At 34.6% G+C, this 144,179-nt stretch overlaps 3 protein-coding genes across 5 annotated transcripts in view; 1 reads left to right on the forward strand and 2 right to left on the reverse strand.

Annotated features, from left to right (window-relative positions):
• Positions 1 to 8,927, reverse strand: part of LOC145267011 (KICSTOR complex protein SZT2-like) — a 423,147-nt gene extending 414,220 nt beyond the window's left edge. The window contains exon 1 of the mRNA XM_080122911.1: positions 8,675 to 8,927. Within this exon, the coding sequence (XP_079979037.1) occupies positions 8,675 to 8,713 (39 nt within the window). The 5' untranslated portion in view covers positions 8,714 to 8,927. The remainder of the gene's footprint in view (positions 1 to 8,674) is intronic.
• Positions 8,928 to 23,425: 14,498 nt separating this feature from the next.
• LOC145267013 (mediator of RNA polymerase II transcription subunit 8-like) lies at positions 23,426 to 65,530 on the forward strand. Of its 2 annotated transcripts, XM_080122912.1 has the most exons (9): positions 23,426 to 23,527; positions 26,973 to 27,091; positions 31,287 to 31,431; positions 33,935 to 34,075; positions 37,096 to 37,116; positions 52,047 to 52,100; positions 59,248 to 59,332; positions 62,366 to 62,533; positions 65,342 to 65,530. In XM_080122912.1, exons 1-9 carry the CDS (start codon positions 23,522 to 23,524, stop codon positions 65,425 to 65,427), a joined length of 825 nt encoding a protein of 274 aa, XP_079979038.1. In that variant the 5' UTR covers positions 23,426 to 23,521; the 3' UTR covers positions 65,428 to 65,530. The 2 variants fall into 2 exon arrangements, with proteins under 2 accessions (XP_079979038.1, XP_079979039.1); XM_080122913.1 differs by lacking the exon at positions 37,096 to 37,116.
• Positions 65,531 to 81,614: 16,084 nt separating this feature from the next.
• Positions 81,615 to 99,421, reverse strand: LOC145267014 (uncharacterized). 2 transcript variants are annotated; one of them, XM_080122914.1, is made up of 3 exons: positions 98,869 to 99,421; positions 89,770 to 90,490; positions 81,615 to 82,444 (listed from the first exon to the last, which is right to left on the reverse strand). In XM_080122914.1, the coding sequence occupies exons 2-3, from the start codon at positions 90,488 to 90,490 to the stop codon at positions 82,107 to 82,109; spliced, it is 1,059 nt and encodes a 352-aa protein (XP_079979040.1). In that variant the 5' UTR covers positions 98,869 to 99,421; the 3' UTR covers positions 81,615 to 82,106. The 2 variants fall into 2 exon arrangements, with proteins under 2 accessions (XP_079979040.1, XP_079979041.1); XM_080122915.1 differs by having other exon boundaries at positions 81,615 to 82,438; positions 98,869 to 99,179.
• Positions 99,422 to 144,179: the final 44,758 nt, after the last annotated feature.

Consider the following 144,179-nt stretch of genomic DNA (forward strand, 5'->3'; position numbering starts at 1 on the left):
GAGAGGAAGATAACCATTAATTAGCAGGGACCATATTTTGTTTGTAACCATCGTCCCATCAGACAATCTGGACTATAACAAATATTTTTCAAAAACTTCTGTTCACCCTAAATAAGGCATATTGCCACTGAAGCATAATGGCTACTGTGATAAGGGTCAGATTTATGGATGGATGAGATGGAGATATTGATGGGAAGTCATGCAGCAAGATGTTTGTTAACATCATGTTGGAATGGTCTGGGAAACAGGGAGGGAATTCCAATGGCAAGTGGTCAATGGTTGGTTGTTTTGTTTTACGGCATATCAACCCTTTTCAGGTTATTTAATGCCGAATCTGGTGATTTTGAAGAACGATTTTTTAATATAGTATATTTGTTTTTTAAGTCGTATTCTATTTAACTCATAGTTGGGACCCTAACAGGTACTACCACTCTGGGTCAGAGTGGACCTGGGAGCAATGCCAATTAAAGGGTGGCTCCATACTCCCTAAGGCCTGCAAGCTGGGGCCCTCACCTTCGGATATAGTTTAAGGTCATATCCAAGACCAGTGGTCAATGGAAAGAAGCTATCAAAATAGAAAATTGGTACTTGAGCAGAATACAGCCAATGCTGAAATAGCATTTAGAAACCCATTCTTAATATGGGGAGGGGAGGGCGTTTATTAATCATTCTATACTTTCACCTGACAATTTAATAAATAAAAGATACCGTAAAAATCGAACGTAACTTGAAAATTTTATCTAAAAAAAAATAGCACAGTCCATATTCTGCCGAAGCACCAGATAATCTTGTGGTATTGAAGAGCCTGTATAATGAAACAGTGGAATTTTGCTGCAGAATGTTCAGGGTATTTTTTTATAATGAGCCCCTCCCACCTCCCGATCCAGGAGATATCACACTGCTGATGCAATTCTCTACCTATGTAAGAGCCAAGTACGTCTAAGGATGGAGTATTGTTGCCGCATCTGGGCAAGAGCTGCTAGAAAGAACTTATCCTGCCTTGACAGAGTTCAAAATAGACTTCATAGCCTAGTGGGGGATACCCTTTTCTCTTCCCTGTAACCTCTTTCTCATACAAGAGACGTTGCGAGCCTGTCTCTGCTTTATCATTATTTTCATTGCAAGTGCTCATCTGAACTTGAATCTATGGTCCCTCCCTGGCAAAATTTTCTCCACTCTTTATCTGTGCCTAAACCTAAACGTAGATTCCATGAACAAAGTTTCTTTCTTAGAACTGCACACTTGTGGAACTCTCTTCCATTTATATTAATTTATTTTTTATTTCGGACTATTATTCTCATCTTTTATTAGTTGTTGTTTTCATCTTTGTTGGTTGTTGTTTTTCACGATGTTTCGGCCAACTATTCCTCTGGCCTTCGTCAGGTTGTAACCACGACGGATAGGAACTTCGAATCTCCTAACTGCATTCTCGGCAATCACTGCCATCCGTAGTTGTTGTCGTCTCACCACGTTTTCGCCAAGTAAACCTCTGGTACGCTTTGGGTAGGATTGAAACCGCTATCTTCAGACAATATCCATCTGGAACCGTAGAGATTCAATGTCTCTATCAACTGTCGTTGGGTATTCATTTCTCCGAATATAATATTTCATCATCTCCATTAGTGAATTTAACGCCTTAATAAATATTTGTGTCATTCCAATGCAAACTGGTGGTAGGACTGCTATTCAGTATGTATGAAAAACACATGTGCAGACAAGGGAAGCGTTCACCCAGGCATGACCTCCTCCAACTTGCCCTTTTGACAGGATAGGTACAAACAACAAAAAAAAAAGTTGAAATCAAGACGGATTTTCCAACGTGGGGATCACACTACACCCCCCCCCACCGTCCGTGTGTCTGTGTTACAGGCAGGGCAAGCATAAAAACAATTTTTTTCTAAAAACAACTAGTTTCAAATAAGAAATAAAAAGATCTCCGAGTGACTGAAATAGCATGTGAATGTCTGGCATCCGGTAGAATGGCCCATCCCCAACAAAAACAATAATTAAAACAAGTAAAATTTAGTGTCCCCAGTCATGAGAGGTTAAGCAAAGCTGAGAGGGAAAAGATAACAAAATCCCAAGGTCTTATGTACGACATGAAAAGAAACTGGAATCTTAGGAAGATCACCATCAATCTAGTAACTATAGGAGTAACCAGACTCATGAAAAAGAATTTCAAAAACTCTGTCGGATATACCCAGTGAACCAAGTGAAAGAGAAACACAAAACAATTGCACTCAAAGGAATGATTAGAATCTTAAAAAGATCTCTCGGTTGGAGTGACTGAAATAGTAGATGAATGTCTGGTATCCGGTAGAATGCTCCATCCCCAGTAAAAACAAAATGATGATTAAAACAAGAGAGAAACCTTAGTCGAAGTTAGTGTCCCCCAATGATGCTGGGTTTAAAAAAAGCTGAGAAGAAAAGATAACAAAATACCAATATCTTATGTATGACATAAAAAGAAACTGGAATTTTAGGAAGATTTACATCATTCCAGTAATTATAGAAACAACCGGACTTTTATTATATGAATTTTTTGGTTCCCCGACAAAAGGAGGGTGGACCTGTAAATTCACCCTTGTCTGTTCATCTGTTCGTTTGTCCGCACTTTTCTCAATAACTACGCCTGGGAATTTTGTGAAATTTTGCACAAACATTAAACATGATATGAGTAAAAAAGTAACAGAAAAACGGGAAAACTTTGGTTGCCCCCCCCCCATTGGGGTGCCTTTCGGATTAAAATGGCTAAAATTGACACTTTTGTGCTTATTAAAAAAAAATTGACACCCTTGGTTTTTTTATAACACTTTCTGAAATGTTGTAACTGATTTCTATATAATTTTGTTTGTCTATACTTCGCGATAACTCTTGGGTGTGCCCAAGGGGCTCTTCTAGGGCTAATAAAAATGCTCCATTTTTGGGACTATTTTACCATATTTGTCCAAAATTTTCTGTGTATATCTATTTAGCAGTTTTGCATGGTGCTGAACTCAAATTTAAATATGTTAAGGCCTTGGGGACTTTTGAGGTTAAATGAAGGCCTTAGTCATTTCTTTTTTTGCATGGCGCAGAACTCAAATTTACATAGAACTGCATCGTTTGTTCATTTTCACCAGGATTTGACGTCCCCTGAGGACTTTTGGGATTAAATGGGGGGGAAGGCAATGCTGAACTTAGTTATTTTTTTTATACCTTGTTCGCTATGCACTCACGGGGGACCATGCATGCTTCACTTGTTCAGGTTAAATTAAAGTTTCACAATATCTTTTTTTATTATTAAATTGTACGGTGTAAGCACAAAATAGATACAAAACACCCTCCTCTCCCCATATTAAGAAAGGACTTCGAAATAATAACGTTATTATTTCAGCGCAGTACCAAAAATATATAAGTACCGATTTTTTTAGTCAAAAAAAAAAAAATTTAAAAAAACTACCTGATCAATTTACGTAATTTTTGGAATATGACATCAGAAATGTAAATGGGTGCAAGTTCAAAGTTCAACCTAATTAAAAAACATGTATAAAAAATTTTATGATGTACATACGTACCCGTCAAAGAAGGAAAATATCATATTCCAAAAATCACGTAAATTGATCAAGTAGGTATTTTTTAAGAGAATGAGAAAATGATTTTTAGCAATTTTAATAGTAAATTAGAAGACTGATTTTGATCTCGGTAGTTTGGATCGAGTTGTCTCCCTTTATTAAACATGGCAGGTCAAAACAGCGTTCCCCCTTTTGGTGCAAGTGAACTTATTGATCTACGCTATTTTTTAAATAGTATTTTCAAGTTTAAGTAAAGTTTTATATCTGTTTTTATTAAATTGTAAAGTTAAAATACAGAATAGGTACAAAGCACCCTCTCCTTCCAATGTTAAGAATGGCTTTCTAAATAACATTATTTCAGCACGGATCAATTGCACTAGTATCTCCTTTTTTCATTAAAAAAAAACTACTTGATTAATTTACGTAATTTTTGGAATATGAAATTTTCCTCCCATAACAGATTTTTCGTCAATGTGTGCTAAAGTCACAACTAAAGATTTACTTTTAAAAAGTTTCTTTTTAGGGGGTATTCGGGTCTGTTTTGAATGAATATCACATTTAAAATTGTTGCCGACAAGCAGTTTAGTGCAGAAATTGAATGCGTGCGCGAAAACAAACATGGCGACCACTGAAAACCATCAGAGAATGCATTGAATAATAAAGGTCTTGTCAGCAACAATTTTAAATGTAATAATCGTTCAAAACAGACACTAAAATCAATTTTTTTAAAGGTAAGTCGTTAGTAGGTACTCTAGCAGTCTAGCTAGCACATATTGACCAAAAAATAAACAAAAAAATCTGAATGATGTATCTACCCGTCACGGAACGAAAATTTCATATTCTAAAAATCATGGTCAATTTATCAAGTGGTTTGTTTTCTTGGGTTTGTATTACTGTACACATAGATTCAAAAAGGTTGTCAAAAAAAAACAAATATATAACAAATAAATGTTATCAAAGGCAAGATAAGTTACTTTTCTACCTAACTGGATATAGTTTTCGTGTTTTTTATTCAATTTAACATGTTTATTCAGCTCGAAAAACATACAGTGTTTACCGATGTATTGGAAAATTCAAGATGGCGCCTCGCCTCACTCCCTCTTTAACACGGTAAGTTTGTGAAAAAGTGTTATAAATAATAAACTAGACAAAATACTGTTAGAAATTCGCTCATTATATGTTACCGTGACATAAGTTGACATATATTCGGTGTTTTCTAATAGTATTTTGTCTAGTTTATTATTTATAACACCTTTTCCCAAACTTACCATGTTAAAGAGGGTGTCGGGCGCCATTTTGAATTTTCCAATACATCGGTAAACACTGCATGTTTTTCGAGCTGAATAAACATGTTACATTGAATAAAAACACAAAAAACATATCCAGTTTGGTAGAAAAGTAACTTATATTGCCTTTGATAACATTTATTTGTTATATATTTGTTTTTTGACAATTTTTTCGAATCTATGTGTATAGTAATACAACCCCGTTTTTTTTTTCTTTTAACTGTTTGATTTTTTGAATGTCTTTTTAAGCAAAAACAGTACTTAAGTAGTAAGTTCTTAATTGCCATGTCGAAAACAGTACTACATCCAAAAATTACGAAAATTCATCGAATAGAAAATTATAGTTAAAAGTAATTTTTACGGAAAATTGGGAGAAATTGCAATTTTCCCTAGATGTGAACACATTGAAGATTGCGAATATATGGGACATACTTATCTCCCTTTTCGCAACAGTAATGGCCGACGTTTGTTTTAGCCGATAGCGATATAGATATTTATTTATTAAACTCACAACGGCAGTTGTTTTACTCGGTGAATTTTCGTAATTTTTGGATATATTACTATTTTCAAGTAAGTACTATTTGTTTATGGCTTAAAACGATATATGTTTTTTTTTTAAATCCATCTGTCGACTATCTTAACAAGCCCCAACTTTTTAATTAGTTGGTACTTGAGCAAAGCACCAGCACATCTGCCTTAAAAAAAAAAAAAGTTGAACTCTGGACTTGCACCTTTATTAAATGTAATGAGAACAAACATCTTGCATGGTGCACAACTCCCTACTTAGGATGCCCCTAGTCACAATGGTCTCTTATTTCAGAGTGGCAGCATGCCTTGTTTAAAGTGAAAAACTATTAAACAAAAAAATTATGTTACCGTGCTACTGCTGCTGAAGTAATAACGTTATCATTTTGAAAGCCATTCTTAACATGGGGAGGAGGAAGGTGTTTTGTAATTATTCTGTACTTTCATCTAACACTTTAATAATAGTAATAAAAGATATCGTAAAGCTTGAATTTAACCTGAAAATACTATTAAAAAAATAGCGCGATACCCTAAGTGCATAAGCACCGAAAATTATTAGTGCAAGTGCACGCGCACATCGAAAAGGGAAACAAGGATTTTCGCACGCGCCCCTGTTGTATAAAAAAAAAAAAACGTTTAAACGATCCAAAACCGCATTCGATCAAATGAAGTTAAATTAAAATTAAGTTCCGTCTGTGTTTGTTTACATTTATGTCAGCTGATAATTGCGGTCGGCGATAAATGCCCTGGAAAAGTCACTTCTGATTAACGTTTACCACTTTTTAAGGGGTTGTTTTACAATCCACGGAGATGCGAAAGAGGGATAAAAAAAATATCAACTATATAACAAATAAATGTTGCCAAAGGCGATATAAGTTACTTTTCTACCGAAGTGGATCCGAATATGAAATGTTTATTCGTCTCGAAAAATAAGTAATGTAACCGGTGCACGAGCACAAGAAAAAAAAAATGGCCGCATAATAAATACATTACGGTCATTTATCATTGTGCTCGTGTAAGGGTTTACATTACTCGTTTTTTAGCCGAATAAACATTTCACATTAAATAAAAACACTAAAAACATATCCAGCTAGGTAGAAAATTAACTTATCTTGCCTTTAGTAACATTTATTTGTTATAGATTTGATTTTTTTTACAACTTTTTCGCATATCTGTGGATTGTAAAACAAACCTCCATTTTACAATATGCGAACAAAGCAGAATATTTTAAAACTGGTAAACAATGAATCAGAAGTGACTTTTCCAGGGCATTCATCGTTGCGTGCAAATATCAGCTGACGTAAATGTAAACAAACACTTGAGCTTGATTTTAGCCAGGAAGTTAATAGTATTTGTGATGAATTTCAGTCGCGGAAATGTCCGAAAGAATTTACAATTTGAAAGTTACTTTTTTTTTTTTCAACTTATTTTTATTTATTTTTGTGGAACTAAAAAAATATTATGGTGCATATGCACTTTTGTTACCGCGCTATCTTTTTTTTTTTTTATTGTATTTTTTTAGATTAGCACGTAGATTTGTTTATGGCGCGCGCAAGCGCGTAAAAAAGATGGCAGCCAAAGAATACAATGCATAATACAACTTTTTATGTCTCGATAACTACTTATTTCTGCAAAATTTCAATGCGATTTCCGTATTCAGCATGGTCGAAAACCTTTAAAAGTCGTTATTTAAAAGAAAATCGTGGAGGTGGGTGGACCTAATCTAAAAATTTACCTTTTTTTTTTTTTTTTTTTTTTTTTTTTTTTTTTTAAATAATATTTTCAATTTAAATTAAAGTTTTACGAGATCTTTTATAAAATTGGTAGGTGAAAGTAGAGGATAGTTAGAAAACACCCTCCCCTCCCAATGTTAAGAATTGCTTTCTAAATAATACAGCACGGTAACAAAAGTGCATAAGTACCAAAATATCTTTTGGTATACAAGATATTTTTACAGCCACCTTTACATTTTTCTACGAAATTACGATTTTTAGTGGTGTTCGGGTACACTGAAAACGAATACCGCATTTAAATTTTCTGCAAGTAGGTAGTTTTCTGGATATTAAGCAATAAGTGGTGGCCATTGTTGTACACGCAAGCGCATATTTTTGCCGCTTGCAACAATAGCCACCAATTTTAACATAAGTACATTGCTTAATATCTGAAAAACTACTTATTTGCATAAATTTGAATGTGATATTCGTTTTCAGCATACACGAAAACCACTAAAGTCGTAATTGTAAAGGAAAACGTTAAGACGGAAACAAGTAAAAATTTACTCCCATTTTTTAAAGATTTTTAGCAAATTTAACAGTAAATCGTAGCCATTACAACGCTGATTTTGATAGTTCGAAATAGGTTGTATCCCTTTATTAAACATGGCGGATCAAAACTTTGTCTTAGTTAAAAATAAAATTACTTTATCAGTTTATCAGAGTTTTGGAATATGAAATTTTCGTCCCGTGATTTTTTTTCTGTTCTTTTCAAAAAATTTTAATTGGACTCTGGACTTGCGATTTTTCATTTCTCTAAATATTCGCTGAATAGTAAATAACGCGAGAAATACTTGTTAAATTCAATTTTTTACGGTATTTTTTTACGGTATGTTTTGTTTTGTTAACAATTTAGTTAGGTGAAAGTACAGATTAATTACAAAACGCCTTCCCCATGTTAAGAATAGCTTCGTTATTATTTCAGCACGGTCCGTAAATACGATTGAGTTTCACTTTTACTTTTCAAGCAGACGGACCGCCATACTAAAGTTTTAGGCAGAATACGGACTGTACTGAAATAATAACATTATTATTTAGAAAACCATTCTTAACATAGGGAGGGGAGGACATTTTGTAACTATTCTGTACTTTCACCTAACAAATAAATAAATAAACAAGATATCGCAAAATTTCAAAATTCACACGTTATATACAAAAAATAAAAATGATAGTATAGTAATTTCTCTGCATACGCACTGACTTTTAATTACTTTCGGTACTTCTCCGGAATAGGCTCCGTGCTGAAATAACGTTATTTAGAAAACCGTTCTTAACATGGGAAGGGAGCTTTGTTAACTATTCTGTATACTTCCATTTAACAATTTAATATACAAATGATACCGTAAATATTGAATTTAACTTGAAAATCCAATTTTTTTTATATAGCACGGTCCGTATTCTGCATAAATAAATAAACGCCCCCCTTTTTTTTTGTCAGGCGCTAGATCAAATTTCGTTTGAACAAATAAACAAGTTTGTTTTTTTTTTTGGACATAAACAATCTCTGGAGCATGTGACATTTTTTTTTTCGCCTTACCTTATCTTTCTCCATATTATTTTTATTTTCGTCTTCCATTTTTATTTAATTTCCTCAAAAAAAAAAAAATTGTCCGGTTAGTTCTTGTTTTAGTTTATTTGTTTTTGTTTGTTTTCTCCGAGAGGACACGAGTTCGTGTCCAGCAAATGAATTCGCTTATATTTACATTATTTTGGCACGGCCATTTATGGGACATTTAAGGCGGCGGCCATTTTTGTTGATCATGTGAGTTTCATTTCCACAACTTCCGGTTGCGTTTTCGAAACCAACTTCCGGTTGAACTCTTTAGCTTTTTGAGACATGCGTCCAGTGTTGCCAATTTAGCGGTTTTCCCGCTAGATTTGAAGATTTCGTTTGAAATCTAGCGGTTAAAATTTTGATCTAGTGTTTTTTGTTTTTTTTTCTAAAACATCTGGAGATATTTGATACCTACGCACCCGCACTATTTTTTTTTTTTTTTTTTACTATTTTTTTCGGTTAACGATTCATAAAACTCGCTATAAAATCGATTTATGCACGCATATTTTAGAGGAGGGAGCATACCTGTCTCTATAGCTTAAAATACGATATAAACACTCCTCTTAATTTAAAAGTATTTAATCATTTAGTAGAAGTGTGGAAAAGTTAACAGTCGAAAATTGTAAAAAAAAAAAAAAAAGCAACAACTGCAAAAAACGAAAAAAAAAAAAATTATACCAAACGCAGTAGAATTTAATTATCTACCGACTTGCCTACTTTTAACATGCTAAAACTAAGTTTGTTTCTAATTTCAAAATATATTGTTCAAAATGGTTTTTACACACTGAATAAAAAATAAACAAATGGAAGCTTACCGTTTAATAGGTTGGAAGGCTTAATTCCTGAAGAGTTATAAATAAATGATTTATTCTACTAATAACCCTAAGTTCGAGTTGCACTCTCAAATTTAGAGTTAGTGGTAGTCATAGATTTTTTTATATAATTTTTCAAGAATGAAGTCGCAAACGTTTAAGCGACAAGCAATCAGTTGTTTGTTGTAAAGACAGTTAAAAGAATGCAAACACAATTTAAACACGCATAAAAGATACTTGAATTTTGTTGCATTTGGTATAAAGTATTTGTTGATTTTTGTCATTGTTTACAATTTCTTGACTGTTAACTATTCTACACTTTGATGAATGACTGTGCTGTTCCTACTTACTTGCTTCCCCAAAGAGCCAACATTCATGATCTTACTTATTTTTACTAATTTTTTCAATGTTTATTATTACATTAAATTGTCAGCATGAACAACCTTTTCTAAAAGGCAGCATATGTTAACACCTTAGCAAAGTTTATTGCGTTTATTTTTGAGCAACCATTAAAAGCAGAAAGTTTTCCATATGTGGAAAAAAAACTTTACTTCTTACAATGGCAAAGCTAGACACAAGGTTGGAGTTTAGGCATTAAAAACAATGGTGCTTCTTAAGGCGCCGCATTGAATTTTTAAATATGTGGTTTTATGCAAAAAGCAACAAAAGAATTTACTTAATTGTCGAAAATAGTAATATATCCAAAAATAATAAATCCAAAGACTGAACTCCAATCTATGGTTCCCCCTTGTCAAACTTTCACAAAAAACGCAACTAGCTACAACTACTATAAACGATCCCCACCCCTTTCTATCTGTGCCTGAATCTAAACGCAGATTCCATGAACAAAGCTTCTTCCCAGAACTGCCTGCCTGTGGAACACTGTTCTGCTGTCCTGCTTCCCAGTTGAATACAACATGGTAGCTTCAAGTCCAATGTAAACAAGTTCTTGTGGAGCCGTCCACATGAATAATCAAATTCAACCCAATCTACACCACTAACGATTATTACACTACCAGCTTACATTCATTAACCCTTATCCTCGAGTGGTCTTCGAGCCTTTATAAGTGGTAGTAGTAAAAAAAATATATGAAATTCATTGAAGAGAACAACTGCTATTATATTTTTAATTAAAAAAAAAAGTCTGTCGCTACAGTATAAAACAGTATGTTAGCCATTACAGTGGTGAAAACAAAGATAAACATGTCTCCTGCAATCGCAATCTTCAAGGTGTTCACATCTAGGGAAAATGCAATTTCCACCCAATTTTCCTTAAAAATTACTTTTAACTATAAATAATTTTCTACTCAATGAATTTTCATAATTTTTGGATTTATTACTATTTTTGACATGACAAGTAAGTACAGTCGTTTTTGCTGAAAACAGCATATTTAAAAAATCAATCTGTCGACTTTATCTTAACAAGCACAAAAAAATTGGGAAGTTTTTTGTGGTTTTAATCACTTTACAACGTTTATTTGCTTCGAAAAACATTTGGTGTCAAGCATTAGGTAAAAACAAAGAAAATGCTGCGAGTTTGTCTCTGATGTATCGTTATTTTCATGGAAAGTGTTCGACTGAGCTTCAGTCTATGGTCCCCCCTCGCCTAACTTTCACAAGAAACACTCGTCTAGCTGAAAACACTATCAATAATTCTCCCCACTCTTTATCTGTGCCTAAACCTAAACGTAGATTCCATGAACACAGCTTCTTTCTTAGAACTGCACGTCTGTGGAATTGTCTTCCATTTTCCTGCTTTCCAGCTGACTACAATATGGTTGTGTTCAAGTCTAACGTAAATAAGTTCTTGATGAGCCGTTTCATATAAGTTATCAAATTTACCGAATTTTCATTACTAATAATTACTGTATTATCCAATTTCTACTGTACAATCTTTAACCATTATCCTTGAGTGGCCTCTTGGCCTTGATAATGTGGTGATGCCTGTGTAAAAAAAAAATGGCCTTAATAGATATTTAAAGTTTTGTAAATGACTTAAAAATAAAAATAAAACAAACTACTGTTAGAAACACACCCAATATATGTTACCGTGTTAGCTAGGAAGAAGAGTAACTCATCTTGTTTTTGATAACATTTATATATATATATATAGATATATATATCTATAGAGAGAGAGATGAGACAACGAGATGGAGTTTCATTCTCTATTAATAAACAACTTTATTTGTTATCTTTGTTAGTAGCGTTAGTAGAAGAGAGAAACGGGTTAGTAGGTTGAAATGTTCTTGTGTAGAGATAGAATTAATATTATGCCGGCTTGTTGAAGAAGAGAATAGTTCAGTCCGCACGTGTTTATAGCTAGTAGGCGCTGAGACAAAGGAAGCCAATTAAAGGAGAAAGAAAGGGCTAAGTCTTCTGTGTGTTGACGTGTAGTCATGGGTGTGTGTTAGTTGTATCAACGAGAGCACGATAAATAAAGTTCGTTTGAGTACCGCACGTGAAAACAAATGGAAGTTTGAAAGCTCGCCATGTTAACTTGTACCTATTTACAATACCTCCCCACGGGACAGAGTTAGACACCAGGGTCGTTTTTTAACGTGGAGAAAAGGTACAAAAATAAAAAATTGTCTCAATCGAGAAGGACTGCTCCTCCACTGACAGAGAACAGGAAATGGAAGTTCAGCATCTGAAGAACAGATACTACACTTTGATCTTCATATTTAATTTATTTTGTTTAAAGAAAAAATTACTTGGCCAAAAGGCGAAGAAAGGGTATTTATTTGTTCCCCCACCGAGCAAATTAGGCACAAGGCCGATTTTTAATGTGAGGAGTGGAGGGGAAATGGGGACCAACTCCCTGGGGAGTAGGGGAGCTGGATAGTGACAATTGGTATGAAGGGTTTCTCCCTACATTGACCAAGGTCTTATATGTGAGGTTTCCCCCACATATGGTCTTTGCTTGCAGTATCTGCCGGAACAGATACTACACTTTGATCTTATTTATATATTTTATTGAATGAAAAAACATTGAAAATACAAAAAGCACAAACAATGTCAAATCAATACAACAAAATTAGGCACAAGGCCCTATACTACACTTTGATCTTAGCTCAAAGGCCAAGTAGTCTGGGGCCAAAACCTCAGGCAAAGTCTGCTGCCCGGCATGGTCAAGATCAAAGAAGGTTGCGAGTTTCAGATTTCGCCTTTTATATACTCTGTCACGTGATTGAGAGCTGGCTTATGATTGGACAAGCCAGGGAGAAATGGATTTCAAATCTCAAGTCGAGAGAATTAGCTTCTGCCTGTGATGTAGCGAGTATCGGCTGCTACAGATATATTTCCCCCAAACTTCTGGCCTTGATGGAGGGAAGATCAAAACTTGCTGCTATGGTTTCAAATGATCTGAAATAACAGCAAGGAGAGACTTGATTCCAAATATTTCTCATATGTTATATCTCCCCTGTTTTGGAAATAGGATATGATTATGAATATCTCCCGTATCAAATAATCCTCCTACACTGTGAAATTTACTATATTTATAAACACCAAAGAGGGGCGATATAACATATGAGAAATTTTGGAATCAAGTCTCCTCTTGCTGTTATTTCAGATCATTTGAAAACATAGCAGCACGTTTTAGTCTCGCCTCCATCAAGGCCAGAGGTTTTGGGGAAATATCAGATATTTTTGTAATTCATATGCAAAATTAGAAAAACAAATGACTATAAAGAAACATTTTATGGCTGTTAAAAAGTGCCAAAAATAGGCTCTGGATGACCTAAAGAACAAATGCCACTTAGTTCACTACAAAGTTCAGGTCATTAGTTTTTCAACAAGCCTTCATTTGTTAAATTTTGATCAATAGTCGCTGAGATTTGGAACTTATAAAATACCCAATCTATCTATCTATCTATCTTTATATATATATATATATATATATATATATATATATATATATATATATATATAAAAGTGAAAGTGTCTGTTTGTGTGTGTGTCTGTGTGTGTACATTTCCCTACGCAATAACTCTGTCTACAGACTCGAAATTTTAGTCTACAGACTCGAAATTTGATATATAGAGTACTGATATTTGGGAAAATCGATGTGATCGCTTTTTGGCCAGAAATTTGTCGATTAAGGGGTCAAAGTTCAACGATTTGACCTTTGAGAACTCTACCAAACTCCTCCAACAATTCTGGGTCTACACACGTGAAATTTTAGATATAGGTTTCTTGGATATGGATCTAACTTAATAACTTGATTTGAGCCCAAAACAATAAATTTTAAGGGGTCATAATAGGGGTCAAAGTGAAAAAAAATTGCCCGCTTTTTTTTGTTTTTTTTTTGCTTAACATACACCTCCAAATACCCGGGAAACGCCGGGCACCCATGCTAGTATATATATAAAAATGAACGTGTCTGTGTGTGTGTCTGTGTGTACATTTCCCTACATAATAACTCACTTAATTTTACGTCTACCCACTCGAAATTTGATATACAGGGTACTGAGATTTGGGAAAATATTTGTGACCGGTTTTCGGCCAGAAATTTGGCTGTGAAGGGGTCAAAGTTCAATAATTTAACCTTTGTGAACTCTACCAATCTCCTCCGACAATTTTGGGTCTAAACACTTGAAATTTTAGATATAGGTCCCTTGGACATGGATCTAACTTAATAACTGTATTTGAGCCCTAAACAATAAATGTTAAGAGGTCATAATAGGGGTCAAAGTTTTAATTTGACCTCTGCGGTCTCTACCAAATTACTCAGACAATTTCTGGTCTAAACATTTGAAATTTTACATAAAGGATATTCAGAGATAGGGCAAGCTTTTTAATCGGTTTGGGTCGAAAATTTTCAGTTACCATTATATAAATGTATGTATGTATGTATGTATGTATGTATGTGTGCTTGCATGTCTGCCCAATACTTTCGACAGAGGCAACGGATTTTACAAAGATCAGTATCGTTCTGAAGTTCGACCTTTCAGACGACAAATATAAAAAAATTGGCTAAATACATTAATATCTTCACCTTTAACTGGCACTTTTCTACAGGGGGGGTCGCTTTTTTCGCTGATATTTTTGAAAGTCATCCTCTCCTTTCGATTGTCTAGCCTTAATTAAAACCTACGTCACTTCTGGTTTGGCGGTGGTCGTAACAGCAAAGACGTCATGTTCTTTCCCCCCCTTCGGGATACAGGTTCGAGCCTGCCTTCCTACTACCACTTTTTTTTTCTTTTTTTTTCCTCAACATACACATCCAAACACCCGGGCAACGCCGGGCTGAAATGCTAGTATATCTATAAAAGTGAACGTGTCTGTCTGTCTGTGTGTCTCTCTCTCTGTGTACATTTCCCTACGCAATAACTCTGTCAATTTTTAGTCTACAGACTCGAAATTTGATATACAGGGTACTGAGATTTGGGAAAATATTTGTGACCGGTTTTCGGCCAGAAATTTCGCTGTTAAGGGGTCAAATCTCAACGATTTGACCTTTGAAAACTCTACCAAACTCCTCCAACAATTTTGGGTCTAAACACTTGAAATTTTAGATATAGGTCCCTTGGACATGGATCTAACTTAATAACTTGATTTGAGCCCAAAACAATAAATTTTAAGGGGTAATAATAGGGGTCAAAGTTAAAAAAATTAACCCGTTTTTTTTTTTTTTGTTTTTGCTGAGCATACACCTCCAAACACTCGGTCAACACCAGGCTGAAATGCTAGTATATATATATATATATATATATATATATATATATATATATAGTGTAAAATTTTGTTGAAAATTCAAAGACTCACGTTTTCTTTTTTATAACCTTCGCTTATTTCCTGGATTTTTGCCATTACAGCTATTTTATTAGTGGGTACGCAATTTTACGATTTATGTGTCCACATATATATATATATATATATATATATATATATATATATATATATATATATATACGTTTTATTTTTTATTACCATATCTTTCTGTTAAGTTACATTATTGTTTCGGCTACACGGCCGTTTTCTTGGCTGTCTGTAGCGTCCTCAGACTTTTACAGAAATGTTCGCTATTTTGGGATGAATATATATATATACATGAAAATTTGCAGGCTTTTTGAAGATTATAATATTCTATGGTTAAAATTTTCTGACAATTGGTAAAAAACACTTCCTAAAAATTAATTAATTTTTAAAAGATTAAAACGATTAAAATTCCATTGTTTCAAAATGTTCCGTTGCAACATTAAACACAATTAATTGTGTTTAAATTTTTTTTTAAAGATGAAGTTTTAATATAAACATGACTCTTGTCAGCTATTTTATCGTCAGATTAAAACCAATTTGAAAATATTATTGCACAAATATTAAGCATTTCGTCGCCCCCCTCTCATATTTTGTTTGTCTCTTTTTACCAAACAAAATATGGAAGCCCTAGGTAACCAAATGAACATTCAGTAAAACCGTATTTCATATTTAATATACAAATGTTTATAATATTATTAATCGTTAAACTGTGTAAATCTTAAAACCTAACAAAATTATAACAAAGATTAATTATTAATTGCAGCTTGAAGAAAACAAAGGTTTTAAAAAATCATTAAGTTGTTTCTGTTTTTCCATGATTCGTATAGTTAACATAAATCTGACGTCATGGAAACATGCGGTCCATTTTTCACAATCGTTTGGCAGACCCTACTTCTCATATAATAATGTTTAAGATAAGAAAAGTTTTTAATGCATACAAAATCTTATTTTTCTCATATCACCCACAAACTCTATTTAGTGACATTATTGATTTCTCGTGCATTGACTAAGGACAAATTAAGGTAAATGTGTAGTTTAACAGCATAAATTATTTGGCAGACAAAAAACTGTAAAAACTATTTATTTTTATATAAAACACCTTATTAGGCTGTAATGCAACCAGAAAAAATCCATTTTTATTATTTTCATCATTTTTAATTAGTCTAAATGTGTGACATTCAAGGCCGCGGAATTGCTTTTAAGCTGCTAGAAAAGACCTATGGTGAGCTACGATGTTCACTCTTTCGCTGCCGGAAATTCAAGTGCCCCGAGACGTTTTCTGCGCAAGCGGCTAGAGGCGCCCTTTTTCTTTTTACTGAATTGCTCTGGAGGTTCAATGTTTTGATTTTTTTTTGACCAATCAGAGAGTTTTCCGGGCTGTCGGAAATTATGTGTCTGGGAGCCGGTGAAAATCTTTAAAAACCTCTGTATTTTCCAAAAAAAGCGCAGTTAACAAAATTCAGAGATAGTGTTGGAAGATATATATATCACTATTGTCTGCAGCTCAAAACTAACGCGACAACACTGTGAACGTAGCAGGCGAGTCGGCTGATAAAACAATGTGGGCGAACACACAGACACAGTAACTAACTTTTGTATTCTCCCTTTTATTATCGCATGCTCATTTTTAATTAATTTTATGTAAATAATTATTTTAAAACTTCCTTAATCTCAACTAATTCCCTCCTTTTGTTCACTCATAAATGAACTATTATTTTCATTGAAATATTTCCTAAAAAGTAATAAATCTTTTTTTATAAATTGAGAGTTAACTGTATTTATTTTGTTGATATATTTTCTACGAAAGAACATCGTAAATTCGACTCTCTGTCTTGCTCTCTTTACTTCTTTTCCCCACAATAATAGTAAAATTAATTAATAAATAATAAACAAATGTAAGAAACATTGGAAAAGGCCAAAACTGGCGACCCACCGACGTGATTATTTTGAACACGCAAACATTTCTATAAAAAAAAAAAAAAAAAAAAGGCTATCTTCTGATGCTTCAAGTAACCAATCTTTTGATGTGAATTTCAATGAAACTAAACAAAATGAAAACCCAAGAAATAATTTCACTACAAATTCACCATGGACCAACAAACAAATAAAAAAACTGCCTTCTAATACTTCAAATAACCAACTTTTGATGTGAATTTCAACAAAAGTAAATAAAAAAACTCAAGAAACAATTTCACCAAGGTCGCGAAAAACTATGGAAATTCAACAAAAAATAAAAAAATTTTGTATGAAAACGATAAAACAAATCCTTCTGAATATAAAAATCTACTTTTCAAAAAAAAAAAAAAAAAAAAAAAAAAAATTTTTTAACATAAAAACCTATCTTCATAACAAAATTATAAAAGACAACATACAGCAAAAGTGTGAATAACAAAAGGGAAAACTAAAATGGCAGAAAACGAAGTCGACATGGCAGCAGAACAAGATAAACCAGTGCACTCAATTGCGATGAAAACTCCGGCATTTATTGATTCAAATGTACTAGCTTGGTTTTCAATAATGGAAGCCCAGTTCAGTATTATGAACATTAAGCAACCAAGACAAAAATTTTATCATATTCTCGCGTCACTACCAACGGATATAGTTGGAAAATTACAAAACAGCATACTGGAATCAAAAGACTTTGATAAGTTAAAAGATGCTGTGATTAATCAGTATGAAAAATCAAAGCCTGAAATGCTGGACAAACTAATGTCATCTTCAATCATGACAGGACGTCCTTCGATTTATTTGAACGAACTCATGTCGTTAGCAGGTAGAATTGGTGTTGGAGAAGACATTGTCCAACATAAGTTCATCCAAGCCCTACCTCATTCGATCAAACCCGTGGTAGCAGCACAAATTGATCTCGATCTGGAAAGACTTGGTAAAATGTCCAATGACCTGCTGTTATATTCTAATAGACAGGAAGCCACGCATATACAACAGATATCATGGAACCAAAACCATCGTAACCAGAGTGATGACGGATCTCAAAGAAAAAGTAATCCGTCACAAAAATCATATAATTGTCCAAATGGAGTTCGTCCTTTTAACAAGGATCAGAGACCCAAAATCTGCCGTTCACATCTATATTTTGCCAAACGTGCAAAATATTGCAAACCATGGTGTAAATGGCCAGACAAACGGAATGTGCAAATGCAACCCAGTTCTCGTCCTGCCTCCCCTGCTTTTAGTAAAACATCGGAAAACTAACCCGGTGAAGCGTGATAGCTTCCACATCTTCGCCGCTTCTTGAAGTAGCCGCACGGTTAGGAGCTATAAAATTGAATTTTGTTGTGGATACGGGAGTTGCAATATCTGTAATCCCAAGAAAATATATAAGCGGTATAGTTATATACCCAACAAACATCTCAATTGTGTCAGCTAACGGTCAGAACATTGAATGTTCCGGTCAAGCAGTATTAAACCTGGCACTTCATAACTTGAGGCGTGATTTCACTTGGACCTTTCTCATTGCAGAAACTACCAGACCTCTCCTAGGTTATGATTTTCTGAATCATTTTGGATTAATAGTTGATTGCACAAATAACAAATTGATTGATCAAACAACCAAAAGATATTCAAACGCACAGCCATCACCAATACTTATGAACATTGCTTTATGCTCGGATAACGTTGCCGACACAACAGTTCACACAATTTCGCAAAAATATCCCAACTTAATTTCTCCACATCGCGATTCCAATGCAACAAAACCTAAAGTGTTTCATAGAATTGAAACTGGCAGTAACCCTCCATCTTTCTCTAAAACGAGGCAGTTATCAGCCCAGAAATACAACATAGCAAAAGAGGAATTCAGGAAACTCCAGAATGCCGAAATTATATCCCCCTCTAAATCAGAGTGGAGTTCGGCCTTGCACATGGTGAATAAATCTGATGGGACTTATAGACCTGTAGGTGACTACAGGTTACTAAACACTATAACAAAACCCGATCGATACCAAGTGCCAAACATAAATTCCTTGTCATCAAAACTGCACGGTAAGAAAGTTTTTTCAAAAATTGATTTATCTTCTGCTTATCACCAAGTACCAGTCCATCCGCATGATGTATGCAAAACAGCCATCACAACACCCTTTGGTTTATATGAGTACAATTACATGCCTTTCGGTTTGCGGAACGCATCTAGTACTTTCCAAAGGATGATGGACAATATTTTCCGCGACATCGATTGTATTTTTATATACATCAATGATATTCTTATTTTCTCAAATAGTGAAGAAGAGCATTCCAAACACCTCGATACTGTTTTACAGAAACTCAGTGAGTACGACCTTAAAATTTCCCTTTCTAAATGTATTTTCAATGTTTTTCAACTTGAATTTTTGGGATTTCACATATCTGTTGATGGTCTTAAGCCAAGTGACAAGAAAATCCGCGAATTAAATGAATTTCCTCAACCAAACGATTCAAAATCACTGCGTCGATTCCTTGGCATGGCAAATTTTTACAGAAAATTAGCTCCAAATTTCAGTGAAATCAGTTTACCACTCACCGAGTGTATTCGGTTGAATCAAAAATCTAAGAAAATAGATTTTACAAAGGAGGAAGTTGAATCCTTTGAAAGGATAAAAACAAGTTTATCAGGTGTAACCGCTCTACCTTATCCCGATTCAAAAGCTACTAATTATCAGCTTGTTACGGACAGTTCCAGTTACGCTGTTGGAGCAGCACTTCATCAAATGATTGACAATCAACCAATTCCTATTGGATTCTTTTCAAAAAAGTTATCACAAACTCAACAAAAATATTCTACCTTTGACAGAGAATTGCTAGCTGTTTATTTAGCAGTCTTGTATTTTAAACATCAGGTGGAAGGCAGAAACTTGTTGTTATTAACAGATCATAAACCGCTCTGCAGCGCCTTTAAAAGCCAAACACCTTTAAAATCCGATAGACAACAGCGTCACCTTTGTTTCTTGAGTGAATATGTGACTGATATTTCACACATAAAAGGTTCACAGAACATTGTAGCTGATTGCTTATCGCGACCAGCGTATGCAATCACAATTGATATTTGTGACTTACAGGAGATGGCCAATCACCAAACCACTGATGAAGAAACAAAAACTCTATGTGATCAACTAAAGCCGTATCAGATTAATGAACATAATACAATCCTATGTGACGTGTCTTTACCTTTTCCACGACCTTTTGTCACACAAAAGCTCCGGAAATCTGTTTTTGACAGTTTACACAACTTGTCACACCCTGGAATTGCTGCTTCAACTAAAATGATAACTTCCAGATATTTTTGGCCCAAAATGGCCAAGTCAATAAAGGAATGGTGCAAGGAATGTCAGCATTGCCAACAAGCAAAGATAAACAAACACACAAAAAGTGACGTGCATCCATTTGAATTGCCATCCAGCAGATTTCAAACTGTACACATTGACATTGTTGGCCCTCTACCACCAGTCAAGAGCAAAACAGACCCGTATTTCTCTCCCTATCGTTATTTATTAACATGCATCGATAGAAATACGAGATGGGTAGAGGCTTGTCCATTGACCGAAATAACTGCAGCGTCAGTATCAACTGCTTCTGTTGATCTGTGGATATCGCGATTTGGTGTGCCCCTCCATGTCGTTACAGACAGAGGTAGCCAATTCGAGTCTGAGCTGTTCTCAGAACTGTCAAAAATTATAGGGTTTCACAGGCTGAGAACGACTTCGTACCATCCCCAAGCAAACGGAATGATCGAGCGAGCACACAGAACATTAAAGACAGCAATTATTGCCAGAGGAGAATCTTGGTTGTCTGCTCTTCCTATAGTTCTTCTAGGTATCAGGATTACACCCAACGATTCCAATTATTCACCATTTACTGCAGTTACGGGTACTAATGCACAGATACCTAGATTGTTAATCGATGCGTACGAGGATGCAAACATTGATATAACAGATGCTCACATAAAAGCTCTAGCTGAGGAGATGCGGAAATTTGACACAGACGGATTATCCAGTGGACACCTCCATTCTTTACCTACTGTGTACATTCCTAAGGATCTTCAAATTTGTGACAGCGTCTGGTTGAGAACAGACAGGATTCGAAAATCTATGGAAGCTCCATATACAGGTCCATTCCAAGTAGTACATCGTCATGGCAAATATTTTACTATTAAAATGTCTGATGATGTACACAGTAACGTTTCCATAGATAGATTGAAGCCTGCATATTCTTCAACAACGTCAAAAGATTTTGTTCCACCCCTTCCAGTATCTGACACTTTTGTATCTTCCTCTGATACAGAGGTTGAAAAGAAACAAACTAAATCAAAGTCCGGAAGAACCATCAGGTGGAAGAAGGACAACACATATTTTTATTATTAAAAATAAAAATGATGTAAAAATTTTCTAAAAAAAAAAACAAAAAAAAATTTTTTTTTTCCGACCTACATTTACATGTAAATATACTACCAAACTTTCCTTCACAAAAACAAACCCAAAGCTATTTATCATGAACGATGAACCTTTAAACTCCGTTTACTGGGCGGAAAGTTATATGGTGAGCTACGATGTTCACTCTTTCGCTGCCGGAAATTCAAGTGCCCCGAGACGTTTTCTGCGCAAGCGGCTAGAGGCGCCCTTTTTCTTTTTACTGAATTGCTCTGGAGGTTCAATGTTTTGATTTTTTTTTGACCAATCAGAGAGTTTTCCGGGCTGTCGGAAATTATGTGTCTGGGAGCCGGTGAAAATCTTTAAAAACCTCTGTATTTTCCAAAAAAAGCGCAGTTAACAAAATTCAGAGATAGTGTTGGAAGATATATATATCACTATTGTCTGCAGCTCAAAACTAACGCGACAACACTGTGAACGTAGCAGGCGAGTCGGCTGATAAAACAATGTGGGCGAACACACAGACACAGTAACTAACTTTTGTATTCTCCCTTTTATTATCGCATGCTCATTTTTAATTAATTTTATGTAAATAATTATTTTAAAACTTCCTTAATCTCAACTAATTCCCTCCTTTTGTTCACTCATAAATGAACTATTATTTTCATTGAAATATTTCCTAAAAAGTAATAAATCTTTTTTTATAAATTGAGAGTTAACTGTATTTATTTTGTTGATATATTTTCTACGAAAGAACATCGTAAATTCGACTCTCTGTCTTGCTCTCTTTACTTCTTTTCCCCACAATAATAGTAAAATTAATTAATAAATAATAAACAAATGTAAGAAACATTGGAAAAGGCCAAAACCTGTCCTGCCTTGATAGGGTTCAAAATAGACTTCGTGGCATCGTGGGAGATGTCCTTTTCTCTACACTGCAACCTCTATCTCACAGAAGAGATGTTGCGACTTTGTATCTGCTTTATCGTTATTTTCATGGAAAGTGTTCGACTGAGCTTTAATCTATGGTCCCCCCTCGCCAAACTTTCACAAGAAACACTAGACTAGCTGAAAACATTATCAATAATTTTCCACACTCTTTATCTGTACCTAAACCTAAACATAGATTCCATGATCAAAGCTTCTTTCTTAAAACTGCACGCCTGTGGAATTGTCTTCCGTTTTCCTGCTTTCCAGCTGTCTATAATATGGTTGTCTTCAAGTCCAACGTAAACAAGTTTCTGATGAGCCGTTCCACTTAAGTTAACAAATTTACCAAACTTCCATTACTAACGATTACTATATTGTCCTTTTGACTACTGTTCACTCTTTAACCCTTATCCTTGAGTGGCCTCTCGGTCTTGATAAGTGGTGACGCCTATGTAAAAAAAAAAAAAAAAAAATTGGCCTTTCTAAGGTTTGACAGATTGGACTTTTTAAGGCCAACTTTGGCCTTTTACGCTCTTTCATTGCAAAAAAATATGGCGGCCAAAAACAAGGTTCATAACTCTTTCGTAAAAAAAGGCCAAATTTGGCCTTAAAAAAGGCAATCTGTCCAACCTTAGCAAAGCCAATTTTTAAAAGCAATACGGCAGCCTCGTATGTCGTCTAATAAAAAATAATGAAAAAATAATAAAAAAGAATTTTTTTCTGGTTTTATTTCAGCCTTAGGGTCTAATAATGTGTTTTATATAAAAAATAAATAATTTTTGTCTGTCAAATAATTTACGCCGCTAAACTACACATTTGCCCAATTTAATTTAAATGCCGCAAGCCAGACCTTATTTCTAACTTGGTTGGTTATCTCAGCTAAATTTTGCGACTTCCGGCGGAACTCTCCGTTGTTTTGAAGCAAACTTCCGGTTTGTTCAAATAGTATTTATTTATCTCATCGCAAAATGCAGGTGGGTTTTTTTTTTGTTTAAAAATTATTTAGTTTATGGTATTCTCATTTTTTTTTTCTTTGCAATATTATAATTACGATTATTGTTTAATAGAAATTGGTTTTGCCATCCATACGATGTGAATTGATAATTTTATAGATCTTCTAAAACATTCTTTTTGGGAAATACCGGTTTTAACGACACGCCATATAATATAAAATAACAGTTTAAATTATGTTACCGTGCTGAAATAATCACGTTATTATTTAGAAAGCCATTCTTAACATGGGGTGGGTATCGTATTTTGTAACAATTCTGTACTTTCACCTAATAATTTAATATCGTGAAACTTCAATTTGGTGCTCACTGCTAGTGCACTTTACTGATCCGTGATCCGCGCGATTTTTTTAAAATCGTATTTCCAAGTTTACTTAAAGTTTTATGTTTTTTTTTTTTTATTATTCAAGTGTAAGGTTAAAAACACCCTCCCCTCCCCATGTTAAGAATTTATTTTTAAATAATAACGTTATTATTTCAGCACGGATCAATAAGTGCACTGCACTAGAACCTTCAATTTAACTTGAAAATACTATAAAAAATTAGCACGGTAACATAAGTGCATAAGCATATTTTTTTTTGTTTTCTTATGCATTTATGTTACCGTGCTATGTTTTAAAATCGTTTATTGATATTTGGAATCTCCGAACTTCTGTTCTTATCTTGAGTGTCATTCTCACAACATTATCATTGGATAAAATACAGTTAAAAACCCGCCGAATATATGTCAACCTATGTCACGGTAACATTTATTGAGCGAGTTTTAACAGTATTTTATCCAATTTTTTATTTATAACACCTTTTCCGAAACTTACCGTGTTAAAGAGAGAGTCAGACGCCATCTTGAATTTTCCAATACATCGGTAAACACTGTATGGTTTTCGAGCTGAATAAGCATGTTACATTGAATAAAAACACGAAAAATATATCCAGTTTGGTAGAAAAGTAACTTATCTTGCCTTTGATAACATTTATTTGTTATATATTTGTTTTTTGTTTTTTTTTTGACAACTTTTTCGAATCTATGTGTACAGTAATACAAACCCTATTTCTGCCAATCTTATCGAACTCAAAACGAGAAGATGCTGCCCTCGCGACGTGAATGAAAATAAAAGGTTCCGTTCGAAATAAGGTCGGGGGTTACATCGACTGAAACATTGTGTAAATGACACTCAAGATGAGAACAATAGTCCAAAGAATTCAAATATCATCTCAAGAATCTTGCCCCTGTTTTAGTTCTATTTTCAATGTTTTTATTTATTTTTCAGCGGATTATTATCGATTAGACATTAGTTTACCAGATTATCGAAAAAATGGGTAAGAAGTCAATATTTAAATATTTGTAGGGAGGGGGTCGTTCAGTAGCCTTTTCTAAAGCAGTTTAACCTCATTTTGAGATTATTTAAAAAAAAAAAAAAATAGCTTAATTCAAAATAAAGCTAAACTATTTTTTTAAAAAGGCTAAATTCGTAAAATTTTGGGCTAAAGAACATCGAGTGGTTCTAAAATGGGTGATCGATTTACTAGAACGTTGCATTAGAAACTGAGCAATCTCTACAAATATTTAAATATTGACTTTTTTATTTTTAATTTAATTTTTTTTTTTTTTATAATCTGGTAATCTAGTGTCCATTCGATAATAATCCGGTGAAAAAAAAAAAAAATTGAAAAAAAAAAAAAAAAGACGAAAATAAAAATAAAGATGGGAAGGAAGATTCTTTAGGTCTGCCAAATTCAGAAACGTAATTATAAACGGTACTTGTACAGTTTAATGAAGACATTAAAAAAATGAAAATATCGAAAAAAAAAAAAAAAGGGTTATATTGTATGTATCCGTTATGGACTGAAGATCTCCGAAAAAAAAATATCACTTAATTTGATCAAGTATTTTTTTTTTTTTTAACAGTGGAAAAACACGTTTTTATAACAGCGCGTTGAAGGTAGCCATCTTTGAATTTTTTGAACACGCCACGGGGAAATAACTCAGTTTAAAGCCCCGACACTACCTCCCTATCTTTAATACTAACTTTTCTTCCTAAAAATCGAACCTTTTGTTCGGTATCATGACAAATTGTTTTTTTCGCTGTAAAAAAAAAAATAAAATAAAAATAAAAAAAACTGTGATGAAATTAAGTGAAAAATTTTTTTCCGGACAACTTCATTCCATATCGGATATGCACAATATAACCTTTTTTTTCCCGATATTTTCATTTTTTAATGTCTTGATTAAACTCTACAAGTACCTTATAAACATATAAAAAAAAATGAGGAAACCAAATATAAAAGAGAAAAGGACAAGAGAGAAAAATACACAGACTATAAATCCATCTTCCAATAATTCAAAAAACTTCATGACAAGATATTTGTTTTTTTATTTCTCTGCAAAACTTATTAACATTCATTTTCTCACAACATTTTCAGTTTTCATAATTCCATGTGATACCCCTTTGGGTTTTACATCTGTAGCATTTTTTGTATGTTTAGTTTGTGTGTGTAATTCATGTGTGTTAATCTCCGCATTTAAGGATTTTCCTTAATTTTTTTTTTTTTTTTTTTTATTACATTTTCACCCCAAAACAAGGCACATTGCCACTTTGGTGTAGGGGGCTACTATCAGGGGAAAGAACTACTGGGGTACTATGTAGGGATTTGGGCAGCAAGATGTTGGTTCACGTTGCACTTGAACTTCTGCATGTCAGTACAGTTGGGGAAGCAGTGACCTGGAATGGAATCCCAAAGTCTAGCAGTTCTGGGGAAGAAACTACTGGAGTAGAAAGATCTTTTATATCTAGGGATCTCTACAGTGTGGGGGTGGGATTTTGCAGCTTGTCGGGTCTGTCGAGGGTGTTCACGTCGTGGGGGCACAAGTGCTTGCAGTTCATCAGAGCATTCATCATTAAAATACTTGTAGAAGAGGCAGAGGGATGCAACGTTTCGTCGATGGGACAGAGGCTGAAGCTTTGATGCCAGTTTAGGGCCTATCAGATTTGCGACTCTCTTTTGAACCTTGTCAAGGAGCGAGAGACTAGTAGCCGATGCACCAGCCCAAATATGACAGCAATACTCCATACATGGGCGAATGGTTGCCTTATAGAGGTACAGGATACTTTCGGGTGTTAGTAGTTTTCTAGCACGTTCATTACTGTTGTATCTTTTCAGCTCTCCCTCTGATTCCAATCTCTCTCATTCTCTTTTTAAAGTTTTTCGGTATTGTTCCTAGTGCTCCTACTATTAGTGGTGTTATCTTGACTTTTTTCATCTTCCATATCCTTTTGAGCTCTCTGGCAAGTTCCGTGGATTTGCTCCGCTTCTGTCTCCTTGATCTTCACTCTGTGATCTGCTGGAACGACAAAATCTACAATCTGGCACGACTTTCCCTTTTTAACTATTATTTATTATTATTTTCTAGCGTGAAGAAAAACAACTTGAAGCTACGTTGGATGCCATTACGCAGCGGATTTTGGATCTCAAGAACTGTATCCAAAGTTTCTTGATGAAAATCGAACATGAATATTCAAACATCACATGGTAAATATCCCATTTGGCAAGGTATATATGTTTGTGTGTGTGTGTGTATGTATTCTCCACTTCATCCTCTTGTTCGCTCAGTATCATTTGTGTGTGTATATATATATATATATATGTATATACTACAATGACTAAATTATATATATATGTATATACTACAATGATTAAATTATATATATATATGTATATACTACAATGATTAAATTATATATATATGTATATACTACAATGATTAAATTATATATATATGTATATACTACAATGATTAAATTATATATATATATGTATATACTACAATGATTAAATTATATATATATGTATATACTACAATGATTAAATTATATATATATATGTATATACTACAATGATTAAATTATATATATATGTATATACTACAATGATTAAATTATATATATATGTATATACTACAATGATTAAATTATATATATATGTATATACTACAATGATTAAATTATATATATATGTATATACTACAATGATTAAATTATATATATATATATATACTACAATAATTAAATTATATATATATATATATATACTATAATAATTAAATTATATATATATATATATATATATATACACTACAATAATTAAATTATATATATATATATATATATATATATATATAATTTAATTATTGTAGTATATATATATATATAATTTAATTATTGTAGTATATATATATATATATATAATTTAATTATTGTAGTATATATATATATATATATAATTTAATTATTGTAGTATATATATATATATATTACTACAATAATTAAATTATATATATATATACTACAATAATTAAATTATATATATATATATATATACTACAATAATTAAATTATATATATATATACTACAATAATTAAATTATATATACTACAATAATTAAATTATATATATATATATATATATATATATATATATATATATATATATATAAGGAATGATAGACAAAATAAATATAGGTTTATATAAATTTATTTGTCAGTTCAATAAGAAAAATCATCAATGGGAAGAGCGGTTATAAACACTCTTTATACCGAGGCATTTTGAAGCCTAATGCTTCTCATCAGAAGCGGTTCCAGATATAGGGAAATGCGACATTGAGCATAGAGTACATTAGGAAGGAAATGTAAAACGAACATAAAAATAAAAAAAAAAATAAATAAAAAGGGAAGAACATGGGATGAAGATGGATGAAAAGGTATAGGATATCGGGTTGCGAGAAGAAACGAAAAAATGGAAGATGAAAAAAAATAGTAAAAATAAACAAAAGGGAAGAAAATGGGATGAAGATGGATGAAAAGCTATAGGATATGAGGTTGCGAGAAAAACAGTGAGCAGATGGAAGTTGCCGTTATATAGTGCAGGGTCATATTGAGTCTACGGAGAAGCTGAATTTGTGACTAAAATTGGGTTCATTCTAAAAGAATACTGGAGGGGGGGTACGTTAAAAAAATGAGAAGTGCGCCAATGCCGAAATAATTGTTGCTGGTTGTGCACACACGCATATGGAGCTGGATGCACACGCGTAAATATTGTTGACAAATCTTCAAACCAACAAATGTCATCAAAAGTCATAACAATTGAAAGAAGAGTGCAGAAACTTTTAAATATAAAAGCCAAGTATGTCCAAGGATGGAATACTGCTGCCACATCTGGGCAAGAGCTGCTAAAAACAGCCTATCCTGCCTTGATAGAGTACAAAATAGACTTTGTGGCCAAGTGGGGATGCCTCTCTCTCCCACAGAAGAGACGTTGTGAACCTGTCTTTGTTTTATCATTATTTCCATGGCAAGTGCTCGTCTGTGCTCCAATCTCTGGTTCCCCCCTCGCCAATTTTTCGCGAAAAACACCCATCCAGCTGAAACCACTGTCAGTAATTTCCCCACTCTTTATCTGTGCCTAAATCAAGATGTAGATTCCATGAACAAAACTTCTTTCTTAGACAACAATGGAGCCTCTTGAATGTTGAGCAGTGATCCGGTTTTTGTATTTGAAAGGACGCACACCACAAGAGACTTTTGATGAAATGAAAGAAACTTATGGTGATGATGCCCCATCATATGACCTTGTAAAACGCTGACATCGTGAATTCAAACATGGACGGAAGTCTGTGGAAACAGCTCCCAGACCTGTTCCCCCCCCCACCTTTTGCCATTGATGAGGCATCTGTCTGTCAAGTTGAGGCTGCCATTTTGGAAGATCGGCACATTACTATTCGCCAAATAGCCCAAGATGTCAAGATTAGTACAGGGTCTATGGAAACTATCATTCATGACCATTTGCATATGCATAAGATGTCTGCCAGATGGATTCCCAGGTTGCTCACACCATTCCAGAAGAGAGAACGCGTCGAGTGCTCGATGATGAATTTGAAGATGTGCCAAAAAGATGAGTCAAAGTTTTTCAAAAGACTGATTATACAGGATGAAATCTGGGTCCATCACTATGATCCAGAGACCAAAGCCCAGTCAATGCAATGGAAGCACTCGGACTCACCACCTCCAAAGAAGGCAAGGGTGCAGCCCTCTGCTGGCAAGGTCATGCTCACAGTCTTCTGGGACCATGGCGAAGTAGTGATGACAGATTTCCTGGCAAAGGGTACCACAATTATAGGAGCCTATTATGCTTCACTTTTGAGGAAATTAAGGGAAGCTATCAAAATCAAGAGGCAGGGCGAGATCAGCAAAGGTACCCTCCTCCTGCAGGACAACGCTCCAGTCCACAACTTGCAAGTCACCAGATTAGAAGCACGGGCGTGTGGTTATGAAATATTACCCCATCCTCCCTACTCTCCTAACCTTGCACCCTCTGACTTTCACCTCTTCCCAGCCATGAAGTTGGTTTTGAAAGGAAAGTGTTTCCCAGATGATGCAGCCTTGATTTCTGAAGTCACGTCGTGGTTGGAGGACCAACCTGGGGTGTTCTACAAAAACGGTCTCCAGAGCTGCATCAAACGATGGGAGAAATGCATAACTCTGGGTGGTTCCTATGTAGAGAAAGACTAATAACTGTGCCAAGTTTTGTTGTTCTACTGCTATGGGAAGTGGGCCAGGGGCATTACTTATTGCACGCCCCTCTATGATCAAAATTTCATAATATCTTAAAAAGATCTGAATTTACAGTTTTTTTAAAGATGGGTTAGTTTGTAAATTGGCTAAATTTCTTACCATTTTCAGTCACAAGCTTATATGCATTTGAATAGGACTGACTTAAGGCAAAATGTCCAGCAAATACGCATTTTTTTGATAGTTTGAATGGTCATAACTATAATTAAAATGGGCTGATTTGAAAAAAACTAAAAGTTATTTCTTTTTTTTTTTTTTTTTTGCTTCTTTCAATAATGCTTGATTTGAGTTTATTCGATCTAAAAAAAAAAAAGTGGTGTGGTATTCTTCAGAATTGTCTCATCTATTATATCACAGGTCCTTGTGTGGTTGCGTTCGAAATTCAGTGCAGATTCCCAATTTCAAATTCGTCTTTGTCAGTAGTAAGACAAGAATTTGAAGAATAAATTGGATTAAAACGCTTTTGTATAGATCAACAAATATAAATTTCAAATACAAATTCACAGGAAGCCAGTTAAAACCACCTAGTGTGAACGTAGCCGGAGTAATCGAATGTCCTGTTAACATTTTTAGTCTATATTACTTGTATTGATCGGACTATTGTTCTCAGTTTTAGTGTTATTTGTGTAACATTTCGGTCGGATTGTCTTTTGACCGTCTTCAGGCATTTTGGTGGTTGTTTGGAAAAGAAAAGAGAAAAATTACTGGCTCTGTCAATATTTTTGTATTCTTTGAGTTAGTCTCTATTTTAAGGTTATTGTTTCGTATTTATGAAAAATTGGTTTACAAAGGGAGGCAATTCTAATAAAGATCGACAGGGATTATCTCCCTTCCATCAACAAAATTTAAGGGTTTACAATGTTTTTTTTTTCTATAATTAAAGGCTCCCAAATGCTACTAATTTCTAGACTTTGTCTGCTTAGTAATTTTTTATTTTATTATTTTTTTTTTAATTATTTTTTTTATTATTATTTTTTTTTTATTATTTTTTTTTTTATTATTTTTAAGGCATATGTCTGCCTCCTTCAGTTGCCTAACCTTCCACCTTGCATTTCTGTCAATTAAATTCTTAATTTAATTCTTTGGTTTATTTTTAACAGGCCAAATGTTCTCGACAATTTTGCCTTGCTCTCTGGTCAGCTGAATTCTTTGAGTCGTCTGTTGAAAAGTGAAAAGATTTCACTTTTGAAGAATTATGTCTTGCTTCCACTGGCATTATCACCAGACAAAGATATGGAACTGGAGGTGAGTATTGCTCACGTTTATCATTAATGTTTTTTTTTATGTTTTTTTTTTTTTTGTCGATAAGTTTTGAGTTATAATCAGCTAACATACTTCCTAATTTCTGGTGTAGCGCTACCAGAAGTGGTGACAAGGCGAATAAGTTCCTTCGCTTTTTTTCAGTACTTGTACAGTTTAATCAAGACATTAAAAAATGAAAATATCGAGAGAGAGAGAGAGAAAAAAAAAAGGTTATATTGTACGTATCCGTTATGAAATGAAGTTCTCCGTAAAGAAATTTCACTTAATTTGATCAAGTAGTTTTTTTTTTTTTTTTTTTTCTTTTTACAGTGGAAAAACACATTTTTATGACAGCACGTTGAAGGTAGACATCTTTGAATTTTTTTAACATGCCACGGGGAGATAACTCAGTTTGAAGTGCTGACACCCCCTCCCCATCTTTAATACTAGCTTTTCTTCTTAAAAATCCAACTTTTGCTCGGTATCATAACAAATTGTTTTTTTTGCTGTAAAAAAAAAAAACTACTCTATGAAATTCAGTGAATTTTTTTTTTTTTTTTTTTTTTGGAGAACTTCATTTCATACGGGATATGCAGTATATAAAGTTTTTTTCGATATTTTCATTTTTTTAATGTCTTGATTAAACTCTACAAGTACCCTTTTTTTTCTTTCATGCCTATAACTTATTCGTCATTTTGATTTCTATAATTTTATTTTTATATTTTCATAAATATATATTTATTATATAAATTCAAACAAAAAACTTTTCTTTTAAAAATTAAAAACCAAAACTTATTTTTATAGTTTCATAAACATATATTTCTTTAAAAACGTTTTTTTTTTATTTTTTTATTCTGTTATTAAAAGTGCAAATAAAGACTAATTGTATTATTTTTATGTTTTTATAATTTTGTTAACTTTTAATAATGTCCTTTTCTTATGCCGTCTTTCAATAAATCGCTTCACAATAGAAATACTGAAGAACAATAAAAAGCGAAAGAAACTGATTTGCCTTGTTAACACTTCCGGTAGCGCTACACCAGAAGTTAGGAAGTATGTTAGCTGACTATAACCAAGTATTTTTGTTCATGACGTTATTGGAACACAGGGTGGAGCAGGTGCTAGCATGATTACAAGAGTTAGGAGTGGATTGAGTTCAGAGAACTTCTGTCATTACTAACTAGCAGAGCGTTATCGCTGTTAACTAAAGTATAACAGGATCAGGCATGTGTATATAGTATGATGTATGGAAGTGAAACTTGGCCAGGTTGAGGACATGTGTTGCATGGATAGAAATGATAGGAGGAAGATACAATGGATGTGTAATGTGAGTCTTAAACACAGGCTTCTTAGAAATGCACGCCTGTGGAACTCTCTTCTGTTTGCCTGTTTCCCACCTGACTACAACTTGGAGACTTCCAAGTCCAACATAAACAAATTCCTGATAAACCGCCCCTTAAACACAGGATTAACATATACATGTAAACAGTTATACACACATCTATAAGGAACATTATCAGAGCTCTACATTGCGAGTGATTTTTCCAAGTGGCGACTAGAAATAATGAAACGCTTATCTTTTGGATATTGTGTTTCTTTCAATGACAATCTTTCAAAGCTTACTACTGAATGAAAAATATCTTTTCAGCTATTTTTTTTTTTTTTAATAAAACAAAGTTAAATTATTTAAACAATAAAAGTTTAATAGAACAATATACTTTTTTTTTTATGAAGGCCGTTTAAAAAAACGTCTGAAGAAATTAGAATGTTTATACCTTCAAGTATCAACATGAAAAAAAATTTTTTTTTTTTTTTTTTTTTACATGAGCATCACCACTTATCAAGGCCTTGAGGCCACTCGAGGATAAGTGTTAAAGAGTTTACAGTGGAAATTGGACAATATAGTAATTATTAGTCATGGAAATTTGGTGAATTTGTTAACTTATATGGAGCGGCTCATCAAAAACTTGTTTACGTTAGACTTGAAGATAACCATATTGTAATAATTTGTTGTATATTTAGAAATGATGTACATACTCATCACGGAACGAAGATGTCATGTGGGTTTGGCTAGTAACTTTTCTATTTGGCTAGTAAACGAAAATATTTAGTTGCCAAAGGTCAACTAAAGATAAATTTGTCCGTAGAGCCCTGATTATGAAACACCAGACAACATGAAGAAACTCATTATATACCCACATGCATTATATACAAACCTTACATATATATATATAACCCCTGCTATCCAACAGACCAATGATAATGAACAAATATTTTCTTAATGATTATTTTTCTTTTGGCTCCTTCAATTTCATTGACTCAGTTTTTCCGCACTTTCTGGTATTTTATGTTAACTGCCCGGAAAATTCTAATACTAGCATAGTCCTTATTTTGTATAAGTACCAAATTTTGTTTTCAAGCATGTGGTGAAGTTCTCTGAAGTATGCAAAGAAGTGAAGCAAGTAACACTTACCAATAATTATTTTTTTTTTTTTTTAAATTTCAGAAACTTACCGAGGGTCGTCTAATGATCTTTAATCATGAAGTTGTCCCTGTCTACCTACGGACAAAACCGGAACCAGAAGTGGAAGAAAAATTTACTGAACTTACGTACAGAGTTGGAATCTCACCTCACGATAATCCTCAGGTAGGTCAGCTGCCGTTATTTTTTTTTTTAAACATGTTGAAAGTACTGCTGGAATTTAATTTTTTCGTGCTTCTCTATTATAATAACGAAAAAAGTATTAAATTTCAAGTAAAACAAATGCTACCTACAAAATTGTCAGGTTGCAAATAGTAACATATCCAAAAATTACAAAAAACGATAAGATAGAAAATTTATTATTCATTAACAACAGTTCTAGTAAGATTAAAAATAGTTTGATAAAGTTACATGCTGGGTCGGACATATTGGGTCATGTGACATTAGCAAAAGTAACTCAGCTAAAACAGTTTGTAGCAGACAGAATTAACTGCAAAAAAAAAACAAAACATATATACATAATTTGTGAAACTTTTAAAAAGAAGGTAACTTTTTAGTCCCCCCCCCCAATCCCCGACATAAGGAGAATAGACCTGTAAATTCACCCTTGTCCATTCGCACTTTTCTCAATAACTATGCCTTGGAATTTTTTTTAATTTTGCACAAGCATTAAACATGATATGAGTAAAAAAGTAACAGAGCCGATTTTCTGTGAAAACTCCGGTTGCCTCCTAGAGGTGCCTTTCAGGTTAAAATGGCTAAAATTGACACTTTTGTGCTTATTAAAAAAAATTGATTGGATTTTTATAAAACTTTCTGAAAAGTTGTAACTAACTGATTTCTATATAATTTTGTTTGTCTATACTTCGCGATAACTCTTGGGTGTGCCCCAGGGGCTCTTTTAGAGCTTATAAAAACACTCCATTTTTGGGACTATTTTACCATATTTGTCAAAAATTTTCTCTGTATGTCTATTTAGCAGTTTTGCATGGTGTTGAACTCAAATTTAAATATGTTAAGGTGTTAGGGACTTTTGGGGTTAAATGCGGGGGGGGAGGGGGGTGATGGACTTAGTCGTTTCTTTTTTTGCATGGTGCAGAACTCAAATTTACGTATGTTAAGGTCTAAAACTGCACCGTTTGTTCATTTTCAGCAGGATTTGATGTCTACTTTTGGGACTAAATGGGAGTGGGGGGGGGGCAAATGCTGAACTTAGTCATTTTTTTTATGCCTCGTTCACTGTGCACTCACGGGGGACCATGCATGGTTCACTTATTTTTTTTTATTACTCTTTCTCGTATTTTTTATACTTTTTCAACCATTACTCTCTTTCGAACTTTGCAGTTTTTTAGTTTTTGCGCCAACCAGCAATTTTATAACAAGGCTATAAATAATTTTTTTTTTTTGCTATTTTCCTCTGAAGAAAAAAAGCTAATTTTTTTAAAACTCTTTTGATAAGTAAGGCATTAATTCTAATTTGTATTCCTTGTCTTTGAACAATAAATTTTGTAAATGTTAATTTGCATAATTTAATTCCCCTCATATATATATATATATATATATATATACATATATATATATATATATACATACACACACACACACACGCAAAGAGGCGTTCCAAAAGTAATGTCTCCTATTTTTATTCCGCCCAAATAGATCAAAGAGAGGATTGCAAATAATATTATGATGACTGAACTTATGCATTTATGATCTGAAAGTTTCATCTCTCTGTTGCAGATATTGACAGTGTGAGACTTTAAGAAAGCAACCCCTGTCATGGACATGTGTCAGAAGCAAAGATGTGTCAAATGTGCATTGAGAAAAATAAATTACGGAGCACAAAAGATTGCTCATTTTAATGTTACCACTCCTGTCTTCATAGATTTTCAACTTTTTGTTAGTTAAAAAAAATATAGGGGGGTAATCTTTTAGAATGACCCTCATATATATTTCTGTGGAAATGTATCTTATTTCATAATATATACCAATCTTTATTTAAGAAGCTCAATGTAATTACAGAGCAATATAGTGAATGAATGACAAAAGTCTATATTCCAAAGTCCATGGTGTTGACCATCTTATAATTTATTCCTTTTAATTCAGTTGACATTTACAATTGTCAATTGTAAATGTCAACTGAATTAAAGGAATGAATTATAAGATGGTCAACATCATGAATTTTGGAATATAGACTTTTGTTATTCGTTCACTAATATATATATATATATATATATATATATATATATATAAGAATAACAGTATAGTTACATTCCAAGATCCAAATATTTATTTTTCATGCAAAACAGCTCCTCCAAACATGGCTGCTGGAACAAACACATGATGTTGAGTCTTCTATGAACTTTTTTCTTCTTGCAACATTATCTTGTCATGCATTTTTTTTTTTTTTTTTTCATCCAAGCAAAGAGTTTCTAATTTTTCTGAGGAGTATATACACGAAAAGAGATGATATCGACATAACAATAACTGTTTGTTTCTGCATGACGAAAAGGATCTGTAAAAAATGTTCCTAAATTTTAACATGTTTGGAGGAGCTGTTTTACATTAAAAAAAAAAAGTAAATATTTGGATCTTGGAATGTAACCATACTGTTATTCTTTTATTATGTGCTCTGCTGTTATACATAGCATACATTGAGCTTGTAAAGAAAAATAATTGGTATACACAAAGCGAAATATAATTGAAAAAATATATTTTACTAAAACAACAAATATATATATATATATATATATATATATATGAATAAAAAAGAATACGAAAAGTATAAAAGTTTATAACTTTTCTTTATTCGTTTTTAATTGGTGACGTGCAGGAATACAAAATAATATTATGAAAAAAAAATTAAACTTTTTTTATAAGTACATAATTTTCGACCGATCCTTCAGTCTTCATCGGTGTAGTGAAAGTATGAGGATGCACGGGGAAAAGGGGAATGGAAAAGGAAGGAAGGTAGAGGAGGAGGAGAAGAAGGAGGTATAGCCAATGAGAAGGTGCCACGTCAGTCTTAAATATATAGACATATAAGTACGCACATACACACATGCACACAGTACATATACACATACAAACGAAAAATTAAACAGTAAATAAAAATGAGAAACGCGTCTTTAACTTTTCTAATCCTTTTGTCACTAATCTGTCTTCTTTCTTATGCTCTTCTCTAGTCTTACATGCTATACAATCAGGTAAGTCTGTTGATAACATACTGGTCATCTTTTGTCTTGTCGTCTTTGGTCAGCTGAATGCCATTATTGTCTTAGCGCTTTACATGTGACCACAGTTTTTTTTATCTTGTTTTATTTTTGTTTTTTATCCTTGTTTGATGTCCATACCTTGCTGTTTTAACAGCCTTGTCGACCACAGCTCTCCAAATTTTAGAGCCATGGTGATCTCGGGAAGACAAGTAAAGACGGTAGATGAAATCAAGACGGTTGCTTTCCGTCTTGATTCAGGGGTTTATCTCTCCCACCCCCACTCCCCACCATTCCGTGTGTTAAATACGCCCTCTAGAAGTGTAAGCCATTTTGACTTTCAGATGGTTCGCTGTTACACACAAGTCCTGGGAGGTGACTTGTTTGTAGTAGACAGTTCCACAGAACAAAATATTCTTACCGTGTCGAAACCCGGGAAAAGAACATGTGAAATTGCTCCAGAAAAGGTTTAATATTTATGAAGCAACTCTGGTTTCTGATTGGTTGGTAGCAGAACGTGAATTAATTTGATTCGTCAGTTCTTAGCAGCATCGTTTATAAATAGAATCGTCCGACTGTGTGGGATCATACCCCATTATTCTCAAAATATTGCAACACGCCCCCAGATACTAACCTGGAAATTTCTATGACTTCGAACAGCACATACAGCGCCTAACCTTCTCAGATGGTCACCCATCTGGTACTTGCTACGCTCATCATTGCTTAACTTTGGTGATCTGGCAAGAACTGCTGTGTCAACATGATTGTTCGATGTAGCTGGCCGTTAACCATACAATTTTTTTTCCCTCTAACTGAGGGGTCATAGACACGACACTAAACTGCCTCGGATACTCTATGGCAAAACGCTTGTTCCCCCTACATCTTGAAATTATTCATCTTTCCTAATTCTTTTTACGTTTTGTTTTTTTCTGCCTACCCTGTTTCCCAACACTATAAACTACAAAAACTCTCGCTTTCTTGTCGCTCCAGACACCACACTAAACTAAGGACAGTAAAAAGCGGGGTTTCCTTTCAGCAGCCTCGTGACTCTCACTTCCATTATTTTGTCCTTTAGTCCTCACATTCCATGAGTGATTTTTCTGACTTAGGGGTAAGAATTGCTGTTTTCTGGGTCAGAACCTATTCCACTTAACAGTGGAAAGTAGACACTGGATATTGAGTTTACTTTTGGCAGCCGCATAACTTTCGCTTCTTTTATTTTTATTTTGTCCTTTAGTCCTCACATTCCGTGAGCGATTTTTCTGGATTAAGTAAAGGAGAAAGTGGATCTTGCGTTTACTTTTAGCAGCCGCATAACTTTTGCTGTTGTTTTGATCAGAATCTATCCCATCCAACATTTATCGTTGGCAAGAATTTTGTCCTTGAAATAGTATTTTTTTTTTTTTTTTTTTTTTTTTTTTGTCTCCTTACATCAAGTGGCTTCATGCCTTGTCTGGAGTGATTTCTGCAACAAAAAAAAAATAAAAATTTGCAATTGTATTATTAGTATTGCAGCCTCATAATATTTTGTCTTTTAGTTCTCACATTCCATGAGAAATGTTTCTGGCAAAGAGGAGAGACTGGTGCTACCAGATCAGGCTGTCTATTGGCTTCCCGAGACGAAATGCACCTACATTAAACTTCTGTTTTTGTTTTCTATTCTCTTTTGTAAAACTTAATTATGTTCTGCAAAAACCAAAAAAACAACAGCCTCTTTCCCCTTTTTTTTTTTCCTTCCCTACTTTCCAACCCCGTCGGTGGGGCATTAGAATACACCAACTGTCCCCCTGCAGAGAATAAAAGCCTCTCAAAGGGATTACCTGTTGGCCGTGGGTAGCGACCCGTAATGACTCAGAAAAGTATCCTGGTGGCTGAGCAACTGATATCTAGGGAAATTAAAGATGTCAGTTGCAACACTTCACTTTGGCCTCGTACAAGTCTAGACGGACGGTCGGAGGGGCCCGATCCAATCAATCGGCTAGTTATGTCAAGCCCTAACACATCTTCTACTTTTCTATCAATTTCCTCTAAACCGTAACAAATACAGTTCTACCCTATACCACTATAAACTATATGCATATTTTCCCTTCTTTTCCATGTGTTAGAAGGCGGTGGCTAGGGTCAAATGTGTCAAATGATTAAAGTCATGACATGGCTGTATAGTGCCGGAAGTTACCACAAATGACTTGGATTGTGTAACTAAAGGATTAAGGGTACTCATGTCTCCCATTTGGGACATGTATACTGTTTATGTAGCCCTGGCATGACAAGGCGAATGGGTTTCCCCCTTAACATGTCCCAATATTGGACTCTGAGGTGGGTGGGGAGCATAAACAATGAATTTAAAATATATATATGTATGGCAAATCATAAAAGCGCCAACACGTCGACTCGGATAGTTCAGGTAATGAACTACATCAAACATCCTCAAAATTTATTGTATTGGAATCCACCAAAGAAACCAAAATAACTGACTTATCACCGTTTATTATTCATAAAATTATATCCGCATATATTATCCCAAAAAATGTAAAAACTTTAAAAAATAAAATCCTACTGGTGGAAGTAGAAAGAGAAAAACATGCCACTTTTCTCCTAGGAATGAAAACTTTCCACAACATAAATATCAAAACTTATCCATACAAGAATCTGAATACATCCAAAGGTGTAGTAAAATCGAAAGACCTATCAATGTGCACTATTGAAGAGATAACAAAAGAACTTAAAAACCAAGGAGTAATAAACGTTAAAAGAATTACAATACAAAAAGAGAATCAGACTATACATATGAACACTTACATTATGCAGTTTGATAGACCCAATATCCCAAAAGAAACCAAAATTGGGTTCAACGTTGAAAAGTCGAACTCTTTATACCAAACCCACTTCGGTGCTTTAAATGCCAGAAGTTTGGGCACCATGAGGATGCATGTAGGGGACGAGCAGTGTGCGACAGATGTGGCCAGAAAGATCCAGACCACACTGTCAATGACTGCAATCTTGATTGCAAATGTGCAAATTGTGGAGAAAACCATCCTGCTTATGCTAGAGCATGCAGAATCTGGAAGAAAGAAAAGGAAGTGTCAATAAAACATACCAAAAACATCTCTTTCCTCGAAGCCAGGAAAATAATAGATGGATACATGAAGGAAAAGACGTACTCTCAAGCCACCTGAAGTTTGTATATCATCCAACATCACTAACCAAGACTCCAAATACGAAATACTAATAAACAAATTGTTACAATTGGGACCAAACGACTGGCCCAAATTTATAAATGAAATCAAACCAAACATATCATCAAAAATTAATCATCCCATTAAATCATCAACTAAAGTTACCAATAAAACAAATTCTCAACCAAAATCAGAACATCCAAGAACACAAAGTCAATCAAAAGAAAGACCACAAAAATCACCAGTATGTCGTGCAGATGTTGAAAAAGACGAAACTAAGGAAAAACAAAATCAGTTGAAAGAAAGACCACACAGGTCACCAATATGTCTTCCCCGTGGTGAAAAAAACACACTTGAAAAACAAACAAAAAATACATCTACCAAAAAACAAAATAATATAAAGAAATTACCACAAACAGAAGCCACTACTACTACTACTACTACAAATAGATTTACGGAATTAGAAGACATGGAAACTGAAGTTATTCCTCAAACCAAAAAAATAATCATGAATTACAAGAAAATCCAATGGAACTGGCGTGGATTGAAGGCAAATTACAATGAAATTTTATTGTTGCAAACCAAATTTAATCCTTTGGTTATTTGTCTCCAAGAAACCTTCCTTAAGAATGAGGACAATTTGTATATAAAACACTATCAACAATATAACTACATTCATAATACAGGATTAATCATACTGTAACCCTTTTCCCCCTCCCATTGCAAAACACAATCATATTCGGCAAGGCAGAGAACAAAAATGACAAAATCCACTATAAAACAACCAAATCAAAAACTACGAACTAACGATTGTAAATACAATGAGCTTGAAGAATAAAAATCTCATATAAAATAACTGGATACAACATAGAATATTATTCCCAAAATAACTGGATTCAGCATTAAATAACCCACAAAGAGTTGATATGCCGTTAAACAAAAAAAAAAAAAAATAGGAGAGAATTGCCGTTGTCTGGGTTGGCATCTATTCAATCTAACTCCTCGGCCTAACGTTTACAGGGATTATGAACTGGAATAGATACATTGAGAGCATTGCCAAGGCTGCTGCAAGGAAGGTTGGCTCCCTCTACCATGCTAGAAAACTACTTACGCCTGACAGTATACTATACTTCTATAAGGCAACCATTCGCCCATGTATGGAGTACTGTTGTCACATCTGGGTTGGTGCATCTGCTGCTTGTCTCTCGCTCCTGGACAGGGTTCAAAAGAGAGTCGCCAACCTGATAGGTCCTGAACTGTCATCTAGGCTTCAGCCTCTATCCCATCGACGAGATGTTGCATCCCTCTGCCTGTTCTACAAATACTTTAATGGTGAATGCTCTGACGAACTGCAAACACTTGTACCTTCCCGACAAACCCGACAAGCTACTAAGTCTCATCCCTTTACAGTAGAGATCCCTAGGTGCAAGAAAGCCTTTTACTCCAATAGTTTCTTCCCCAGAACTGCGGGTCTTTGGAACTCCCTTCCGGGATTCTGCTTTCCCAACTGCAATGATATGCAGAAGTTCAAGTGTAATGTTAACAAACATCTTTCTACTCATCTCCCTTCATAATGACCCCGCTAATTAAGTCCCTGATAGTAGCCTCCTGCTTCAAAGTGGCACTGTGCCTTGTTTGGGGTGAAAATTGAATAAAAAAAAAACAAAAAAAACACTTTCTGTTGGCAAGTTTTTGACCTTGAAGTACTATTTTTAGGGGGGGGGGCAGGTTCTGTACACGCGCCTATATTTTTTTTTTTATATATATTCTCACATGCCTAACAAACGATGCAAGGGAAAAACCTGGGAATTTTTTAATCTTGTCTATATAAGATCCCTGTTTAAGAAAATTAAAAAATAAATATGACTCCTCTTTTTAGGGCTTCATTGTCGACGTATTTCTTCTGTAATTTATTTATCATTTTCATTGTTTTCTTTTGTCGTTTTGTTTTATGTCGTTTAGCTTTTTTCGTTGAAATTGTATAAATGGCCTCGTTGGCTGCATTTAAAACAAGAAATTCTTACAAACATTCCGCTTTTCTTTTTTTTTTCTTTTTTTTACGAGTATTTTTTTATGTTTTTGCCCGTGTATTTATTTGCTTTATTTATTTGAAAAGTTTTTTGGTTTTTGCGGTACTCGTCTATGTTATCATTGGAATCGTTCAGGCAGTTTACGAAAATGGCGGGAATGTGCTGAACAAAACTGTTGTGTTTTTGTTTTTTTTTTCAATGGAAAATATATAATTTCTAACAGTATGAAACTAATCTGATGAAAAACTACTTAAAAAATCCAATGAAAAACTACTTAAAAAATTCAATGAAAAATTAATTAAAAAATTCAATGAAAAATTAATTAAAAAATTCAATGAAAAATTAATTAAAAAATTCAATGAAAAATTAATTAAAAAATTCAATGAAAAATTAATTAAAAAATTCAATGAAAAATTAATTAAAAAATTCAATGAAAAATTAATTAAAAAATTCAATGAAAAACTACTTAAAAAATTCAATGAAAAACTACTTAAAAAATTCAATGAAAAACTACTTAAAAAAATTCAATGAAAAATTAATTAAAAGATTCAATGAAAAATTAATTAAAAGATTCAATGAAAAACTAATTAAAAAATCCAATGAAAAACTAATTAAAAAATCCAATGAAAAACTACTTAAAAAATTAAAACGGTATTCTAGAATATCGAATAACTTTTATGAAACTTTTAGAAATTTTAAATTCAATTCAAGAAGAAAAAAAGATTCATTGTAAGGTAGGTTTCATGAATAAATATATTTTGAATAACAAACAATTAATATTGCAAACCAAAAAATTTTTTCTGAATTTTTTTGGTTCGGCACTTGTACAGTTTAATGAAGACATCAAAAAAATGAAAATATCGAAAAAGGTTATATTGTACATATCGGTTATGGAACAAAGTTTCCGAAAAAAAAAAAAAAAAAAAAATTTCATTTAATCTCATCAAGTAGTTTCTTTTTATTTTTTTTATTTTCTTTTTATTTTTTTTTTATTTTTTATTTTTTTTTTAGAGCGAAAAAACAATTTATGATACCGAGCAAAAGGTTCAATTTTTAGGAAGAAAAGCTAGTATTAAAGATGGGGAGGGAGTGTCAGCACTTTACATGGAGTTATCTCCCCGTGACGTGTTCAAAAAGTTCCATAATAGCTGACTGCAATGCGCTCTCCTAAACATGTGTTTTTCCGCTGTAAAAAAAAAAAGTACTCGGTCAAATTAAATGATTTTTTTATTTATTTATTTTTTTTTCCGGAGATCTTCAGTCCTAAACGTATACGTACAATATAACCTTTTTTCAATATTTTCATTTTTTAATGTCTTGATTAAACTGTACAAGTTCAAATCAAAATAAATATTTAGGTAGGAATGTGCTTAACAAAAATGTGAATTTTTTTTTTTTTTTTTTTTTTTTTTTTGGCACAAGCGCTGGCCAATTTTTTCACTAAAGAATATATTATTTCTGTCAGTATGAAGCTAACTCAAAGAAAAATTCATTAAAAATGAAAACAATATTCTTGAATGTTGGACAACTTTTACAAAACTTTAGCAATTTAAAACTCAAATCAAGAAAAAAAACACTCATTGTAAGGTAAGTTTCATGAATTAATATTTAGTTTTTTTATGATAAACAAAAGATAGCAAACAAATGTTTTCTTGTGTATTCGTTCTTTTGCGGATTGTTGTCCTTGTCTTCATAGTTGTTGTTTCACCACATTTCGGCCAACTCATCCTCTGGCCTTCTTCAGGTGATTAACCACGACAGGATAGGAATGCTGAGTCTCTTAACTGTATCCCCAGTAATTACTGCCTTCCATAGTTGTTGTCTCACTACGTTTTGGCCAACTAATCCTTCCTCTGGCCTGCTTTGGGTAGAATTAAAACCACTATCTTCAAACAATGCTCACCTGGAACGGTAGAGACTAAACGCCTCTATCCAGCGTGGGTAACAGTCCGCAAAAAAAATAAATAAATACTCGTAGTATGGAGCCTCATCTCAAAGGATTCTAAAAAATAAAATGCATTTTAGTCCGTCCATGCATAGCCTTGAGCCCTCGGAGGGGCGTAGGACATCCACAACTTTCCTTCAGATAATACTGACCTCGAATCATAGAGACTCAACACCTATTCAGAGTTAATCAAAGTTGGATTTTATGAACTTATAAATCCAATTTTGTGATCTTATCTAGTCTTCCATTGTCTGGTCCGTACCAAATGTTATTGTTTTCTTTTTTGTTGTTGTTGTTGTTTTTAATATAATACAAGAGTCCGCAAAAGAATGAATACACAAATTATGAAGCCTCATCGCTAAGGATTCTATTAAAAAAAAATGTTTTTTTGGGCCCTGTCGGTAGGGCATTAGAATACGCCGACTGCCCCCCTGCAGAGGGTATAATCCCTCAATGGGGGTCCTGGATATGACCTTAAACTATATCCAGTGGTGAGGCCCCCACTTGTGGGCTTTGGGGAGTGTGGAGCCAGCCTTAAATTACCATTGCTCCCAGGTCTACTCTGACCCAGAGTGGTAGTACCTGTTAGGGTCCCAACTATGGGTTAAATAGAAACTGACGTGAAAACAACAAATATACTCTATTAAAAAAGTTTTCTTCAAAATCTTTGGATTCGGCATTAAATAACCTGAAAAGGGTTGATATGCCGTAAAACAAAAACAACCAACCAACTAGTCTTCCATTGTCTGGTCCGTACCAAATGCTGTTTTGTTTTGTTTTTTGTTGTTGTTGTTGTTGTTGTTTTTAATATAATATAAGAGTCCGCAAATGAATGAATACACAAATTATGAAGCCTCATCTCCAAGGATTCTAAAAAAAAAATAAATAAATGTTTTTTTTTGATGATTTTTTTTGTATTAGGATTAAGGCGCTCAGTGTTTCGGCACCTTCCACATTTTCTGTAAACCGTCTACATGATTCTGGCAATAATGCTGTACTTATACTGCATAAGGACCCCAAATTCTTTTATATTGCTGTAATATGTAGAAAAACAGGGCTGCAGCGTCAAAGTCTATGGAAATTGGTCAACTTCCAAAAAAAAAAAAATTAATTCATAATGAAGAATTCAAAAAAACAAAAAATAAATGTCAGACTATTTCAAGCATTGATTTTTTTTTTTTTTTTTTTTTTTTACATAGAAGTCACCACTTATCAAAGCCCAGAGGCCACTCGAGGATAAGAGTTATAGAGTGTACAGTAGTCAGTGAGATAATATTGTAGCAATCGTTAGTAATGGAGATTTGGTAAATTGGATTACTTAAGGGGGTGGTTCATCAAAAAGTTGTTTATGTTGGACTTGAAGACAACCAAGTTGCAGTCAGCTGGGAAGCAGGCAAATGAAAGAGAGTTCCACAGGCGTGCAATTTTAAGAAAGAAGCTTTGTTTATGGAATCTATGTTTTGATTTAGGCACAGATAAAGAGTGGGGAAAATTATTAATAGTGGTTTCAGCTAGACGAGTGTTTTTCGTGAAAGGATGCATAAAAATAAGAACAAAAAGTAAAATTTGGATCAATTATGCTTGGTGCACCCCAAAAACAGAAATGACCAAAAGGAAATATTAGCATCCCTTGTCGAAATAGTACAATGCTTGAATGGAGAGAAGGAATGAGAGTAATTAAATATACTGAGTGGAACGATGAATTTGTTGCTCAAAAGAAAACACTACAGCTTTATTTTCCGACTTATATTGAAAAAATCAATTCAGGTAACTTTATTATGTAGTAGAGCTGACATCTATACAATGTAGCCGCCTTCAGCCTCAATCACCGTCGGAACTGGGAACATGCCTTTTCCAGAAACACCGGCGGATGGCGGCAGTCAGGCTGGCTTTGGTATTGTGGAAGGTCATGTTGGTGATGTTCTCAACATATAACTAAACAAAGTAGTCCTGCGGGTTCAGGTCAGTGGAGAAGGGGGGAGGGGTCAGTAAGAGAAGGGTACAAAGTTGTAGTACTCCTTCTGGGTATCTTTGGATTTGTGGGCCAGCACCGAGTCCTGCTGCCACACCCAGGGTCTGCCAGTGGCCATCTGATTGCACGAGAGGATCACCACACTCTTCAGCACATCCAGGTACACTTTCGAAGATGTGAGGTGGCATGATGTGGCCCTCACTTGAAACCACACCAAAGACCATAACCATAAACTTCGTTGAACTGTACCCTCAAGCGTTGAACTGTTCGGATTTGCGTTTTGAGGGTGCTGGCAATGGTCCTGTTGTAATAACTTGGATTGGTAGAGAGTATACGTTGTACAGCGGTGCATCTCCGATCTCGCTCGTTGAACATTGTACCACTTTCAGACATGATAGAAAGCTTCTATCACTCTTGGGATTTGTACACAACTGGCCAACTAGTAGATGGTCTTGAACAAAAAAAAAGAAAACTGGTTTTCATCAAACGGAAATGGAATCATGTTGTCTTTTCTAGGGTGACAATTTTATCGTTCCATCATGTAATAATGATAATAATCTGGGGAAAAATGTGCGAAAATTGAGCATAATATGGTAGCTTAACTTTCAAACACGTTAGAAGACACCTACGTCTCTCAATTGAGTTATGGAATCACAAAATGGAAATGACACCTGGTTTTTTTTTCATAACTGTTTACTTATTTTTTATTTTATTTATTTTATCACATTTTTTTAAAATGTTTATTTAAGTTAATGTTATATATTTTGGTAAACTGTTTTGAATTTAAAAATATTTATTTACAGAAATATTTAAAAAAAAATGATGAATGTGTCACATTATATACAATAAAATATGCATCAATACGTTTGAAAGCCAAATCACAACGTAATATTATTAGGAAAAAAAAACATATTTTACTTGTTTGAAATTTATAATATAAATATATTTCGGACTCAAACCCCATCCTCAGTATGTTGTTTTCTTTTTTTCTTCTCTTCTTCCTTGCCATATTGTAAAGTTGGAGAAAGAAAAGTTTGTTTGTAAAGAGCAGCGCGTTGTATCTCAGCGGTTGTATTTGGAAATGTTGGAACGTAGCGTTGGCAACGCGAGATGAACGTCAAGGGTGTGAGTGCCATTATAGAAACATTGATTTAATTTGAATAAAATACGAATTAAGTGCGCTTGAAAACCAAATCACAACGTAATATCAGGAAATATCGTGCGGCTTTACAAACAGACTTTTCTTTCTCCAACTTTACAATATGACAAGAAAAAAGAAGAGAAAAAAAAAAAAAGAAAACATACTGAGGATGGAGTTTGGCTCCAAAGTATATTTATGCTATAAATTTCAAACCAGTAAAATAGTTGTTCATTTTCGTAGAGGTCCTAAGTAATTCGCAAATGTATATTTCGGTCGCCCACACTGAGGATTGAACCTTCAACCTTCAGGAGAATATCACTTTTACAATTGTTTTTCCCAGTACTCTAACCACTGCGCCACGGGTCCTTGCGGACAATTTTAGTACAAATTTTAGGAGCCTTAAACCTATTTTTATTTCTAGTTGTAAATATCACTATTTATTACTAATCATTACTATATATTAATGTATATCTATCTCTATATACTTATTACTTATATATATTAATGTTTTTACTTTTTACTTGTATATATTATCTATTGTTTATAATTACTGGTTCCCATATCGTCTTGAATTTTATACTAGGTCTACTTAGCAGTTGGTTATTCCCCAGCATATGTGCTGCTTCTTTCAGTATTCTTACTCTCCACCGTTCCTCTGTCTAATTCTTACTTCATCCCATAATGGTAGATGGTTTCCCTTCTCCTTCCAGATATGGTCAGCTATACCTGACTTTTCAGTCTCTCCACGTACTATGGCTTTTCGATGTTCTTCTAACCGTACTTTCAACGGACGACACAATTCACCTCTGTATAGTTTTCCACATTTACATTGGATTTCATATACACAGTTCTTAGTCATGATTTTTTTCTGTAGGAGCCTTGACTCACACAAGCAGTTTCCAGAGAGTTGAATCACTCCTGAATGTCATATGGATTACATATTCCTTGAAGACAAGCCCTTCATATATAGTATACAAACTGTGGTGAGCTTCGGAGTGGTGTCCTTTTGTGTTTGGTTCAGATTTCTTGGAGCTGATGTCATGCTCTCTGGATAGTTGTTTCAGTAGAGGGTTTCTCTTGAACTGTCCATCTCCTCTTCACATGCACTGATGTTACTACATATCGCCTTTGCTCGGTGTTGTAGGCAACAGGAGATTCTTTTCTTTACGTTATATGAATGGTGGGAGTTGGCTTTCGGTGTACAGATGACATAAACCCCTGACCTGTGTGAGTTATCAGTACATCTAGGAACAATAATTTGTTATTTTCTTTCTCCATTGTGAACTGTATAGTTGGACGGATCGAGTTCACATGGTCTAGTAACATTTGAACATCTTCCTGATGGGGTCAAGGTATGAATGTGTCATTTACATATCGCAACCACATTCTTGGCTTTAATGGTGTTGATCCTAATGCCATTTCCTCAAAGTATTCCATGTATGCATTGACCAGTACTGGGGACAATGGTGATCCTATTGCCAAACCTTCTTCCTGCCGATATAAGTCAGATCCCATCACAAAGTATATTAGTTTCTACAGAGAAGGTCAACATCTCCATTATATTGTCAATTGGGATGCAAGTGCGTTCTTTCAGTGAGGCATCTGATGTCAGCTTATCCCGTACCACTGTCAGGACTCCCTACATCTACACTCACCATCTGGTTGGAATGAATGGGAGCATTGTTTATTATTTCCACAAAGTGAGCCAAGTTCTTGACGTATGGGGGCCCTGTCGGTGGGGCATTAGAATACGCCGACTGCCCCCCTGCAGAGGATAAAAGTCCCTCAATGGGGGTCCTGGATATGACCTTAAACTATATCCAGTGGTGAGGCCCCAGCTTGTGGGCGTTGAGGAGTGTGAAGCCACCCTTTAATTACCATTGCTCCCTGGTCCACTTTGACCCAGAGTGGTAGTACCTGTTAGGGTCCCAATTATGGGTTAAATAGAAACCGACGTGAAAACAACAAATATATTCTATTAAAAAAAAATTTTCTTCAAAATCTTTGGATTCGGCATTAAATAACCCGAAAAAGGTTGATATGCCGTAAAACAAAAACAACCAACCAATCAATCTTGACGTATGATGGAGATTTGCTGATGATTGGGTTGCCGATATCTACCAGAAATCGGCTCAATGGATGACATGTTGAACCTCGGGCACTGACAATGGGTCTTAATGGAATACCGTCCTTTTGAATCTTAGGTAGGCGGTATAGGTGTGGTAGCTTGCTATAATGTTGTACTAGCTGTCTGTATTTCGAAGGTGGTATAAAATATGCATTAAATGCGCTTGAAAACCAAATCACAACGTAATGTTAGGAAATATCGCACGGCTCTACGGACTTTTCTTCCTCCAACTTTACGACATTGCAAGAAAGAAGAGAAAAAGGAAAACAACATACTGAGGATGGAGTTTGACTCTGAAATTCTAATAAAATTATTCATAAACTTTTTTATCAATTTTTACTTTTCTTTTCAAACATATTTGCGTTTTTTTTTGTTTTTTTTTCAAATTTAGTTACGTTTATTGTTTTTTTTGTTTTTTTTTTCATGTTTCTGCAAATAAATATATTTCTAAAATATCTAAATAAAGTAAATAAATAAAAATTGATAATAAAGTTTAAGAATTCAAAACCATATTTTGCGACGCATTCATTGTTTTTTTGTTTTTTTTCATGTTTCTGTTAATAAATATATTTTAAAACATCAATATATTAGCATAAAATATCTTAATATTTTACCCCAAATATATGAGTAAGCAGTTTTTGGAGAAAAATGGAAGGTATTGTTTCCATTATGTGCTTCCATATATCAATTGAGAGACGAAGACACCTAACGACATGTTTGAAAGTGAAGCTACCGTGTAATCTTCAATTACCGAATGTACCAACATTTTCTCAAATAGAAAGAGAAATCTTTCTGAATTCTTTAGATGAGGATCGATTATTCGTATTATTTAGATTCTTCAGGCTACTCTTCTCATCTTGACTGTTATTTGCACAACGTTTCGATCGATGTAACCTCTGAACTTCTTTAGGTGTATTTTGTCAAAGTCAATAATCTTTCTGCCAAACTCTTGAAACTGCACAGAATTTCAAACAGAACCCTTTGTTTATTTAATCCATGAAGGTAGCGTTCCGTCAGCCATGACTGAGTAGAAATTCTAAATAATTTGCAAGTGTATTTTGAGTGTCACCTGCACTGAGGATTGAACCTTCAACGTCCAGAAGAGTATAATTTACAGCTGAATTTTTTTTTAACAAGTACTTTATCCACTATGCCACAAACAATTCTAGAATGAATTTTGATTAATTTAACGCTTTATGACCTGAATTATGATATAGATGATTGAAAATTATTTATTGTTAATTTTATGACCTGAACTATGATGTGGATGATTAAAAAATATTTATTGTTAATTTTATGACCTGAATTATGATGTGGATGAGTAAAAAAATTTGTTAATTTTATGACCTGAATTATGATGTGGATGATTAAAAAATATTTATTGTTAATTTTATGACCTGAATGAATTATGATGTGGATGATTAAAAAATATTGTTAATTTTATGACCTGAATTATGATATAGATGATTAAAAAATATTTGTTAATTTTATGACCTGAATTATGATATAGATGATCAAAAAGTATTTGTTAATTTTATGACATGAATGAATTATGATGTAGATGATTAAAAAATATTTATTGTTAATTTTATGACCTGAATTATGATATAGATGATTAAAAAATATTTATTGTTAATTTTATGACCTGAATTATCATGTGGATGATTAAAAAATATTTATTGTTAATTTTATGATCTGAATTATGATGTGGATTATTAAAAAAATATTTATTGTTAATTTTATGACCTGAACTATGATGTGGATGAGTAAAAAAAATATTTATTTTTAATTTTATGACCTGAATTATGATGTGGATGATTAAAAATATTTATTGTTAATTTTATGACCTGAATTATGATGTGGATGATTAAAAAAATATTTATTGTTAATTTTATGACCTGAATTATGATGTGGATTATTAAAAAAATATTTATTGTTAATTTTTAGACCTGAATTATGATGTGGATGAGTAAAAAAAATATTTATTGTTAATTTTATGACCTGAATTATGATGTAGATGATTAAAAATATTTATTGTTAATTTTATGACCTGAATTATCATGTGGATGATTAAAAAAATATTTATTGTTAATTTTATGACCTGAATTATGATGTGGATGAGTAAAAAATATTTGTTAATTTTTGTTAGTTTAAAGAGTAATGATACTATGATCGTCTTCAAACTGAAAAAAAATATGAAGTTCAAAAGTTAAACTACCACTGAGAATTTTTGCATTTCAAAAACTTACCTTGATTATTGTCCAGTGCTTGAAAAAAAAGTGTGCTTATGACAATAAACGAAATCCTCCAATTTTAGCAACGGACAGTCGAAATCTGAGCGTATCTGGGTAGATGCCAGATATGGAACTAGTACGTACAAGGCATGTTTAAATCAATTCCCACTTTATTTATACCATTACATTTGTTTATGACTGAACGAATTAGTTCAACCAGATCATAAAGGATTAAAGCTATGCATATTTTTAAGAAATAGAAATGATAATCTTTTGTTTTGTTTGTTGTTTTTGTTAGGGCAAAGCTATAAAAACTGAAAATGTACTTGTGGAAGATGGGACGGTGACGAGGGTAAGTTATCATTTTTTCGTCGTAAATTTATTCTTCTTGTTTAAATGTTTTCTGCCTCTTCGTTATTAGAGAGAAAATCAAGATATTGAATTTCAAGTAAAACCAATTGTATCTATTTGTCAAGATTTTGATTTTCTTTTTCTGTAAATAGTAAAGAATACTATTTTTTTCATCAATTTATTATTGAAAAATAATTATACTTTTATAGAAAAAGAAAATCAGCAAATTTTTTTTTAATTCACGCGATAATTTAAGATATTGCACTTCACTATTTTTTTTTTTTTTTTTTTTTAATTCCATTTTCACTGCATACAAGGCACAGTGCAATTTTGATGTAGGGCGCTACTATCAGGGACATAAGTTGCAGGGATACTATGTAGGGAGTTTAGCAGCAAGATGTCTGTTCACATTACACTTAAACTTCTGCATCTCAGTAGAGTTGGGAAAACAGGAACCTGGAAGGGAGTTCCAGAGTCTAGCAGTTCTGGGGAAGAAACTATTAGAATAGAAGGCCTTCTTACATCTGTGGATCTCTACTGTGTAGGGGTGGGATTTTGCTGCTTGTCGGGTTTGTTTAAAGGATAAACCAACAAAGTGGGAAACCGATGATAATTCAGAAGAAAGAAAGATAGAAAAGAGTGTAAAAATGTTGTAGGTAAATAAAAAAAAAAAAAAAGAAATAGTTTGGCAAACTTGTTCTAGAAGTGTAAGCCATGTATAGTTTTAGAACAGTTTCCGATGGTTCGTTGTTCTACACAAGTCCTGGAGGTGACTGGTTCTCAGTGGACAGTTCTCGAGTTGGAATCCACAGAGCAAAAGATTCTTCCCGTGTTGACACGAAGAAAACATTTGCGAAATTGCTACAGAAAAGTTTAATATTTATGGAGCAATTCTGGTTTCTTATTGGTTGGTAGCCATACGTGAATTAATTTGATTTATCAGTTCCTAGCAGCATCGTTTATAAATAGAATCTCCCGACTGTGCAGGATCATACCCCATTAGAAAACAAAAATATTGAAACACTTGTTTTTTTGATCTTTTTTTGTTATTCAAATAAATATCTTTATTTTTGCGCTTTCTTTTTTTTTCTTTTTTTTTTTTCAAGAAAAAATATTGCTTTCAAATATAATTAATGAGAATATTCGTAAATATTTTGGTGCTTCTTTGTTATTGTAGCGAAATTCGGAAATCAAAATATTGATGTTCAAGTGAAACCAATAGTATCTAATGAATTACCATGTCGCAATAATGAAAATATCCAAAACTCACACAAAATGATAAGGTAGAAATTAATTAAGAAAATGGTTTTCAAAGAAATTAGAAATTTTAGCTATTTCCCTTACTTCACAGCATGTCACGGGACAAAACAAATGTAGCAAAATCAATTTTTCGTTAATGATACAATAAAAATAAAAAGTTACTGTACATTTACTGAAATATATATATATATTTATACTTATTTTTCTTAAAAGTTACATTTTTTAGTGTTTATTTACGTTGAATATTTTTTTTGTTGTGTTTTTGTTTATTTTTTTATTTTTCAAACATAAGCTCAAGCTAACACAGGCACACAAACAAATGCATGCACAAACTATAATAAGAACCATTAGTGGAAGGAAATATGTACAGTGAGGGAGGGGGGGGAGTAACAGTCCGACAACTTCAAAGCAAATAATAGTGATTTGTATCACACACACAATCTAATCATTAAATGAACTTAACGCTGGACGAAAAAATATGTCTCTTAATTACACCATATTTTAATTTTAGTAACCGTTCGTTTATAAAGGGAAGAATTGGATTCCGAAATATGAGAATTTTAAGAGCTCAACCAATCAGAATGGACGGACTTTGGAAAAGGAGCCTTTATTATTTCTGAATCAGAAATTGGAAAGATTATTTTAGGTATATGTATGCAATAGCCAGTTATGGTCAGTGTAATCACGGAATCTGTGGAACATGTAGAATTCATTCCGTGGTAGGACTAAATATTTAGAGAGAAAAATAGGGACTCCTTCCTCTGATGATGTTATGATTGTGATGGTGTTGCTCGTAGAATGTAATGTAGTATTTTATTACCACTAATGAATGTGGCTAAAATGGTGTTCGAAAGCTACATAAGATAGTGGCTATTAGTCTAGATGTATTGAATTTGTACGTGGCATCTGTTAAATTAAGTCTATCACTATAGACAACAAATATTGCAGCCATAACACAAGTAATCTAAAATATTCTTTTAGGAGGTTTATTTTATTTATTTTTTTACATAAGCATCACCACTTATCAAGGCATTGAAGCCACTCGAGGATAAGGGGTAAAGAGTGTACAGTAGAAATTGGACAATATAGTAATCGTTAGTAATGGAAATTTGGTACATTTGTTAACTTATATGGAACGGCTCATCAAAAACTTGTTTACGTTAGACTTGAAGGCAGCCATATTGTAATCAGCTGGAAAGCAGGAAAACGGAAGACAATTCCACAAGCGTGCAGTTCTATTAAAGAAGCTTTGCTCATGGAATCTACGTTTAGGCTTAGGTACAAATAAAGAGTGAGGGAAATTATTGATAGTGTTTTTAGCTAGACGGGTGTTTCTTGTGAAAGTTTGGCGAGGGGGGGACCATAGTTTGGAGCTCAGCCGAACACTTGCCATGAAAATAACGATAAAGCAGAGACAAACTCGCAACATTTCTTCTTTGAGAAAGAGGTTGTAGGGAAGAGAAAAGGACATCTCCTACGAGGCTACGAAGTTTATTTTGAACTCGATCAAGGTAGGATAAGTCCTTTCTAGCAGTTCCTGCCCAGATGTGGCAACAGTACTCCATCCTTGGACGTACCTGGCTCTTATATAGATAGAGAATTGCATCAGCAGTGAGATATTTACTGAATCAATAGAAGGATCCCACCATTTTCCCAGCGGCTTTGGCAACGGATTTAATGTATGTGTTGCACTTAAGATCAGGAGTAAAAGTAAAGCCCAGAAGCTTGTCAAAACATGAGGCCTCCCCAAGACGAAAGCCATTCATTTCAATTGATGCCAGATGGGGATCAGAGCATTGATGATGTAAAGATAAAAGCTTAGTTTTAGATGCATTAAAAGTAACTAGACACTCCTTTCCCCATTGTACCACATGCTGAAGATCAGAGGAGAGAGAATTTGGTCGTTTACGGTCTTAGATGTGCTATCATAGATAGTAGTGTCATCAGCATAAATGTCTACGAATTATGTAAGGATGTGATTTGGAAGATCATTAATGTAGATCGGGAAGAGAGTTAAGTCCAGGATGAACCCCCTGAGGGACTCCAGCATTAATACTGTGAGCTTCTGATTTTTGCCCATCAACCACTACTCTTATGAACCTATCAGAGAGAAATGATTTAATAATTGAGAAGACATTTCCAGCTATACCGTAGCTGGAGATCTTGTGAAGTAAACCTTTATGCCATACTCTATCAAAGGCCTTAGATATTTCAAGAGCAATTGCCCTAGAAAGGAAGCCTCTGTCGAGAGATTTGCTAATCCTATGAGATATAACTGTAAGCACATCTGCTGTAGATCTAGTAGAACAGAAACCATATTGTGTGTCACTAAGAAGGTTATTTTTGCTGAGATGGTTGATTACTTCTCTATTTAACACAGATTCCAGCAACTTGACAGAGTACAAAATAGACTTCATGGCTTAGTGGGAGATGCCCTTTTCTCTACCCTGCAACCTCTCTCCCACAGAAGAGACGTTGCGAGCCTATCCTTGTTTTATTGTTATTTCCATGGCAGGTGCTCGTCTAAGCTCCAATCTCTGTTCCCCCGTCGCCAATCTTTCACAAAAAACACCCGTCTAGCTGAATCCACTGTGAAAAATTTCCCCCACTCTTTATCTGTGCCTAAATCAAAACATGGATTCCATGAACAAAGCTTCTTTCTTAGAACTGCACGCCTGTGTAACTCTGTTGCATCTGCCTGCTTCCCACCTGACTACAACTTGGATGCCTTCAAGTCCAATGTAAACAAATTTCTAATGAACCACCCCCTTAAGTAAACACTTCATCAAATCTCCACACTAATGTACTGTACTTGCAATAACCCTTATCCCTGAGTGGCTTCCGGGCCTTGATAAGTGGTGACCAACGTGTAAAAAAAAAAAAAAAAAAACTTCTCATGACGCACAGAAGACTTATTGGCCTGTACTGAGAGGGAGATGAGCGATCACCTGAATTCTTAAATATAGGGCATACTGATGAGATTTTCCAGGGTGATGGGAAGCACTTCTCCTTAAGACAATGCTTAAACAGTTATGTCCCCTGTGTGTAGTCTTCTACTGTCTATTTCATAATATCTAAGAAAAATGCAATTTTACCTAATTTTCGGTACTTGTACAGTTTAATCAAGACGTTAAAAAAGTAAAATATCGGAAAAAGGTTATATTGTATCTATCTGTAATGGAATGAAGTTCTCTGAAAAAAATTTCACTTAATTTCATCAAATAGTTTTGTTTTTTTTTCCAGGGGAAAAAAACAATTTGTTATGACACCAGGCTCTACATTGCGAGTAAAATAGTCGCATTTGCGAGTGATTTTTCAAAGTGTCGACTAGAAATAATGAAACGCTTATCTTTTGGCGATTGTAATTCTTTCGCTGACGATCTTTCAAAAGTACATTACTGCATGAAAAATATCTTTTCAACTTTTTTTTTTTTTTTTTAATAAAACGTGCAAAGTCAAATTATTTAAACAATAAAAGGTTTAGCAAAACAATATACTTTTTTTTTTTTTTTTTTTTTTAAGAAAGGCTGGGGGGGGGCGCGTGTAATTGTGAAGCAAGGGTTGTGCAATCTCTAACCACACCTCTCCTGAATCGGCACTGTTTGAGTCCAGTGGCAAGGAGAAGACCAGGACGACTGGAAACAATGCCGAGATAAGCGGAGAGCACATACAGCACATGAAAGTCCAAAATGGTCACCCATTTAGTACTGACCAGGCTCAAAACATCCAACCATAAATGCTTATCTTTTGGCGATTGTGTTTCTTTCACTGACAATCTTTCAAAGCTTACTACTGCGTGAAAAATATCTTTTCATTTTTTTTTTTTTTTTTTAAATAAAATGAACAAAGTTAAATTATTTAAACAATAAAAGATTAATAGAACATTATACTTTCTTTTTCTTTTTTCTTTTTTTTAAACAAAGGCTGTTAAAAACATCTGAAGAAATAAGAATTTTTATACGTTCAAGTATCAACATAAAATTTGTTGTATATTTAGAAATTACACTTATTAAAAAAAAAATCACAGAAAAATATTTGTTATTTATGTAAGTATATACGTGAGTCTATATTGATATCTATATGTATATGTGTCTCGTATATATCTGTGGAGATTTGGGGACACGTATGGATGGGGATGTGTGTCTGCACCTGCGGATAGTCTGACTGTGTCTGTGTATATATTGTGTGTATGCTGGTATGTGTGTGTGTGTGTGTATATATATATATATATATATATATATATATATATATATATATATATATATATATACACACACACACATACCAGCATACATTTTTTTTAAACAAAGGCTGTTAAAAACATCTGAAGAAATAAGAATTTTTATACGTCCAAGTATCAACATAAAATTTGTTGTATATTTAGAATTACACTTATTTAAAAAAAAAAAATTAAAAAACATACAAAACTCTTTATGGTGCACATATGCTCGTCACAGAACCAACATGTCATATTCTAAAAATCATGTGGGTTTGGCTAGTAACTTTTCTATCCTCAAACACAACAGCATGAAGAAACTTTTTGAAAACAACTGTCTAGATGAAATATCCTTTTTAAGAGTAACAAGGATCTTTACAAAAATATAAATTACTCTCTGAATCAACCCAACTAAACCTTATGAATAAATATTTGAGAATATAAAAGACTTAAAAAAAAAAAAAGAGATCGTTAGATATTAAAACAAACAAAACTATTAAACTAATCAGAATAGATGGATACTTTAAGACACAAAGTTCTTTGAATACATATAATTTTTTTTATTCTGGGTTTGGCATTTAATAACCTGAAAAGGGTTGATATGCCGTTAACCAAAACCAAACCTTTTCTATTTGACTAGTAAAAGAAAATATTTAGTTGTCAAAGGTCAACTAAAGATAAATGTGTCCATAGAGCGCTGGATATCGAGCAAAAGGTTCGATTTTTAGGAAGAAAGGCTAATATTAAAGATGGGGAGGGAATGTCGGCGCTTTAAACTGAGTTATCTCCCCGTGGCATGTTAAAAAAAATTCAAAGATGGCTACCTTCAATGTGGCGTTATAAAAACATGTTTTTCCGCTGTAAAAAAAAAAACTACTCGGTATAACTTTTTTTAGATATTTTCATTTTTTTAATGTTTTGATTAAAATGTACAAGTACTCAATTTTCTGTAAAAATTACTTTTAACTATAAATAACTTTCTACTGGATTTTTCGTAATTTTTGGATATATTACTATTTTCGGCATGACAATTAAGTATATACTGTTGTTTTTGCTTCAAATGATATATTTTTAACACCAATTATTTTTACTTGAAATTCAATTTTTCGATTTTCAAATTTTTATTTTTTATTTTATTTTTTACAATATATCAAGGCCCAGAGGCCACTCGAGGATAAGGGTTAAAGAGTGTACAGTGGTCAAAAGGACAACATAGTAATCGTTATTCGTGCAAATTTGGTAAAATGGATTACTTAAGGAAACGGCTCATCCAGAACTTGTTTACATTGGACTTGAAGATGGCCATGTTGTAGTCAGTTTACTAATGAAGAAACATTAAAACGCATTTTAAAACTTTGGGAAACTGATTTTAAACGCTTGTTGAGGATTAAAGAAGGACCTTTTAGAAGATCTGTGTCTTGAATATATTTTGAGTATATTTTGAATATATTTTGAGTATACTTTTATCATGCCTGGTTAGAATTACACTTAATTTAAAAAAAAAAACACAAAAATGTTTATACACATACATGTACATACCTATCATGGAACAAAGATATATTCCAAAAATCATGTAAATTGATCAAATATTTTTTCTTTAATGAAGAAAATCCAGTTTTGCAATATTTAGTGATTAAAAACTTCTTTTTTTTCTTTTTTTTTTTTTTTTTAGAAACAATTAAATACTCTCAATAAAATCACAAGTAATATTCTCGACATCATCAATTCTGCTCGAGATGAATGGGAAAGCGAAGCAAGTAAGTTTGTCTTTCCTTTTTCTTTTTTCTTTTCGTTTTTATTTTATTTTTTCTTCTTGTCCTTTTTCCTGGTTTCTTTTCTTTTCTTTTTTCTTTTCTTTTTTCTTTTCTCTTTCCTCTTCTGTTTTTCATTCTTTTTTTTCATTTTATTTTTACTTTTTTCTCTTTTTTCTTTTCTTTTTTCTCTTTTTTCCTTTTCTTTCTTTTTTCTTTTTTTCCTTTTCGATTTAAATATTCATTCTCTCATTATCTGAATTTTAAATGAAAAGTTTTATTTTTATTACAAAATTTGTGAGATTGTTTATATATTTACGATGCAGGCTATAGTCAATTAATGTACTTCCTAACTTCTGGCATGGCTGCTACCAGAAGCGGTGACAGGGAAAATCAGTTCCTTCACTTTTCTTGTTCTTCAGTATTTCTTATTGTAAAGAGATTTATTGAAATAAAATATAAAATAAAATATAAGATAAAATATAAACTATAAAATAAAATATAAAATAAAATATAAGATAAAATATAAAATAAAATATAAAATAAAATATAAAATAAAATATAAGATAAAATATAAAATAAAATATAAGATAAAATATAAAATAAAATATAAGATAAAATATAAGAAAATATAAAATATAATATAAAATATAAAATAAAATATAAAATAAAATATAAGATAAAATATAAAATAAAATATAATATAAAATATAAAATAAAATATAAAATAAAATATAAAATAAAATAAAATATAAAATAAGATATAAAATAAAATATAAAATAATATAAAATAAAATATAAGATAAAATATAAAATATAATATAAAATAATATAAAATATAAAATAAAATATAAAATAAAATATAAAATAAAATATAAAATAAGATATAAAATAAAATATAAAATAAAATATAATATAAAATAATATAAAATATAAAATAAAATATAAAATAAAATATAAAATATAAAATAAAATATAAGATAAAATATAAAATAAAATATAATATAAAATAATATAAAATATAAAATATAAAATAATATAAAATAAAATATAAAATATAAAATAAAATATAAAATAAAATATAAAAAGGACATTATTGAAAAATGTACAATAAAAATTAACAAAATTATAAAAAGATAAAAATAACAATCCTTATTTGCACTTTTAATAATAAAATAAAAAATTAAGTTTTTGTTTTATTTTTAATTTTATAAGAATATATGTTTATGAAATTATAAAAATGTTTTTTTTATTTTAAAAATTCGTTTTTTATTTGAAATTATACAATAAAAATGTTTCTGAAAGTATAAAAATAAAATTATTAAAATCAAAATAACAAAATTTCAAACATAAAAAGAACATATCCAATACATAATATTCCCAAAATAATTTGAAAAGATTTTAAGTGTTTTCAGTAATTAAAAAAAAAAAAAAAAATAATAATACTAATTTCAATAAAATATAAGAAAAGGACATGACTGAAAAATTTACAAAATAAAAATAACACAATCAATCTTTAGTAATTGTTTGTATTTTGTAGATGAGGTGTTTTCGTTGATTGAGATTGTCGGACTGACTTCCTCATCTTGGTTGTTATAGTCACACCGTTTCGGCCGTTTTGCCTCCGGCCTTCATCAGGTGTTTTTTTTTTGTATCGAACTGGGGAACCGTTTATTAGGAGTCTCGAACCCAACCCTTTATTATTATTACGGGGGTACCGTGTTCGGACTCCAGCTAGGCTCTGGGACATAGTTGCTGATTCTCTGTTTTGACTGTTACTTTTCACTGCCTTCGTTCAGGATTGAACTCAGCACCTTTGGGTAACTGTAAACTTTGATACAACATCTAGGACCACTCAGCCATATGTCACTAGCACAATCAATCTTTATTTGCATTTTTAATAACAAAACGTATTTTCAATAATTCTTAAAAATAAATCAAACTAATTTCAATAATTCTTGATTAAAATTTTTAAACATTCTTTTAAAGAAAAGTGTGTAAAAAGTGTTTCCAACAATTGAAAAAAACAAAAAATAATTTCAATAATTCTTGATTAAAATAAGACCAAAAAACTTAAAAATGATTATTAAATAAAAAAAGAAAGATTGAAAAAACGTTAAAAAAAAAAAAAAAAAAAAAAAAAAGTACATGCACTGGAGAGATATTGGTGTGAGAGAAAAACGCAAAGGAACTGATTTGCCTCGTCACTGATTCTGGTAGCAGCCATACAGGATGTTAGGAAGTATGCCAACTGACTATAACCATAATGCAAAGTTTGTGTAACTTATGACAACAAATGAAAAAAAATGGTGCTTCTACATTGGGTCAAATTTTTCAAAATTTTGTAGTCGATAAATGGAGTTTTCAGATAAAAAAAAAATGGTTTCAACTGATTTTTTTGTTAATTCTAATAAATTACAATGGTAGCTTCCAAATTATGCAGTCGAAATTACCTGAATATTATTGAATTATTAAAAAAAACAACTTTAATCGTGTTAGCAGGTGAAAAATTGCCGCCATCTTTGTTTAATTCAAACGGAAAATTACCCCCCTGTTGAACTCTCCTGTGTTTTACGATCATTTTCATCAAATTCTATTTTTTGTTTTCTTTAATAAATAATTTTCTACCTTATCGATTTTCGTAATTTTTTTATATAATCATCTTAAAAATACGAGAAATACGTAGAAACCATTGTTTTTATTTGAAATTCAATATTCCCAATAGGGTAAGAAGCGGTAAAAAAATTAATATAAATGAAGAAAATGTCTAATGTCAATAACATTTCATGAATGTAACGATAAGTAATAGTTAATTAATTACCTGTCCTTTTTCAAATCCAATATGCAAATATCAGGAAGTTTCATCGAATGTCCTGCTGACTGAAATATTTCTTTTTTTTTTTTTTCCTGCTCAACTTGTGTTTCTCTTCTCAAACTCAAAGTATTAGTTCTTGTGGGATTTTTGATGAATTTGAATTTCAAATGATGTATTTTCAAGCAAGTCTTTTACTTTATATATCGTTTTTTATATTATTTTAGATCAAAAATCTGCCCAGCCACAGACTTCATCAATGGCGGACACAAATTCTTTGATTCAGGCAATTACCGTTGGAAAAGGCCTGAAACAGCCTGCCCCTCGCCGGTCAGAAAACTCGCACCAAAACAATAACAACGTTAACACTCAGCCACAATCACAGAAAGCGCCTCGTGAGTATAGATGGATACACACCTTCAAGGGAGGTAACTCCCAAACAAGTAGTCACCTTTTCTATCTGCCAAGCAAACTTATAAGAATCTCAGAGTTTTAGTATTATTATAATTTTATGCGGGGTACAAAATTTCATTGTTGCAACCATGACAGGAAAACTGATTAAAAGTGGGAAACGAGGAGAAAAAAAAAAGAAAACAGGATAACCCTATATGTCTAAAATATGTCATACGTATTTGTATTTTTGACATATTATTTATTTTTTTATTTTTTTTAAATCAATTTTCACCCCAAACAAGGCGTAGTGCCACTTTGAAGTAGGGGGCGACTATCAAGGACATAAGCTGCAGGGACATTATGAAGGGAGATGAGCAGCAAGATGTTTGTTCACATTACACTTGAACTTCTGCATGTCAGTACAGTTTGGAAAGAAGAATCTCGGAAGGGAGTTCCAAAGTCTAGCAGTTCTGAGGAAGAAACTCCTGGAGTAGAAGGCCTTCTCTTACATCTAGGGATCTCTACAGTGAATGGGTGGGATTTAGCTGCTTGTCGGGTATTTACGTCAACCGGCTTGCCGCACAAAACTAAGTCAAATATTACGCCACTTCCTCTTTCTTAATTATTAGAATCAACGCATGTGTTCATTCCTACTTTCCTTTTAAAAACATAAATTTGCAACGTCATAATGATGTTTGTGATGTTGGCTTAATAAATAACGTGTTCGCTTACGGGGTTCGCGCCCAGCACAGATCATTTTTTTTTTTTCTTTTAATAACACAATAATCAAATTTAAGCATAAAAACATTTATTTTGGTTTAAAAAAAAACATCTATTTTGTTATTTTTAAAATTGAATTAATTTTAGTTTGTTTTATTTTTATGTAAGTTTTTTCTCTCCTATCTTTTGAAGGAGACATTTGAAAAAATTCTGAAGTTTACCGACTGTGCTTAGATAAACATCACAAATTAACATGGCCGTTGCAACGGACCGTAAAGAGAAATGTTTCTAGACAGAAGCAGCATTTAAGATATTTGCTTAAACTGGCGTATAGTCATAAAAAAGTGCTCAATATTATGAGAATAGCTTCTTATCTTTGTATCCCTTCTGCCGAAGAATCTGGTGTGAATGTAGTTAAGTATTTCTTTTTTAGGGCGATTACATTTTTGTGTTTTTAACCATTTCATTTTTTTTAGTAGGATTCCTGTATCTTTTTTTTTAAATTGCTACATTAAAGTAAAGTTACCCCCCCCCTCCATCCATATACTTGGATAGGTGTGTGGGTATCGAAATTGCCCACGATGAAATTGGCATATAGAAATGGAAAAGTCAATATTCTTAGTATTGAAGATGTGTTCAAATGGAACTTTGTTTCTTCTGTTTATTATTTGTGGACCCGGGTAATGCCGGGTATCTCTGATAGTCTATAAATATAAAAGCGAAAATGTATGTATGTATGTTCGCTTTTCCTCGATGTCCACGAAAGGCTTCTTTCAAACAAGCCTTTGCTCGCTTCACAACTTTTTAAAACTTTTTATATCTATAAATTGTAATATCTACGAATTATCCACGGGCTCGCCTCTCTATTTAATTTTATTCACTTTTAAATGTTAATTATTCCACATTTCCCGCATCGGCACGCGTTACATTCGCTTTTCGGTATAAAAAAAGCGAACCTCGACTCTAATCACAGGCCCAGAGCCAGTTTGTTCAATGTCGACTTCGTCATATCAGACTGTAGCTTTCATTTTGAGACGAGGGAGCGGGTTTTTAAAAACAAACAAACCCATTTATTCAAAACTGTCCCGCACAAAATAACTGCTGAATACCTATCGCTGTCACGTCAATCAAAAACGCGCACCTGTTTTTTTTTTTTTTTTAAACACTTTGCTATTTTCCAACTGCGCGTCGTCAACGCTTCGGGTTTTTTTCACATACCCCGAAAAACACCCGGGCAACGCCGGGTACCCCTCGCTAGTCTATTATATAAAAGGCAAGCACCCATGTGTATGTGTGTTTGTATGTCCAGCTAAAACCTGAAAACTACAAAACAAAGACCCACAAAATTGGTATATTCTTGATCAGCATTGCCCTGGATGAATAATATTTAAAATATACTAAAAAATTATTCATTCATTGATTAAGTAGTTTCTTTTTTAAGAAATAAAATCATTATTAAACAATTTAAAAGCAATTGATGTAAAATCTGAAGCATTACGAAGCTGATCTCAAAAGTTTAAGTTATTCTGCATTTATCTGCTCTTGTCTTCTTTTTTTTTTTAAGAAGTTGATATATAGTTCCTTTTTACTTACTCATAAAATTTGATTTCTCCCTTTATTTCTTGAAAATTTTTGCGAAAATGATGATGAGACAGTCACTCTTTGCAAACTCATAAAATTTGAGTTTTTTTTTTTTTTAATATAACTACCTATCAATTTTGGTCCTGGATATGACCTTAAACTATATCCAGTGGTGAGGCCCCAGCTTGCAGGCTTTGGGGAGTGTGGAGCCACCCTTTAATTGCCATTGCTCCCAGGTCCACTCTGACCTGGACTGGTAGTACTTGTTAAGGTCCCAACTATGGGTTAAATAGAAACCAACTTGAAAACAATTGGATTCGGCATAAAATAACCCAAAAAGGGTTTATATGCCATAAAATAAAAACAACCAAACCAAACCTATCAATTTACATGATTTTTGGAATGTGACTTCTTCTTTCCATGACAGGTACATACATCATAAAAATTTGGTATTTTTTAAAATTCCAAATAAGAACCTAATAATTTGCTTTCTCTTTTTATTCTTTCAGAATCTGCCACGATTTCGAAAGCGCCAAGTACCATCAAGACGAACATAAAAGCCGCCTCCACTGTCCACCCTTACCAAAGACCGTGACCGCCTTTCATTTGTTGGTTGAGTTTACTTCTTGAAGTTGTGGTCCATGACCACTAATGTATTATATCATGTTTGTAAATAAATTTCATTTTGTATATAAAAAGTTGCTTCTCTATTTTCATCATAATCCCTCTGACCCCCATCATGCCCCAATTGAAATGAATGGCTCTTGTCTCGGGGAAGCGCTATATCTTGACAAGCTTCTGGGACTGACCTTCGCTTAATAGTAAAATTGAATTTTTTTTTTTTTTTTTTTTTTTTTTCTTCATTCTTATCACTTCCTCCTATCTTTTTCTTGGCCCTCCCATGTGAACTGACCCTGCTACATCTGTTGTATATTGAAGGGAACAGCTCCCGGTTGTTAGAAACAAAGTAATTAGGATCAAAGATAATTATCATTAAAGGAGAATGCTGGAATCGAACGTATTTATCAAAAGTTAAAATGAATGCATATTGTCATTTGGATACGATTCCAGGAATGCAGGGGAATTATCCACTGCGTGTCGGGAGCATATGCAATATCCATGTGCAAAACATGCACATGTTGGCCACGTTCTGATGTCACAAAGAAATATAGTTTCAAAATATACGGTTTAGTTAGGGTCCGAAAACGGTTGGTAGTTGAGAGAGGAGAGACAGAGCATGCAGAGTTCAGTTCGAGTTGAGTTGGAGAGATAGTTAGCCTAAGTTCCTTCAAGAACTAAAGGGGAGGAGAAGACAAAATGCAGCAATCTAACACGGAAACTCTTCTACATCTGGTTGTTGACACAGACAGGAGAAACCTATAGTGTCCCTCAAGGTTTCATCCTAGGCCTTACTCTCTTCCTGATCTCCCAAATGACATTCTTAGATCATTCGTAGACATTTATGCAGACTACACAGCAATCTATGGTGACACTTCAAAGGCCAGCAATGACCAAGATCTTTCTGATTCCAATTGAAATGAATGGCTCTCATCTTGAGGAAGTTCCATGTCTTGACAAGCTTCTGGGATTAACCTTCACTCCTTACCTGAAATGGAACACATACATCAAATCTGTTGCCAAGATGGCTGGAAAAATGGTTGGATCATTCTACCGGTCCAATAAGTATCTTAATGCCGATGCTATCCTCTATCTGTATAAGAACCAGGTATGCCCTGAAATGGAGTAATGTTGCCACATCTAAGCAGGAGCTGCTTTGATAGAGTTTAAAACTGGCTTTGAAATCTAGTAGGTGATGCCTTTTTTTCTTCCATGCAGCATCTTTAACACAAAAGAGACATTGGGAGCTCGTTTCTGGTCTATCGGATTATTTTCATAGCAAGTGCTTATCTGAACTCTAATCTATGGTTCCCCCTTGCCAAACTTTCACAAAGAAACACTTGTCTAGCTGCAACCACTATCAACAATTTCCTCCATTCTCCATCTGTGCCTAAATCTAAACACGGATTCCATGAACACAACTTCTTTCCTAGAACCATCCACCTGTGGAATACTGTTCTACTGGCTTGCTTCCTGGCTGATTACAATATCATAACCTTCAAGTCCAATGTGAACAAATTCTTGTTGTGCCATCCCCTTAAATAATCAAATCCTTCACAATCTTTCACGAGAAACATCCGTCTGGCTGAAACCACTGTCAATAATTTTCCCCACTCTTTATCTCTGCCTAAATCTAAACTTAGATTCCATAAGCAGGGCTTCTTTCTCAGAAGTGCACGACTGTGGAACTCTCTTCCGTTTGCCTGTTTCCCACCTGACAACAACTTGGATGTCTTCAAGTCCAACATAAACAAATTCCTGACAAACCGCCCTCTTAAGTAAAACACTCTATCAAATCTCCAATACTAATGATTACTACAATACTATCTCATTGATTACTGTACACGCAATAACCCTTATCCCTGAGTGGCTTCCGGGCCTTGATAAGTGGTGACCTCCATGTAAAAAAAAAAAAAAAAAAAAATTTACACGATTAACGATTCCTAAACTACCAGCTTATATTCATTAACCCTTATCCTTATGTGGCCTTTGGGCCTTGATAAGTGGTGACTCCTTTGTAAAAAAGAAAGAAAAAAGCTTTAATTTTTTTTTTTTTTGTGTTCATCTGTACAAAATTAGTTAGGTTGACTGAAACAGTAGCTAACATTCGACATAACGTTCAATGCTAACAAGACTAAGCTTAGTTCCTTTATTACATGAAACCTTCTTTTACTTTTTTTATTGCCTTTTACACAAAACCGGGCTTGGTGCTACTTTGATGTAGGGAGCTACTATCTGGGACATAAGTTGTAGGGAGTTGAGCAACAAGATGTCTGTTCACATTACACTTGAACTTCTGCATGTCAGTACAGTTGGGAAAACAGGAACCCGGAAGGGAATTCTAAAATCTAGCAGTTCTGTGGAAGAACTAGTAGAGTGAAAGGTTTTCTGGAATCTAGGGATCTCTACTGTGTAGGGGTGTGATTTTGCTGTTTGACGGGGGGGGTATTTACGTTGAGTGTGTACAAGGGCTTGTAGTGTGTCAGAGCACATACTATTAAAATATTTGTAAAATAGGCAGAGGGATGCAACATTTCGTCGATGGGAGAGAGGTTTAAGCTTATCAGTTTGGCAACTCTCTCTTTTTTTTTTTTTTTTTTTTTTTTTTTCCAATCCTGTTCAAGAATGAAAAACTAGTAGCAGATGCACCAGCCCAAATTTGACAACAGTACTCCATACATTGGCGAATGATGGCCTTGTAGAGGTACAGGATACATTCAGATGTAAGTGACTTTCTAGCACGATAGAGGGAGCCCACCCTCCTCGCAGCATCCATGGCAATGCTCTTGATGTATCTGTCCAGCTCCTGTTCCCTGTGAACATTAAGCCAAGGAGTTTGAACGAAGTCTTTCAGGTATTGTCTCATCAGCCATAGTTTCTTGTAATTATTGAAAGAAAGAAGTTTAGTCTTAGCAGCATTGAATGTTGCCATCCATTTTTGTCGCTATTCCACTACAGATTGGAGGTCTTCCTCTAGTGTTTCTGCCATTTCCTTAGATATGTATTCCTTTGATTTCCCCTCGTGCCTGCCATAGAGTGTGGTGTCATCTACAAATATACCCATCTCAGAGACAATTTTATCAGGGAGTTCATTTATGAATGTCAAGAATAATAAAGGTCCAAGGATCGACCCCTGAGGCACACACGCGTGTATATCATGTTCTTTTGAGTGACATCCATTGAGGGCAACCTAGATTCTTTTCTTACTTAAAAAGTAAGAGAAGAATCTAGGTTGTTCCACTACAATTTATAATTTAAAATATTGCAGCATTAAGGTTTTTTTTTAAATTCAATTTAACATAATATATAAGTTCTTAATGTTGCAATATTTTAAGTTATAAATTGATTATATTTTTTACTAGAATACCTAGTCTTCTTCTTTTCCAGTTTTAAAAACTATTTTTTTTTTTTTCTAAGCTTAATCTTAACCATATTACTTTTCATGCTCGCATTTTTCTATGTAATCCATGGTTTTTCTATTTTTTTTTATTTTTTTAACATTTCTTTTTTGTGTTCAATATCATATGCATTGTTAGCAATCCATAAAAAAATTATTACCAACTTCTTAAATCGACTAAATAAAAAAAATCGTAATTAAGTAAAGAAACAGAAAAAAAAGAGAGAAACAGAATTAATGGGTGATGTTGTAAGCAAAACATTATCAGCTCTAGCACAGCAAAGAGCATCACTTTCGTTACCTCTCTCTATATAACCCAAATAAGATGGCATGCGAGGAACATTCCCACTACGATTTATGGTGTCGACGACGAAAAAATTGCTATGGTAACCCACAGTGAAGCAGAAGAAACCGTCTCTCACGTTCCTTACTAATTCTGAGGACTTTTGAACACCAGTAATTTTATTATTAATTTTGTTTTAATGAACTAAAATTGAAAAATTTTATTTTAAAATATCACTGAGAAGGTGACCTATAAACTGTAAAAATTGTTTAAAATGTGGTCGTAAAATTAGTGAGCGGTGAAGCTTTAGTGTGGTTATAAATGAGTAAAACTAACACTTAGCTATATAATTCAAACACGGTAGAGTTTGAATTATATATATATACACACACACATATGGGAAAATGTTTATATATATACACACAAATATGGGCAGGAGCTGCTAAAAACAGCCTATTCTGCCTTGAAAGAGTACAAAATAGACTTTATGGCTTAGTGGGGGGATGCCCTTTTCTCTTCCCTGCAACCTTTGTCTCACAGAAGAGATGTTGCGAGCCTGTCTTTGTTTTATCGTTACTTCCATGGCAAGTGCTCGTCTGAGCTCCAATCTCTGGTACCCCCTTGTCAATCTTTCACGATAAACATCCGTTTAGCTGAAACCACTGTAAAAAATTTTACCGACTCTTTATCTGTGACAAAACCAAAACGTAGATTCCATAAACAAAGCTTCTTTCTTAGAAGTGCACGCCTGTGGAACTCTTTTCCGTTTGCCTGTTTCCCACCTGACTACAACTTGGATGTCTTCAAGTCCAACATAAACAAATTCCTGATGAACCGCCCCCTTAAGTAAGACACTTTATCAAATCTCCATTACTAACGATTACTATGATATTATCCCATTGATTATTGTACACGTAATAACCCTTATCCCTGAGTGGCTTCCGGGCCTTGATAACTGATGACTACCATGTAAAAAAAAATAAATAAATAACTGGGTGACTCTAAATAGAGCCAGAGCCAAAGTAGGCAAAACAAGACAATCTCCACAAGTGGGGCCTTTATGTCTATGTGGAGAGGTACTTAAGACTTCTACCCAGTCATGGCTGATGGAACAAGAATATGTTGCCCTAATGGATTAAATAAAAAGTGAAGCCTAGACACCTCATCTTTATGTCCATGTGGAGAGGTACAAACGATGCACCACCTTAGGGAAAACTGCTGATTGGGTCCTCATTGCTCAAACCAAGACTTTAAGGAGGCAAACAGCACCACCATACGATGGGTTAATTTCTATTGCGATAAGATATGATGATGATGATGATAATGGAGCCGGGCAATATCGGGTTTTCAAAAAATAATAAAAAGCAGCCTTTTGAGAGAGATGTGTCCCATTTTCTGACTGTTGACGTAGAATGCTGTAAGTCAAATGAAACAAAAAAAAAAAAGACAATGGAAATTCCGATTTATGCAATGATAATAAAAACAGATTGTTTTGGGGTCAGAGAGTTACGGAGAGGAAGCCACCTGTCAGCTGTGGTTGCCTGCATATTTTTTGTCGTCATGATACCCTCTCTCCCTCCCTCCCCCCTCTCTCTCTCTCTCTCTGTCGATAACCACAAATTAGAATTGTCAAAATAAAGTGCAGTTTGTTTTAATATCCACTAAAGGAATCGTTTGATTTAGTTCTTGAAAACAAATATACATTTGCCTACTTCCAGAGTGCCCCTTTTTGGGGAGCTGGTTTTCTCCACCATTAAAAACGACTTTGTTAATGCTCAACACACCACTGGGTGTAATGGTTGATGATAATTTTTGCTTTCGTGGTGAAGCAAATTCTCTCTCTCTCTCTCTCTCTCTCTCTCTCTCTCTCTCTCTAGAGAGTAAATTCCCTCCAAATAAAACCATGTATAAAAACTGTTTAGTAGCGGTTGAGAAATAATCACTAGCTGCTTTCTCTCCTAAGTCAGTTCTCTCTAAATAAATCCTTCTTAGAGAACTCTCACCAAACGTCTCTTTGTGTCCTCTGTCTTCATGAAAAGAAGCTTATTTCTGTCACAACCACTAGACAAAAAGGTGACGGTGAAGAGAAGTATTATTCCCAGAGATGAGTGCCATGAAGTTGAAGCCATAGACAAAACAGATTGATACGACGAATGACGCCAGGTTTTTCAAGCTAGGAAAAACAAAGGTTTTCAAATTAATTTGATATAAGTTAAGAAGCAAATAATTTGTTAAAAGAACATTAATCTCTCTCTCCTAAATCAATTCTCTCCAAATAAAACCATTTATGAGACCTCTCAGCAGACGTCTCCTTGTGTCTACTTTTATATTGAAAAGTAATGGAAAGTACATAAAAGACCAGCATGTATACCCGCTGCACACATGTATAAAGACTTGAATTTTTATTTTTGAAAACATTATCCAAGTTGGTGACAGAATTATTCCCAGAGATGAGTGATATAAAGTTGAAGCAGTAAGCAACCTGGATGTCTTCAAGTCCAACGTAAACAAATTCCTAATGAACCGCCACCTCAAGTAAACACTTCAATAAATCTCCACACTAACGTACTGTACTTGCAATAATCTTTATCCCTGAGTGGCTTCCGGGCCTTGATAAGTGGTGACCACCGTGTAAAAAAAAAAAAAAAAAAAAAAAAAGGTTGTAGACAAAATAGAATGATACAAATGATACAAAAGTTTTTCGAGCAAGGAAAAGCTAGGGTTTTCAAATTAATTTGAATTAAGTTAAATAATTTGCTAAGAGAACATTTATTTCTTTTATATTAATTTATTTACTGTGGACTATCATTCTCATCTTTATTAGTTGTTGTTTCATGATGTTCCGTCCAACTATTCCTCTGGCTTTCGTCAGGTGGTAACCACGACGGATAGGAAACTTCGAATCTCGTGAGACAACGTACTAATAAAGATGAGAATAATAGTCCGCAATAAATAAAAATTAATATAAATAATTCTCATCTCAATAATGAATTCCAATTAAATAAAATAATATATATACGATTCGGTACGGACCCAACCATGGAAGATCAGATAATTAAAAAACGTGGATTTATAAGATCAAAAAATCCAGCCTTGATCGACCTTCGGGGCCCGTGGCGCAGTTGATAGAGATGAATCTCTACGGTTCCAGATGAGCATTGTCTGAAGATAGCGGTTTCAATCCTACCCAAAGCCGGCCAGAGGCTTACTTGGCCAAAACGTGGTGAGACGACAATTATGGATGGCAGTGATTGCTGAGAATGCAGATAGGAGGCTCGAAGTTCCTATCTGTTGCGGTTACCACCTGACGAAGGCCAGAGGAATAGTTGGCCGAAACGTTGCGAAAACAACAACCAATAAAGATGAGAATAATAGTCTGCAATAAATCATTTAATATGAATAAAACTCATCTCAATAATGAATTCCAATTTAAAAAAAATAATATATATTTATTTCTCTCTCCAAATAAAACCATTTTTGAGAACTCAGCAGACGTCCCCTTTTGTCCACTTTCATATAATCCTCCCACCGTATGCATGTATAAAGACTTGAATTTATTAAAAACATCATACAAGTTGTTGACACTGGATACTTTGAAATAAAAATCTGTATCCTTTGTTTTTATTTAATAAATATTGACAAGTAAAGTTGTAATGTTTATTTTTGAAACACCATGTATATATATATATATATATATATATATATATGATTTTTGGATTGTATCAACAAACTGAAAGAAGAACGATTATGGACCAAGATACGCGCCACACAAATACCAACCATTTCCAATAGCCATTACTCACGCCTGACGTGGTTTTGCTTGCACATAAACTGCTGGACTTAAATGTGATCTTTGACGTAAACATCCGAACTGATCATTAAACTGTGAGACACTCAAACGTTGATATTGATGGGAGAGTTCATTGTATAAAATTTTTGAATGTGAGATGATAATTATTTCCATAATCAAACATTGCCGTCGCTCACACAAACCATGAAAGACAGTAGTAGCCTAAAAATACTTGCTGTCACATGAGCTCTCATGAGAACTAAATAAAAAAAGAGTATTTTTTAACAATAACTACAGGTGTATGCATCAAAGTTTAAATAAAATTATTTGAAAATGTTAACTTTACAGATACGTTCGTTTGACAGAATTCGGGGAAAAACATCAATAGATCAAATAAACACCGCATATATATCCTATTTCATGAAATAAGTTTGTATGTGTATGTATATTTACGTGTTGAGGTGTGTGATTGACCTATTGGATACCATCGTGGCCTTTGAATCGTCAATATAGACATGCCCTGATCGTTTACTGACTAACACTTGGTAAAAGTCTTAAATTCAAGTATCTCTGTAACAGAGCGAGGGTGCGTGTATGTTAGCAGTAGAAGTAGCACATATGCAAATAACTGGGCACGATTTAGCAGCGAAAATAAAACGGACACGTATTCAGAGAGATGGGAGCAGTATTTAAAACACGAGAGAGTGGAAAGAAAACGTGTTTGAGACACAGGTGTTCGACAAAGCAGTTGTGTTCGAAACATGATTCGAATAATCTTTCTATATGGCGCAACAATAAAATAGCTGCATACAACGTGTGGGTCCTGAGTGTTGACACTTTTTTGAAAAGAAAGAAAGATATACTGACGATGGAGTGTATCTTCGAAATATATTTATAAATTTCAATATAAATTTAAAAGAAAATAAATGTCTGTTTATTTTGTAATAATGCGTTGTTTTGGCTTCAAACGTATCTAATATATATTTATTTTATTCAAACTCAACCAGCGTTTCTACCAAGGAACACAAACCCTAACGTGAATTCCGTGTGACCAACACACTGTTCCGACATTTGAAAAGACTACCGTAAAAACAACAAACGGACTTCTACTGATTCTATGCTCCAAAAACAAAATGGAAAAAAAAGAAAGAAAGAAAAACATACTGAAGATGAAGTTTTACTTCGAAATATATTTTTAAATTTCAATATAAATTTTCAATATAAATTTCACACAAAATAAATATCTGTTTATTTTGTGAAAAATGCGTTGTTTTGACTTCAAACGTATCTAATACATGTTTATTTTATACAAAATAATCATTTTTTGCTTTGGAAAAGTCACAAATTTTTCCGATTCCCGATTCCAATTAACACTACCAACACCACATTTTTTTTCTAAAATTTAAAATGTGTTCGAGACACAGGTGTTCGACAAAGTAGTTGTGTTCGAAACATGACTCGGATAATCTTTCTATATGGAGCAAGATTAAAATAGCTTTTGTTAAAACTAAAAAAAACGAGTTAGAGTTCTTCCCTTGTCTTTGTTTTCTTGCGACTATCTGCATACAACGTATGGGTCCCGAGTATTGACATATAACGACACGTTTTAAACAGAATCAAATAAAAAAAAAAATGACAAAAGAATCCTTTTTTGCTTCGGAAAAGAGTCACAAATTTTTCCGATTCCTGATTAATCATCCTAACACTACCAACAACACATTTTTTTTTTCTTGGTTGGTTGTTTTTGTTTTACGGCATATCAACCCTTTTCAGGTTATTTAATGCCGAATCCAAAGATTTTGGAGAAAAAGTTTTTAATAGAGCATATTTGTTTTTTTCAAGTCGGTTTCTATTTAACCCATAGTTGGGACCCTAACAGGTACTACCATTCCGGGTCAGAGTGGACCTGGGAGCATTGGTAATTAAAGGGTGGCTCCACACTCCCTAAAGACCACAAGCTGGGGCCTCACCATCGGATATAGTTTAAGGTCATATCCAGGACCCTTTTTTCTAAATATTTAAACAGTTCATTTCTCCTTCTCTGGCCGAGAGTGACCTTTTTGTCTCTGCTGTGAGGTCACCCATGATGGACGAATTTTGATGGATAAAAAAAACGGTGAAAAAAGAGGAGAGGAAAAGCGAGAAACATAAAGAGACGGCTTGAGAGATGGGGAGAGACAGAAATTTTAATATAAAGATATCACACATAATTTCACTTCTATTTAAATTTTATATGACCCTGAGCAACGCCGGGTACTCCTGCTTATCTATTTTAGAATTCTTTGAAAAATGTGTTTTATTTTTAAAATATCTTTTATTTATTTATTTATTTATTTTTTTGACATAGGCATCACCACTTATCAAGGCCCAGAGGCCACTCGAGGATAAGGGTTAAAGAGAATACAGTAGACAATTGGACAATGAAGTAATCGTTGATGATGTGAAGACAAAAGCTTGGTTTTAGATGCATTAAAAGTAACAAGCCACCTCTTTCCCCATTGTACCACTTGCTCAAGATCAGAGGAGAGAGAATTGAAGAGAAATTGGTCGTTTACGGTCTTACGGTCATATCTGAAATAATGTTATGAAATAATATTTTCAAAATGGATAAATATAGAATCCAAATCAATGCATAAACAAATATTTGTTCAACTACAACCACCACAAGTCCGACATTGAATATTTAATGAGAACAATAAAAAGTCATTCATGATTTTTTTTATTCCATTTTCACCCCAAGCAAGGCACAGTGCCACTTTGATGTAGGGGGCTACTATCGGGGACAGTAATTGCAGGGATACTATGTAGGGAGTCTTGAGGACGATGGCAACTCCCTCATGGTGGGTGTAGGTCGTCATACCTCCCAGAATAGAGGACGGTTTCTCCGATGGGGGTTATCAACCTTCCAGATCCAGTCCATCTGCTCTCACTCACTCCTAGAACATGGAAGTTAAAACGTCTCATCTCAGATGTTACCTCTGCAAGCTACTAAGGAGATGCCATCAAGAAGATATGGGCCTAATCATCAGAAAACGGCGTTCGGGGTGGATTGGGCATGTTCTACGGAAAGACTTACAATCAATCACAAGAACAGCACTGCACCGGACCTCAAATAACAAAGAGAGGAAGGCCGAGAGAAACTTGGAGAAGAACAGTGGAAAGGGAGCATTCTTGGGGCTCACTGGCTAGGCTGGCTTAGGGTAGGTGGAGGTGATTTATTGCTGCCCAATACACCACTGGGTGTAATGGTTGATGATGATGATGATGTAGGGAGTTGAGCAGCAAGATGTCTATTCACATTACACTTGAACTTCTGCATGAGAGAGTTCCGGAGTCTAGCAGTTTTAGGGAAGAAACTATTAGAGTAACATCTAAGGATCTCTAAAGAGAGACCGAACAGCCAAGTAGAGTCAAGGAGGAAGAAAGACCGAAGAGAGAGTACTGACCAGACCTCTGCTGTATTTATTTATTTTTTTTTTTACTTTCATCCCAAACAAGACATTTTGAAGTAGTGGGCTACTATCAGGGACATTATGAAGGGAGTTGAGCAGCAAGATGTCTGTTCACATTGCACTTGAACTTCTGCATGTCAGTACAGTTGGGAAAGCAGGGACCTGGAAGGGAATTCTAAAGTCTAGCAGTTCTGGGGAAGAAACTATTGGAGTAGAAGGCCTTCTTACGTCTAAGGATGTCTACTGTATAGGAGTGGGACTTGGCTGCTCGTCGAGTTTGTCGGGGGTATTTACGTCGAGGGGGTACAAAGGCTTGTAGTTCGTTAGAGCATCGTGGGGGCACAAGTGTCTGCAGTTCATCAGAGCATTCACCATTAAAATACTTGTAAAACAGGCAGAGGGATGCAACATTTCATGGATAGGACAGTGGTTGAAGCTTAGATGACAGTTCAGGACCTATCAGGTTGGTGACTCTCTTTTGAACCAAGAGTGAGAGACTAGCAGCAGATACACCAGCCCAAATGTGACAGCAATACTCCATACATGGCCGAATGATGGTCTTGTAGAGGTACAGGATACTTTCAGGCGTAAGTAGTTTTCTAGCACAGTAGAGAGAGCCCACCTTCCTCACAGCAGCCCTGGTAATGCTATCAATATACTGTTCCAACTCATGTTCCCTGTAAACATTAAGCCGACGAGGAGTTTGAAAGAAGTACTTTCAGGTAATTTACATTTAGGCTATTTTATGGGTGTTATCGTTATTTTGGTTCCATAGCTTGAATGACTTCTAGTAGAATTTGTTTCATCTGCGCAGATGTAGCCATGGATGCCACAACTGACATATGTTTTTATAGTATTATCTGTATAAATAAATAAATAACTAGCTATTATCACATTAGTCTCTCTTCTTTTGGTCTGTGGGTTTCATGACTTGTGTGAGCTGCGGCATTAGTCTCTCTCTTTCCTTCTCCAAATCAAATTCTTTAACAAAATTATTTTCTGGAGATGGTTTTCAGATGGCAGGTTACTCATCTCACATGCACGGAAATGAATTTCTTTTGGTCTGTGGGTTTCATGACTTGTGTGAGCTGCGGCATTAGTCTCTCTCTTTCCTTCTCCAAATCAAATTCTTTAACAAAATTATTTTCTGGAGATGGTTTTCAGATGGCAGGTTACTCATCTCACATGCACGGAAATGAATTTCTTTTGGTCTGTGGGTTTCATGACTTGTGTGAGCTGCGGCATTAGTCTTTTTTTTATATTACATTTTCACCCCAAACAAGGTACATTGCCACTTTTACTGTCGGGGACATAAGCATCAGGGGTACTGTGTAGGAAGTTGGGCAGCAAGATGTCGGTTCACGTTGCACTTGAACTTCTGCATGTCAGTGCAGTCGGGGAAGCAGGGACCCGGAAGGGAATTCCAAAGTCTAGCTGTTCTGGGGAAGAAACTACTGGAGTAGAAGGCTCTCTTGCATCTAAGGATCCCTACTGTGAAGGGGTGGGATTTAGCTGCTTGTTGGGTTTGTCAGAGGTATTTACGTTGTGGGGGCACAAGTGCTTGGAGTTCGTCAAAGCATTCTCCCTTAAAGTACTTGTAGAACAGTCTCTCTCTTTCCTTCTCCTGAGTAAATTCCCTCCAAATAAAACCATACATGAAAACTGTTTAGTAATGTTTGGAAAATGATAACTAGCTACGATAACATTAGCTTCTTTCTCTCCAAATAAAACCTCGAGAACTCTCAGCGAACGTATCCTTGTATCTTCTTCCTTAATGAAAAGAAGTTTATTTCTATGGCAACCACTGGACAAAAACGGTGACAAATCCTGAGTTTGGATATATTCAACTGATGAAGTCTAGGACTTCTGGTCTCTGGCTTTAATGACTTGTGTGAGCTGCAGCATTGTTTAATTGTGGAAATAATTTATCTGTATATTAGTGATGGGACGATTTCAGAATTTTTTTCCCAATTCCGATACAATTACCGATTCTGATTTGGATTCTTTTAATTTTTCTCAATATTCAATTAGAGATTTATTGATTGAAGATACCCCCAAAAGTTCTAATTTTTCTGATTCCGATTAATTGTTCCAACACTACTATATATATATATATATATATATATATATATATATATATATATACGGCATAATCATATTGACACACCGGTTCTCGCCAGATCACTATGCCACTAATCAACAAAACGGTGACAAATCCTGGGTTCGGATATGTTCTGATGAACCCAAAGGAGGGTGAATCTTGAGTCTAGAACTTCTGGTGTGAACTACAGCATAGTTTAATTGTGGAAATAATTTATCTATATATATATATATATATATATATATATATATATATATAAGTCAGCTAACATACTTCCTAACTTCTGGCATAGTGCTACTGGAATTGGTGACGAGACAAATCAGTTCCTTCAATTCTATTGTTCTTCAGTATTTCTATTGTGATTTATTTATAAGTGATTTATTGAAATAAAATATAAGAAAAGGATATTGAAAAAGTATACAACAAAAATTAACAATTAACAGATAAAAATAACGTCGGAAGTTAGGAAGTACGTTAGCTGAGTATAATCAGAAATATATCAGTATATATATATATATATATATATATATATATATATATATATATATATATATATATATATATAAAATATAACACGGAAATTACATAATTGTCGATGCAATAATTTATTTCAACCACATTCAACAATTTGGTTGAGATAAATTATTGCATCGACAATTATGTAATTTCCGTGTTATATTTTTTGTTATTGCTCTGTTTACCACATTGAGCTCTCATACCCGGATTTCCTCTGGAATTATTCCATTATAACACTATATATATATATATATATAGGGTGGAACGATAAAGTTGTTGCCCTAAAGAAAACAATACTACAGCTTTTATATCAAAACTTTTATTGAAAAATCAATTCAGATAACTTGATCATGTAGTAGAGCTGACATCTATTCAATGTAGGCGCCTTCAGTCTTAATCACCGCCTCGATTGGGGTCCGGAACTGGGAGCATGCCTTCTCCACATGTACCGGCAGGTGCTCGGCAAATACTCGGCGGATGGCAGCAATCAGGCTGGCTTTGGTGTGTGGGAAGTTATGTAGGTGATGTTCTCAATGTATGGCCAAACAAAGTAGTGCAGCTGGTTCAGGTCGGGGGAGGAGAGGGAGTCAGTGAGAGAAAAGTACTAAGTTGTAGCACTCCTTCTGAAGCCAAGCCTGGATCTCTTTGGACTTGTGGGCCAGCACTGAGTCCTGCTGCCACACCCAAAGTCTGCCTGCAGCCACCTGTTTTTCGTAGCAATCCAGCGATGCATTTTGAGAGTGCTGGCAATGGTCCTGTTGTCATAACTTGGATTAGTAGAGAGCATGAGTTGTACAGCAGTGCATCTCCGATCTCGTTCGTTGAAAATTGTGTCACTTTCAGACATGATAGAAGGCTCCTATCGCTCTTGGGATTTGTACACAATTGGCCAACTAGTAGATGGTCTGCAACAAAGAAAGAAAAACAGTTTTCATCAAATGGAAATGGAATCATGTCGTCTTTTCTAAGGTGACAATTTTATCGTTCCACTCTGTATGTGTGTGTGTGTGTATATATATATATACATATATATATATATATATATATATATATATATATATATATATATATATATATATAAAGAGGTATATTTGGTAAAAAAACAAGGATAAAAAGTGCTCAACACATAGACTTAAATATGTTTTTTATCATTTCAACCTCGAGGGTATGAACTTAAATCATTACACGTTGTTTCAATAGATGGGATGAAGAGTTTCTGTCTGTATCATCAGATGATTCAAGTTAAAATAAAAAGATGGAAAATCTTTATCCCATCTATTGAAGCAACTTGTAATGATTTAAGTTAATACGCTCGAGGTTGAAATAATAAGAAACACAAATATATATATATATATATATATATATATATATATATATATATATATATATATATATTTATTTATTTGTGTATGTGTATTTTTTGTTTGGAAATATTTTTTTCGTATATCTTGTCATTCAGCATTGTTTAATTCAACCTTTGCCCTGCACGACTGTCCAGCTAATTTTTTTTTTTTTGTTTATCTGCGGTCGTGTATATACGGAGAACATCACCCCATCAGTATTCATTTAACATGTGTAACAGTCAGTCGATCACCCAGTTCCACTAAAATCGGAAACAATGGCAATCGTGCAATATAGTTAACAATGGAGAAATGAATAAACAAAATATAAAACAAACAACTTTTACCAAATGCAAATGTTCTTGTCACTTTCACTTAGCCAAACACAAGTAAGTTAAAAAAGAATGTTGATTTTGTTTGGACATGGTTGCTAATTTCAGGGTTAAAAGATAGTTTAAAAAAAGGGAGGGGGGATTATCCTACCATTAACCTTAAGTCTATAGGGTTGCCAGTCAGACTTAAGGTTATTTGTAAAGTCAGTCATCTTTTAAAAGTATTTTTTAAGGAATAAATCACAAATGACAACACATGGGCCAGCCATGTTGGATTTTTAGTGTTTCCTAAAGACAGATATCAACAAAATCTTAAATTGAAATTTAGAAAAAAAAAAAAAAAAAAAAAAAAAAAAAACAACTTTAAAACAGTTTTAGAACTTTAAAACTATACAGGTTGGTAGAAAATTAGATTTTATTATGTTTCGTAAGCGTTATTTGTTGTATATTTTGTTTATTTATTCTAATTTCTCTGTTGTTAACGATAGTGCATGATTGCTGAAACAGGATTTTCACTGTTAAACACATAGATTGATTGGACGCAACTTATTTTTAGATGAGCCCGAGCATACCTGCACAAGACTCGGCCCGTCAGCTAGTTTCTGCCATGCTTAAGTCTGAAATAGAATTTTTTTTGTCTTTGCCGTTTCAGTTTGAAATTGTTTTTTTAAATACGTTCATTTGTATTTAGAGGAGTGTCCATTCCTCTATCATGCTTAAGTTTGAAATGACATTTTCTTTGGTCTGTCTTGCTTACACTTGAAATCGTATTCTTAGATTCGTCCGTTTGTATTTATAAGAGTGCCAATCAGTCTGTCATGCTTAAGTTTGATATAACATTTTTTTTTTGTCTGTCTTGCTTAAGTTTGAAATAGTATTTTTCTGCCTGCTTATCATACTTAAGTTTAAAATAACAATTTTGATCGTCTGTCATGCTTAAGTTTGAAATAACATTTTCTTTGTTCTGTCATGTATAAGTTTGTAATAAGTTTTTTGTGTGGTCTGTCAGGTTTAATTTTGAAATAAAACTTTTGTTAGTCTGTTATGCCTAAGTTTAAAATAATATTTTCATTGATCTATCATGCTTATGTTTAAAATAACTTTTTCATTGGTCTGTTACACTTAAGTTTAAAATTTTTTTCATTGGTCTGTCATGCTTAAGTTTGAAATAACATTTTCTTTGGTCTGTCATGTCATATATAAGTTTGAAATAATATTTTGTACCATCTGTCAGGTTTAATTTAAAAATATTTTTATTAGTCTGTCATTCTTAAATTTTAAACAACTTAAAAAAATTTGTCTGTACATTTTTAGAAGGGTGTTGGTCTGTCTGTCACACTTAGGTCTGTCGTAGCATTTCTCATTGTCAAACCGCATATTTTAAACGCACGTATCTTTACCATTTTATATTATATTTTCTCCCGCGCAGCTGCCGCTCGTTAGCCTCAGCTGTTGCTCGGGGACGGATATTTTTTCTGCATAAGTTCCTCGCACTGCAGAGCCCAATATTGCCGCTGGATCTGTAGCACGTCCATTTTGGCCTTGTGTTCGGCGGCCGCATAGTCCAACTTGCGTTTCATCGCCAGCATGTGCATCTCATGTTGCTCCTGTTGCATCTTGACGAGCACAACCTGCGACGCTGCATCTCCTGTCAGCATGCTGTTCGGGCTGCACATTTCTCCATTTGTCATGGAAAAGATTCCGGCAGATCCAGGGCCTCCAGACACGGGCACGGTGATCGAAGGGGGAGGAGGGCTGCCATCGTCATCGGTGCATTCTAACACTTGAAGCAGGGATGAAAATAGTAAAAAAAGAAAAAAAGAGAATGAAAAATTATTAGCAACAATGTTTTGAACAATCATCGGAAATAATATGCAATACAAGAAGGGAAATAATTTTATACAAAGAAAAAATGCATTCCGGTATTCATTGTTGAATTACCTCCTCTGTTTTTTAGACAGTGATAGATGATTTGGCGTCCCCGATGAAACATCTTCCAGCAGATATTATTTATTATAATATGTAATATGTAATATGTAATGTAGTTATATATATATATATATATATATATATATATATATATATATATATATATATATATATATATGCATATATTTTTTCATTAGTTTTGGTTTCAGTTTCGATTCAAGTTAATGCACCCAAGTCATATGGATATATTTTTTATTTTTGAAATCGCAACTTTATATCATAAAGATCGATAGAACATTAACTTTATAATAATATATACGAAATTTGCAATAATTAGAATATCATATTTAAGTGTACATTATGACCAGGCTACACCGGGCATCCCTGCTAGTTTAGATAAATACTTTTGCAATTTTAACAAAAGAGCTACAATAATATCAGTTTGAAATAATATTTTCTTTGGTCTGTCATGTATAAATTTGTAATAAGTTCTTGTGCAGTCTGTCAAAGTTAATTTCTTTAGTTTCTTTTTTTTTTCTTTTCTTAATAAAATTGTTCATTTGTCTTTCCTCTTCTCATTTTTTGTTGCTTTTTTTGTATTGGTAAGGTTTTTATACGTCAAAGTGACTTTCATTGAAAATGATGATGATAATTTTGATAAATAATAATAATAATAATAACAACAATAATAATAACAATAATAATAATAATTTGTCGTTAAATTTTTTAAGTTAAAATATCTGTTGGAACATCTTTTTTGGGGACACCAAATCATCTATCACTGGCTAAAAAAACCTAGAGAGTAATGCAAGAATGAAATGTTTTTAGGAATGTGCCGGAATATTAAAAAACAAACAAACACTATTTGCCATCCAACGGCTACTGATCGAGCTCTATCTTTCTTCTTTTCTCTCTCTCTTTCTTTCTCCCCCCTCTCTCAATCTTTATCTTTTCCTCTTTCTCTTTTTCTACATCTTGCTCTATATCTTTCTGTAAAATGTTTTTAACTCCTAATAGGGGTATGAGACGAATGGATTCGCCAATCATTTTTATAACCAACGGCTGTGCTAAACAACCAATCAAAACCTTTCAAAGTTACTATAAAAATTGTCGAATTTTGGATTCAATCAGTTCGCCGTTAACTACGCCACAGACCGCATTTGATTCTTAAACCGCCATCTTGGTTACTGCCAATTACTGATCTGAACTACGCCGCCATCTTTGTTCAACATAAGATTTCAAATCTTAACACTTTCTGTCTTTCTCCCTCTCTCTTGCTCTTTATATTTATCCCACTCTCTTTTCCTTTCACTAGCTCTCTTCCTTTTTTCTCTCTCTCTCTTCCTCCTTCTCTTTTTCTACCCCCTCTTTCTCTTTTTCTCTTCTCCCGTCTCAGTCATTAGTTTCAAGTTAAATATTATTACTATTTTTAATGTTTGGATCCATCACAACCTTCTGTTAAGAATGAGTTTCCAGGGTACACATGTATAATGACTTGTGTGAGAACTCCCAGTGAGTACATAAAAAACACCTTCATTTTATGGATTTCCGCATATGAAAAAGATAAACGTTAACAGATATGGGGAATTATCTATAAGTTATTGTTTCGTGCTAACTCCTCAATTAATTTATCCTTCATGGCAAGGAGTAAAAAAAGAAAAGAAAAGAAAACTGAAAATCATACGGACATCAATATGTTAAAATATATCTAAATACAAGCACTTTTTTAATCTCTCTAAGACTAACGAGAGGAGAACTCATATGATAGTTATGAAAACTTTAATTATTTATGAAAATTACAATTCTCAAAAATAAATTAGTCCCCCACATGATCAGAGTGTTGTATAGAGCACTCCGACCGTGTTTGTTGTTTTAGCATTATCGATTGACATGGCTAGATTAGATCAAAATATAATTTTTTTTAGAATTATATTTTGGAAAAATAGTTCAATAAGAATTTTAATTCTTAAAAATAAAAAGTTTATTGCATTGGGTTTTAGATTGTCATAGCAAGATCAAAATATAATTGCTTGAATCCAAGTTTAAAATGCAAAAGTCAATTATCATGGTTCAATTGAGCTCTAAACAGAAACATTTCTTTTGAAGGCTATCATATGAAAGAACCTACTGTTGATTTTATATGCCGGGCCTTTCTACTTGTGCAGTGATAATGGCTTGAATTAAAGTTTAAAATGCAAAAATCGAGTATCATGATTCAATTCTGCTTTAAACAGAAACATTCATTTTGAATGCGCCCCTATCATATCAAAGAACCTCCTGTTAATTTTTTACGTTGGGCCTTTCGGCTTGTGTGGTCATAAAACTTCTCAAATGCACTTTTGATGTTAGGTTGTATAAAGTATTGTTTTTGGTCAAAATCACCTATTCCTTCTTTCATAAGATTTTTTCAATACTTATCGAAGTCATTCCAATACAAAACCTATCTAAGAACACTGCCAGGCACATAAAGTACCTTTGTATGAAATTTTATAAAAATTGATAGGGCCATTTTTGAGTCTATAGGGAACAAACTCACAGACACACATGCACAAAGTTCCTGTTATATAATAGTACAGATAGATAGTAGCAGTGTTCGTGTATGTGTGTGTTCGTGTGTGTGTGTGTGTGTGTGTGTGTGTGTGTGTGTGTGTGTGTGTGTGTGTGTGCGTGTGTACAACTATCCTACAGCCAACACCACTAAACCTGACATGATGATGATCTCTGACCTAGGGATGATACACACCATTTTTCAAGGTCAAGGTCAAAGATTAACGTCATATTTAGTGCAGCTCTTCATAAATTCCCCCACCTAGGAATGATGCACACCAAGTTGGGGTCTGTCATCATCTTGAGGGCCGCCATCATGGTGTTGGCCAACTTCTTGGAGAATTTGAATCAGATCACCCTCCTGCACCCCCATCCCTTAAACCAATTAAACAAATGTTAACTATTGTGATTCTTTGTAATTGTTTCAATTTTTATGCGTAACGATATAAGTGTCAACTTTGATATAATCTATTTGCTTTTAAAGTTCATAGCTAGTTTTCAGTCATTTCAGGAAGCCATTAAAAATTTTTTTAACACCTTAAGCAGTAGTTGCTCTTACACCATCCACTTACTCCAAGGGTGCCCGCGAAGTGGGTACCCTAGTATACAGCAAAGTCCCACATGAAGCATGGGTATCTTTGCTAGGATATATATATATATAAGTTAAGGGTGTGTTCTCCGTGATATAAGCATTGTTTAAATTTTGAAATGAAATACGAACATTATATGTTTATAAGCCAAAATACAAAACAAAGATTTTGTAAAATAAACAAATTTGTTTAAATTAATATTTTTGTTTTTTTTACATGGTAGTCACCACTTATCAAGGCCCGTAAGCCACTCGGGGATAAAGGTTATTGCGTGTACAGTAATCAATGGGATAATATCGCGGTAATCGTTAGTAATGGAGATTTGATAAAGTGTCTTACTTAAGGGGGCGGTTTATCAGGAATTTGTTTATGTTTATGTCCAAGTTGTAGTCAGGTGGGAAACAGGCAAACAGAAAAGAGTTCCACGGGCGTGCAGTTCTAATAAAGAAGCTTTGTTCATGGAATCTACGTTTTGATTTAGGCACAGATGAAGAATGGGGAAAATTATTAACAATGGTGGACCAGAGATTGAAAATGTCTCAGTCTATGTAACCTTCGACTTTCATCGGGTATTAAAGTCGCCGTGTTTTGGCAGGAAAAAAAGGGAGTAACTCTGCATGTAAGGTTTCGAATTCTTGGATCTGGTTGGAAGTTTACGCAAATTATAACGATAATTTAATTATCAGAGAACCCTATAATTTTTTAAACTTATTATGATAGAATTTTTTAATTAAATCCATCAACCAATTGTAAGTTCTTAGAAATATAATATTTACGAAACTAAGAAGTTGCTGATTTCAGTATGATTAATCGCGTGTTATCTGTTTTTAACCAGATGTAGTTTTTTTAAAAATTATGACTGATAGGAGATAAAAAAAAAAAATGGAGGAAAAGAATGATGGAAAAATATGGCAACTTTTGCACCTGATAAAGATCAGAGGTTACATTGACTGAAACCTTGTGAGATTAGAATCACTATTTCACACACACATACACACACATACACACACATATATATACATACATACATATATATATATATATCAATATATATTAATCACATAAATTAATATCCGAAGAGATAATTTTATGCATAAATTTTCCAGTTTTTACTTCAATAGTGCTCAATACATAGGTTGAGCTAGGTAGTAAGTTATGAAAATATATATATGGCAATTAAGCTACACAGAATATTCCACATTTCATTCTCGTGAAAATTCCTCAGGCTTATGCAAAAGGTTGTAGTTGTCGCGCGTTTATATATATGCACATGCTATTGAGTTTTTTGTTAGCCAATCAGCTTTCTAGTTTCCACTGTGCACATCCTAATCAGCCAATGGGTAGGCACTTACAGGACAAAAGCACAGTTGACCTCCGGTTCACCCCTTCTCTTTGTGTGTTCATGGGAAGGTTAGTAAGCTGGCCTACTTTCAGCTTAGGTGTAGTTTTATATATATCAAACGTGGAATATTCTGTGTAGCTATATAAAAGCCAAGTACGTCCAAGGATGGAATACTGCTGCCATATCTGGGCAGGAGCTGCTAAAAACAGCCTATCCTGCCTTGACAGAGTACAAAATAGACTTCGTGGCTTAGTGGGGGATGCCCTTTTCTCTACCCTGCAACCTCTCTCCCACAGAAGAGACGTTGCGAGCCTATCCTTGTTTTATCGTTACTTCCATGGCAGGTGCTCGTCTAAACTCCAATCTCTCATCCCCCCCTCGCCAATCTTTCACGAAAAACCCGTCTAGCTGAATCCACTGTGAAAAATTTCCCCCACTCTTTATCTGTGCCTAAATCAAAACGTGGATTCCATGAACAAAGCTTCTTTCTTAGAACTGCACACCTGTGGAACTCTGTTCCGTCTGCCTGCTTTCCACCTGACTACAACTTGGATGTCTTCAAGTCCAACGTTAACAAATTCCTAATGAACCACCCCCTTAAGTAAACACTTCATCAAATCTCCACACTAATGTACTGTACTTGTAATAACCCTTATCTCTGAGTGGCTTCCAGGCCTTGATAATGGTGACCACCATGTAAAAAAAAAATAAATAAATAAATAAAATAAGAAAATGACAATATAAAAATATACACCTACCTTCATTATATAATAAAAGCTATACTCCTCCTATATCACAGAGATCACTTTAATTCTCCCACTCCCAAATAGTCCCAATATTTTATCTCTCACTGCACAATTATTTCGCTCCTAATGTAACTATCGCTAGACATCACATCCCTATTATGTTACCCAGCATCTCTCCTCTTCTGATGAAGGCTTTGAAATACCATGGTATAAAAAGTTCTTACTTATCATCCTTATTGAATAAATGAATTTGTATGCATTAGTATATACACTGCGTGTCAAATTATTAACGAGATAACATTTTTTTACCAGTTTCAGAAACTTACTGGTCGTTTCTTATCAAAAGCTTCGGAAACGTTGGCAATGCTGAGCTGCACGTACTGTGAAATTTTTGTACTGTTCCACGCAATGTAAACAACTTGCCATCGTAATTGCTGAATCCACGATATTTGAGGTGTGTCAAATTATTAACAAGGCAGTTTGTTTCATCAAAAAAATGGGTTGTAAAGGCGGTTTGAGTAGTTCTGAAAAGAGCACTATTCCAGAACAGCTAGCAAAAGGTAAAACTACTCTAGAAATATTGAAAATGATAGGAAGGTACCATCAAACTGTAAAGGACTTTGTCAAGGACCACACAAAGGTGCGTAAGAGAAATGATAAATGTAAATCTAGAGTTGTTTCATGCCGTTCTCTACTCCAAATTAAACGTGAAGTTGTTAAGAACCCTGGGCAGACAAGTCGAGAAATCTTTGACCAAGCCGGATTGAAGAATGTCTCAAAAAAGTACTCAATGTTGCCTTCTGAAAGAAGTGACAGTCTGTTAAGCCTGTGACGAAGCCTCCATTAAAGGAACATCGCATACAAACTGATAGAAATGGGCAGAGGACAACATGAAAACGGATTTTTTCAAAGTTTTGTTCAGTTGAAGTGCATGTCTCTCTTGATGGCCCAGATGGCTGGAGCAAAGGATGGGTCCTAGATGGACGACATCGTCATCAGCGTGTAAGGCATCAATAAGGTGGTGGTGGGATAATGATTTGGCCTGGGATTATCGGAGGTACTTTAGTTGGCCCATAGAGAGTCAAAGAAGGCGCAAAAATGACGCCAAATGCTTACATAGCTTTTCTGAAAGAACACTTTGAACTGAAGAAGCAAAGGTTGACGTTCAGAAGAACCATTATTTTTATGCAGGATAATGCTCCCTTGCATGCAGCAAACAAGAGAAAAGAGTATTTGCAACAACTAGGGTTCTCTGGGCTACAAAAGATGGAGTGGCCTGCGAATTCACCAAATTTGAACCGAATTGTGAACCTTTGGAGTATCATGAAGCGACGCCTCTATGCATATGAACGCCAATTTAAGAGCAAAGATGAGTTGTGGAATGCTCTCCAAGAGGTATCGCAAGGAATAAATGTTGACAAAATCACAAGTTTGACTAATTCTGTGCACCAAAGTCTTTTACAAGTCATTCATAAAAAAGGACCGCATATTCCCTACTAATTATGTCAATGTAGAAATTGCTATGTAGTTATTGTGTTCTAAGGATTTTTCCTAGTTCATTTAATATTTGAAAATTATTTCAATAAACAAGTTATGGGTATATTGTTTTTGTCTCAACCTCGTTAATAACTTCACCCACTTAACTCAACAGATAATCCTATCTTCTGCCATAGTTTTGCTAATACTGCTTTAAATACTTTTATTTTCTGACTGGAGTAGCTGAATAGTATTGTAAGCACTTTCTTAAAGTTTCATGGATTTTTATTCACTCGTTCCTTAAATATTTTTAAAAATGTAAACGCGTTAATAATTTGATATGCAGTGTAGTTTTATAGTCATTTTCTTATTTTATTGATGTTCATATATCAATCTGTTTATATCTATCCATCCATACTTATATATATATATATATATATCACAACATATTACTTAAAAATATTTTTTAATGACTTACCTGTAACCGTTTGATGCCCAAACGTATTTTGTAAATGTTGCGGAGGATTGTGATTGTGTAACTGACTGTGGTTGTTGGTGTTGTTCGTTAAATGTGGTCCGCCACCACCTGGCCCAGGGCCAATAATACTGACAACGGTAGCGCCACCACCAGGAGTACCGGGGGTCGTTCCTATACTCCCAACAACAACCGTCCCTCCTGGTGTGCTTCCACCGCCCCCCATAGTCCCGTCATGGCTATGTCCTCCTCCATCGTAAGGATGGTCCGCTTCAACATAAAGCCGTTCTACTTTGATTGAACCACCAGAATTTGTCCCTACTCCAGAAGCGGCGGCTATCGTAGCATTCGCAATCCCACCCCCCGGCGATATACCGACACTGACGCCAGAGTTATCGATGCCTTGGGCTTCAAGTTCCTCCACGAAACGAGGGATTTCGATAATGTCTTTGTTCATCGCCTTCTTTGCTCGAGCTTTCATATTCTCCCAACATTTCTTTAATTGTTTGCAGTCCTTATGATTGACGCCGGGCTGCGAGTTGAACTCCTCCGCAATCGCGTTCCACGTCTCCGTCTTCATCTTGATCGAGCGCCAGTCATTTTTCTTGCATTCGAGGATCTCCCGGTGCTCGTCGACCAATTCGCGGAGGATGTTCTTCTCAAAATTGGAGAAGATGATCCGGCCGACGTTGATCATCGACGTTGATCGAATTTGTTCCTGCATCTGAAAAAAAAAAAAAAACGCAAAAAGAACTGAAAATCTGAACGGAAGGAACACAACTAAACATGTTCATTTAAAGCTACTACTATTACTACTGCACGTTTATCGTTGCTTGTCCCCACCCCGTCCATCGAGTTCTCTCCCCCTGCCTTGCATGATGTTTTACATCCTAACCAATGTTATTACTCCACTTCTTCCTAGATCGACCTTTTCGATAGGCTCCAGGCACAACAAAGTTCATGATTGTTATTAGCCACTTGTTGATTGCTATGTGTTGGATGTGGTCAAACCATCTCAGTCTACTGAATTGGATCTCAGCACACTGAGAGGGGTTCTATCAGAAAGCTTTGAAGAGCGTATCCATCGTATCATTCCAAGATCGCTGCAAATTAGTCTGGTAATGTCATCAACTGTAAATGTTTTTTTTTCTTTGGTACTTCTGCACTTTAGTGCCCGTTTTTCCATGAGTCTCACTCGGCAACACCCAGCAAACAACGGAAACCGCCGGAAGACTTTTTACTTGAAGAAGCGCAGACAGTAAAAATTGGAAGAAAAAAATACTCTGAAAAGGAAAATAACGATATTTTTTTTACGACCTACCCCAGCATAATTAAAACACCCTCAACCTCCCCATGTTAAGAATGACTTTCGGAATACACACCTCCCAATCTCCCCATATTAAGAATGGCTTTCGAAATAAACACCCCCAAACCTCAAAAGCCATTCTTAATATGGGGAGGTTGGGGGTGTTTATTCTGAAAGACGTTCTTAACATGGAGAGGTTATTGGTGTATATACTACAGTGGGGCAGGTTATAAAAAATACCAAAATAATTTTACATATACAAACAAAAAAATGTATATAAATATTTTGTACATTAAGTTAAAGAAACAAAACTTTTATGAGCCCCCTCCCCAAACAAAAACAGAAAAAAACACTAGATCAAATAAATGAGAAATTAAAAAAGTTAGACACAAGTAGCACAATTTCAAAAGCCAATTACTCGGATTGTCAACAATATATATAAAAACAAACTCCAAAAAATTAGAGTATGTGTTGACTTTTTGACTGGGTTGAATGACTGTTTGAAAGACCATACATATCCCCCATCATCTCCAGAAGAGATATTCACAAAATTAAATAGAGTTAGAATGTTTTCAAAATTGGATTTGTCGGAAGCTTACTTTGATGTTAAAGTCAGTGAAGAATGTTCAAAATACCTAACAGTAAACACACATAAAGGAATTTTTAAACTTAATCATCTTTCTTTTGGATTGAAGGAAGATTTAGAGCCCATATTAGAGCAAATACATTCCAGCCTATTCCAGCAAATAATGGACACAATATTGGCAGATATAGAATATCGCATATTTGGATGATATTTTGATTATATGTGAAAATGAGATGCGACACAAAGTCCATATTAGAGCAGTATTTCAGAGAATTGAAGAATACAGATTCAAGCTTATGTCTGAAAAAAAAATGCGAGTTCTTCTTTAGGGCAGATTATTGACAGTAAAGGAGGAAAGTCAGACCTAAAAATGTCTGAAAAATATATCTGCAACAAAGTATTTGTTCCAATTCATGTTGCCTGCGAATGTTGCCTTTATAACAAAGTCTTAAATAATGGAACTGGATATAGGGCATTTTTATTTTACCGTTCTTGTGAAAAATTAACCCAACTCTCACATTTATTTCGATATGGTGCTGATTATGGAAATACTTCAACATGATAGTCAATGAAAAACGGAAAAAACAAAAATTATTTATACATTCATCAATGTTTCATCTTTATTTAAAGACTTTCTGAAGATGACTGATTTAAAGTTTAGTTTGATGATTTTGCTTTACAAACTTTTCAGGTTAATATGTAATTTTGAAAAAAGTTTTTCTGTTTTTTTCTTTTGTTTTTTTACATAGGCATCATCACCTATCAAGGCCCAGAGGCCACTCGAGGATAAGAGTTAAAGAATGTCAATTGGACAATATAGTAATTGTTAGTAATGGAAATTTGGTAAATTTGTTAACTTAAGTGGAATGGCTCATCAAGAACTTGTTTGTGTTGGACTTGAAGACAACCATATTGTAGTCAGCTGGAAAGCAGGAAAACGGAATACAATTCCACAGGTGTGCAGTTCTAAGAAAGAAGCTTTGTTCATGGAATCTAAGTTTAGGTTTATGCACAGATAAAAAGCGGGGGTAATTATTGATAGTGTTTTCAGCTAGACGAGTGTTTCTCGTGAAAGTTTGGCGAGGGGGGACCATAGATTGGAGCTCATACGAGCACTTGCCATGAAAATAACGATAAAGCAGAGACAAACTCGCAACATCTCTTCTGTGAGAAAGAGGTTGCAGGGAAGAGAGAAGGGCATCCCCTACTAAGCTACAAAGTCTATTTTAAACTCTATCAAGGCAGGACAAGTTCTTTCTAGCTGCTCCTGCCCAGATGTGACAACAATATTCCATCCTTGGACGTACCTAGCTCTTATATAGGTAAAGAATTGCATCAGCAGTGAGATATCTACTGGATCAATAGAAGGATCCGACCATTTTTCCAGCGACCTTGGCAACGGATTTGATGTATGTGTTCTATTTCAGATCAGGAGTAAAGGTCAAGCCCAGAATCTTTTCAAAACATGACACCTCCCCAAGACGAGAGCCATTTATTTCAATTGATGCCAGATGCAGAGCAGAGCGATGATGATGTGAAGTTTTTATACTTCAAGTTTTTTTTTTCATATCTTCAAATATTTATTCATGGTGTTTAGTTTGGTTGTTTTGTAGAGGAAAATTTGAGGCTTTGTACAGGTACAGGATACTCTCAGGTGTGAGAGTAACTTTCTAGCATGGTAGAGAGAGCCCACCTCTTTTGCAGCAGCCTTTGCAATGACTTCAAAGTATTTGTTCCAATTCATACTGCCTTGAATTTCTTCATGTTAGTACAGCCTGGGAAGCAGGGGTCCAAGAGAGTATTCCAAACTGCAGGAGTTTGAGGGAAAAAACTATTCGAGTAGAAAGCTTTATGGCATCTAAAGATCTTTACAGTGTAGGGGTGGGATTTTGCTGCTTATCGGGTTTGTCTAAGGTATTGTCTGCGAGGGGGTACTGTACTTGGAGTTCGTCAGAGCACTTGCCATTGAAATACTTAAAAAAGGGCACAAGGATGCCACGTTTCAATGATAGGACAGAGGTTGGAGTTTATATCGTGCACTCTGGTGTTTTTTGCATAAGAGTAAACAGACCAGAGTGCTCAATTACATAATTAAGAAGAGCATATATGTTTTCTACTTCAAATAACATTATATAACATAGTTAGATCGTCCATCGATATCCGTGTTTTCACAGAAACACTGGAAACGTAACCGTCAACTTCAGAACATTAAAGTATAAAACGCCTGGGGTAATTTAAGGAGCTAAAGTCTATAGAGCAATGGTTCCCAACCTTTTTTTTACGTGGCGGCCCACTATTGAGTTTATTTTAATTTTCGCGGCACACCTATCACAAAAAAATTAGTATTTTCTACTCCTAAAGCTTGTTTGCATTAAAATAATAAAAACAAAATGAAGATTATATACAGAGAATTTTTATTCACATAAATTAACATATTCTGTATTTAATATCTGGTATAGAATAATAAACAGTGAATGTTTTTTTTTTTAATTTTTTTTTTATTTTTTATTTTTCTTCCTTTGAAGATTGTAATGCCGGGTATGGGGCAGCCAAACCAGCTGCCAACATTGCCCCGCTTTTTTATTGAAACCAACCGAGAGCTCTTTTTAGTATCCTCGCTGTTCCCTTAAGTGCAATTGTCTGAATCTCTTTTGCACTTGGTTCACCAGGAATATTAGTTAGGTAGGACTTCAGTATATAAACTCTTATGAAGAATATATGTATGGCAATGGTTCCCAAACATTTTTTCATGGCGACACATTGAGTTTAAATTTTCTGAGCACACCTATCATAAAAAATTAGTATTTTCTACTCAAAAAGTCTTTTTGGAATAAAATTTTTAAAAAAAAATTATACAAGGAGGATTTTTAATCACACAAATCAACATATCTTGTATTCAATATCTGGTATAGAATAATAAACGGTGAATCAGTGGGACAGTTGTACCTGGTGTTTTTTAACTACTGCTGCAATATGTGGCCAAATTTGAGAGAGACCCCCTTCTTGACTTTTTTTTTTTTCAATATTTTAAAGTCCTTCACTATATATTTTTTTTAATGTTGTTCAGATGAGACATCCCCAGTTCACATAATTAAAAAGTTGAGAATTGCAGATTTAGATAGTTTTTTTTTTTATTTAGAGTTTGAATTGAGTATTATCATCATGATTAAGAAATGAAATGTTTTTATGAAACAAAATGAAATTAAAAAACTCTCTTCCTGATCTGCATCAATGTAAGTTGCTGGAATCCATATTAAATAGAGAAATAGTCAACCACCTCAGCAGAAATAACCTTCTTAGTGACACACAATATGGTTTCCATTCTGCAAGATCTACCGCAGATGTGCTAACGGTAATATCTCATAGGATTAGTGAATCTCTTGACAAAGGCTTCCTTTCCAGGGCAATTGCTCTTAACATATCAAAGGCCTTCAACAAGGTATGGCATAAAGGCCTACTTCACAAGATCTCTAGCTACGGTATAACTGGAAATATTCTCTCTATCATTAAATCATTTCTCTCTGATAGGCTCATAAGAGTAGTGGTTAATGGACAAAAATCAGAGGCCTGCAGTATTAATGCTAGAGTCCCTCAAGGGTCCATCCTGGGCCCAACTCTCTTCCTGATCTACATCAATGATCTCCCTAAACACATACTTAAATCATTCGTTGACGTCTATGCTGATGACATGACCATCTATGGCAACACATCAAAAGCCGTAAATGACAAAGTTCTCTCTGATTCTCTTTCCTCTGATCTTGAGCGTGTGGTACAGTGGAGGAAGAGGTGGCTGGTTACTTTTAATGCATCTAAAACCAAGCTCCTATCTTTACATCGTTAACGCTCTGATCCCATCTGGCATTAATTGAAATGGATGGCTCTCGTCTAGGGAAGGCTCCATGTTTTGACAAGCTTCTGGGTTTGTCCTTTACTCCTAACCTGAAATAGAACACGTACATCAAATCTGTTACCAAGATTGCTGGAAAGATGGTGGGATCCTTCTACCGCTCCAGAAGATATCTCACTACTGATGCAATTCTCTATCTATATAAAAGTCAGGTACGTCCAAGGATGGAGTAGTGCTGCCACACTTGGGTAGGAGCTGCTAAAAACAGCCTATCTTGCTTTGACAGAGTACAAAATAGACTTTGTGGCTTAGTAGGGATGTCCTTTTCTTTTCTCTGCAACCTCTCTCCCACAGAAGAGACGTTGCGAGCCTGTCTTTATTTTATCGTTATTTCCATGACAAGTGCACGTCTGAGCTCCAATCTCAGGCCCCTCCACTCACCAATCTTTCACGAAAAACACCCGTCTAGCTGAAACCACTGTCAATAATTTTCCCAACTCTTTATCTGTGCCTAAATCAAAACGTAGATTCCATGAACAAAGCTTCTTTCTTAGAAGTGCACGCCTGTGGAACTCTCTGCCATTAGCCTGTTTCCCACCTGACTTACAACTTGGATGTCTTCAAGTCCAACATAAACAAATTCCTGATAAACCGCCCCCTTAAGTAAGACACTTTATCAAATTTACGTTACTAACGATTACTACGATATTGTCCCATTGATTACTGTACACGCAATAACCCTTATCCTCGAGTGGTTTCCGGGCCTTGATAAGTGGTGATTTCCATGTAAAAAAAAAAAAAAAAAGAAATGGCTTCTAGCTGTTATCTCTTCATGGCACACCAGTAATCATTGCGCAGCACATTAGTGTGCCGTGGGACAGTGGCTGGGAACCACTGCCATTGAGTGAATGAGGTATTTTGGAGATTGGAACTAGTTTAGGGAATAAACAAAGCGGACGACCCCTAACACCTACCCTCATACCTTTTTTGGTCTTGTGCCTAATCAAAAACGCTTCCTTTTAATAAAAATTTTTGCAAAAATATTTTTTGTAAAAATTCTTATAATAGCCTCTAATTTTTTAATAAAGAAAGAAAGTTAACATATGGTATTTTCGAGGTCTATTTGCTTGATTTCCAATATTTCCATAAAACCGCGGGTATTGATGGACGATCAAATTCGCGTTGAAGTCCTATTTACATAAATACCATTTTGCTACAAGTTGTATTTCTGGTGTTTCTGTGAAACCCCTGGTATCGATGGACAATCGGGTATTTATGCAGAACGGATGGTGTTGGTTTCTTTTTGTTGTTTTTTTTTAGATAGGATTTTCAAGTTAAAATTCAATTTTTGCACGATCTTTTGTTTATTAAATTGTTAGATGAAAGTACAGAATAATTACAAAACACCCTCCTTTCCCTATGTTAAGAATGGCTTTCTAAATAATAACGTTATTATTACAGCACGGTCTGTATTCTGCATAAGTCTCTCTCTCTCTCTCTCTCTCTCTCTCTCTCTCTATATATATATATATATATATATATATATATATATATATATATATGATGCCACAAAAAATGTGTACTTCTCGATAGTGTTACGTTTTTGTATAGGAGAAATGACGTGTGTTGAATTCCGTACGTAAGAGCATATATATTTTTTATCTCAAATAACACAATAGATAGGTTCGATCGTTCATCGATACCTGCTGTTTTACAGAACCACGGGAAATTACAAAAAATCTGAAACAACGATAGGCTGAAAAATTACCATAAAGCATGCAAAAACACATATTTTTTATTCCAAATCAAAATACATCAGTTCGATCGTCCATCGATACCTACGATTTTACAAAACCACCGGAAATCCAACAAACATTTGAGGTAAACATAGGCTATGAAAAATTACCATAGAGCTCAATTATGTATGTAAGAACATGTATATTTTGCTTAAACTCAGTCTATACATAAGTTCGATCGCTCATCGATACCTATGCTGCTGCTCGGAGCAGAGAGCACCCTGACCGAGTTCAAATCTGACTTCGTAATCTAGTAGGCCATGCCCTTTTCTCTTCTCTTCAACCTCTTTCTCATAGAAGAGACGTTGCTAGTCGGTCTCTGCTCTATCGTTATTTTTATGGCAAGTGTTCCCTGTTCGACTGAGCTCCAATCTATGGTCCCCTTTCGCCAATCTTTCACAAAAACACTCGTCTAGCCAAAATCACTATCAATAACTTCTCCCACCAAACGTGGATTCCATGAACAAAGTTTCTTTCTTAGAACTACTGTTTCCCACTGGTCTGTTTTCTAGCTGACTACAATATTGTCGTCTTCAAGTCCAATGTAAACAAGTTCTTATTGAACCGTCCTCGTAAATAATCTGATTATACCAAATTTCCAACACAAACGATTTACTACGCCACGCCACTGTCCAAATGACTACCATGTACACATTAGCCCTTATCCTCGAGTAGTCTCTGGGCCTTGATATGTGATAACCGCTTTGCAAAAAAAAAAAAAAAAAAAAGAAAGAAAGAAAAAAAGTGTAACAAAAAATTAAAATAAACAGAGGCTGTACATATTTATATTGTTGTGTTTTTACTTTTTGTTTATAAAAAATTACCATCGTGCTCAATTCAATTACATACGTAAGGGCATATATATTTTTATTTCAAAGCCAACTTAGACATCAGTTCCATCGGCAGTACTTATGCAGGATACGGACCGTGCCGAAATAAGAGCACTATAATTTAGAAACCCGTTCTTAACATGGGGAAGAGTAGGGCGTTTTTTTTTCCTTTGTTTTTTTTTTGTTTTTGTTTTTCCTTTGTTTTTTTTTTGTTTTTTTTTGTTTCTTAGCTAATTCGGTACTTTCACTTAACAATTTAATGAATAAAATACACCGTAAAAATTTAATTTAACTTGAAAATCTTATTTAAAAACAGAAACAGCACGGTCCGTGTTCTGCATAAATACCCGATCGTCCGTCGATAGTTGCGGTTTCACAGAAACACTGGAAATCCAAACCGTGGCAAAATAATATTTATGTAAATAGGACTCGAACTCCAGTTACTGAGCACTCTGGCCAATTTTTCATTAATGTGAGCGTGTGTGTGTGTGTGAAAGAGAGATCCTAACGTTGGATTAATAATGTAAACAGTGAGAGAGACGTTAAGAAATCAATTTCCAAAATCGATTTCGAAGTCGAAACTTAGGCAACCGGGTATCAAAAAGAAATTGTGATTAAAACTATAAATATTTATATATTTACACATCTTTCAGCTATTACTCATTGTTTTTAATTTTTTTTTTTATTATTATTATTATCTATTCCGACAATAATGTCTCCCTCGAATAAATACTCACACTCGATCCGTGGCTCCACCGTTATTTCCGAAGATTTCCGGGATTCACAAACTTACAGGGGAGTGAAGGGAAGTGTTTTTGAAAAAAAGTAAAGGAAGGGGTAAAGGTTTTCGCAGGACTCGAAACCCTAACCCGTACTCACGGGGGTCGGTACTCTGTTTCCGGATGTGAGTGTGAGTGAGACAAGGACCGCTCCCTTAAGGGAGACTCACGTGAAAATCACACTCACACTTATTTTTATTTATTTATTTATTTTTTGACGGACGGTTTCGCAGATCGTTGATTGTCACGCATAGTCGACGGGCAAATACAAAACTTCTGAAATATTTTTTTTATTGTGATATTTCAACCTCAGAGATGAAAGAGATGTGTTTATTCCTGTATTATTTATAAAAATGCTTATTCTTAATATTATTATTATCTTGACTTTAAATGAAAACAAATGTTATTTTTCAGGTTTCGGTATTCGGTTCGGTCTTTAAAATCCACGTTTTTGCAACAACCGATTCACTTTTCGTTTCAGATGTAACAATCCAGGTTTTGTAAGTTACCCAACAAGTGGCGCCACCTAGTGGTAGTTCAGCAGAAAACTAAAAACATTTTTGTAAAATTTGAAATTACGTTTATATGTATTATCAAGTTTTAGGCTCCTTGGTAGAATAGTATCGCGTCAATAATAAGATTTGATTATTTTTCTAGTATTAACTTTCTAGTATATTATGTTTTGTTTAAAAGTGATTGAAGCGTTTTGCTTAAAGTGATTAAAGCTATATTATATTGAAGCGGTTGGCTCCCAAAATCGCCGCCAAATTTTATTGATTTTTTTTTTTTACACAGTGGTCACCACTTATCAAGGCCCGGAAGCCACTCAGGGATAAGGGTTATTGCAAGTACATTACGTTAGTGTGGAGATTTGATGAAGTGTTTACTTAAGGGGGCGGTTCATTAGGAATTTGTTAACGTTGGACTTGAAGACATCACAGTTGTAGTCAGGTGGGAAGCAGGCAGACGGAACAGAGTTCCACAGGCGTGCAGTTCTAAGAAAGAAGCTTTGTTCATGGAATCCACGTTTTGATTTAGGCACAGATAAAGAGTGGGGGAAATTTTTCACAGTGGATTCGGCTAGACGGGGTTTTTTCGTGAAAGATTGGCGAGGGGGGGGACCAGAGATTGGAGTTCAGACGAGCACCTGGCATGGAAATAATGATAAAACAAAGACAGGCTCGCAACGTCTCTTCTGTGGGAGAGAGGTTGCTGGGAAGAGAAAAGGGCATCATACACTAAGCAACGAAACCTATTTTGTACTCTGTCAAAGCAGGATAGGCTGTTTTTAGCAGCTCCTGCCCAGATATGGCAGCAGTATTCCATCCTTGGACGTACTTGGCTTGATTAGTTCTGTCTGATTTTACAAATTGTTAAGGGTTAATTAGTGTGTAATTTTTGCGATTTTCTTACATTTTTTTTTGGCAAGTATTAATTTGTTTTCTAATTTTAGAAAAATTAGCATTTGCAAAATAATATGCAATTTTTTAAATTTTTTTATTAAGGAGTTATAGGAGGGAAATGTTGTGCATTTCTCTCCTAATAATTACTTAAATAAACACAAGGCCAAACGACATTGCCGTTCTCTCCTCCCTTTCGGGGGGGGGGGACGAACGCTGACGTGGTAGAAATAAGGCCTAGAAGAAGAAACCACAGGCCAAATTCACTTTCCATTCTTTTCTGCAAAACATTTGGAAGGTGAATAAAAAACTATAGAACCAATTTCTTGTCTTGGAGTGAAATAATTCTTCGTCTTCAAATACAGGAATCAAGTCTCCCTCCCAGACGAGAATTTCCAAATGGACCAACAAAATGGCAGAAGGTATGCACACTTATATCCTTTATGATACGACAACGTAACAGGAAAGCCTTCAAAACAGCTGAAATAATGAAAATTATTTTTTTCCGAGCAGTGTATAGGAGGGAAATGTGCATTTCTCTCCTAATAATTACATAAATAAACACTAGGCCAAACGATATTGCTTTTAACAAAACAATAATAAAGGGTTTATTTAAAAAGGCGAGATTGTATCTCAAACTGGAGAGAAAGAAAGAAAGTGTAAAAGTCTGTTTGAAGGTGTCGTCTGCCATCAGACTGCAGTCGTCAACAAGTAGCAGTGTGAGGGGTGAGTGAGAGAGGTCTGTATAGGTCGCTTGCTGGCGTCTCTCTGGCGATCGCAGCTGAGATCCCAAAGGGCTAAAAATAGTCCTTAAGGGGACAGCTCAAATCAATGCGCCCTGCAACCGATTGGTCAGTGTAGCCGAATCACTTTGGCACCGGGCATTGTCAATAGTAAATAGTTTGTTAACAGCAAATTGTAAATAGTAAATAGTTTGTTAACTGCTACAGAGTCACCACTTATCAAGGGCCGGAGGCCACTCGAGGAAAGGAATGAGTGAACAGTAGTCAATGGGAAAATGTAGTAATCATTAGTAGTGGAAATTTGGTAAATTGGATTACTTAAGGGGATGGTTCATCAAGAACTTGTTCACGTTAGACTTGTAGTCGATTGGAAAGCAGGAAAACGGAACAAAGTTCCACAGTCGTGCAGCTCTAAGAAAGAAACTTTATTCATGGAATCTACGTTTAGGTTTAGGCACAGATAACGAGTGGGGGAAGTTATTAATAGTAGTTTCAGCTAGACAAGTATTTTTTGTGAAAATCAGGCCGGGGGAACCATAGATTGAAGTTCAGATGAGCACTTGCCATGAAAATAACGATAAAGCAGAGACAGGCTTGCAATGTCTCTTCTGTGGGAAAGAGGCTTTAGGGAAGAGAAAAGGGTATCCCTCCACTAGGCTATGAAGTCTATTTTGATCTTTATCAAGGCAGGATAAGCTGCTTCTAGCAGCTCCTGCCCAGATGTGGTAGTGTCATCAGCATCTCCATCCGAGAAATGAATGATCTTAGGATGTAATTTGGGAGGTCATTAATGTAGATCAGGAAGATAGTTGGGCCCAGGATGGACCCCTGAGGGACTCCAGCATTAATACTTTAAACTTCTGATTTCTGCCCATCAACTACTACTCTTATGAACCTATCAGGGAGAAATGATCTCATAACTGGAAAGACATTTCCAGCTATACCATAGCTGGAGATTTTGTGGAGTAAAGATAAATTTCTCGGTAGAGGCTTGTTAATGGCAGTGTTTTGATATAATAGTGTTTTGATATAATAAAAATGACATCGTGAAAATCCGTCGCCTCTGTCGAAAGTTTTTGAGAGACATACAAACACACACACACACACACACACACACACACACACACACACACACACACACACACACACACACACACATTTTACCTTTTATATATGTAGATTTCTGAATTAATTCATTGATATATATATAGCCATGTTATATATCATTTTGAAGCGCGTTTTTTTCTGTATCGAAGCGTGTTATTCGTTACCGTTCTCAATCTCTTCATTCATTTTTTTGCAGGCTTTTCGACAGCATGGATAAAATTCAAATCTGCACGATTTTCTTGTTCCAGTTCAAACTGGGCCAAAAAGCTGTCGAGACAGCTTGTGATATCAATGATGCATTTGACTGACAAACCACGAACGTGTGGCATAATGGTGGTTCAAGAAATTTTGCAATGATGACGAGAGCCTCGCAGATGAAGATGGTCATGGCCGGCCAACTGCAGTTGATAACGACCATTTGAAAGCCGATCCTCGCAAAACCACATGAGAAGTTGCTGTTGAACTCGGGGTCAACCACTTAATAGTCGTTCAGCATTTAAAATAAAAAAATTTGGATAAATGGGTCCTCCTGAATTGAAAAATAATAAAAAAATTGTTGTTTTGAGGTGTCTTCTACACTCCTTCTGCGCAACAAAAACAACCCATTTCTCGAGCAGATTGTGACGTATGATGAGAAGTGGATCCTCTACGACCACCGGCGACATTCGGCACAGTGGTTGGATGCCGGAGAAGCTCCACAACACTTCCCAAAGCTGAAATTGCACCAAAAAACGGTTATGGTGACTGTTTGGTGGTCTGTGGCCAGTTTCATCCATCACAGCTTCTTGAATCCGGGCGAAATGATTACGGCGAAGAAGTACTGCTGACAAATTGATGAAATGCACCAGAAGCTCCAATGTATGTGCTGGAGATTGGTCAATATGGAGGGACCAATTCTTCTCCATGACAATGCTCGCTCGCATGTTGCTCAGCTGACCCTGCAGAAGCTGAATGAATTGAGCTAAGAGACTCTGCCTCATCCGCCATATTCACCGGATCTCTCGCCCACCAATTATCACTTTTTTCAAGTATCTCAACAACTTTCTGCACGAAAAATACTTCAAAAGCTGAGATGATGCCAAATCGGCCTTCAATGATTTCATCGCTTCCAGAACTCTGGATTTCTATGCGAATAGAATGAATATACTTGTTTCTCGTTGGCAAAAATGTGTCAATTCTAATGGTTCTGATTTCGATTAATAAAGTTTATTATGAAAGAGTTGTGATCTTTGAAGTTGAACGTCAAAAAACAACATTATTTTTACACCATACTGATATATATATATATATATATATATATATATATATATATATATCCTCTTTGGGTGGAGCACTGTCGTAAATAATCTCACCTGCTACTTAATTGGCTGAAAATGCGAAGTTCGTTGTTTGTTTGTTTACAAACAGGCGATTTGAGCACTATAAAAGTGGTGGCGGGTGTCTATTCAAATAGACATTCTGACGAGTTATTTACGGGCGTTGATTCGAGTGGGAGAACTGCCGACTGTCAACATGATGGTTCTTGGGAGAGATGCTAGTCTAGCGGCACAGATGAGTTGTGATACAACGATACAGGACTGTATGTCGATGACTACAAAAATATATATATATATATATATATATTCATGTATATATATATATATATATATATATATATATATATATATATATATATATGAGCAAACAGTTAATAAAACATGTTAAAAAACACTTTGAAATGAGTTAAAAACATATTTAATCTGAAAAGGAAACACTAGATAAGTGGATAGTCCTTAATCCGTGGAGTTTCGAAGAAATACTTTCCTTCTCATCAGAGGGTAGGAATTAGATCGGATTTTGCATGCAGAAGTATTTGATGAAACAACAAATAAGTCAAAGATCTTACTTGAAAACAAAATAAGTTAAGCAGAGGGAATATGGTGAAGAAAAAGGTGATTACACATGAATGGATAGTCTGGTGGAAGATAGATAATCCAGTGACGGTAAAATCCAAATGTAAAACTTCAAGAAAGTTAAAAGAATTTCCATTTGCACAAGTAAAATTCAAGGAAATCCCATGATTGGAAGAAGATGGTCCATAATAATCCAAAGGCAGAAATCCATGGAATAATTCAGAAAAATGTGTACAAGGAAAAAAAAAAAAAAAAAAATATATATATATATATATATTTTCCTTGTACACATAATATATATATATTAATGAAAACAAAGGGATGCAATGGTAAAATTTCTCTCTTTTTACTATTACGCCTCATTTGACTCGGCACAGACTTCTCTTTGAGCTACTGTTGCAGTTATTTACTATAAGCGGATCAATGCCCGGTACCAAAGTGATTCGGACACACTGACCAATCGGTTGGCAGGGCGCATTGATTTGAGCTGTCCCCTTAAGGACTATTTTTAGCCCTTTGGGATTTCAGCTATGATCGCCAGAGAGACGCCAGCAAGCGACCTATACAGACCTGCCTCACTCACCCCTCACACTGCTACTTGTTGAGGACTGCAGTCTGATGGCAGACGACACCTTCAAACAGACTTTTACACTTTCTTTCTTTCTCTCCAGTTTGAGATACAATCTCGCCTTTTTTAAATAAACCCTTTATTATTGTTTTGTTAAAAGCAATATCGTTTGGCCTAGTGTTTATTTATGTAATTATTAGGAGAGAAATGCACATTTCCCTCCTATACACTGCTTGGAAAAAAAACAATTTTCATTATTTCAGCTGTTTTGAAGGCTTTCCTGTTATGTTGTCGTATCATAAAGGATATAAGTGTGAAATTCTCGTCTGGGAGGGAGATTTGATTCCTGTATTTGGAGACGAAGAATTATTTCACTCCAAGACAAGAAATTGGTTCTATAGTTTTTTATTCACCTTCCAAATGTTTTGCAGAAAGGAATGGAAAGTGAATTTGGCCTATGGTTTCTTCTTCTAGGCCTTATTTCTACCACATCAGCGTTCGTCCCCCCCACCCCCGAAAGGGAGGAGAGAACGGCAAAGCCGTCTGCTTTTGTCCAAGTCCCAACCAAATCTCATCGATTCAGCTAACCTGATCACATGACTCACACGCAATCAAATCAGCTGATCTTTTACTTCCAGTCAACGTGTCTACACTATAATTCCACTCTCCCCCTCCTCTCTCTCTCTCTCTCTATGCCTTAACATTCCAATCGGATTATATGCATCGTTACGCTGGACTTATTTTGAAATCTACTCTAAAAGAACTATTTTGCATTTCAAATCAACTTGAGAGGATTTTCGTGCAATTTTGTTTTTATATTTTTTTTTTGTGCGCGGTTTGTTATATATATATATATATATATATATATATATATATATATATATATATATATATCCGACATTTTTTCACTTCTTTATTTGGCAATTTATAACTACAATAAATTGCGGTTTCACTTAATGCTTTAACTAGAAAATTCTAGCATTGCTACAAATATAATTTTCTGATTTCTTTATGTCCTCTGAGTAGAAGAATGACAAGAATAGCATTCTTTGAAACTCCGCGGAATAAGGACTTGTAAATTGTTTTTTGGAGTATTCAGTCGAACAATAAATTTTGATTGTAAAGTTCGACTTACAGTTTTAATTTTCTTTCTCTTATATATATATATATATATTTTTTTTTTCGCTCTTCTCGCGCCCCTCCCCTGACATCATCCACTCTTTTATCCCATCAAAACATTTCTGTAAAAGTCTGAGGAAGCTACAGACGACCAAAATAAATGGCCGGGTAGCTGAAACAATAATGTAACTTAACAGAAAGATACGGTAATAAAAAATAGAACGCATCTTTGCTCTACAACAGTATTGAGCACTTTCTCCAGTTTTTATTAATTACCATTTCTACTATATATATATATATATATATATATATATATATATATATATATATATATATATATATGGGCAAAGCTCAGAAGCTAAGGAATGAGAGATGAGAGTTGTAGGTTTTGGTTTCGATTCTATCTGATGGCACCCAAGTTATACATATATTTTTTAGTTTTGATCTCACTACTATATATTAGCTTCAATATAATAATCGATAGAGAATTGTCTCTATAATAATAAATACGAAATCTGCATTAATTAAACTATCATATTTAAGCGTATTTTACGACCGGGCAACGCCGGGTGACCTGCTAGTTAATGACTAAACTTGAAATCATTACATTCACCTCAATTGTTACGTGACAAACTTTGAAAGGTGTCATTTAGAAATATCCAATAAACTTACTGTTTTTTTTCTTTTACGTTTCTGTAATGATATTTATGTTTATTAGTGTTTCCATACTTTCAAAAAATACCTTCTTAACATGCTTGTCATTTTTTTTTTTGACATAAACGTCACCACTTATCAAGGCCAATAGGCCACTCAAGGATAAGGGTTAAAGAGTGTAGAGTAGTCAAAAGGACAATATAGTAATCGATAGTAATGGAAGTTCGGTAAATTTGTTAACTTAAGTGGAACGGCTCATCAGAAATTTGTTCACGTTGGACTTGAAGACAACCATATTATAGACAGCTGGAAAGCAGGAAAACGGAAGACAATTCCACAGGCGTGCAGTTCTAAGAAAGAAGCTTTGATCATGAAATCTATGTTTAGGTTTAGGTACAGATAAAGAGTGGGGAAAATTATTGATAATGTTTTCAGCTAGTCTAGTGTTTCTTGTGAAAGTTTGGCGAGGGGGGACCATAGATTGAAGCTCAGTTGAACACTTTCCATGAAAATAACGATAAAGCAGAGACAAACTCGCAACATCTCTTCTGTGAGACAGAGGTTGCAGCGAAGAGAAAAGGACATCTCCCACCAGGCCACGAAGTCTATTTTGAACCCTATCAAGGCAGGACAAGTCTTTTCTAGCAGCTCCTGCCTATATGTTGCAACAGTACTCCATCCTTGGACGTATCTGGCTCTTATATAGATAGAGAATTGCATCAGCAGTGAGATATCTACTGGATCGATAGAAGGATCCTATCCTACCATTTTTCCAGCGGTTTTGGCAACAGATTTGATGTACGTATTCCATTTAAGATCAGGAGCAAAGGTCAAGCCCAGAATAGGATTAGTCTCCTTGCTGCTTCGGTCGCTTGGAGATCCGAACAAATGTATCAGTTGAGAATTCATTTGACACGTGCAGATCCGGGAACTGGCCCAGTACCTGTCAGACTAAGGTATGCCACCTAGGTAGTACTTATGAGGTCCCCCCTTCCAATCCTTGTCACCCGGCTTTGGATGGAGTAAGTTCATAGCTTACTGCCTGAGGCGCCTTTATTGGGAAATGCCTATGGGGCTTGGCCAAGCAATTTTTGCTAGGCCAGAGTGCCCCTTCTTTAGGGGCGCTGACTCACCATCTTCCAACCTTGTGTCACATTTTGCTGCAGTGGGAAGCAAGTAAATATCAACTTTCAAGAAAGTTTTTCAAACTGATACCATATGATCGTGATAGCTTTCAATTTCAGTTTTCAGTTGTTTGATTAACCGATGCAAAATGTACATCTATCTATATATCTATAAAAGTGAGAATGTGTTTGTGAGGACACTTCTCAACCTATATACTCAACAAATTTTTGATCTACAGACTTGAAGTTTGGTATATAGGGTATTCAGACATGTGGAAAACTTTTTAATCAGTTTTCATCCGGAAAAAAGGATGGCTAAAGGGTCATGAGATTTTATCTGTTTGTCAACTGCTTCATGACTGCGCATGCGCGAATCGATCACATGACAGCTTCCTTCTGTTAAGACTAAGTAGGTTTGAAAATACTTTTCAAAGATCATAGCAAGCCAATCTAATAATTTACGTACTTGACTCACTGTTTTTAGGTTTTGGTTTTGATCCCAGCTTTTTTCTTACTTACAAGAAGTTAATTGTTTAGAAAAAAACATAATACTCGCATGCACATGTCTCAGTTCTGCATGAATTAAACTATAATATTTTATGTGTATTTTACGACCGGGCAACGTCGGGTGGCCTGCTAGTTTACTTATAAAATACATGCATTTCTATAAAATACACATCAAGTACGCTTGTTGTGTATTTTATTTTATTCAAATTAAAACAACGTTTCTTTATGAACTCTCATCCTTGATGTTATTCTCGCGTTGCCTACGCACAGTTCAAACATTTCAAAATACAACCGCTTCATACAACGCGCGGCTCTATACAAACAGACTTCTGTCTCCAACTTTACAATTTTAACAAAAATAAATAAATCCGACTCTTTTTTTTCTGTTTAAGCAAAAGACATTTATTACCGGTACTTTCAAACAATGCCTTTTTTTTTTTTTTCTTTCATTTCATCTGCCATGAGATGAACAAAACCCCGCTGTCTCGACACCAGCTATAAAGTGTCCAACCGCAACCACAGAGCCACACATCCATCTAGCCGGGTATATTTTTCATCTCTCCTCGACCACCCGCCAGCCATAGCCAATCTTTTCTTGCCTTCGACTTTACAAGTCCATCTTTCCCAATGCGCACTTTGCTTCATAGGAAGTCTTTTTTCTTGTCACACAAACCAGCGCTAATTTGCATAGTGTTCAAACAGCTGCTGCTGCTAATACCTCCACTAGCTATCTATCCTGCCGATATGCTCATACGTGCGCTATTACGAAAGGGAAACGTGAAAATGTTTTTGCTTATTTATGAATCTTGTTAGTTTAATAGTTGATTGGTTGTTTTTGTTTTACGGCATATCAACCCTTTTTTAGTTTATTTAATGCCGAATCTAGTGATTTTGAGGAAAAAGTTTTTAATAGAATATATTTGTTTTTTTGTTTTTTTTAAAGTTGGTTTCTATTTAACCGATAGTTTCAAAATACAACCGCTAGGTACAACACGCGGCTCATTACGAACAGACTTCTTTTTCCAAATTTACAACATGGCAAGGAAGAAGAAAAGTAAAAAAAAAGAAACAAAACAACACACTGAAGATGGAGTATACCTCCGAAATATATTTGTCATAAATTTCAAACAAGTAAAATATTTGTTTATTTTCCTAATATTACGTTGTGATTTGGTTTCAAGCGCATTTGATGCATATTTTATTTTATTCAAATAAAACAACGTTTGTATATGAACTCTCATCCTTGACATATATTTCTTTTATGTTGAAGAATTGTTTTTTGTTTTTGTTTTTGTTAATAAAGAAAATCAAAAAGAAAGAAAAGTCTTAAATTTCTTTTTTGCAATATAAAAAATTCCTTATTGAAGTACACATTTTTAATTCTTTTTCATTATAATAGCAAAATTTGAAAGTCAAAATGGTTTCTACTTAATTGTCATATGACAGTAATGACCATATCCAAAAATCATAAAAGACAAAAAGGTAGAAGATTAGTTAGTCTTATTCATTATTTATGAGGTCTCCATTTTTTATTGAGGGTATTTACCCTGTAAGAATAGGTATAAGAAAAAACAAAAAAAAGACAATCTTTTGAATTTTCGCATTGGTGTTATATATGGGGTCTTCTTAAAAGAGAGTCTTAGAGAGAGAGTTTTTTTTTTTTTTTTTTTTTTTTACAAAGGCATCACCACATTATCAAGGCCCAGAGGCTACTCAAGGATAAGGGTTAAAGAGTGTACAGTAGAAGTTGGTCAATATAGTAATCATTAGTAATGAAAATTTGGTAAATTTAATAACTTATATGGAACGGCTCATCAAGAACTTATTTACTTTAGACTTGAACACAACCATATTGTAGTCAGCCGGAAAGTAGGAAAACGGAAGACAATTCCACAGGCGTGCAGTTCTAAGAAAGAAGCTTTGTTCATGGAATCTACGTTTAGGTTTAGGCACAGATAAAGAGTGGAGGAAATTATTGATAGAGTAAGAGTCTTATTACAGTGAGGGATGTTGAAAGACTGCAAGAGAGAGATTGTTCGTTTATAAGAGACTTAGAGTGATTGTTTCTGTTAGGAGAGATTCTTATATATTAAATGTTCATTCCTTAATTGTGTTGAATGGAAGAAGAAGAAAGCTCTTTGAGTGAGGACATAGTGTTCAGACAGTTCGGATATGATGATGTTGAGACGTGTATGTAAAGACATATAACACAAATATATAATACAATTCCACTTTACCTTTCTGTAAGAATCATAAGACACAAGACGAGCTTTACAAAAAACACTTGATGATTTATTTCGTCACACGGCTGTGTTTCCATCACCAAGAATTCAAAGTCTCACATTTTTCCTTGAAGTGACGTCTCGCTCCTAGACGTCTGACTCCCTCCGAGTTTCTTCACTGACTTTCTAACTAAAGTTTTTCTCTATTCCTAGAACTTTCTATTTTCCGTGACGTCATACACATGTTAAAACGTCTGCCTTCTTTCACATGTTATGGACATACGTGTCCAAAACTTTTCCTATTTCTACAAAAGGAATTTTAACCTATATTCAATATGTTAAAAACATTATCTTATAAGCTGCATTCTTTCAATTTAAAATTTCATAACAAACTTGAGAGTTCACATTCTTTCCTTGAAATATTTATCTATATTCTAAACAAATGTTTGTTTTACATTTTTAAATTCTCACACGTAATCTATTTCTAAACTAGATTACGAGGTTCGAATTTGTCTATTGCTATTTCATTTTCATTTTAAACTAAATTCTCCATTTTTATACTTACATGAAAAGGGGACAGCCCTTATCATGTAACATTGGTTGCTTGTGTCACATGATACTGTCGCCAACTACGTCCGCCAGAAATATGTTCGTTTTACTTTTCTTGTTGTGAAAAAAGTGTGTGGGCGTATTTGAAATTGTGCCGTTGCTGGAAGAACTTATTTTTGTGAAAAATGCACAGGGAAATTGAAATGAATAAACATTGGTTTATTTGCGTGTGTGTGTGTGTGTGTGTGTGTGTGTGTGTGTGTGTGTGACTGCACACCTGGTGACCACCCTGCACTTATTATTAACCTTTATCCTCAAGTGGCCTTCGGGCTGTGATAGGTGGTGACTCTCTTGTAAAAAATAAAAGCATTTACTTCCTTCCCACAGGAAGATGCGACACAAGCTCGGAAGGTGACGAGTCAGGTCAGCGTCCATAAAAGAGAAGCACTCTGGCCTTTTAGAAAAGTTCCACTGGCATTCCCTGGTAGGGGCGCCTCAGGCAGTAAGCAGTAAACTTACTTCACCAGAAAGACGAGTGGACCTCCTAAAACTACACAGAACCATACTTCAGCCTAACAGATGTAAGGTATCCCATACTCAAAAAATGACCGAGACTCTGTCGGACTGATTGTCGAGGACGTACCCTCGGCTGGTATGAATATAACCTACTCAGGATGTGCCAGGTAAGCATTTTTTCCTAGTATGTAACGAAAATTGTGTCAGCTTTGTTTTCGTCAAAGAAAGAGAGAGTAATTTTCCTTGTACTATTCAATCCTAGTATAAAAGCTCTAAGGGAGATAATCCAATTAAATTAATTAAGAGTTATAAAACTTGTTATGTACCGTCAGCCGAAGCGTTGAGATTTTACAGCTACTATCAAAATCATTTCTTTTATTTTATTGGCCTTTTGGCCAAGATCAAAGTGTAGTATCTGTTCCGGCAGATACTGCAAGCTAGGACTAGCTATGACTAGCAAAGACCAGATGTGGGGGCAACCCCACCTCTCGGGAGCTGGTCCCCTTTTCCCTTCCCCCTCCCTTCACTCCTCACATTAAAAATTGGCCTTGTGCCTAATTTGCTCGGTGGTGGAGCAAATAAATACCATCTGTTCCGGCAGATACTGCAAGCAAAGACCAGATGTGGGGGCAACCCCACATGCCTGACCATTAACCAGCTCCCATTTCCCACCTCTCGGGAGCTGATCCCCTTTTTCCCTTCCCCCTCCCTTCACTCCTCACATTAAAAATCGACCTTGTGCCTAATTTGCTCGGTGGGGGAGCAAATAAATACCATCTGTTCCGGCAGATGCTGCAAGCTATGACTAGCAAAGACCAGATGTGGGGGCAACCCCACATGCTTGACCTTTAACCAGCTCCCATTTCCCACCTCTCGGGAGCTGGTCCCCTTTTTCCCTTCCCCCTCCCTTCACTCCTCACATTAAAAATCGGCCTTGTGCCTAATTTGCTCGGTGGGGGAGCAAATAAATACCATCTGTTCCGGCAGATGCTGCACTTAAGATGATTTGTACCAGTCAATGGAGGGGAAACCCTCTATACTGGGACAATTATTATTTTTGGTAACCAGAGTGCCCCCTTTTTGCCTACTTTTAGGGGAGCTGGTTTTTACCTCACATTAAAAACGGCCTTGTGCCTAATTTGCTCAGTGGGGGAGCAAATAAATACCATCTGTTCCGGCAGATGCTGCAAGCTATGACTAGCTATGACTAGCTATGACTAGCAAAGACCAGATGTGGGGGCAGCCCCACATGCCTGACCATTAACCGGCTCTTATTTCCCACCTCTCGGGAGCTGGTCTCCTTTTTCCCTTCCCCCTCCCTTCACTCCTCACATTAAAAATCGGCCTTGTGCCTAATTTGCTCGGTGGGGGAGCAAATAAATACCATCTGTTCCGGCAGATACTGCAAGCTATGACTAGGTATGACCAGCTATGACTAGCAAAGACCAGATGTGGGGGCAACCCCACATGCCTGACCATTAACCAGCTCCCATTTCTCACCTCTCGGGAGCTGGTCCCCTTTTTCCCTTCCCCCTCCCTTCACTCCTCACATTAAAAATCGGCCTTGTGCCTAATTTGCTCGGTGGGGGAGCAAATAAATACCATCTGTTCCGGCAGATGCTGCAAGCTATGACTAGCTATGACTAGCAAAGACCAGATGTGGGGGCAACCCCACATGCCTGACCATTAACCAGCTCCCATTTCCCACCTCTCGGGAGCTGGTCCCCTTTTTCCCTTCCCCCTCCCTTCACTCCTCACATTAAAAATCGGCCTTGTGCCTAATTTGCTCGGTGGGGGAGCAAATAAATATCATCTGTTCCGGCAGATACTGCACTTAAGATAATTTGTACCAGTCAATGGAGGGGAAACCCTCTATACTGGGACAATTATTATTTTTGGTAACCAGAGTGCCCCCTTTTTGCCTACTTTTAGGGGAGCTGGTTTTTACCTCACATTAAAAACGGCCTTGTGCCTAATTTGCTCAGTGGGGGAGCAAATAAATACCATCTGTTCCGGCAGATGCTGCAAGCTATGACTAGCTATGACTAGCAAAGACCAGATGTGGGGGCAACCCCACATGCCTGACCTTTAACCAGCTCCCATTTCCCACCTCTCGGGAGCTGGTCCCCATTTTCCCTTCCCCCTCCCTTCACTCCTCACATTAAAAATCGGCCTTGTGCCTAATTTGCTCGGTGGGGGAGCAAATAAATACCATCAGTTCTTCAGATGCTGCACTTCCATTTCTTGTTCTCTGGAGGAGCAGTTCGGTGGAGGAGCAGTCCTTCACGACTGAGACAAGTTTTTTTTTTTTTTTTTTTTTGTACCTTTTCTACATGTTAAAAAAACGACCCTGGTATCTTACTCTGTCCCGTGGGTAGGCATTGTAAAAAGGTACTATGATAATCATATGCCAGCTTGCATTTTTCCTTTTTAACAACATATGCATCGTACAATTGTAGCATTTTTTGTTTTCTCACATTCACCTCTTGGATATAAGGGGCTACTATTTGAGCCCATGCCTAGGGAAGATTAACAAGATGTTGGTTTACATTACATTTAAACTTCTGCATATCAGTACAGTCAGGAAAGCAGGTAGCAGGAAGGGAATTCCAAAGTTCTCCCCACTCCTTATCTGTGCCTAAATCAAAAGCGTAGATTCCATGAACAAAACTTCTTTCTTAGAACTGCACGCCTCTGGAACTCTGTTCCGCTTGCCTGTTTCCCTCCCGACTTCAACCTGGATGTCTTCAAGTCCAACACAAACAAATTCCTGATGAACCGCCCCCCCCCCCCAAGTAATGTCACCTTATCAATTCTCCAATACTATTGCTACACTATCCCATTGATTACTGTACAGACAATAACCCTTATCCTCGAGTGGCCATTGGGCCTTGATAAGTGGTGAAATCCATCTAAAAAAAAAAAAAAAAAGTTAACCTTCATATAGGTCTGGATCTGTTCGTCTGTCTCCATATTTTCAAACTCTATCTCTTCCGAAACTAAAAGTTACAGAGCAGTGCTAGGGGTCTCAAATGATTGGATTTTTTATGGACCGTTCTTCCATAGATCTTTAGCTGGTTAAAATAGCTCTTAAGAGGTCAAAGATAAATCAAAATTAAAAATAATTGTTATACATTTCGTCCATTCATCTTAGTTTATTTTTAATTTTTAATCAGTTCATATGCGTGTCACGTTGGTACAGTGGTAACGTCACCAGCTTTGATTGCTACAGTTTTGTTTTCAGTTTCGATTCTAGCTGATGGCACCCAAATACTTTTTTTTTTACTTTTGAAATCACGACTTATATATATACACACACACACACACACACACGAAATCTGGACGAATTATATGTCGGTTATAGTAAGAACACTAAGCTGGATACTACACCAGACTAGGTGAATTCTTGTTCTGAAATCCAATCAAACCAAGAGACCACAGAAAGACTAGTCAGCTGGTGAGGCAAAATTAATTTGTTCACTAATGCCTGAGAGGTAAAGGAGACCACTTGAATATCGATGGATTTCATATAGAGACCCAAGTGTTACTTCCAGGGAGGGGGTACTGGATTTCTGAGAACTGAAGTAAAATCTAATTTATAAAACTCACTATGTTTGTCTGTCTGTGTGTCCATATTTTCAAACTATCTCTTCCAAAGCTAAAAAAAGTCGCAGAGTAGCACTAGGGGCCTCAAATGATTTAATATTTTATGAAAGGTTCTTTTATGGGTCTTTAGTCGATAAAATGATTTTTAATGGGTCAAAATTTGAGAAAAAAATCGTTATACATTTTGTACATTCATCTTATTCTAATTTCTAATCAGTGCATATACGTGTCACGTTGGTACAGTGGTAACATCACCAGCTTTGAATGATACAGTTTTGCTTTCAGTTTCGATTCTAGCTGATGGCACCTAAATACTTTTTTTTTTACTTTTGAAATCACGACTTTTATATATATATATACACACACACACATCACCGCAATGTTGTATCTGTGCTTGTTTTACAAGTTTTCATAAAATGGACTGATGAACTTGCTGCAGTTGTAAGACCCCCCCCCCTCTTTCAACGTAAATACACCCCAAAATCAGCAAAATCACACCCCTTCACTGAGGTAATGAAATTTCAGAAAACTTGTTACTAAAATAACTACTTTCTTCAGATTGCTTACCTTTCGATTTCCCTCTCTGCTATCCCCACCCCGAGTGTACTAACATGCAGAAATTTAAATGTAATGTGAACAAGCCATCTGGCACGACCAGGTCATAAAATACACTTAAATATTAATTTATGCAGATTTGTAGGGAAGTTCAAATTTTTTGTGTAAATCACCAACATTTTACACACTACCGGTGACGTCATCATTTTGTGTCTACCGTAAAAATGTGCATGTTTTAACTGTGGCAAGCAGGGCCAAGGGTGAAAACATTATTATTATTATTATTATTATTATTATTATTATTTCTAGAAGTGTAAGCCATGTTTAGTTTCATAAAAGTTTCAGATGGTTCGTTGTTTTAAACAAGTCTTGAGAGGTGACTGGTTTGCAGTAGACAGAACAGTTTCCGATGGTTCGTTGTTCTAAACAAGTTTTGAGAGGTGACTTGTTTGCAGTAGACAGCTCCACAGAGCAAAATATTCTTACCGTGTCGAGACAGAAAAAAAAACATGTGAAATTGCTCCAGAAAAGGTTTAATAATTATGAAGCAATTCTGGTTTCTGATTGGTTGGTAGCAGAACGTGAATTAATTCGATTCGTCAGTTCATAGCAGCCTCGTTTATAAATAGAATAGTCCGACTGTGTGGGATCATACCCTATTACAAGTCCAAAATATTGCAACATTATTATTATTAGTTAATTCGAGTGATGACGGGTGGCTGGATCGATTATTATGATGAGAAGAATAAACAATTAAATTGGGAAAAAGTGATTGACAGGATGTGAAAATAGAAAATAGATGTAAACATGATTAACTAGATTTGGGTTACATCAGCTGTTGGTCTGAGACACGTGATGAGATGTAGATTTGGGGAGATTCTAGTCAGTTGTTAGCTGTACATCAGAGAGAACGGACGACTCATGGGTGGAGTTGGTCTTTCCATGACTTACGGAAACAATGCTGATATTCAAAAGCGAAATTTTTAATGAAAAACTAAAACCAATTTCAGCAAAAAAAAAAGGATTTTAGGAAAAGAAGGGTCAGGGAGTGAAGTTCAGCTGTGCAAAGAACAAGGTTGATTGGGTGTGGATTTTTTTATGTTGGGATGAAGGAATGAAGTAGGTAGGGATGGGGGTTGAAAAGTTAAGTTTTGGGGCTTTTCACACCCAATCAACCTTGTTCTTCGCACAGCGGAACTTCACTCCCTGACCCTTCTTTTCCTAAAAGCCTTTTTTTTTGCTGAAATTGGTTTTAGTTTTTCATTAAAAAATTTTGCGTAATATATATATATATATATATATATATATATATATATATATATATAGGGTGACCCCAAAAAAAACAGAGGACATTCAATTGTTTTTTTTTTTTTCTTTTTACATAGAGGTCAACACTTATCAAGGCCCGGAAGCCACTCGGGGATAAGAGTTATTGTGTGTACAGTAAACAATGGGATAGTATCGTAGTAATAGTATTGGAGATTTGATAAAGTGTCATTACTTAAGGGGGCGGTTCATCAGCAATTTGTTTGTATTGGACTTGAAGACATCCAAGTTGAAGTCAGGAGGGAAACAGGCAAGCGGCAGAGAGTTCTAAAGGCATGCAGTTCTAAGAAAGAAGCTTTATTCATGGAATCTACGTTTTGATTTAGGCACAGATAAAGAGTTGTGAAAATTATTGACAGTGGTTTCAGCCAGACGGGTGTTTCTCGTGAAAGATTGGCGAGAGGGGGATCAGAGATTGCAGCTCAGACGAGCATTGCCATGGAAATAATGATAAAACAAAGACAGGCTCGCAACGTCTCTTCTGTGGGAGAGAGGCTGCAGGGAAGAGAAAAGGGCATCCCCCACTAAGCCACGAAGTCTATTTTGTACTCTGTCAAGGCAGGATAGGCTGTTTTTAGCAGCTCCTGCCCAGATGTGGCAGCAGTACTCCATCCTTGGACGTATTTGTCTTTTATATAGATAGAGAATTGTATCATTAGTGAGATATCTTCTGGAGCGGTAGAAGGATCCCACCATTTTCTCAGCGACCTCGACCACAGACTTGATGTATGTGTTGCATTTATGATCAGGAGTAAAGGTCAAACCCAGAAGCTTATCAAAACATGGAGCCTCCCCTAGACGAGAGCCATCCATTTCGATTGATGCCAGATGGGGATCAGAGGGTTTATGATGTAAAGATAGGAGCTTGGTTTTAGATACATTAAAGGTGACCAGCCACCTCTTCCCCGACTGTACCACGCGCTCAAGATCTTAGGAGAGAGAATCAGAGAGAGCTTTGTCATTTACGTCCTTTGATGTGTTGCCATAGATGGCCGTGTCATCAGCATAGATGTCAGTGAATGATTTAAGTATGTGTTTTGGGAAATCATCAATGTAGATCAAGAAGAGAGTTGGGCCCAGGATGGACCCTTGAGGGACTCCAGCATTAATACTGCAGGCCTCTGATTTCTGCCCATCAACCACTACACTTATAAGCCTATCAGAGAGAAATGATCTAATGATTGAGAAAACATTTCCAGTTATACCGTAGCTGGAAATCTTGTGAAGTAGGCCTTTATGCCATACCTTATCGAAGGTCTTTGATATGTCAAGAGCAATTGCCCTAGAAAGGAAGCCTTTGTCAAGAGATTCACTAATCCTATGAGATATAACCGTCAGCACATCTGTGTTAGATCTTGCAGAGCGGAAACCATATTGGTTATTTCTGCTGAGGTGGTTGACTACTTTTCTATTTAATATGGATTCCAGCAACTTACTCATGACACACAGGAGACTTATTAGTCTGTACTAAGAAGGAGATGACTTATCACCTGAATTCTTAAATACAGGGTATACTGATGAGGTTTTCCATGGTGTTGGGAAGCACTTCTCCTTAACGAAATGCTTAAACAATTTTGTAAGTATTGGGGCAAGTTCAGGTTTAAGCATTTTTAACACTATAATTGGAATGTCGTCAGGGCCAGTAGCTTTACTGGAATCAAGGTTCTTGATTAGCTTGGCGACCTCACGCACAGATATTTGTATGTTACCTAGCGTGGTGTGTGTTATAGGAGGAAATACGGGGAGTTGATGGCCTTCGTTGCATAGGGTAGAATTTGCTGCAAAGTTCTTGGCAAATAGTTTGGCCTTGTCGGATGCTGACGAGATGACCTCTGGTCCATTGATAATTGTTGGGATAGAACGCACGCTTCTGTTCAGGATCCTATTTGCTATTTACCCAAACTGGTGGGAACCAAGCCGCTGCTCAGCTACTTTGGATTTAACGGATTGAGCATATAGTTCTCTTGCATTTTTTATTACTGTTTTACAGTGGTTACTGGCGGTCCTGAAAGCAGCTTTAGTCTCAGTGCATCTATTACGTTGGTAGCTATGGAAAATGTGATTTCTTAGCACGATGGTAGCAGCACATTCAGAGGAGAACCATGTCTGGCTGTTAGGTTTTTGTTGGAATTTTTTGGATGGTATGAAACGGTCTATGCCTACAATTAACCATTCGGTCAGGTCTGATACTATAGAGGACACATCCTTTTTAAACATGGAATGGAGAGGTAGATCAGATATGAATGTACGGAAGCTATCCCAGTCAGCCATAGAGTATCGGTATACAGTACGGTGGAGAGGTATGTCTGAAGAATTATTACATTTCATTTTTATCTTAACTGATAAAATGGAGTGGTCGGAGGATCCCAGAGGAGATAGAATGGAACATGAGCATAGATCAGGGGAATTTGTGAGAAAAAGTCTAGAAGGCTTGCGAACTGACTGGTAGCATTGGGCACACGGGTGGGCTCGGGAACAATGTTTTTTTTTTTGAGATATTTCATGTTGAGGATTTTGGGATTTGTGGAACAGGTCAGCATTCAGCATACTTGGTTAGAGCAGTACAGAGAGGGAAAGTAAGAGAGAAAAGACGGGAAGACTTTTTTTGTAGCACATGATAAGGTAAAGCTGTAACAATTACCCACTAGTATGGCATCGAGAGACCCCACCAGAGACTACTGCATGGTCCAGAATCCATTCACCAAATGGCAATACAGCAGCCCCAGTACTTTGCACCTGCTGATAGGACAACCTCTTTAGTTGTTAATCCAAGGTTTGGGTCCCTAACTACCAGATGGATAACGTCAGCCCAGATGAAAACGTTTACCTCCAGCACCCTTACTAGTGACATGGCCGCAAGGATAGACATAGAGACAGAAAATTTCCGACATCTCAAACTACAGTTCACGAAATACTACCAACCTGGAAAGCAGCTTTTTCTTCACCCTTTGTCAGAAACATCGCCCATTGGAAATGAGGAATGAGGGACAAAAAAGGAGAAGCGAGAGTTACTGGAGCTGCCGATAACACATCCACTGCATTATCTACTCTCCATTAAAAAAAAAAAAGAGATAAGAGGGACTTATTAATATCTACTTATGTAAGTCCGTTTCTCCATTTTCGATTTAGGTTGATATTTGAAGATAGTCTCCCCCTCCCATATTAATGCGTAGAAGTTTTGCTTTTTATACCTCGAGTTAGAACGTTCGAGCTTCACCTTATAATTAAATTCCAATAATGGAACTTGTGAAGTCGGCTATTAGAAACTCATTTAAAGGCTGGTTTAGAGTAGTACCAGGCATATTTGACAAAAAAAAAAAAAATAAATAAATAAATAAACAAAATAAAAGATTTAACAAAAACAAGAGAAACAGTAAAACAGGCAGATGTTTCGAGTTTGAAGTCAAAACAGCATTTTACAGTTTATTTTTTTTTTATTTTTTCAGATGGATTGTACAAATCAATTCAGTATTTATATAATGGTGCTCAATTATGAATGGAGCTGTATATGCTGTTTTGTTATAAAATTATTTTTATTTATACAGAGAAAGTTGTGATGTTTTGAATATAAAAAACTAGTTATGACCAAAGTTTCATTTCATTCGAACAAAACATTGAGAAATGGGGCCTAATTAGAGTTGGGGCTGTGTGTGTGTGTGTGTGTGTGTGTGTGTGTGTTTGTATATATGTTTTACTTTTTTTATTACCGTTTTATCTGGGGTTTTTTTGTTTTTTTACACAGACATCACCACATTATCAAGGCCAAGAGGCCACTCAAGGATAAGGATTAAAGAGTGTATAGTAGAAATTGGACAATATAGTAATCATTAGTAATGAAAATTCGGTAAATTTGGTAACTTATATGGAACGGCTCATCAAGAACTTGTTTACGTTGGACTTGAAGACAACCATATTGTAGTCAGCAGGAAAACAGAAGACAATTCCACAGGCGTGCAGTTCTAAGAAAGAAGCTTTGTTCATGGAATCTACGTTTAGGTTTAGGCACAGATAAAGAGTGGGGGAAATTATTGATAGTGTTTTCAGCTAGACGAGTGTTTCTTGTGAAAGTTTGGTGAGGGGGGACCATAGGTTGAAGCTCAGTCGAACACTTTCCATGAAAATAACGATAAAGCAGAGACAAACTCGCAACATCTCTTCTGTGAGATAGAGGTTGCAGGGAAGAGAAAAGGACATCTCCTATGAGGCTACGAACTCTATTTTGAACTCTATCAAGGCAGGATAATTCCTTTCTAGCTAGATTAATACGTATGCTAACGCACGCGCAAATACGCATACATACATATACATACATATGTACAAATCTACACATCCATATACAGACACATACTCACATACACATATATATAAACAATGTATATGCAGACATACCCGCATCTATATGCAGACATACACACACATACACACAACTCTTATACACATATACATACTCACATATCATCATCATCATCGGCGGTCACTCGTGTCCGAGTAAGACTGTCCTCCGTTGTGGCTTCTGTGGGTCCTCAGGTGAGCATAGAGCCCAATCCTAGACCCAATTTTTCTTGTGCAATTTGGGCAGATAAAGGTAGTGGTGGTGGGGTTGGGTGTGTCTGGTTGATAATCTGTCCTTTCTGTGCTTGTGTTTATCCTCAGCAGCTTGATTTAGGTCACTGCTATAAAGTGCAGCACCTTCATGGACAGCGCTCCTCCATGCCAACCTGCTCCCAGCCACGTCCTCCCATGTCTCAAGGTCCATGTGAAACCGCTTTAAATTTACTTTGATGTTGTCCTTATACCTCATCTTTTGGCCACCCTGGGCACGCTTTCCCTCAACAAGCTGAGAGTAGAAAATCTGTTTTGGGAGGCGGAGATCTGGCATTCGGACAACATGACCAGTCCATCTGAGCTGGCGTTGAGCAACAGTAGCGGTGATAGTAGGAATGTCAGCCTCACTCAGGATGCTGGTGTTGGTGCGTCGATCCTTCCAACTGATTCTGAGGATTTTTCGGAGGCATCTTTGGTGGTACGTCTCCAGGGTTTTTACATGCCTCCCGTATGTGGTCCAGGTCTCCGATCCATAGAGAAGAGTGGGCAACAAGACAGCTTTGTATACCATGATTTTGGTCTTTGCCAGAAGGTCACAGTTCTCAAATACTCTCTTCCTTAGCCTTGAGAAAGCCCCACTGGCACAGCTGAGACGGTGTTGTATTTCATCATCTATGTTGGCTTTTGATGATAGGATGTTGCCTAGGTATGGGAAGTGGTCCACATTTTCCAGTCTAGCGTTGTCGATGGAGATGTTTGGGGGTGAGACTGGAGTACTGTTTGGTTGTGATTAATGGAGGATTTGAGTTTTTTTATATTGATTGTTAGTCCTAGCTGTTTGTACGCCCTCGTGAAGGCAACCAGTGTACACTGTAGGTCCTCTTCTGAGAGGGCTACAAGAGCGCTATCATCTGCATACTGTAGCTCCATAATGGATATGGTGTTCGTTCGACCTTTGGCCCTGAATCTGTTGATGTTAAAAAGTCGCCCGTCAGTTCTGTATATAATCCGAACTCCACGGGGAAGATGTTTGTCCATGAAATGGAGGATAGCAGTAATGAAGATGGAGAACAGGGTTGAGGCAATGACACATCCCTGTTTCACTCCCGTGTCAACCCTGAAGGGCTCTGTTTCATCTCCACTACTACTGAGGACTGTAGCTGACATATTGTCATGTAGCAGTCTCAGCACCCGAATGTACCTCTCTGGGCATCCAAACCTTGCAAGAACCAGCCAAAGGGCTTGACGGTTCACCGAGTCAAAGTAAGGTCTATAAAAGCCACGTATAATGGTAATTTTTGCTCTCTGCACTCACATATATACATAGACACATATACATATGTTAAGGAATAGAGAGAGAGAGAGAGAGAGAGAGAGAGGGGGGGGAAGAGGTGAGTTATAGTGTAGACACGTTGATCGGAAGATCAGCTGATTGGATTGCATGTGAGTCATGTGATCAGGTTAGCTGAATCGTTGAGATTTGATTTGGACTGAGAAGAGAACGGATGGCTTCCCATTGTCTCCTCCTCTTTCTGCTGTCTACACTATAACTCACCTCTTCTCCTCTCTCTCTCTCTCTCTCTCCCTCTCTCTGTTCCTTAACACACACACATATACATATATATATATACACACACACCTACCCATATACAAGATGACGTTTGTGTTCTGCATCTGATTTGTGCACACGGAGGTGGCTCTGCAGCCCCAGTCTAGAGGCACATAGTCGAGAACATTGGGGGCTCTGGTGAATTTCTGGCTACGAGCCTCTTCAAAGTTGGCAACAGCCTTGTGAGTTGAGCCTCGCCATTTTGGTCTGTCCATAGGATGTCTCTCTAGGTCTCCCGGTTTGATATGACACCATTACAGGTTAGCTTTAACAGTGTCTTTATACCGCAGTTTTGGTCAACATTGGTTTCTTTTGCCGGCCTGGAGCTCTCTGTACATCAGGCATTTAGGCATCCGACATGCGTCCATTCAAATAACGTGTCCAACCCAACGAAGTTGGGTCTTGATGATGGTGGCCTCTATACTGGTGGACAGCTTTGTCAAGGACCTTCAGATTGGTGATGCAATTCTGCCATTTGATTCCCAGGATGGAGCAGATAGTTCGCATGTGGAAGAGCTTCAGTTTCTTTATATGCCTGCGGTACAGTGTCCACGTCTCACAACCATAGAGCAGGGAGGGAAGGATCACAGCATTGTAGACCTTCAGCTTCGTAGATAGGCTGATGTTGTGTTCATTGAGCGCTCGATTGTGAAGTCTTCCTAGTACCTGACTTGCTTTGCTGAATCTGGAGTCAATCTCTCTGTCCAAGGAGCCATCACAAGATATGGTACTTCCCAGATATTTGAAGTGATTAACGTTGGCAAGTGGTATGTCGTCAATGGTGATGGTGGGAGGAGGAGGGTTGGAGTATGGTGCAGGTTGGTGGAGCACCTCCGTCTTTCCAAGACTGATTGTCAAGTCGAAGAGCTTGGATGCCCCAGATAAGAGATCCAGCATCTGTTGCAAGTCTTGTTCTGTATAGGCCACCAGTGCACAGTCATCAGCAAAGAGAACCTGTTGGATGAGAGTTTTCAAGCTTTTTGTCTTTGCTGAGAGTCTCCATAAGTCGAAGAGGGAGCCATCCAAGCGGTAACGAATGTAGACACCCCTCTGCAAGTCTTGGACAGCACGGGACAGCATACAGGTGAAAAAGATGTTGAAAAGGATAGGGGCTAATACGCAACCCTGCTTCATAAGTTGCTGACAGTGAAAGTGTCTGTGATATTACCATTTGAGAAGACCTGACCAGTCATGCCATTGTGGAAGAGCCTGATCATTGACACAAACTTTGGAGGACATCCCATGCGCTCAAGGACTGTCCAAAGTGCCTCTCTGTTGACGGTGTTAAAAACTTTGGTCAGGTCGATGAATACAGAGTAGAGGCTTTTTCTGTTCAATGCACTTCTCTCTCTCGGTTCAAAATGTTGAGATCCAGCAACAGGCAAGAGCAAGATAGCCAGCAACAAGTTAAACTGCAGACCAGCTTAATGCGGATACTGGTCTCCCACCTTATGGTTTTTTAAATCAGAGATTTGCTTCTCCTAGAAAGGTTGCCTTCACCACGGCTTACAGGAGCTCTCTCCATCCCAAAAATTCCAACAAGAACCTAACAGCCAGCCATGGTTCTCCCCAGAATGTGCTGCTGCCATTGCGCACAGAAATTACTTTTTCCATAGCTACCAACGTTGTGTCGGCAGAAGAAATTGCTAAAAGCGTTAAATCTCTTCGGGGGAACTCTGACCACCTCCCCATTTTTTAACCCCCTTTGCGGTGCTATTCTAATCGCTTTTCACACGCTTTATTAAATTAAATTATTGGTTTTAATCGTCCTTTTTTGGCACTTTCAATTTATAAAAGATCCCCCATTGTTCTTTTTTTTCGTCGTTAATATTATTGATGAGATGATCGGCGAAAGAGCTCTTGAGAGATTTCCGCTTATTTTCAAATCTATTTATAAATTCTGTACCTCCAAACATTTATATTATATATATATATATAATTTATTTTATATATATATATATATATATATATATATATATATATATATATATATATATATATATATACTCGGGTTTTTTTATTCAAAAGTAATGGACTAATGAATTCAACGAGGTTGTTAGATAGTGCTCAATAAAAAGAGCTTATAATACTTGTTTATTGTTATATAAACATGCTCACATCCCGCTGCTACAAATAGCCACTTGTTTCAATCAAACAACAGATATCATCAGGCAGCGACTTGACTAACTTTTGAATAGTCAAGTCGCTGCCTGATGATGTCTGTTGTTTGATTGAAACAAGTGGCTATTTGTAGCAGCGGGATGCGAGCATGTTTATATAACAATAAACAAGTATATATATATATATATATATATATATATATATATATATATATATATATATATAATTTATTATATATATATATATATATATATAATATTAAAATGAAAGATGAGGAATAAAAGTTATATATAACTTTATTATGTCATCAGAACAATAAGGAAAAGTTAAGGAAAAATTTAAGAAAAACTTCTTTAGGCCATGGCATTTCGAAGGTAAATGTTTCTCATCAGAAGAGGAGAAAGGCCAGAATTGTGCAAAATGCAAATATAGACAAAATCTGGCATAATGACATTTAGAAATGAAATAAGAATGAAGCAATAGGATAATCCAGTTTTTTCTTGCTCTCTAGAATCAGGCATTTCGAAGACTAATGCTTCTCATCAGAAGAGGAGAGAAGGAGCTACATTACATATATCAACATCTCTACTATTATATAAAAGGAAATTTGTGTGTGTGTGTGTGTGTGTGTGTGTGTGTGTGTGTTTGTGTGTGTGTGTGCGTTTGTTCCCTATGGACACAGAAACAGTTGAACTGATTTTTTTGAAAATTCACACTTAGGAATCTAGAAGTGTTTTCAGGTAGGTTTTAATATAGGAATGCTTCCGATAAGTATATATATATATATATATATATATATATATATATATATATATATATATATAAGTAAATTCTTGGTACAGCAAAATGGAAGGAGAAATTTCAGAGGAAACATAATTTAATTTAAATCAAAAATCAAAAAGATCTTTTTGATTTTTGATTTAAATTAAATTATGTTTCCTCTAAAATACATATATATATATATATATATATATATATATATATATATATATATATATATATATATATATATAAAAGTTACAATAAGTTTAGTAAGGTAATCAAAATGGTAAACTTAAAATATATTATAAATATTAAAGAGTTAATATTTACAAGTAAAATAAACTCAGCCAGATATAAAAAGCTCAATAAAACCGAAAAGGAAATAGAGCTTATAATATGAACAAATGATTAATAAAATATGTTAAAAGACATCCTGAAAAAGAGTTAAAAACATATTTATTTTTAAAAAAGGAAGCACAAGATAAGTGGATAGTCCTTAATCCGCGGAGTTTCGAAGAAATACTCTCCTTCTCATCAGAGGGCAGGAATTAGCAAAATGCAGGATCGGATTTTGCATATAAAAGTATTTAATGAAACTACAAATAAGTCAAAGATCTTACTTGGTTAAAAAAAAAGGTGAGGTAAGGGGAACAGGAGGCAAAAGAAAAATAATAAAAAGATTTCACATGAATGGATAGTCCGGTGAATTCCAAATCATTAAAAGAAAAGTACTAGAGATAATATTTGAAACACGTCTGTCAAGGCTGGATGAATTGACTTACTTGTAGTTTCATTAAATACTTTTATATGCAAAATCCGATCCTGAACTTTGCTAATTCCTTCCCTCTTATGAGAAGGCGAGTATTTCTTCAAAACTCCGCGGATTAAGGACTATCCACTTATCTTGTGCTTCCTTTTTTGAAAATTAAATATGTTTTTAACTCTTTTTCAAGATGTCTTTTAACATATTTTATTAATCATTTTTTCATATATATATATATATATATATATATATATATATATATATATATATATATATATATATATAATTTTTTCTCTTAGATATATTTCATTAAAATTTATAACAGTATTGCAAATTGTATCAGAATAAAAAGTTTAGGAAAGTATCAGCAATTGTTTTGGACTTGGAAATTTAGAATAGAATCAATAATAGAAGTTAATCGATAATTATATCAGAATCGGGAATTTAAAACAGAATCAGTAATTACCCGTTGGATCTTTATCATATCCTTTTTCTCCCCCCCCCCCCGTTTCTTGCTTTCCCAATCTCTTTGAATCCCTACAAACTTTCTAAAATGACATTTTTTAGGCAAATATGATAAATTCCATATTGTTTGTTTACTGTGATGCAAAATTCATTGTATATTTTGCAAACCTTTTCCCTCTGATGAGAAGAATTGCATTCTGTGAAACTCCATGGAATAAGGTTTTCTTTTTTTTATTTGTATTCCTTGTTGAACATTTACAATTTTGTGTACCTTCCTTACAGGTTTATAAAGGTTTTTGAAAATTTGAATATTTTCAATATCCAGATTTTTATTATATATATATATATATATATATATATATATATATATATATATATATATATATATATATATATATATATATATATATATATCAAATTTCATGATGTTGACTATCTTACAATTTATTCCTTTAATTCAGTTGACACTTACAATTCTTGACAGTATCTGTTTCGTAGCGCAAAATCATTCACTTAATTATTATATCAATCAATGAATCTATTTTGCCCTTAACTCATCAGAATAAATAGCAACTATCAATCCACCAAAAGGAAATAAAATGCGTTTGGACATGATTAAAAAAATCCAAAAATTGGAAGAGAAGCTGCAAATACCTTACAGTTTGCTTACATTATGCCATTTTAAGAATCGTTTTGGCATCGGGAAATAAGCATCAATTTTTCCGATTCTGATACCCACAAATTTTCCGATTTTTCTGATTCCAATTCCTATTCTGATTAATTCTCCCAGCACTAATATATATATATATATATATATATATATATATATATATATATATATATATATATATAGTGAGTGAGTGAGAGAGAGAGAGAGAGAGAGAGAGAGAGAGAGAGAATCATTCAAAGACAGATGTTTCATATTTTTATCAAGACACATCAGTGTGACTAGTACTAGTTGTATCTAGCGCACTAACTACAAATAAGTGTGTGTGTGTGTGTGTGTGTGTGTGTGTGTGTGTGTGTGTGTGTGTGAGCATGTGTGTGTATCTGGATACACTTACACTGGAGAGAGCGTGAAATGCTTCCTTCCTAAAAGAAAAGAAAAGAATTGGATACACCTCTTCCTCTCCTCCCTCCTAACCCTAACCCTAACCTCTTCCTTCCCTCCCTCCTTCACTCTTCACAATGTGGTCGATGGGTGTTTGCATATTCCAAGACGTCAAAGGGTGGGTGGTGAATGAGAGGCGCGGGGGTGGGGTGGGGTGGGGTGGGGGAGATCGTCGTGGCATCACTTCAGATGCCTCTGTTTTGGGCCTGTAAATCACAGTCAAGGTCGTGTGAGCATATGAGTCTATTTTTTTAAAGGACGTTATTGGATATTGCAAACAACACTTCCTTTGCCCCCCCCCCTTTTTGTCTTCGTCTGCAGAAAGTTTGAGGATTCTAACGATTACGGCAAACCATTCTTTTTTCTTTTTTTCTTTTATTATTCTTCCAAAGAATTTTCAACCGAATGTGTGCAAAAAAAAAAAAAAAAAAAAAAAACTTGCGAGTAGAAACTCTGGTTCAAAATGGTAAACTTAGTAATTAACCCTTTATTTACCATCTTTTTTTTTTTTTTACGGACGGAAATAATTACAAAATATTTAACAGAAAGCAATCCGGTGTACCAGAACAGGCTGTCTAAAGATGTTGGTTTCTGGATATGAAATGCACCTAACATTGATGTTTTTTTTTTTTTTTGTTTTCTACTTCCGTTTGCAAAACTTAATTATCTTCTGCAAAACCAAAAACGAAAACAACCCACCTTTTTCTCCTCCCCCTTCTCTTCCTATTTCCTCCACTTCCTGACTGGTTTCTTAACTTAAAATGCACCAAACATTAATACTGTAACCCTTTTTCCCTCTCCCATTGTAAAACTCATTCATGTTCTGCAGGGTAAGAAACTAAAACGATAAAATTCACTATAAAACAACCAAACCAAACACTACAAACTAACGATTGAAGATACAAAGAGCTTGAAGAATAAAAACCTACCACAAAATAACTGAATGCAACATGCATACTATTTCTAAAATAGCTGGATTCGGCATTAAATAACCTGAAAAGGATTAATATACTGTAAAACAACCAAACCAAACTTTACAAATAAATATTTGATGATATAAAGAACTTGAAGCATAAAAACTGTTTTTTTTTTGTTTTTCTACTTCCTATTGCAAAACTTAATTATGTTCTGCCCCCCCCCTTTTCATTCTTCCTATTTCCCCTTTTCTCTTTCTATCTTCCCCACTTCCTGACTGGTTTCGAAGGTGTCTATGTCGTGGGGGCACAAGTGTCTGCAGTTCGTCAGAGCATTCACCATTAAAATACTTGTAGAACAGGCAGAGGGGTGCAACGTTTCGTCGATGGGACTGAGGCTGAAGCTTAGATGCCAGTTCAGGGCCTATCAGATTAGCGACTCTTTTTTGAACCTTGTCTAGGAGCGAGAGAGAGACTTGAAGGAGACATGAAAAAAAAATGAATGTATAAATCACGTAGGCCAAAGACATGTCACATCTCCAAGAACAATCTTCTGGAACTGGTTCTAAAATGAGCAAATGAATTCCACTCCCAAACACCCAACCAACTGTCAGTCTTCTTCTTTCTGTTAGCCAACTACTACAGCCAAGCATGTGATGATAATGATGTTGCTGCTGCTGATGACAATGACAATGATGATTATGACAACGATGATGATGACAGTGATGATGATGACTATAACAGTGTTGATGATGATGACGATGACAATGATGACGATGATGTTGATTAGGATGATGATAATATCAAGGATAAGGGCGATGATGATGATAATGAGGACGACAATAATGGCCATCATGATGATAACGATGATGACGATTATGACAATGATGATGATGATGACGATAAGGATGATGGTGATGAAAATGATCACAATCATGATGATGATGACGATGATAATGAGAATAATGGTGATGACAATGATGATGATGATGACGGTGATGATGATGATGCCACTTACATGTAGGGGCTACTATCAGGGACATAATTTGTAAGAGTACTATGTAGGGAGTTGAGCAGCAAGATGTCTGTTTACATTACACTTTAACTTCTGCATGTCAGTACAGTCAGGGGAAGCAAGAACCTGGAAGGGAGTTCCAAAATGTAGCAGTTCTAGGGAAGAAGCTATTAGAGCAGTAGGCTTTCTTATATCTAGGAATTTCTACTGTGTAGGGGTGGGTCGGGTTTGTCGGGGGTATTTACGGCTTGTAGTTCGTAGGAGCATCCACCATTAAAATACTTGTAAAACAGGCAGAGGGATGCAATGTTTCGTCGATGGGACAGTAGCTGAAAGCCTAGCTGATAGTGCGGGACCTATTAGGTTGGCAACTTTCTTTTGAACCCTGTCTAAGGGGGAGAGAATAATAGCAGGTGCACCAGCCCAAATGTGACAACAATACTCCATACTAGGATACTATCAAGTGTAACTAACTTTCTAGCATGGTAGAGAGAGCCCACCTTCTTTGCAGCAAACTTTAGCAATTCCTTCATTGTAGCTGTTCCAACTCATGTTCCCTGTGAACGTTAAGCGGAGGAGTTTGAACAAAGTACTTTCAGGTAATGTATTATTAGTTATGGCTATTCGTGTGTGAGCAGGTTTATTGTAGTTATTAAAGGAAAGAAGCTTAGTCTTAGTAGCATTGAACATGATCATACATTTTTCTCTCCATTCCACTACAGACTGGAGGTCTTCCTCTAGTGTTTCTGCCATAAGTTTCCGGTCTCAGACTTTAATAAAAATTTTGCAGGCAAAGAGCTAAAGATTTTTCTCGTGCGGACATGAAAAAATTATGTGCCGGAATTCCAAAAGATTTGATATTTTTAAGGAGCAATTCTGGTTTCTGATTGGTTGATAGCAGGATGTAGTTCTATTTGATTGGTCAGTTCGTTTCGCTAGTATCTATTAGTAGAACCTTCCAATTTTTTACATCGTTATATCAAAAGAAAATTACAACAGAGGAATTACACTATTCAGAGAAAGCCATTGGTTGTTGTTAGCAAGAAATCAATAAACAGCTGTTGCGAGAATTCAAAATGATTCATAACGGTTTTCAATAGAAGTAGAGAGGAGACTTTTTTCTGCCCCTTTGCAAAACTCAATCATGTTCTGCAAAATCGAAAGCAAATAAAAATTTTTTCTACAAAATAATCAAGTCAAACTACATTAATAAATATTTGAAGATATGTATTATTATTATTATTATTAGTAGTAGTATTAGTATTAGTATTAGTAGTAGTATCATATGGGTTAGACCTCTATACCACCATTTTTTAGCCAGTGAGAAATTGTCTTCAAATAGATGGGCTGTCGCATAGCCTCTTTCCAGTCGGGTAACTGATCAGGTGGTCTATGCCCTGGGGGGGGGGGATTCCCTGCACGTTGGGCGGATGGAAAGGTCTATTTGTCTTCAGCTGTGTTTGTTTACTGCACTCCTGCAGTGTTTTTTTCTGATTCAGTTTGTGGCTACCCACTAACCCTAACCCTAACCTGGGAGGCACTATTTCTTCATTCTTCCTCCCATATCTCAACTGGGTCGAAATTTTTCATTTTTGAGTTGTAGAAAGGATTTTGAGACTAGAGTCTGCAGGTATCTGGGGCATCTTTTTTTTTTTTTTACACATTGGTCCCCACTTATCAAGGCCCAGAAGCCACTCAGGGATAAGGGTTATTGCAAGTACATTACGTTAGTGTGGAGATTTGATGAAGTGTTTACTTAAGGGGGCGGTTCATTAGGAATTTGTAAACGTTGGACTTGAAGACATCCAAGTTGTAGTCAGGTGGGAAGCAGGCAGACGGAACAGAGTTCCACAGGCGCGCAGTTCTAAGAAAGAAGCTTTGTTCATGGAATCCACGTTTTGATTTAGGCAAAGATAAAGAGTGGGGGAAATTTTTCACAGTGGATTCGGCTAGACGGGTGTTTTTCATGAAAGATTGGCGAGGGGGAACCCGAGATTGGAGTTCAGACGAGCACCTGTCATGGAAATAACGATAAAACAAGGATAGGCTTGCAACGTCTCTTCTGTGGGAGAGAGGTTGCAAGGTAGAGAAAAGGGCATCCCCCACTAAGCCACGAAGTCTATTTTGTACTCTGTCAAGGCAGGATAGGCTGTTTTTAGCAGGTCCTGTCCAGATATGGCAGCAGTATTCCATCCTTGGACGCACTTGGCTTTTATATAGATAGAGAATTGCATCAGTAGTGAGATATCTTCTGGAGCAGTAGAAGGATCCCACCATCTTTCCAGCGACCTTGGCAACAGACTTGATGTACGTGTTCCATTTCAGATCAGGAGTAAAGGTCAAACCCAGAAGCTTGTCAAAACATGGGGCCTTGTTGTTGGATTGGTAAGTCCCCTCGTGTCCTCATCGGCGTTTTGAATCCAATTTTGAGTTGCCTCTTTCCTCCTTATGTGGGATGAAGATGTTTTGAATCAGATGTAGCAATTACAGAGAGCTATTTTCTCTAGTGGATCAATACTCCCCTTTGAGTTCTTCGGCCAGAGGCTGACCTATCAGATAACAGGGTGCATTGATTCATCCGCTCCCTAAGAAGACTTGAGGGAACGTCAGTCAGTCAGGACCTGACCTTCAGCCAAACAACACCTATCCTCTCTTGGCCCCTGTTCACTGGACATCTTGATCTAGCATTGACGGTCTCCACTGGAGACAACTGCTATTAATGTAGTGACTGACCGACAACGACCTCAAAAAGAACCTTCTTCCTTTATCTCAGTTCGACCTTTAAGTTCCTGCTAACAATAAAACCCTATTCTACGTTATTATTGTTAAAAAGAAGTTTGTTGTTCATTTTGTGCTGTGTTCATTAAATATATTTTATTAGGGGTAAAATATTAGCCTTCCTAAACTATTTTTTAGTTGCCTCTTCCCTCTCTGGTACGATATACGTATTTTATATCCTATATATAAACCTATTACATTTTTACTCCATCTCATATGTATTTATTAAAACTGTCATAAACAAGTTTGAACGTTTCGTTTCATATGTTCAGTACCAAGTCTGAAAGAAACACTTAAGTGGTTCGTTTTTGGTTGTTGTTGTTGTTGTTGTTATTGTAATCGTTAATTTCTTTTCCCCTCTTATATCCGTAATAATCGTTTTTATGTATGTATACTAATCAATACCAGATTATACGCGTACACGTTTATTTGGTTTAGCATTTATCTTTTTCAGATTTAATGAAACGTGAATATTAATATTAATAAGGGTGGTGCGATTGAGCTCACTACTGGTAGCCATTGTGTTGGGATTGACTTCAAACATCCTGAGGTAATATGCATGGTTTCTCAGAGTTTTTATGTCAATTGAATTTGTGTGTTGGCTCCGAGACTATGCTGGGATGCGATTGCTGTTCTTTTGAGTGCTCTTTGGTTTAAGCTTCCCATCGCGTTCCGGCTAGTTTCTTTAGGAGGTTGTTTTTTTTTTTTTCAGCAATCCCTTAATCTGATAGGACAGCAAATCTATCAAGGATGATTCCCAAGTACTTGAGGAATTGATTGGGGGGGGGCAACGCTGCTTCACCAACTTTAACCTGAAGGATCCGTCTGGCCTCATGGTTGTTGAAATGGAAGACTGATGTAACTGTCTTTTTGGTGTTAATCCTTAAGTGCCACTTGTCAAAGAAAATTTTCATAAGGGTGATGTCCTCAGTCAGCGTCTTTTCCAGTTCCTCCCAGCTGTCTGATTGATGAGCGAACCCCCAGTCGTCTGCGTATCGAAGTATCCCCACTTTATAGTAGCAGACTTTAAAATTAAGAGTGATCTACCCTGGTGACCAGATGAAATTTAGAGACTTTCTACATTCACTCCTGATCAATTCTTCTACACTGCAAAAAAAAAAAAAAAAAAATAACAAGGAACATTTAGTGATGGTCATAATGGTGATGATGGTGTCGGTGGTGATGTTGATGGCAGTGATGATGGTGATGTTGATGAAGTTGATGAAGAGTCAACTTTACATGGGAGGAAGTGATAGGGATGGATTTTAGAGAAAAAAGGGGATAAAGACATGGTTAGGGTTAGTTTAGGAGTTAATTTATAAAAGCTATCCAACACATGCCAGCATGTAAAACAGACGTTTAAACGATGCTGCTGCTGACGATGCTGCTGCTGCTGCTGATGTTGCTGCTGCTGCTGACGATGATAATCATGATGATGATGATGACGATTACAACGACAATGATGATGATGATGATGATGATGTCCACGTGTATGAACTTCTTTTTAGTAATCAAATTTTAATCCTTCATCTATATATTAATACAATAGCATGTGTTATTTTCTGTATCAGGCTTACATCCGGGTCGTTTAATTATTATGTACTTCCATTTCTTGTAATAAATAATTTTATCAAGAATTCTTCATAAGTTTTGGTTTCGGTTTCGATTTATAGCTGATGGCACTGCAATAATCTATTTTTTTTTATAAACTATGAGAAGTATGCAGCAGAAGAGCAAACTTTACTTGCGTTGAATGGAGAGAAATTATATAAGAATGGACGATGGCGCCCTCATAACTCTTAAAAACAGGTTTAGATCTGATGACCTCAGAGGAAGATTAAATCTGAAGACAGTATAGTTTGATGGCATCGTCACATCGAAAGAATGGATGAGAGGGTCAGTACATGTAGAATGGGTTAGTTCATGGGGAGGGAAATTAAGGAAAACATGGGAGCAAGTGATAGGGATGGATTTTCAAGGAAAAAGGGATAAAGACATGACTATAAATAGGTCAGTTTAGGAATTAATTTCTGAAAACCGTCCAACACATGCTAGCATGTAAAACAGATGTTAAACCGATGCTGCTGCTGACGATAATGATGCTGTTGATGAAGATGAAGATAATGCTGAAGAAGATGATGATGATGATGATACTGAACATGGTATGTTGATGATGATGATGATGTTGATTGCTGCTGCTGCTGATGATGATGATGCTGTTGATGAAGATGAAGATAATGCTGAAGATGATGATGATGATGATGATGATGATGATGTCGATGATGGTGATGAAGAAGAAGAAGATGATAATGATGATGATGCTGATACTGAAGATGGTGATGATGATTGCTGCTGCTGCTGATGATGCTGCTGCTGATGATGATGTTGATGAAGAAGATGAAGCTGAAGATGGTGATGATGATGATGACGATGATGATGATGTTGATGCTGCTGCTGATGACAATGATGATGATGATGTTGATGATGTTGATGAAGAAGATGAAGATGATGCTGAAGATGATGTCCATTTTGTATCGCTATTATCAAGTTAAAAAATGTAATAAAAAAGGACAAGAAATTTTGCTCTATCAAATTCTTGTGTTGTACAATACATAAGACGCACGTGATATTTGGCTAGAATCAAAGTGCAGCATCTGTTCTTCATTCCACTGTTCTTCTGCTCTGCCATCAGTCAATGAGGGAGAAATCTTTCTAGACTAAGGCAATTTTAATTCTTGTCCCAATCTAAAATATCTCTTTCGAAGAAGCTGGAGTTTCCTCTACAGTGGAGACTGACCTAACTCTTCCCTCGTGGGGAGGCCGGTAAATAGGAACATCCTCACAGTGGGTCGTGGGTTTTGCTGATGGGGAGAAGGTAGACCGCCGGGTTTTGTTATGCATTAAAATGTGGAATCACGACTGCACACAAAAAACAAACAAGACCAACAAGGAACATTTAACTCGTAGGTGATTCCCTTTTCTCTTTCTTGCAACCTCTTTCCCTCAGAAGTGATGTTGCAAGCCTGTCTCTACTCTATTGCTATTTTCATGGCTAGTACCCGTCTGAGCTCCAATCTACAGTCCCCCCTTGCTAAACCTTCCCAAAGAACCTCGACTAGATACAACCACTATTAATAATTTCTCCTACTCTCTATCTGTGTCTAAATCTAAACGTAGATTCTATGAACAAAGCTTCTTTCTTAGAACTGCCTGCATGCGGAAACTGTCTCACTTGCCTGCTTCCTGGACGATTACAATATGATAACCTTCAAGTCCAATGTAAACAAGTTCTTGTTAATCTGTCCCCCTTAAATAATCCAAATTTGATCTAACTTGACTAGAATGGTACAGAGACTGCTGGAATTCTGTGGTTAGGGTCAAGGTTAACGATACCAACTGAAAACCTGGGTCTGCCAAGTTTGAGTTCAGTTCATTCTTCAAAAACACTTCCATCAAACCCGCATCTGACCTTGTGTCTCACCTAAGATTCTTGGGAAGCATAGTGTAACTCAATTCCTAACTAAAAACAACATAGCCATTACTATTAAGGACTCAGTGGTAAACGGCTGTTGCGAAAATGCAAAGTTATTTGCAAAAAGCATTGATGATGATGATGATGATCATCATCATCATCATCGTGTATGAATATGAAGATTCCATTGTTGACATTGGTTTCCCAGATATTTTTTCTAGTTAGAATTCTTTCTAGAAATGTAACGTAACACAGTCGGCTATATGCAAATGCATCCAAAAATGACGTTATCGGTGGAGTAAACGAGAAACGTAGAGGATGAAACGAGAATAACGTCCGAGATCACGTGAGAAGCATCAAGCTGTAACAACGAGGAAATGAATGTTGTTGTTACAAAGAAAAAACGAGTTGAAGTTATTTCCTATTCTTTGTCTACTTTGCGACTGAGGCATACAACGTGCGTTGGTTGTGGGCACAAGAAGGACATTGTGTATTTATGGAAGGGACCATGTGAAGATTGCCAACATTCCAAATGAACAAGACTTTTGTGCCACCTAAGAGCATTCGTAATTTTAGGAGATTTCTATCACTCAGACTCTAGGGAACACCACCTGTTTTTGTCAGTTGAATAACTACTGATAATGACTTGTATGATAACTAGGGCTATGACAACAGCATATTCTTTTCATTGTTTTGACTCTCGATTATATATCCGACACAGTTAATCAACCGAGAACCGCATCACTCTGTATAAAAGCATATAAGATATCAACGGATACACATTCGAGAGTCAAAACAATGAAAAGAATATGCTGTTGTCTTAGCCCTAATGATAACTCCCTAGTAAGTAAAAACATAATAATAAATAAATTTTAAAAAATATGTAAATTAAATCAATAAATGAAAATAATAATAATAATAATAATAATAATAATAATAATTGTAAAGTGTTGAGATATTATGTTGAACAAAGATGGCGGCGTAGTTCAGATCAGATCCTGAGTGTAATTGGCAGTAACCAAGATGGCGGCCAAGAATCAAATGCGGTCCGTGACGTAGTTAACGGCGAACTGATTGAATCCAAAATTCGACAATTTTTATAGTAACTTTGGAAGATTTCATTGGTTGGTTTAGCACAGCCGGTGGTTATTAAAACGATTGGCGAATTCATTGGTCTCATAACCCCTACTACTCGTGGTGGTGGGGGGGTCTCCTACCAGGAGTCAAAAACAGTTTACAATAATGATAATAAAAACCATAAAAATGTTACTCATATTTCTTACAAAGCCAATGGTTGTTATTAGTGGGTCATTGATAAACAGCTGTTGCGAGAGTGTTGCATGTTTGCACACCCGGGTATCGCCGTATTATCTGAGCTAGAAGATTATTATTATTATTATTATTATTATTATTATTATTATTATTATCTTGTAGATCTGTTCCGTCTGCCTGCTTCCCACCTGACTACAACTTGGATGTCTTCAAGTCCAACGTTAACAAATTCCTAATGAACCGCCCCCTTAAGTAAACACTTCATCAAATCTCCGCACTAACGTACTGTACTTGGAATTGACCCTTATCCCTGAGTGGCTTCTGGGCCTTGATAAGTGGTGACCACCGTGTAAAAAAAAAAAAAAAAAAGATTGAATTAAATTTGTTTTAAAGAGAAAAATGCAATTCCAGGACAAATATGGTTAAATGACTTTTTAGGAATTTAACTTGACTAGATTCTTTAAACAATAACAGGAAGGAATTTTAGATAAATAAAATCCAATATGTTTTAATGAAATGGAACATGTACGTTTTGAAGCCATCCAATGCAAAAAATAATAAATAATTTTAAAATAATGCTTATCAATATATTTCAGCGAAGAAACTCGCCCTCGTCAAAACATTTTTTTTTCTTCTAATGCCTTATTATTGTACTTTTAGACATGACACGTCCATTTAGTTATTGGCCTGTTTTAATAGAAAAGAATGTTAGAGCATAAGCATAATACGTGAGGAAGGTAGATGATTTGTTTATGTCTTTGGTCACATGGAGTTGGTGACGTAATGAGATAGTTTGGAAATATATGTAATCAGTTAGTTAAAAGTTAGTCGAGAAGTCTTGAGCGAACGCGTTAAAACGAGTAGACGTGACAGGCAAGTTCTAAGCTGGTTGGGTATTGTTCAGTTATGGAAGCATTCAGCTAGAAAAACAGTAATATACAAAAACAGTAATATATAAAACAGTAATATATAAAACAGTAATATATAAAAACAGAAACATAAAAACAGTAATATAGAAAAACAGTAACATATAAAAACAGTAACATATAAAAACAGTAATTTATAAAAACAGTAAGATATAAAAACAGTAATATATAATCCCTGAAAAAGATTCAGCTATAAAAACAGTAATATATAAAAACAGTAATATATAAAAACAGTAACATAAAAACAGTAATATATAAAAACAGTAATATATAAAAACAGTAACATATAAAAACATTAATATATAAAAACAGTAATATATAATCCCTGAAAAATATTCAGCTAGAAAAACAGTAACATATAAAAACAGTAATATATAAAAACAGTAATATATAAAAAAAGTAATATATAAAAACAGTAATATATAAAAAAAGGACATATAAAAACAGTAATATATAAAAACAGTAACATATAAAAACAGTAATATATAATCCATGAAAAAGATTCAGCTAGAAAAACAGTAATGTATAAAAACAGTAAGATATAAAAACAGTAATATATAATCCCTGAAAAAGATTCAGCTAGAAAAACAGTAATATATAAAAACAGTAATATATAAAAACAGTAATATATAAAAACAGTAACATATAAAAACAGTAATATATAAAAACAGTAATATATAAAAAAAGTAATACATAAAAACAGTAACATATAAAAACAGTAATATATAATCCCTGAAAAAGATTCAGCTAGAAAAACAGTAACATATAAAAACAGTAACATATAAAAACAGTAATATATAAAAACAGTAACATATAAAAACAGTAACATATAAAAACATTAATATATAAAAACAGTAATATATAATCCCTGAAAAATATTCAGCTAGAAAAACAGTAACATATAAAAACAGTAACAGATAAAAACAGTAATATATAATCCATGAAAAAGATTCAGCTAGAAAAACAGTAATATATAAAAACAGTCACATATAAAAACAGTAATATATAAAAACAGTAATATATAAAAACAGTACCATATAAAAACAGTAACATATAAAAACAGTAGCATATAAAAACAGTAATATATAAAAACAGTAATATATAAAAACAGTAATATATAAAAACAGTAATATATAAAAACAGTAATATATAAAAAAAAGTAATATATAAAGACAGTAACATATAAAAACAGTAACATATAAAAACAGTAACATATAAAAACAGTAATATATAATCCCTGAATAAGATTAAGCTAGAAAAACAGTAATATATAAAAACAGTAATATATAAAAACAGTAACATATAAAAACAGTAATATATAAAAACAGTAACATATAAAAACAGTAATATATAAAAACGGTAACATATGAAAACGGTAATATATAAAAACGGTAACATATAAAAACAGTAATATATAAAAACAGTAATATATAAAAACAGTAACATATAAAAACAGTAATATATAAAAACAATAACATATAAACAGTAATATATAATCCCTGAATAAGATTCAGCTAGAAACACAGTAACATATAACAACAGTAACATATAAAAACAGTAATATATAAAAACAGTAATATATACAAACAGTAATATATAAAAACAGTAACATATAAAAACAGTAATATATAAAAACAGTAACATATAAAAACAGTAACATATAAAAACAGTAATATATAATCCCTGAAAAAGATTCAGCTAGAAAAACAGTAATATATAAAAACAGTAATATATAAAACAGTAATATATAAATACAGTAATATATAAAAACAGTAATATATAAAAATAGTAATATATAAAAACAGTAACATATAAAAACAGTAACATATAAAAACAGTAACATATAAAAACAGTAATATATAAAACAGTAATATATAATCCCTGAAAAAGATTTAGCTAGGAAAACAGTAACATATAAAAACAGTAACATATAAAAACAGTAATATATAAAAACAGTAACTTATAAAAACAGTAACATATAAAAACAGTACTATATAATCCCCGAAAAAGATTCAGCTAGAAAAACAGTAACATATAAAAACAGTAACATATAAAAACAGTAATATATAAAACAGTAATATATAATCCCTGAAAAAGATTTAGCTAGGAAAACAGTAACATATAAAAACAGTAACATATAAAAACAGTAATATATAAAAACAGTAATATATAAAAACAGTCACATATAAAAACAGTAACATATAAAAACAGTAATATATAAAAACAGTAATATATAAAAACAGTAATATATAAAAACAGTAACATATAAAAACAGTAACATATAAAAACAGTAATATATAATCCCTGAAAAAGATTTAGCTAGAAAAACAGTAACATATAAAAACAGTAACATATAAAAACAGTAATATATAATCCCTGAAAAAGATTCAGCTAGGAAAACAGTAATATATAAAAACAGTAATATATAAAACAGTAATATATAAAAACAGTAACATATAAAAACAGTACCATATAAAAACAGTAACATATAAATACAGTAACATATAAATACAGTAACATATAAAAACAGTAACATATAACAACAGTAATATATAAAAACAGTAACATATAAAAACAGTAACATATAAAAACAGTAATATATAAAAACAGTAACATATAAAAACAGTAACATAAAACAGTAATATATAAAAACAGTAACATATAAAAACATTAATATATAAAAACAGTAAGATATAATCCGTGAAAAATATTCAGCTAGAAAAACAGTAACATATAAACAGTAATATATAATCCCTGAATAAGATTCAGCTAGAAACACAGTAACATATAACAACAGTAACATATAAAAACAGTAATATATAAAAACAGTAATATATACGAACAGTAATATATAAAAACAGTAACATATAAAAACAGTAATATATAAAAACAGTAACATATAAAAACAGTAACATATAAAAACAGTAATATATAATCCCTGAAAAAGATTCAGCTAGAAAAACAGTAATATATAAAAACAGTAATATATAAAACAGTAATATATAATCCCTGAAAAAGATTTAGCTAGGAAAACAGTAACATATAAAAACAGTAACATATAAAAGCAGTAACATATAAAAACAGTAACATATAAAAACAGTAATATATAAAAACAGTAACTTATAAAAACAGTAACATATAAAAACAGTACTATATAATCCCCGAAAAAGATTCAGCTAGAAAAACAGTAACATATAAAAACAGTAACATATAAAAACAGTAATATATAAAACAGTAATATATAATCCCTGAAAAAGATTTAGCTAGGAAAACAGTAACATATAAAAACATGAACATATAAAAACAGTAATACATAAAAACAGTAATATATAAAAACAGTCACATATAAACACAGTAACATATAAAAACAGTAATATATAAAAACAGTAATATATAAAAAAAGTAATATATAAAAACAGTAACATATAAAAACAGTAACATATAAAAACAGTAATATATAATCCCTGAAAAAGATTTAGCTAGAAAAACAGTAACATATAAAAACAGTAACATATAAAAAGAGTAATATATAAAAACAGTAATATATAAAAAAAGTAATATATAAAAACAGTAACATATAAAAACAGTAATATATAATCCCTGAAAAAGATTCAGCTAGGAAAACAGTAATATATAAAAACAGTAATATATAAAACAGTAATATATAAAAACAGTAACATATAAAAACAGTACCATATAAAAACAGTAACATATAAATACAGTAACATATAAATACAGTAACATATAAAAACAGTAACATATAACAACAGTAATATATAAAAACAGTAACATATAAAAACAGTAACATATAAAAACAGTAATATATAAAAACAGTAACATATAAAAACAGTAACATAAAACAGTAATATATAAAAACAGTAACATATAAAAACATTAATATATAAAAACAGTAAGATATAATCCGTGAAAAATATTAAGCTAGAAAAACAGTAACATATAAAAACAGTAACAGATAAAAACAGTAATATATAATCCATGAAAAAGATTCAGCTAGAAAAAAAGTAATATATAAAAACAGTCACATATTAAAACGGTAATATATAAAAACAGTAACATATAAAAACAGTACCATATAAAAACAGTAACATATAAAAACAGTAACATATAAAAACAGTAACATATAAAAACAGTAATATATAATCCCTGAAAAATATTCAGCTAGAAAAACAGTAACATATAAAAACAGTAACAGATAAAAACAGTAATATATAATCCATGAAAAAGATTCAGCTAGAAAAACAGTAATATATAAAAACAGTCACATATAAAAACAGTAATATATAAATAAAGTAATATATAAAAACAGTACCATATAAAAACAGTAACATATAAAAACAGTAACATATAAAAACAGTAATATATAAAAACAGTAATATATAATCCCTGAAATAGATTCAGCTAGAAAAACAGTAACATATAAAAACAGTAACATATAAAAACAGTAACATATAAAAACAGTAATATATAAAAACAGTAATATATAAAAACAGTAACATATAAAAACAGTAACATATAAAAACAGTAACATATAAAAACAGTAATATATAATCCCTGAAAAAGATTCAGCTATAAAAACAGTAATATATAAAAACAGTAATATATAAAAACAGTAACATATAAAAACAGTAATATACAAAAACAGTAACATATAAAAACAGTAATATATAAAAACAGTAACATATAAAACAGTAACATATAAAAACAGTAATATATAAAAACAGGAACATATAAAACAGTAACATATAAAAACAGTAACATATAAAAACAGTAATATATAATCCCTGAATAAGATTAAGCTAGAAAAACAGTAATATATAAAAACAGTAATATATAAAAACAGTAATATATAAAAACAGTAACATATAAAAACAGTAACATATAAAAACAGTAATATATAAAAACAGTAATATATAAAAACAGTAATATATAAAACAGTAACATATAAAAACAGTAATATATAATCCCTGAAAAATATTCAGCTAGAAAAACAGTAATATATAAAAACAGTAATATATAAAAACAGTCACATATAAAAACAGTAACATATAAAAACAGTAATATATAAAAACAGTAATATATAAAAACAGTAACATATAAAAACAGTAATATATAAAACAGTAATATATAAAAACAGTAATATATAAAAACAGTAATATATAAAAACAGTAACATATAAAAACAGTAACATATGAAAACAGTAACATATAAAAACAGTAATATATAATCCCTGAAAAAGATTCAGCTAGAAAAACAGTAACATATAAAAACAGTAACATATAAAAACAGTAATATATAAAAACAGTAATATATACAAACAGTAACATATAAAAACAGTAATATATTAAAACAGTAACATATAAAAACAGTAACATATAAAAACAGTAATATATAATCCCTGAAAAACATTCAGCTAGAAAAACAGTAATATATAAAAACAGTAATATATAAAAACAGTAACATATAAAAACAGTAATATATAAAAACAGTAATATATAAAAACAGTAATATATAAAACAGTAATATATAAAAACAGTAATATATAAAAATAGTAACATATAAAAACAGTAACATATAAAAACAGTAACATATAAAAACAGTAACATATAA

The sequence above is a fragment of the Euprymna scolopes genome, chromosome 42 (assembly GCF_053919585.1).
Source record: "Euprymna scolopes isolate OS-2025 chromosome 42, ASM5391958v1, whole genome shotgun sequence".
In the NCBI taxonomy this organism is placed as follows: Eukaryota; Metazoa; Mollusca; class Cephalopoda; order Sepiida; family Sepiolidae; genus Euprymna; species Euprymna scolopes.

What these genes read in the sequence shown, in the direction of transcription:
- LOC145267013 (XM_080122912.1), top strand. An exon ending in CTTACATGCTATACAATCAG is followed by an intron (nt 37,117 to 52,046) that starts GTAAGTCTGTTG and finishes TGTTTTTGTTAG; the next exon opens with GGCAAAGCTATAAAAACTGA. An exon ending in ACAATCACAGAAAGCGCCTC is followed by an intron (nt 62,534 to 65,341) that starts GTGAGTATAGAT and finishes TTATTCTTTCAG; the next exon opens with AATCTGCCACGATTTCGAAA.
- LOC145267014 (XM_080122914.1), bottom strand. Translation starts at nt 90,490, where the DNA reads ATGCAGGAACAAATTCGATCAACGTCGATGATCAACGTCGGCCGGATC. An exon ending in TGGGCATCAAACGGTTACAG is followed by an intron (nt 82,445 to 89,769) that starts GTAAGTCATTAA and finishes CCCTGCTTCAAG; the next exon opens with TGTTAGAATGCACCGATGAC.